A 144,179-nucleotide genomic window follows, 5' to 3' on the forward strand; every position below is an offset into this window, starting at 1 on the left:
ACTGAGTATTTTTAATTCGGAAAAGATGAGAGAAAGCAGAATTATTTATGTGTTCATATTAAACTCACGTTATGGTGACTTTTCTCATTTTGCTTTCAAGATTATATACCTTCTATTGCTGTCTTAGCTAAAAGTCTAATGGGAGTCGCAGCCGGCCACTCCCAGATAATCTCAACACTGTTGGTAGAATGTACTCTTTAAGAAAATGAAAAAGTCTAAATTAACACTGTCACCTTTTTCTTCTTAAATGTACTCCTCTGGAACCCTGAAAAGTATAATACATTAAGAAACTGAATATACAATATTAATTTGTGACAGATACTTCAAATAAAATATGTCAACATTTTTTTCTGGGTTACTCACTAATGGGGCAGCAACTCCTTAATGGCAATCATTTTACATTTGTCAAGTTTTGTTATCACACTGATGTTTTATGTATTATAAGATCTTAAATTGCAAAGAGAAACATATCTTTGTGTGAGATTTCTAGAGCACTGTCAAATGTTACTCTGTCAATTCCACCCAGTGCCAAAAAACCTCAGGAGACATAGATTGTAAATGTATTTTATTTTGTAAGCAACAATCAAAATATATTTGTGTTACTGTTTTCTTCAAATATTAAATGGGATCTTAACAAAATTTGTCCACTTTGATGTATTCTTATACAACTTTGGAATCTGCAAAGACCCTGACTAAAGAAACAGAAGTAATTGCACAACTGAGACTGAAGGTGTTACAGTGCTGCAAATGATGCCAGATGTCTTACATTGAACCAAACACACCTTCAGAGGTCCCTTGATTTTGAGCATTAGGAACAATAGAGGAATATACGCTGAAAAGTATCACTAATAGCCTTTTGCATTGTTTTATTTAAATACGACAGTATCCAACATAGCTGCTAAACACTGGACGATATTTGAAGTCATAAGTACATCCACATGTTCCTCCAAATGACGTTTGGGGTCCTAAATAAAAAAAAAATGGGGAAAGAAAAAGAAAAAAGAACGATGTTACTGATAGAACAGTTACTTAAAGTAGCTGATGAAACTGGTAAAGAAAGCCAAACCTAAATTTATATATATATGTACAATTTAACTTTCCTAATATATCGCTACATTCTTAGGATTTCTAAATTAATTAAAAAATTAAGTACCTGATAAAATAATAAAATTTACCACGAAAGACTGATTTACACAATCAATGCTATGACTCTGTACCAGAAATTACAAAGAGTAACAAGGAATTCTATAAAGCTGCAGCATCTGATTTTTTAAAAACCAAAGTTTAAGCATTTATATGTGTGCATAAGCCCAAGTATGTGTGCGTATTTTGTGTCTTTCATATTTATTGACCGAGTGGGCTCTTTACTCAAAGCAGACATACCAATAGGTAAGAGTTGAATGTGAATTCTCATTACTTCCTCTGTAATTTTAATTTAAATTTAATTCATGTATAATTTTTAGTATTTCAGGAAAGGTGCTTTAAATGATTCAGGAAATATTCTTGGATCAAAAGTCAATGTTAGTTTAAACATTTAAATGCAATTTGGATCAATTCTACATTGTTAAGAATATATATTTTATACACTTATTTTGAAAAAAAAACTATCATAGTAAAGTATATAGGTATAGTCTTTTAACTGAAACCTAATTAAATCCATATATAAAATGTCTTAGTTAAAAATGAGGCTTAAAATAACATTATAATAAATGAAGTCAAATTAAAATGCTTAATTTATATTCATGTCTAAGGCTGAGCTGAATGAAATCTATCAGCTAAATATGAAAGCTTTAAAATAATATATATGTGTGTGTGTGTATATACATATATATATATATTGCACACATTAAAAAAACTCTCAATTAAAGCATTATTTTCGTTTGGGTATTGTTAAAATACCCAAGACTCCTAACTTTAAACAAATGTTCATCACTGGAATTATTTCTTGGCTGTTCTTTCCTAAATTACAATTTCAATATATGCTTGATTTCCTTAAACAACCCAGGGATGCAACATGATACAAATAATTTTAAGTAACTAGACCACATATTAAATTTTCTTTATTTCAGAAATACACCTTAGGACATTTTAGTGAAAGTGACTTTTTGAAAGCCCGGGAGGAGAAAAAGATAGTGATCTGATTCCATTCTAGACAGGTTTGCTTTTGCCATGCGATAGGTTAAACCAGTGAAATACTGTATTTTGAAAAATGATTCTGATCATTATTCAACTTTGCCCATTACATATTTTTCAGCTTTGCCTTTAATTTAGACCTTTTACTTGTTGCTAACTGTTACCACAATCTACATCGTAGCTTCAGATTCATTTAGTCAAAAAATCCTAAATTCTCTAAAGTGTAAGGCTCCAAGCTGGTGATCTAATAATAAATATGAGACTACAATAAATAGTGGGAAAAGACAACGAGAGTAACTGTATCACACAGGATGCGAGATTAAGATGAACTATACTTCATTTTGTTTTGGGAGAGTTCTTGTTGTTTTTAAATTATAATATTCAGACTGCAGTTGAGATTTAATTTCCCTGATTATGATATTTAAGTCAGACCTTTGCCCCTCCTGCTTTGTTGGAGTAACTGGTTTTGTAGTGAATTGGTAACACACTTCCCTCAGTTATCTACATTACTTCTTGTGGCAGCTGGGTGATTCTTAGAGATTTCCCATCCAAGAATGGTCCTGGCCCAAACCTACATAGCTTGTGAGATGTGATGGGATCAGAGCATATGGTAGGATGGCTGAAAGCAAAGACAGCTTAGTGTCTTGCATCTGAAATATCAAGATTCTGCCAACATCAGCAATATGATAACCATGTTCCATGAAATGAAAAAAAATGTAATCAACATTCTTTAAAAAACAGTTTAATTAATCTGTAGATTCTTTTAATTGGTTGGTGTGTTCCCCCAACCCTCAGAAACTAGGAACTAAAATATAGATTTCATCTTGGAAAAGTGAAAGAGCAAATACTTAAAACCCTTCTTCACTCACTATACTCCAATGGGGCTCTAAGCCTTCTCAGGAACATTACCTACATATTGAAGCCTAGAAATTGACAAACTGTATCACTTAAAAAACGGTTACATATGAAATAAATCTACCATTCTATTATTCACTGATGATGTTATTTCCAGTAAAAATAATACTTGAAAAATTAATATAACTCAGGACCTAAGTTTCCTAATTTATTTCTAGTAAATTATTTTCACTAAAGATAGTATCTCACAGGTATATTTGTGACTTCACTATATATGGCAAAGAGAATTTGACATCAAGTAATTCAGTGACCTTTAAAATTAGCATCGTATTTACATGACAGAAGAAAAATGTAGAGTGAACAGACAGGAAAAAAAATCATGCAGGCCCTAAAACAGTTTTAACTCTACAAGAGCATGTTATTATGCGACTGCATAACCTATTACGGTATACCTCACCTGCTTGCCAACATTCTTTATTGCCAGCTGTTCAGGTGTCATCTTATCTTCTTCTTCTACAGCCTGTGAACGAAACACAAAGGACAGAGTTTCAAATTCTAAATTTACTTTTCCCACTGTAGAATATTCAAAGACAATGGTGACCATAATTTTCATTCACAGAATCTTTGATTCAAGTGACTTATTAAACAAAAACGTGATTTTGCTACTCTTTAGAATAACCTTCAATTGTAGTAAAAACGACTACCACCATCATTTTGAAAACAGACTTAAGAAATATGTAAAAGACACTGAATATGTTAAACTGGACCACCAAATGATAGTATTAACTCTCTGGAAGCTGTTACAGAATTCTTTGAGGGATGGCTAAACCAGAGGACAGAAGCCCCCGAGGCAGCTGTTTATGGCACCATGATGGCTAACTAGTCCTATTCTGTCTTCTTTCCCTTTTCCTACTCCCGTCACACCTCTGCCCCAACTTCCCATTTCTTTGTCTCCTTTTTCTTGTCAACTGAATCTTTATATACCCAGTATCTATTTAACTACCAGTATCTCTTCAGATCAAAGGAGCTGCTGGCTTTTTTTAAATGTTTATTTATTTATTTATTTTTGAGAGAGAGACAGAGAGAGAGAGAGAGAGAGAGAGAGTCAGAGAGAGAGGAGACACAGAACGTGAGAGAGAGAGGGGCAGAGAGAGAGGAAGACACAGAATCCGAAGCAGGCTCCAGGCTCTGAGCTGTCAGCACAGAGCCCGATGTGGGGCTTGAACTCATGAACGGTGAGATCATGACCTGAACTGAAGTCGGATGCTCAACTGACTGAGTCATCCAGACGCCCCAAGGAGCTGCTCACTTTTGATCCACTTAACAAATCATATAGTTTTCTCCCTTCACAACTCTACACATTTAAAATCTCTAAAAGTAGTACATGTATTCAGAAAAAAAATCTCACTTCTCCATGACTGATCTTTAGTAATCATGAAGAAACAGAGTAATGTGAAGTTTTCAGCATGAAAAACGTACTTGAATTAAAATCCAAATCAAGTAAAAATGAAATCAACCAAAATATACATAAACCATTTTCTAGTATTATCAGTTAGCTACAGACACTTAGGTGCATGACCACAAATTTTCTAGCAAGTAATTATGAAAAATTACAGAATTCAGATTAGCTACCATCACTGTCACCCTCTCTCAACAATAGCACCACCATAAAACCTCTTTATTGAGAAGGAACCTCCTTAAGAGTTTGGGTATGTTTCTGTCTGAAGCCAGGACTCTATATCAGGTGAACTCCTTGTCTTTAGTGCCTGATAAACGGAAAACAAAGAAAACTGAAGGGTCGCCAACCTTAAGAAATAACACCACAGCACTTACCACAAAGATGGTTACAAAAGAGGGTGAGATGGTGGGGGTAGAAAGCAGGAAACCAAAATCCCAGTGAGGGTTAGATTTGGATACTCTAAACTTAATAATCTTGCAGCTGCCAAATTTCTTCATGTGTGAACAATGAACATGTAGGAAATGCAATCATCAGACATTTCCCATAAACTGGGAAGTTTGGCTGCATTTCACACCTTCTTAATAGTTTTGTAAACAGAGAACTTGAAAATGAGCAAAGATGGCAAGTGTCTAATTTTATAAATGGACAAACTATCTAGAGAATTTTCCCCAGTAGAACCTGCCTAAAGAGAAAAGATGGTGAATAAGTACTGTATCTAGTGATTATTAGAGGATACTTATTTACAACACATTATCAAGAAAATACATTTATGACTCATAAAACTGAAAGAAGGAAAAATAAAAGTTAATAACACTCCAAATCCAGAATTCCCTAGATAGAGAGTATGTTCATTTTCAGAGTCAGATGTCACTCCTATTATTCTCAGCTAGTTAAAAAAGTATTACCTAAGTGGGAAATTGCTTCCCCGCTATCCCAATGATTTACATATATAGAAACAAAGACAACACATAAAAAAGTTTCTTTTCCTCAATTACTTTGACAAATCCTGACACTATACCTTACCTACTTGAAAACATTATTGATGAATGGAACAATTCACTTAAGTTGTATTCTGCATTCATTCAGTGTTAGCTGCTCCATGCACATGTCGAAAACAGTACAGTATTGGAAGGAGGTAAGAGTTTTGGAATTTGGCTCAAAATACCAGTCAATGTACAAAATAGTTATTACAAAGTATTATGGAGTATCACAAATATCAAAGATGGCGGGTACACAAAGATGAAAGTCAAAAAGCATTTTTTCACTTTTTCTCTTCACTGGTCCTTTTCTAAAAAGGTTAAACAGAACATAAAAAGTTCTAACTTAATTTTTAAAATCTTTTACATCATTTAACCACTTTACCAATTAGTTTTTCCATTTCCAATAATTAAAAGAGAGAGTTCACAAACTCTTTGAGAAGTGCAGATGGTAAAAAGTACTCCCAGCCATAGATGCCATCTGGAAAATGAGGAGCAGCTGTAGATTTAGGCATATACTAAGGTTGCAAACCCCCATGACAAAGAATAAGCACATCTCTTTCATTCTAAGATACACCAGATCAGACCAGATCATCACATCAAAACCTTGAATGTTTTCTCCACTTACCTAAGTTACCTAGATCTCTTCTGCCATCTGGGCATGACCAGTTTGTCTTCATTCATAGTTCTAATCTGGCTAGTCACCAGGAAAAATTAAGAAATGGTAGCAGCAGAAACAAATGAAATTCAGGCACAGGCAGTGTCCTCACTAGGGGAACTTCTGTGTTTATGGCAACTTCTGTGATTTGGCATCAAATTTTGCTTTTGCATTCATGCTCTTCGGTTTACTCAACCAACAAAAAAGCACTGAAAATGTTTGTGGCTATTCACACTAGAAACGTTTTTAACAGTTTATCAACAAAGACCCCCAGATGGCTATCCCATCATGCACGGTCTGCACAGTTCTAAGAAATTCCTAGAATTTGGTCTGTTATGTTATCATAATCCCCTCAGACGTACCCCCATGTTAAACAGGCTTTTACTAAACCCATTAACTTCATTCTCCTTTTTCTGGTAATGGTCAAATTTCTTAAATGGAAAACAGGTATCTCAGATTCTACCATTTTATTTACCCTTTAAAAAATATGGACTGGATCTTTTGCACTTCATTTACACTCTTAAGGATCTCCATCAGGTAAAATCCAATGAACTCAGTTTTCTTGAACTTTCTGAACGCCTTAAAGAGCTTCTTCAATCGCTATTTTCTCTTCTAACCCTTTAACCTCTGTGTTTTTATAACACCATGTCTCCTATTCCACTCCATACTTCTCTGGTCCTTGGGCTTCTTTTCTTCCCTTTGAAATACTAACTTTCTTTACTCTATAACATGCCCTGATCCCATTTAATAAGCACGTGCTTTCTAAAATCACATAGATGGTAATTTTTTTCACCATCAATCTCTGCATAACTGCTAGTGAATTTCAAGGTATTGTCTTTTCCTTCTTTCTTGATTTTATATGAAGTTAATGTATTGACTATATAACTGAAAATCACATTACTGGGTTAAGGGTAAAGAACAAGTTTAAAGAAATGGCTTTTATAAAGCATACTTGAGAAAGCAAAATTAGCACACATGAAACAATTAGAAATTTGAGACAGGAGAAGAGGTGTGAGTTTGGAGAACATAAAATTGGTTTTCCTACAACTATCAGTAATTACATATTACCAGACACTTGCTTTTACAAATACTGATTTACTGACTCTTTAAAACATCCCAGTGAAGTAAGTTAATATACATTTTATATGTAAAGGAATTAGGCACTATCTCCTTGGGAGAACCATATGTTAATTCCAGCAATACTCCTATTATATAAAAAAAAAAAAATGTATTTCTAACTCTCCTTTTGAAATAGCTTGTAACACTTTAGGTACATTCTATGCATGTCCTCGACAGCAGAATTTTCATTTACATATTCAATAATCACTACTAAGTACTCCCTCTGAATAAGATAGTTCTCTCTTCAAGGAGCTCACATTTGGGCTTTACTTGCCTGGAAATCTCAAACTGCAATGCAGTATGAAATATACAAAAATGGAATGTGCACAAAGAACAATGGGGCCACATATAGAATATAGCCAATAAGCAATGCAACTGTGACTTCAACAGTACTATCTATCTCCAAAGACCTTGAAGCAATATTCATGACAATTCAGGAAATAATTACTTTATAATGACATATCCTGGATAGTAATAAAGCCACACCCATGATTTAATAAGCAGCCTGAACAGCATAAATTCTAAAAATCTTACAGGGAATCCAATTTAAAAGTGTAACTACATGAAATAGGGATATACAATAAACACCATAGGTGTATGCGTATACACCCATAACAGAAATAATATAGTTCAGCTTGTTGAAAAATTTCTATGACAGAATCTACTAGATGCCTACCCAACATGTATCCTCCCTTTCTTCTTTTGTAATACCACCCTAATTTCCTTAAAGACAGTGCTGCTCCCAGGTAAAAGACCACACTATATATATAGCCTTTCTCAAAGTAAAATGTGTCCACTTGAGTTCTACCAACGAGACTATAATCAGAAGTGCTGTTGGGTAGGGTTTACGAAAAGGACTGTGAAACGGAGCAGATTTAGCTGGGGCGCATCCCTCCCTTTTGCCCCTCCTTTTTAACCAGTTACTGGGAACTCAGATGGGATGGCTAAAGCTCTAGCAATCACCCTGAATCATGAGGATATCTAAAGGATGGAAGCCAATATGAGGAAAGTGGAGCAAAATATAGAAGGAATCTGGGTTCATGAAGACTTCAAAGTGTCATACTGGCCTTGACTTGCAAGACACCTACCTTTCTTTCTTTTTCTTTTTCTTTTTTATTAAGAGACCTACATTTCTATCTTGTTGAAACCATTGCTACTTTGAGCTAACACAATCTTAGATATAAGCAACATCTGGTTAATGCAAAAACTGAAAATAATTCAGGATTTACAGGAAGTATATCATTCCTCTACTTTCCACCTTTGAGGTGACACTGTTCATAACATAATTATATGTTGAGATAAATGTGAAATAGGTATCTTTGAAAAAGAAAAGGAAGGTAACATAGTAGGAACTTTTCAAATTGTTACACAATTCAATTTCTACACATAATAGCAGGTTGTAAATTCTTCTGTAAGTCGGTACTTGTAGAATTTATTCTTCAAAATAAACCTTAAAAGAGAACATGTTACTTTTAAGAGATATACGCATTTATAATTGAAACATAGCCCCTTTGCAAAGTTCTGTAACTCTTTACTTACCCACTAGTGATGCATTTTCCCAAATCATTTCTTAAATTTGAAAATAAAAATTTTCTTTGACTACTTAATAAGGTTGAACTTGTCTTTTCATGTTTATATGCCATTTGTCTTCAGTGAGTTTTCCAGCTGTTTTGTCCAAAATTATTGTTTTTTAAAACTACGTTATAGGGATTCTTGTGGATACTATACATTTTTTGGATGCTAGTCTTTTCTGTGTTACCAGTATAAATATTTTCTCCCAGTCTGACTCCTAACAAGCAGTCAATAAATGTTAATTTATTATTTTTGTTGCAGATAAACCATACTGTCAAGTTATCAAAACTGTAAATTACCTCATTGATATTCTTACTAGCATTAAAGTAATCTTCCCTATAATAGTATATATTCCCTATATAGTAATTTTTCCTATAATCTAGAATCAATGATGATTTCTAGCTGGAACACTACATATAAATCAGGGCACGTTCTTCAAAGCCAGATCTAATTCGGCTGGAATTTAGTTTGTACGGGACCATCAACTTTTTCAAAGCTAAATTCTCTCCAAAGACTTCTTGCTACATGTGGCAAGCTTTACAATATTGACAACAATATTTACAATACTGAATCTTCCTATGTGAAAACAAAGGAATCTGTTTTATAAATGTTTTTAGTATTATTGAAATAAGCCATATACATTTAAACATGTATTTCTTATGGTAATTCTTTCTAAGTATTTTATAAGTTTGGATACTATGAACTGACTTGCCTATTACAGTTTTCACCTGGTTTCAGCTTATGTAATTGCATGGTTACCACATACATAATTCTCTATTTTAACAGTTCTGATGGTCTTCTAGTTTAGTCTCTTAGATTACTGTTTGATTGTAAGCATATCCTATCATACTTAAATAATGATAATCTGTCTTGGTCTTCCCAATATTTATTTATTATTTTGTTTTTCTTATCTTATTGCACTAGCATAAACCAACATTTTCCCAGTTAAAATAGCTACTGTAGTAAACCAAATGTAATCATATAATTACATGTTTTATATCTAATCACATAAAAAATATACCTGAATTTTCTTTCAGGTTATAGAGTAGGTACTATTTCTACCTGAAAGGTAAAGTGTCAGATCTCAGAATTCACAGGGCTACATGTTTGAAAACAAGGTAAATTTTTATGTCTCTGTTATTTTTTTCTAAGTTTTATTTATTTAAGTGATCTCTACATCCAACGTGGGGCTCGAACTCATGACCCTGAGATCAAGAGTTTGATGCTCTACCATCTGAGCCAGCCAGGTTCCCCTCTTTATGCTACTTTTTTTTTTTTTTTTTGAGAGAGAGGGAGGGAAAGAGAGAGAGAGATTGTGTGGGTTTGTACAGGGGCGAGTGTCAGAGGGAGAGAGAGTGAATCTTAAGCAAGCTCTAGGCTCAGCAAGGAGCCCACTATAGGGCTCAATCCCACGCCCCTGAAATCATGACCTGAGCCAAAATCAAGAGTTAGACGCTCATCCGACTAAGCCACCCAAGCACCCCCTATTTTATTCTTAAAATGCTCCTTTTATAATTCACTTTTCACTTGCACATTCATTTACAAATATCCAATCAAATATTATCAATATTTTAAAACCTGATACATCTTAGCATGAATAAATTAGAGGAGATTTAGAATAACAGAGTGTGGTGGTTGTAGTTCAGTAATTAGAGAAATCAATGACTAGTAATCAAGCAGAATCTTTGTGTGGAATTCAGACTTGAAACAGAAAAGTTGGGACAAAGGAATTTAATTATTTTCTAATCTTCTTTCACTTTAGGAGCTAACTGGCACCTAACAGTAATTACCTTAGTTTAAAACACCAACCAATTAAAAAGAATACTATGAAGAATTGGTAGCATGGGCATTTCTTTTTATATTTTAAGTGTTACTAAAAACTCCACCACATTCTCTTTCAATCACAGAGGGAATTACATTCTCAAATTTGGACTCCTTCATATCACAGCTTACACATTGTTTTCATTTTATAACCAAACCTTACAAGTTTTTGAGTACTACAGAGATTTTTTAAAACTGTAAAATAGGAAAAACTTCTGTGGATGGGCAGCAGTAACCATAAATAGGTTATTTCCTGGCAGTGGTACCAATATGAATTTACTTAAAACTTGCAATGTTACAGAGAAATGAAAACCATTCCTACAGTCTGCTGAATAATATTACTTAAGTCACTAATGTATAAAAGGTTAACTGTTTTAAGTATGATAAACTATTTCTTTCTCTTTAATCTTCACAGCATGAAAAACATATACTAGAAAGATAAAAAAAAATTTCCCTATAATCTAGAATCAATGATGATTTCCAGCTGGAACACTACATATAAATCAGGGCATGCTCTTCAAAGCCAGACCTAATTCTGCTGGAATTTAGTTTGTATAGGCCCATCAACTTTTTTCAAAGTTAAATTCTCTCCAAAGACTTCTTGCTACATGCAGCAAATTTTATACACTCTCCCTTGGCTAGTATTTATTTGGTAGGTTAATGTAAAAAGAAAAATATTACTTTCTTTTTAAACTTTGAGAGAGAGCCTGTGAGCACATGAGCGAGACAGGGGCAGAGAGAGGGAGAGAGAATACCAACCAGGCTCCATGATGTCAGCACAGAGCCCAATGTGTGGCTCCATCTCAGAAACCGTGAGATCATGACCTAAGCTGAAATCAAGAGTCGGATGCTTAACCGACTGAGCCACCCAAGAGCCCTGAGAAATACTACTTTTTGGTGTGACAACCAAAAAAAAATTTTAGCTGTCTCCAAAATCTTAAGCTCTAGCTCCTATCATTAAATTTTAGTCCTGTATTTCTACCTGCTTGTTTAAAATACAACTCGGGGGCACCTGGGTGGCTCAGTCAGTTGAGCGTCCTACTTCAGCTCAGGTCACGATCTCGTGGTCCGTGAGTTCGAGCCCTGCGTCGGGCTCTGGGCTGATGGCTCAGAGCCTGGAGCCTGCTTCCGATTCTGTGTCTCCCTCTCTCTCTGCCCCTCCCCCATTCATGCTCTGTCTCTCTCTGTCTCAAAAATAAATAAAAACGTCAAAAAAAAAATTTTTTTTTAAATACAACTCAATCTCCTTTCTCAATCCTTCTACTTCAAAATTGGAAAATTTTAATGGTACTAACATACTTTTAGTCACCTAGGTAGGAAACCCTGAATTCATCTCTGATTCCTCCTTCTTCTTTCACTCCATCTATCCAGGTGCCATGTTTTCTTTATTTGTCTGCTGATGCCTCTGTTCCCAATGCTACTCTGGTAAACCAAAATACCTAGTACTTTTGTTTGGGTAACAGCAAGCTCCTCCTGAACAGAACCTCCATGTCAAATCTCCTCTTCCGGCACAGCCCTTCTTCTACACTGTCGTCAAATTACATTTCTAAAATTAGGTTCTGGGATATCATACTCCTACTCAAAAATAACTCTATCCTGGGGTACCTGGGTGGCTCAGCTGGTTAAACGTCAGACTTCAGCTCAGGTCATAATCTCATGGTTCATGAGTTCAAGCCCCATGTTGGGCTCTGTGATGACAGCTCAGAACCTGGAGCCTGCTTTGGATTCTGTCTCTCTCTTTCTCTCTGTCCCTCCCCCACTTGCCCTCTGTCTCTTTCTCTCTCTCAAATATAAACAAACATTAAAAAAATTAAAAAAAAAAAAAAAACCCAACAAGTCTATCCTGGTATTCTAAATCCTGTTACTTGAATTCAATAACTTCAAAAAACTCTTCCCCACTCACCCTCATATAGTATATACTCTAGCCAAACACAGTTTCCTAAAGGTGTCTTTGCCTTTCTGTCTCCTGGTCTTCGCCTGTGATGTTTATTTTGCCTAGGGTAACATTTCTCTGTATGTCCAAATCTTATTCATGCTTTAAGGTCTAGTTCAAATGCTGTATTCTCTAAGATAGCATCCTGGGTCTCCCACAACTGAAAGCAAGAGCCTCTGAATCTCTATAGGACTTCACTATATTCTCTATGGTAGTGTCCTCTAACTTCCAACTTGAATGAGTACACAAATCTCCTGGAAATCTTGATAAACTGTAGATTTTCATTCGGTAGGTCTGAGAGTCTATATTTCTAACATGATCCCAGGTGACACTGATACAGCTGGTTTGTGGACTATTTGAATACTGACGTGTTATGGAACACACCAATTTTAGTCTACAACTCTGATTATTTGTGAACTTTTTTTACTGCCTCTGTTTTCCTAAAAATTAAGGAAGGATCCCTGTTTTCCACTGCAACTTGTACAGGAGATATGCAACTGATATTTGTAAACAAAACCCTGCAAAACTTGTATGTTTTACAAATTACAGGTTTTCAATCCATTAATAGGTTGCAAGCTATATGTACGTGTATATAGTATGTATGTATATAACTGAAACAATAAAATTAAGTCAAATGAGAAAAAATATATCACATGTAATAAGGGTAAATATTGTTTTATAAAACTTTTGTTGCAACTACATATACACACATATACATTTGCATGTACTTGGTTAAAAATGTAAAATCTGTTTTCTAATTTTTTTAATGTTCATATATTTTTGAGAGAGAGAGAGAAAGACAGAACATGAGCAGGGGAGGGGCAGAGACACAGGGAGACACAGAATCCAAAGCAGGCTCCAGGCTCTGAGCTGTCAGCACAGAGCCCAATGCAGGGGCTCAAACCCACGAACCATGAGATCATGACCTGAGCCAAAGTCGGACGCTTAACTAACTGAGCCACCCAGGTGCCCCCAAAATCTGTTTTTCATGTGAGTTTTAGTCAAGAAAGCTGTAAAATACATGTTATGGGTGGAATTATGTCCCCAAAAAAGATATGTTGAACCCTTAACCATGGTTAGAGATTAAAGTTGCCACAACCTAAGAAAACCTGGGACTGAAGAATGTGGAAAAGGAAAGGAAAGATATTCCCCTGGAGGCTTCAGAGGGAGCATGGCCCTGCCAATACCTTGATTTGGGACTTTTAGCCTCCATAATCATGAGGGAATGTATTTGTTTTAAGACACCCAGTTTATGGCAGTTTGTTATGGCAGTCCTTGGAAACTAATAGAACACAGAAGAAACATTTTATTTTATTTTTTAGTTTGTTTGTGTATGTGTGTGTATGCATGTTTGCATATACTGACTGACTAAATAATTGACAGAGAGGTAGGGGCAGAGAGAGAAGGAAAGAGAGAATCCCAAGCAGGTTCCACACTGTCAATGTGGGCCCAATGCGGGGCTCAAACTCACAAACTGTGAGATCATGACTTGAGCCAAAATCTAGAGTGGACGCTGAACTGACTGAGCCACCCAGGCACCCCCAGATATAGTTTAGTCACAGCTCAAGTATTTGCTTAATTTCAGAATTATAAAAAAATATAAATCTATGAACAAGAATATTATGGTCACATATATTTTAGTATACAATAAACATTTTCAGGAGATTCTACAAAATATAACTTTTAAACATACTCATATAAGTAATCTCCCCTATTCTTTTTTTTTTAAGTTTACTTATACATTTTGAGAGAGAGAGAACACAGGGAAGGGGCTGAAAGGGAGAGACAGAATCCCAACCAGGCTCCACACAGTCAGTGCAGAGCATGACGCAGAGCTTGATCTCACGAACTATGAGATCATGACCAGAGTCAAAATAAAAAGTTGGATGCTTAAATGACAGAGCCACCCTGCTAGTTATTTTTCCTTACATCATCATCACTTATTTTCTTATAGCACTAATCCTAATACATTATATTGTGTTTCTTTGTGTTTTTCCTACCAGAAAATAAGTTCTGTGTGGACAAGTATTGCTTCTTACCATACCCCCCGTGCCTGGTGCATAGCAGGTTTTCAATAGACACTTATTAAATGGAAAAAAGAAAAGCTCATAAACTAAACTGTATGTAGAAGTATTAAATGCTGGTGTTATTATCCTACATCTACTTGTTTCCCATTCCCTCCCAAGAAAAAGCCCTTTGGATAATCAAAAAATTTCAAATGTAAAATCTAGCCAGCTGCCTGTTTTATTAAAGTTGTACTGAAACACGGCCTCACTCACTCCTTTACATACTGTCTGTGGCTACTTTTCTACTATGACAGCAGAGTTGAGTACCTACAACAGACTGGATGGCTTGCAAAGTCCAAAATATTTACTATTTGATCTATAAAATAGGCCACTCTATTTTTTAACTATGTATATATTTATACAATACTTGCCATCTAATCATATGTATTCTAAAGATTATAAGAAATAAATGCGGGAAGTAACCTTCACCTTATTGTAATTCTTGGCTAATTCCAACATCTCTTTTACCACTGATTCATTGTGTTTACAGTGTTCACTGTAGTCCTGAAGTGTCAAACCTTCCATCCAACTCTTCTTATGCAAATTTAGCAACATCTGAAAAATATAAAGAGTGATTATTTTCCTGTATCGAGGATACCTCTTCACTTGTCCTGAGAAACAACTTCACAAAATTTGGAATTAATGAATTTAAAATTTAATTTTATTAACTTAAATTCTAGTAAGAATTCTCCTAAATTTATATTAATATAACCTAAGGAGTATTCCAACCTCATGGCCTTTGTACTTGCTGTCCTTCTGTCACAAAGACTATTTTCCTTATCTTTGCATGGCTTACCTTTCTCATTTCCTTAAAAATAGATGGCTTTCCTCATCACATTATATAAAAAAGCCACCTCACACTATCTCAAACATCTTTCTTCCCTTATCATTATTTTTAGAACATTATCAACACTTGAAAATTTTATTATTGCATTTCTCGCTCACTAAAATATCAAAAGAGTAGAAACTTTCCCAGTTGATTTCAAGATCACCAGGATGTAGATTCTAGAACAATATCTAATCATAACAAACATTCAATAAACATCTGTTGAATGCATAAATGAATGAATGGATGGATGGATGGATGGATGAAACTGCTATGTTACACACAAGGTCTCTAATAGTTCATACAGTCCAGCTTTCAAATACCAAAGTAAGGAGGTAAATGCCCCATTTACTGAATGACTTCATGTAAATCTTACTGCGCCTCAGTTTACATATTTATGAATTGGGGGCTTATATTAGATAATAAATTTCTTTTCAATTCTAATATTCCATCCATAATTTTTAAAATGAAAACTTCCTTACTGTCTAAATGAAAAGTCATAAAACTGGGCAGGAAAACACAGATTTATCCAGTGTGCAACCAAATCAGCAAACTAGGATCAGACTCTATTAGTGATCATGGAACTAAACACCTTAGTTCACGGTTTCTCAAACTGGACTCCTAGTTCTGAGTATGTAATTCCTGGAAGTTCCTAAATTTTCAAGTTTAGAGTATTTAAGACAGTTTTTCTTAGTCTTATTCTACAAATGTTCTTTAGTTGAACTTACAATTGAGTAACTTTTTAAAATGACTGCTAAAATCACTGTGAAAAAAATCTGGTTGCCATTAGAGCCAGTCTATTTTGTGAGATCCATGAGCTGTAATCTGAAGACGTAGCTAGAATAGTTTAGAAAAACAATTCTACTTGCTCAGAGACTTGCAGTTACATGTGGTACAAAGGTTTTCTTATGCTAGAGAAAAAGGTGCATGTCAAAAATCACCTATGAGACTTTGCCAGGCACAAAGCTCCAAATTCCTCCATTCCCATTCAAGGGCCCAGGGAGAGACAAGAGTTACCTGAAAAAAATCCTACACAACTAACTCCAATTTTTTTGACTGATTCCCATCTTCTCCACTGATAAGTGTTCTAGATAATATATCTTCAGGAAATTTTGGTGCAGCTGCAACTATATATATTATAAAGCTACCTATAATTAAGTGTGGAGGACTGGATTTTTCTACCACTTCCAAAGCAAAGTTTCCACAGAGCGTGAGGATATCTCTACCATGCCTGAACAAGGATTCCACTGGGACCTCTGAGGAAGTTTAAAGTTAGTTATACAGGTTGGTGGGTAAGAGTAAAGGTAGGGCTTTTGTTACCATAAAAGCTCCTGAACTGAGCTATTAGGAGCATAAGCATAACATTAATTAACTTATGTAGGTATTTGCACATGTGTCCTTAATGCCAAGGATAGTGGCTAAATTTTGGGGGGTACCAAAAAAGGGGGAAAGCTGATGTAATTAGCTGGATATTTCTAACCAGTTGGGTGTTAGGTATCAGACTAAAAAAATATTCACATATACGAAATTTTCAGTTTGTATCTGACAGGTGCTCTTTTTCATGGCCAGTATCTATTCTGCAAAAATTAAAAATAGGTGTTGAAAATATACCCCAGGGTATCAACTAAATGTATCATGGCAGATGTAAACTTTGGGACACAGGCAAGCAGCTGCAAAAGAGCTCAATGGCTCTATGTCTCCCCTCAGCACAGCAAAGAACTGGCCCCTGCAGCCCCTCACTCATCACCATGCTCAAAGCACACAGGACCTTTGGGTGAGTTTACTGGTAGCTTTGACCTTTTATTATTTATTTATTTATTTATTTAGTTATTTATTTATTATTTATTATTTATTTTTTTAAGTCAGACGGGTAATGTGCCAACGTCATAACAAGGTTTAAGGGTGGCACATGTCACACAACGGTGTGAACACCCAATCACGCTTAAGAACTACAAAAGGATATAGCTTTAACCTTTTAAAATATGTATTATAAAAATTAAAACAACAAAACAAAAGTCTCCTTTTAATGAAAGCCTTATACAGCACATCCTCCCCACAATATATGAATGAGATTAAAACTAGGGGTCATCTGGTTGAAAAGAGGCAGCATTGACAGATGAATGGATAAGAAAGGTGTGGTGTGTGTGTGTGTGTGTGTGTGTGTACACACACACACACACACACACACACACACACATACATACACAATGGAATATTACTTGGCAATTAAAAAGAATGAAACCTTGCCATTTGCAACTATATGGATGGAACCAGAGTATATTATGCTAAGCGAAATTAGTCAGGGAAAGACAAGTATCATATGACTTCACTCACATGTGGAATTTAAGATACAAAAGAGATGAACATAAGGGAAGGGAAGCAAAAATAATATACAAACAAGGAGGGGGACAAAACATAAGAGACCCGAATACAGAGAACAAACTGAGGGCTGCTGGAGGGGCTGTGGGTGGGAGGATAGGTAAGGGGTAAGGGGGGATGGGTAAATAGGTAGGGCATTAAGGAAGACACTTATTGGGATGAGCACTGGGTGTTATATATAAGGGATTCCATACTGGAATCTACTCCTGAAATCATTATTGCATTATATGCTAACTAACTAGGATGTAAATTAAAAAAGTCAAACAAATAAATAAAAGTAAAAAATAATTTTAAAAAAATGAAAGAGGGGGCACTATGAACAGCCCAATTTATCCCACTTCTCATCCACCTCATTGCTACAGGTGAATACCCTTCTAAGGTACCTTTGTGGGAAACAGTTTCAACCAGTTAAGAAACGTCTTGTTTACTACTGATTACTTGTCACATTTGGACCAGAGAGTCACATGGGAATCAAAATGTATTGGCTATCAATAGTACTTACTGCTCTTAAAAATTATGTTAAGTCTCTCTCAGAGAGAAATACAAGAAACTAATTTGGAAGATGACTAATTGTAATAGTAAAGAAAGAAAAAAAACAGTTCTGATTATAATTTCAAAAAGCAATAGGCAGACTTAAATATTTGGCATTAGGTGAAATAATCCTAAAATAGTAGAAACAAAAGAATGTTACAACCAAGATGTGAGGTAATTGTTAGGGTAATCAAAATTTAAAATTGCCTGGGGCGCCTGGGTGGCTCAGTCGGTTAAGCATCCGACTTCAGCTCAGGTCACGATCTCACGGTCAGTGAGTTCGAGCCCTGCGTCGGGCTCTGGGCTGATGGCTCAGAGCCTGGAGCCTGCTTCCAATTCTGTGTCTCCCTCTCTCTCTGCCCCTCCCCCGTTCATGCTCTGTCTCTCTCTGTCTCAAAAAAATAAAATAAACGTTAAAAAAAAATTTTTTTTTTTTAAATTTAAAATTGCCTAGTATAGGGGCGCCTGGGTGGCTCAGTCAGTTAAGTGGCCGACTTCAGCTCAGGTCATGATCTCACGGTCCGTGAGTTCAAGCCCCGCGTCGGGCTCTGTGCTGAACGCTCAGAGCCTGGAGGCTGTTTCAGATTCTGTGTCTCCCTCTCTCTCTGACCCTCCCCCGTTCATGCTTTGTCTCTCTCTGTCTCAAAAATAAATAAACGTTAAAAAAAAAATTTTTTTTTAAATTGCCTAGTATAAAAAGGGTAAGAATGTAGCTGTAAATATCTGAAAACACTACTGCATTTCCCTCTTTAATTTTTTTTTTAAGTTTATTTATTTTGAGAGACAGAGAGCAAGCAGAGGAGGGGCCGAGAGAGAGAGAGAGAGAGAGAGAGAGAGAGAGAGAGGGGGAGAGAAGGGGAGAGAGGGGGAAGGAGGGAGGGAGGGAGGGGGAGAGGGAGAGAGAGAGAGAGAGAGAGAGAGAGAGAGAGAGAGAGGGAGAGAGAGAGAATCCCAAGCAAGCTCCACACTGCTTGAAGTGTGTGAAGCGTGAAGCCTGATGCGGGGCCTGAAAGCGTGAGCTGTGAGATCATGACCTGAGCCAAAACCAAGAGTTGGACGCTCAATCGACTGAGCCACCCAGGCACACCTCGAATAACCAGGCACCCAGGTTATTTTATTAGAAAAGATACATTAATCAGAAACATCACAGAATGAGGAGAAAGATTTTTATAGTAACTCATAAAACCAAACATAAATGTTTATTTCCTACTTATTCTCTATTTTAGCACCTACCAATAAGGTAAATGTCTTTAATATGTCCAATAAAATATTCCTTTATGTTCCTGAAATTCATTAGGAATGAAAAAATATTCGAACACATCAAATTCAAACATACTAGGTAATAGTTTAAATGGCTTTCTAAGATAAAAATTTTAACTTACCTTCTGTTCCAGTTCATTTTTTCGGTAGTTAATAGTAATGGAGTAGTAGTGTCTGTTTAGTCCGTGAATTAACGCCTATATATATAAATTATTAGAAAAGGACAAATTAATATTTTGCATGTAAAAGACAGTTCAAAACTGCTGACATATCCTGTAAATAGTATCTTTACCATCTTCTAAAAAAAGTCTTTTAACCTAAATAAATGAAAATGTATTTTTTTTTTCAGCTATAAGTTTAGAAGGTTTAGAAGTACAGGTCACACATTCTTCAAAATATCATACACAGCAGCACAAATTCAACAGTTTCAGTAGCCTTGCTCAGAGTCAGAGACAGGGTCTGACCTCACTGTAATTTAAGTTACAAACTAATTATTCATAATCTATAAATAATACTTAATTTGTTAAGTCTGATTTTATGATACCTAGGGGCTCTTTGTTATTTCAAAAGAAAAGCCTAAAATTTAGTCATAATAATACACTTATCTTTTCACACACAACATTAATCTGGGGTTTCCCTGTTTCTTGATTCAGTTCTACAGAGTCATATATAGAGTCAAATAATTGTGTCTACACATGTCTCCAAATTAACAAAGTCCGTTGATCTTAACAAAGTCCTCATGATCTTAACCAGTGAGAGCAATCTCACTAACCAGAATTTTTTCCACTGCACTTGTCTTCTAAGACAAACAGGAAGGTCATAATAAAAATTTAAGCTAATAAAAAAAAAAAAAATTTAAGCTAATGACATGGCTTTATTAAGAAACAATGAAATCTGTCTGTGATGAAATCCATGTGCAACTGTTCAAATAATGGAACGTTAGCAACAGACGTTCAAATGGGGTTCAGAATGGTACTCTGGGAGACCCTCTATCTGCCTAGTAAGACATTAAAGTACAGAAATACACCTTGGATTTATGTTCAACAAGTATAAAAACAAAAAGCATTTGGGGCGTAACTCAAATATAAAGCTAAAGCTGACCAAAACCACCACCACACTCTCTAATTGTTGGAATTTTACAGTTAAGGTCTTAAGGTATTGAGGTAGAGGAGGAAGGGGTAGAAAGGAAACATTTAATGAATACTCAGCCTCCGTCTTGCACATTAAGTCTTCTAATCTTCACAACAACCCAGTAAGGTAGACTGGTTCTATTTTTATTTTGACAGATGAAGAAAATATAACACAATTCTTAATCTGTACCAGTTTTATATCAAGGCAAAGATGGGATTTGAACCTGAGTATTTCTGGCTCCAAAGCCCATGTTTTTTCTACCATACTATGCCACAACGTATCTTAGGAAATTCTTGGATTCATAAGTCTTTACACTTTAAAGAACCAGGATAAAAACAAAGCATAGCCAGTCTTATTTTAAAACTTTGCTACTAGCAAAAATTATTCCACCAAGTACTAAAACATTTTAATATGTACTATAACAATCCATTCTTATCCTAACATCTGCTATAATAAAAAGGTTGATGTACAAAATTAAAGTACTAAATGTATCCATTAAATCCTTATTCATCTCAATAATCATCAGGAGTAGTGAGTCAAATTTCAGTGCTCACACATGCTGTGCTATGCAGATCAAAAAGTGGAATTAGGGGCGCCTGGGTGGCTCAGTCGGTTAAGCCTCCGACTTCAGCTCAGGTCATGATCTCGCAGTCCGTGAGTTCGAGCCCCACATCGGGCTCTGTGCTGACCGCTCAGAGCCTGGAACCTGTTTCGGATTCTGTGTCTCCCTCTCTCTCTGACCCTCCCCCATTCATGCTCTGTCTCTCTCTGTCTCAAAAATAAGTAAATGTTAAAAAAAAATTTAAAAAAAAATGGAATTAATCAGGGCCTCCCTTAATATGTACTAGTATTTATGTAAATTAGGAAGTGTATCCTCTGGGTAGAAGAATCAGAAAAAGGTACTAGTCCTTCCCGTGGATAAAGCCCAAGTGGAGAGCGGAACACTAGATTTCAGTTGCCAATTGTCCCCTCATTGAAGTGCCTTTGTACAATGCCCTAACTACATACTTCTACATAGCAGCCATAAAGCTAGTAACGCCTATAGCCAATAAACGCAAAAATCAGCCAGTGTGCCCACAGTCTACATTTTGGAGGGTAATTATACTGCTAAAATATACAGTTTGGGCTTTGAAGGCACTACCTACTTTTCACTTAACATTATTTAGATAAAAGAGGTAAAACTAACACAGTATGAAAGATTAGTAGGTATCATAATAAAAAATATTTAAGCTTAAATAAAATGATATCCCCAAGCAGTCTTCCAGTTTCACTTACTCACTGTGTAAGTGAGCACTGTGTAACACCAGCACATTCCAAATCACAATAATTCGGCCAGGTACAGTCCTCCTTCCACATAAGCCCCCCAAACTCAGCCTCAGTGAATATTAAATTCTCTCAAATTAACCAATTTAGGGGTGCCTGGGTGGGTCAGTCGGTTAAGCGTCCGACTTCAGCTCAGGTCACGATCTCGCGGTCTGTGAGTTCAAGCCCTGCGTCGGGCTCTGGGCTGATGGCTCAGAGCCTGGAGCCTGCTTCCGATTCTGTGTCTCCCTCTCTCTCTGCCCCTCCCCCGTTCATGCTCTGTCTCTCTCCGTCTCAAAAATAAACAAACATTAAAAAAAAAAAAATTAACCAATTTAGTTGACAAGTTGAGGCAGCATATACCAAACATAAGATTAGTTTTATCAAGAGGGAGAACTAACCATTTGGAAGGGTCAAATTACAAATTAAACAGAATATACAAAAAAGGCCACAGTATGTCAGAGAGATAAAGAAGAAAGTTATACAGCTAGGAAAGTTCCTAAAACATCACTACATAACTTTTTGATTTACACTTAACAAACATATGATGGACTTAGGAAAATCTTCATTAAAACAGGGTTCATTCTCAAAGCTCATTCATTAATTGGCTACTTAAAATCCGCAACAGTTTCGGGGCACCTGGGTGGCTCAGTCGGTTGAACATCCGACTTCAGCTCAGGTCATGATCTCATGGTTTGTGAGTATGAGCCCCACATCGGGCTCTGTGCTGGCAGCTCAGAGCCTGGAGTCTGCTTCTGATTCTGTGTCTCCCTCTCTCGCTGTCCCTCTCCCCCTCATGCTCTCTTTCTCTCAAAAATAAATAAACATTAAAAAATTTTTTTCTTTTAAATCCGTAACAGTTTCTCAGAGAAGCACTGTTATAAAAGTCTGATTCTATTCTATAATATTGTATACTATGGGCTAAATAAGCTTTCAGTGGCTGGCCTGGGAAACCAGCCACCTTTTACAACACTGTTTCTATGATAGTATATTTTGGATTTACTAACAGCATTTAGCTTATTTATGTGCTTCCTGTATATCCTGATCCTGGTTTTCTATGCTCAAATCCTGTAACCTTTCAAGAAGAAAATTCTGCCTAGGTTGGTACTCATTATCAGAGTAAGGTGCTATCTGTTCTAGATTAAGAATGTCCCCATAGACAAAGGGGAGTTTTGAGATCTGTTGATTAACTTCCAGGTTACTTCTATGCTGTTTTAGTTCATCTTTATAGTAGAGCTTCATAATTTTATTGGCATGACAAATTCAAAACAAGTATACAAGTAATCATTACAGTGAAATAAACTTCAAAATCAATCACCATTTGAATTATTCAAATATTTATTCAAATTCTGCTAACTACCTTTTTGTACCTTTTAAATTTTGAACTGTATAAATATATTATCTGTGCTAAAATTCATTATTTAATTAAATTCCAAGTGCAGTATAAAGAACCAGGAGCACAGGTTATAAATATCAGTTCCTACGTTAATTAACTATGAAACCTGGGCAAATTTTGAACTGTCTGGGCCTCAATGGTTCCTTCCAGGGCAACAGTTTTATAACTCTTCAAAAAAAAAAAAAAAAAAAGTTTTTCAAACAGCTTAACTCTGTTAGACAATGCAATTGTATTCAGGGCTACACTTAGAGGCTCACGGTCCCTGAACAATGCATGTGTGCATCAAAAGTTACCAAATTTCCATGCAGTTCACAACCCAAGCTTCACTTATACTATGGTTCTCAAAGATTTGAAATGCTCTGAACGGTGTCAGTGGAATATAGTTTAACATTTTTAGTTACTAAAATAAAATGCTTGTTAACTCTCAATCCTATTACCTTTGACAATAATGGTCAAATATTCCAAGGACAAAATAATACAAAGTCTCATATATTAAAACAAAAGTCCATAGGGTGGGCACTATACTTCTGCCTATCAGGATTAAAATGGCTTCCCTTATTTAAAACATGGAAGTTAACATAAACTTTGTCTATTAGCTTTGTTTTATGGTACCTATTTCAACCCTGTTTTCGTGTTTTAAAAATAATGTTTTCTTTAAGTAATAAACGTTTCACAGTAATAAGTTTAGGAAACACGGAAAAGGAAAAACAGGAAAAAAATTCCATAATGCCACCACCAAAAGTAATCAATACTAATATCTTGGTATAGATACATAGGCACAGTTTATAAAATATGTATTTGCTAAGAGAACCTTTATATCCTATTTTATAACCTTTTTTCTTAACATATTTTGAATTTTCCTCAAATTATTAAACAGTAATCTATAAAATAATCATAATTTTCCCCACTACTGTAAGTATAACAGAAAAAAAAATCAATGTTAGAGAAGCATTAGTAACCACCAGCATAAGTGGTTTCTATCCCCAGTTACAAAGAAGTTGGTTTAGGAGGAAGGCCCCTCTTAACACGAACTAATTTTCCTTCAAAATAAAAGCCTTTTGGAAAGGCTCCTGATCCCCAAGTCAAAGATTCTGCTAACATATATTAAAAGTCCATTATAAATATTACCATTCATTTCAGATTCTTCTGAGTTGCTTTCTTTCTAGCTTGTCTTAGAAAACTAAGAAATAAACTGAGGGTTGATGGGGGGTGGGAGGGAGGGAAGGGTGGGTGATGGGTATTGAGGAGGGCACCTTTTGGGATGAGCACTGGGTGTTGTATGGAAACCAATTTGACAGTAAATTTCATATATTAAAAAATAAAAAAAAAAAAGAAAAAAATAAAAAAAATAAAAAAAAAAAAGAAAACTAAGAAATAGTTCTGTCTATGGCCATACCACCCTGAACGCGCCCGATCTCGTCTGATCTCGGAAGCTAAGCAGGGTTGGGCCTGGTTAGTACTTGGATGGGAGAAATAGTTTTAAGGTGTGGCTTTGTTCTGTCACTTGTTGGCTTAATCCCATTTGAGTGTTTTAGTACTGAAATTGTCTTAAAACTATAAGGCACTCAGATAGATGACATTCTGATGGGCGCTATTTAAACTGTGAAATAAATATATTTACAGATTTTAATTACAAGGCAAAACAAACTAAAATGAAAGGAAAAACAATGATGTTGTAGCTATTATATACACAGGTCTTTCTAACTTGGGTTTGGAACTTGCTTTATTTATAAGGTCTACCTTAAATGACAGACTGTAAGGTAGCACCGAAAAATAAAAACTGGACTGCTGTAGAAAAAAACAGATTTTAATATTGATTTTACTCAATTTATAAAGTTAAAAAGCAGTGTTTACATTTAAGACATGAAATTGGCAACAGGTGGCTGTTGACTTGCAATTAGTAAAAACTTCTGGCAGAAATATACCATGTAGTAATCACAATGATCTTGGATTGTGAGATGCTACTTAACCTTTTGCAAAAAAATAATGAAGCAGTATGATACTATGGGGGTTTATAAGAAAGGTCATTATCACAGGCTAAACAGGTCCAATAATATATTCTCCTGGAACATACAAGCATGGGCTTGTCTGTACCCAATCAAAAACACTGGTAGCTTATTTCATACTCATTAAACTCTGCAGTTTTCCCTGACTTGTAAAAAAATTTTATGCAAAAGCAACACACCTCAATTCTTTGAAACAAAACATTTCACTTCTGAAAATTTCAGATGAGCAACTGCTACAAAAGTAAGCATCTAAAGGTATAAAGTTATCAGAGTGTAACCCAGGCTTAACCATGGTTAACTATCAAAGCCACAACTCCCCAAAGACAATCATATGACAGAGCAAGGTTTCAGAAGGCAAGAAGTAATAGCTACTATAATGTCTTTGTCCTATGTGTTCTATTAAACCAAACTGGTATTTCTGTCCATTTAATTAATCTTCAGAGAAGCAATTAACTATATAGACACAGTTTGTGGTGCATTTAAAAACACATTTAAAATAATCTTTGCAAACAATAAAGATTTGTGTAAAAACAATGAGACACGTGAATGATACACAGAAAACATTAATCACTCAGGAGGATATTAAATGCCCACATAACTGTGAGAACGACGGTTGACATTATTAGAGCAAGACATAAATGAATCAAAAGTAATACACAGATATGTTTTGTAGAATTTGTTTTAAATGTGGAGAGTAAACAAAGAAAAGGTAGAAAACTTTAAGTACCATTTAGGAATTCTGTCTCAAGGTGTATCAATTTTCCCATTTTTAATGCTATGAGAAATGTCTACTAACCAATCAATAGTGATACCTAACGCACTCTACCTGAAACTTGTGTTGGTCCTTGACTACAACGTTAACCATGCAAAGCCATAAGGTACTCTCAAGATAAAGGCTCCCCTATGCTCCCAAAAAGGGTATCCTCAAACTATGTTAGGAAAGTTTAAAGACTCCACAAAAAATGGACTCATAAATGAGCAAATCTAACTTTTGCAACAGAATTTCCATAATCATCTTCTCAAGCACAAGAAAAACTAATTGCAAACAAAATGCTAAGTATCAGATTTTAATATGACCATTTATAATAGGCTTTTAAAATGTAAAACAGAGTTTTAACACATTATCAAATACAGGCATTACCTGGATAGATGGCTTGTTTAAATGACCCAGATTTGAGGTTGTTTGTCTTGGTTCATGTCCTAAGACCATCATATTAGCATTGATCAATCTGAAGGCATCGATAACAACCTGTAAAAATAAGGTGTCCGGTCAATTCTTTTTTAAAAAGCAAGTGATGATGCCAAGCAACAGTGGACAAGGCATGATCAACTTGCATCTGTTTCTGGCCTATTTCCAGAAAATCATTTAATTATAATATTAATAAAAAAGAACCTCCTGCTGACTGTGCCATCAGCACACCACCCTCTATCTTGTAATGTAAGGTGACACCAATTATTGCAATTTTCATGAAGCAGTAAAGAAAAACATTAACTTTGCATCTTTAGTATTGAAATACATCATTACTAAACTGACACAACCAAACAGCCTTCATTGGTGTGCATGTTTGTCACCTAAATTTTACCTAATCAAAATGAATGACAAAGAGAAACTAAAACTGAAAGTGAGCACAAGCTAAGGGACCACATGTAAAGCCCAGCCCTGTCACATCAATTATACTACCACAGTACTTGAAATGACAACAAAATTACAGCCAGCAAGGCACTTGCTCCACGTATTCTCTTCTAGTCAGATACCTTTTACTTCTTGTGACTATAAAAGACTTTATACCTTGTCTGATGGCCTTAAATATCCAAGCCACTGTCAAGGAATAGGAGGCAAATACGAAAAAACCAAGGTCATCTGTGCTTTAAGCCAGGAACATGGTATAGAATGATATGGCCCTAAGTTCATAGTACAGAAATAACAGTAGGTATCATCTTTTTCTAAGTGTATTCAATATTTCCATAAAAAAAGAGTACATAGTCTTACATGATACAGTATTATCTGTTCTTTTATATTAAGAAATTTAACAACCATCACATAGTATCCTAACATTTTTTTTTTCTGTTCATTGTCATGGATTTGATAGAACTCGTTTAAGTTTTATGTAAAGCACTGGGACTTAAGACAGATACTTCTTTCTGGGAATTTAAATCAATTACCTAGATAATAAACTCAATACTGCCATCACATAAAAAAAAATTTAAGCAAGATAATGTATTTTTCTATATTTGCCTTTAAGGTGCTTTAACTGAGATTTATTAATGTTATAAAAGCAGCCATCAACTAGACTGTTTCCCATCTGTATTAGTTTGAGTATAGTTGAGTAAGTTTAGTTGAGTAAGAGGTAGAAAATAAAATTTATTTTTAAGTTAAGCCACATGAAATCTAATCACATCTGAAAAATCTGTTCAGAGTTATATATGCATGTTGTACACTAAAGAACAAAATCTAAAGAAAGAAAAAGAAAATCACCCTTTCTAAAAGGCTACCATGAAGGGTCAACAAACAGTATCAAAGAATACAAACTTAGACCGAAGCATTACAAGAAGTATCCACTCCAGCAGGCCAAAAAAAAAAAAAAAATCAACTTTGAATTTTGCTTTTATTTCTAACAGTCTGAATTTCCCCAAAGAGTCCTCCTGCCTCAAAATAAAACCAAGTATCCCCAGAACATACATGATTTAATAGTTTTGGAAACTTTTTTCTTTCCTCTACAATAACTGAAATTCAGACTCAACTTTCACATTTATATACAAATGAATATGGCCTAGGTTTATACCTCCTGCTTATACTTAAAATTTTTTAATCATTTATTTTCATATAGCAATAATAAAAATAGGTACTAATATCAGGCATGCTTTAGTAAAAAATTTCAATCACTTGTTTAAAAAACAAAGAAGTAAAATTTTCTACTAAAAAACACATAAGATAAAATTAAAATGTAAGCAAAAGGAGAAAAATGACTATTTTAATAGACAGATGTACTTAAATAAATGCAGGATTAAGAACTTCCACCATTTAAGTGTTGCAGTAAACTTAAGAGCAAAGCATCATCTTGGCCCAACTGTTCTTAGAAACCTTTGATTCCATTTTAAAAATTTTAGTAAAATCATTTGTAGGAAAAAACAATCCTACAGAACTATGAAAATTCCATCATATATCACAATAAAATGTCTATGTATTTTTTTTATACTGAACACTTTTAAACAAACAGCAGGCAGCTATTTTACATGCAAAAATCTCTGTAATATTTCTCTGGAATATTATAAGCAGGTGTGAAACTTCATAAAAAGGAAATGAAAATACCAGCTAAGTAGGTATTATGATCAGTTAGAAACAAATCTAAAATAGAAAAAAATTAAATTATATTAAATAAAACATTTTAAAGGTGATACACTGCTCAACTAATAAATGATGGCCTGTGTGAAATTACATGCTTAGATTGACAATTCCTGAACAGCAATATGATAGCCAATAGAAAATAATACTTTAACTACACCAAGATTAAAGGAATTTGCTGCCATCGCTATAGCAACTGTCTTAAGGAAACTAACATGTTCAACAACCTGCAGACCAAAATTAGATTTAGTACGCAATAAAAATATAAATATGGCAATATAGTCTACATTTTAATTTCTGTACAATTTTATAATTGCCTTCTGCGCTGTGAGAATAAGTGGGTTTCTCCTTTAGAGCAACCTATCAAAATAGACTCATTAATGTCCAGTGCACTAATGAGCAATGGGTGAAGAAGGTGTTAATTATGCCACAGTAAGATTCAAGAAAAAGCCCTGGTGAGCACTTGGAGGTGTGTATAAGCTGAAGGCATTTCTCCATGTTTATGTATTTACAGCAAGATGCAACACAATGACAGCAAAGTGGTCACTCCATGGATAAGAACGGTATCTTAGATACAATATACTGCACAAAGAACCCCCAAAGATTAATTAAGGTTTGGGGGAGGGGACAAGGGAAAGAATCCATTTTTGGAGCTGTATGAATTTTCTAAACAGTTTGTTTTAAAATATACACACATTAAACCAGTTCAGTTTATATCTTATAAATCCAAATAGTAATTTAGCCAAAACTCTTTGCATAAAAACTACCTCATTAATATGTACTAACAAAAACTTCCAAACTAAACTATAAAGAATATTTTCAGGAATATGATGCTAGACTTTTATAATTCCTTCCCATGCTGAAATCCTATATACCACATTGAATCTATCCACCAGCCTGACCATTTAATTTTTTCTGGTACAAGTGCCTTGAGACTTTTCAGAGGTCACTGCAACAGTAGACAGCTTATAACAAAACCATTAGCAGTTTGGCTAGCTTAGGGAAACCTCTTACTTTCCTTTTTTGTTTATTATCACTGCATGAATCTGCAGCATATGATAGTTTATAATTTCTCAGGCTTGTTAAATTCATGTTAAAGGTCTGTTTTCTTGTTGAATAAATTTTGTTCATATAATGCTGCCTATTTCATACACTCAGTCTTTAATAGCACCTTTGGTCTATGCGCAACTCACAGATCAAAACAGAGGACTAAAATAGGGGTTGATGATGCTATTTACATGTGTGATTCCTGCTGTCTTCTTGTTAGTAGCTTTAATATAATAGAAGACCTTGTCTGTTTTGTAATTAACACATCTTTACTGGAGAGATATTTGGAAGTGATTGCTGTGAATATACTGGTTAGTAAAATAAACACAATCACACACCACTTTCTGTTATCAGACAAATTTGTGAATTGTACACATTATACTCCAGATCAACAAACTGTGATATAACAGCCAAGTAGAAGACACATATTTATATAACCCTTTATTTTTCTGAAAATATGTATTCACTCTGACCTTGCAAATATAATTAGCTTGTGGGATGTGCAGATTTCAGTACCATGGTTGCTTTACTAATTGCAACTCTTGGAAATAGATACTAAATATTTGGAAGCTGCCAATACAAAATAAAAACTGCATCTTTTTTGTACATCTGTCTTAGCTTATAAAAGCAAAATAGTTTTAAAAACAATACTGTGTTCCATATTTATTCCAAGCACACCCAAGGGTCAAGGACCTATCATTTCATTTTAATAACGAATCTGGTTTAGGACTCAAAACTGTAATTATTTCCAAATTCAAGCTTAACCCATAATTTTTTGGCTTCTTTCATAAGTATAGTACAGTTTATCCAATATGCTATTTATTTGCAAATTCATATTTTCATATCAACTGCTAGGTCACTGAGAGACTAAATTTCTAAAGCATCAACCTATGTAAACCCAATGTTTACTTTCAAAGGAGGCTCTCTTCTTAAGCAAAGCTCTTAAAATTAGTTTAATACAAAGGTTTCTGAAAGAAAATGCATAAGCACTTTTGGCAGTAGTTACTAGAATTATAATCTCTACGTCTCCGTGTCTCTCTTATAACAGTAGCTGCCTTTGGCATTTCCAATTGCATTTATATTGAAGTCAATGACTATGGAAAGTGTTTACATAAAAATAAACAGAAGTAGATTTTTTTTAAAGCTTGAAAGAAAACTTTTAAGACCTCAAAATCAATGTCAAATGTCAAAAAAAAAAGAAAAAACGTTGTAATTCAGTTACCAATTACATTACATACTTAAAAGTACATACACCTACTACCGTATCTAATGACTATAAAAATGCTAGTGTAGCAGCACTCCATATCAAATACTCTTTATCACCTAGAAATGACCTGTTATCAACTGCTTAGGTTATCTCTAGATTCTTTAAAAATTAAGGGTGCATGTGACCTGGGAGTACTGCTGGGGTTTGTGACCCTTTCGTTACTTCTGCTGCCATGCACTGCCAGACATCTATAAGAGAAAAACATCTTCTGTCTCTTGTAAGCCCACAGCATAAAAAATTCAAAGAAATCTTACTTTTTATGCCATTTCCAATGAAAAGCACTAAGAACTAAAACTGACTCATGCCAAATGCATATCACTGAATTGCTGTGATTTCTTAGTCTCAAGTTTGCAACACGGAAATTATTTATAAAATGTCAATTTTAGCTCTGGAAAAGAAATTCCTATGTGTATGTACATTTTCTTTCTTCATCCTTGGAGAACTGCTTACTGTAGCTAGAGATCTGTAGTACAACTTCAATATACTGGGAGAAAAGGGGGATGGGGTGGAACTAGCATAATGTATTTTTTTTGACAAGTGAAGACATGCATCAAAAAATGCAAACAGTAAGTTCAGCAGGATTTTTTCTGGTATGCACGTAGTCGGTCTGGTATAGGTACCTAAACGCTTGAGACACAGGAGTCAGAATCCTGCCTAAGTTACAATTGTGGTTCTTCAATGGCTAGCTCAGCGATCCAGGGTAAGTTATTTACGCTCTCAATGTCTCCATTTGCTCATGAACGACACCTCACAGAGTTGGTGATAAGATTAAATAAAATATATGTGTACTTGCCACTGTAGTTCTTAGTGTTATTAACTGTGGCAGTCACAGAGTAGCCAGCTCAGACCTCCTTTCAGACAGAACCTGCTTCAGAGAGCATCGCTGACTCACCACTTCCACATGCTACACCTTTGGATCTTCTGGGAGTTCACCCTAAGTCATGTTTTCCTTGGGCTACTCCCAGCCAATGAATGAGTACCCTGGGGGTACTAGAACCTAGGATTACTCTAAAGGCAACTTTGTCTCAAGGACTCCCCATCAGTCTGGCTGAAACTTTCTCAGAAACATGTTGTAGTCTGGTATTTTTCCTACCCAATTCTACCTTTCCTTTTTCCTTCTACAGGGTCAGACCTGTACTGCTGTCTGAAGGGTCTCCCCTTTATCCATCACAGGTGCTTACCATAATAAATCTCTTACACAACTAATTCCATTTTGGTACCTGCTTCTTGGAACACCCAAACTGACCTGGTAAACAAGGTAGAATACTGCTACTACAACAGTGTTAAAGTTAGAAAAAAGCTACTCCAAAACCAAATCAGAATTATAAATTTGGCATCTGCAGGCACTTGACATATGAAAACATCAACAGAAAATGAGGGAGAAATATTGAAAAAAAAATTGAATGTTTATTATTTATTTTTGAGAGAGAGAGAGGGAGGGAGGGAAGGAGAGAAAATCTGAAGCAGACTCCAGGCTCTGAGCTGTCAGCACAGAGCCCGATGCAGGGTTCGACCTCATGAACCACAAGATTCATAATCTGAGCCGCAGTCGGATGCTTCACCAACTAAGCCACCCAAGCACCCCAAGGAAGAAACATTTAAAGACCTCTATTTCCTTAGGAAAATTCCTAATTAAAGTTTTTTAAAAAGTATACAGTTATGCTAAATATTATTATCTCTTTTTAAAAATGACAATATGCCTGGAATCTTGACACTCCGGTATAACAGATATTTCTAGATTGTGACAAATAAACACTAAACTTAAAGACTGAACTTCTCAGAGGACTATTAATGATACAAGAGACTATCATCTCTGGGTCACTGGTGTGATATCAACTCAGAGTACCAATTCTATCTGGTGGCTACTCACCCACAGTCTATATTAAATGAACAAGTGACTTCAGATTCCTTTCTGGTATACACAAACTAAAGCAATATAGTTGATATGCTTCTTGACAGTTCCACAAAAAGGAGAGAAAGAAAAGACTTTAGAGACTAAAGGCTGAAGCTCAACCATGTTAACAAGATGGTAGGGCAGGTGAATACGAGGAATAAAGGACTTACATACATTTCTTGTGCAGTAATATCACCTTCAAAGAAAAATGCAAACATATCCTTCAAACTGCCATCTCTCAATAGGAAAGGTCATTTTTGTAAGAAAAATATGTAATGGTTAATACTTTGTTGTGTATCATTTTCGTATTTTTATTGAGCTTATTAATTAAATACTGTATAGAAATTATCTTGTTTAAATCTCTCAACAACCAAGAGGTAAGTATTAATATTCTCAATTTATGGATGAGAAAATTGAGGCTCAGAGAACTTGGATAAATTAAATGAGGTGACACAACCAGCAAGTGATACCACTATGATCTGTACATACACAACACGCCAAAGTCAGTACTCTTCACCACGAAGCTATTTGATATAACACTTTCTCCTATCACAAAACAAGAAAAGACTACTCTGAGATCAGTTATGACAGCAGCTTTGTGTGCTACCCACCATCAAATAAATATCCATTCCCCAGAAGAGTACCTGGCATACATAATATGGTATAGAATAAACACCTATTAAAACCAACAGCTCCAAGGAAAGCATTTTATATAAAGTTTTATCATTCATGTTCATTCTTCCTCAAAAAAGGGTCATTATCTATAAACATCTAATCACTATCTTTACAAAATATATACTTCCCACCTCCTATCACTGATCAGTTTTGAAATTCATAAAGTACTCTTCCATGACATACTGAACCAAAAAACCCAAACATCACCAAGTACTGACCTACGTATAGAATAAAAACTGCATACAGTAAAGCAATTTGGAATGTAAGAAGTGGCACTGGGTATCTATTAATTAGCTTCCTAGCCATCTAAGAATAATCATTCAGGAATCAACTATGACCTACAAAAGTAACTACCCCCAATGATAAGAACATATTAAATCTATTAAAATTAAGTCCCGGGTACAGAAACATCCTCACAATTAACAAGGGCTAATGTCAAATCATTTCAGTATGATCTTAAACAATTACTATATATATGGGTTATGGAAAAGCTTCCTCTACAAAGTTATGATTTCCATTTGCTGGCACAATACTGGAATTAATAACAGGGGATAGATCTTGTTCTTCTCTATGTCTCCAGTGTATGCCTGGGACACGGTAGTGATCAGGAAGTACCTGTTAAATCAATGACCAAGGATCTTTAGATTGGGGGAAGAAAAGTATTCAAGAATCAAAAGTCAATAAATAATATTCTTACAGATAATGCAAAGAGTTTTAAAGGTTCTCCTATACCTTTACTGAAACAGCTTAATTTGAAGTGGATGTAGATCACCCAAAATGCATAATAAGTACTAAACTATAATAAAGTAGGTCAGAGACTACATTATTAATACAGGAACTATAAATTAAAAGAACTATACTAAGAACTGTTAGTTCTATATAAGATTTATGTTTCTTAGAATTTTAAACATAAAATTGCTTTAACATTCGTAGCTGACAATTTCTGATTATATCAGCTAAGTAAGTATTGTAAACTATTAAGCTTGTCTATCGGGAATACTGTAGGCACATTAGCACCTATAATTTCTTAGGTAGCCTCACAAATTAAATCTGAGAATTTTATAAAACTTCAAATTGATAATAAGAGTGTAAAACAGGAAGCAAACAAAAGATAATATAGTAACTAAACTTGTTCCAAGAGTTGGATGGGTATGCTCACAGAGCTATATTAGGAGTAGAAATAGAATTTTTATGTGTCCTATTTTCTATTTTTCTCTCGCAATCTGGAAAACTAGATGAAGGTGTGTGTGTGTGTGTGTGTGTGTGTGTGTGTGTGTGTGTGTGTGTGTGTGTGTATACAATCTGAGATTAGGACTATCCAGCCCAAACTGGCCCTTATGGGATACCGATAAAAAACAAACAAACAAACAAACAAAAAACTTATGAATAACAGGTATTCTGAGTATCTTTCACTATCTTTAGAAGGCAAATAGCATGTTACACATGAACTCTAGCTCTGATTACATTACACAAAGTTCATACTCATCAAGGCTAATATCTATGAACTGGCTCACTGACCTTATCAATCTCACATTTCACTTATTTAATAAATGACTCTGTAACCAATAACATAAAAATTACTAAACCTCATAAAATTAACCAGTTTTTTATATGCTAAAAGCCAAAACTGGTAATGGCTGGCTGACCACTGACACATTCATTCTTTGATTTTATTTTATGAACATTTATGAAGAAAATGATTTTTTTTTCTGAGACACTACATAAATTCCCAGATATGAAAACATTTCCCCATTGAAAGAGGCCCCAATCTTGTAGGGAAGATAATACGTAAGCAGATGAACAAAACAATTTTGGGTGCAATACATTAATCACTTGAAAGTTTGACTGCATTTCAAAGGCCAGAATTTTAATGTAATTATTTTTCTCTTCATCAGAATGTCCTAGAGAAATATGTCAGAAAAATAGTAACTGCTCACTAAAAGAATCAGCTGATTAAGTATTCTTAAATTAAGAAACACAAAATACAGGGGAAGTTTCCATTTCTTTTGTAGTCATTGCCTTCATCTTCTTAAAATGAGCAAGTCAGTTAATGTATAGACTTGTTCTTAAAAGATTGTCAGAAATATTCACATTCCGTATTTTTAAATATGATAGTTGTAAATCTCTTTAAAAAGTACCAATTATTTTAACCTTCAGAATACAATGTCACTTACTGCACATCTCCTGTATGGCATGCACACCCTACTCATTTACATAGATCATTTCATAATACTATGAGACAGGTACCAAAACCCCTGTTTTATAGATGAGAAAACTGAAGTTCTAGATTCGGCAACTTGCTCAAAGTCATATTACAGAGAGGAGATAAAGAGATAAAAATGGGATTTGAATGCAGGCCTGATCCCAAAGCCCATGCTCTTCATTACTCTATGCCCTGCCTTTATGACAATAAGAAGAAAACGCTAAAACAAAACTATTTTTGAGTAGTTTAAAATCTCCACCATCTTAAAACTTCTAATACAAAATTTCTGGATAAGTAAAATATTTGCCCTCCTTACCCTGAAAAAGACAAAACCTTCTAAATCTCTTGAAAATAAAAGGTAAGCTCTTATGTTCATTCCTTAATTCTTTCCTCCAATATTTGCATTTATTCTTCAAAGTCCTATCTTTTTTATAAAATGCTGACTAAAAACAACATCATCAAAAACTGTTCATTTTACATTCTAACGTATCTGTGAAAAAGCATGAACAAAGAGGCTAGGTATACAATCTGGAATAGAACTGTTTCTACATTCTCCTCCAGAAGGTACAAACTTATCTTTTCTGAGTAATGTGCTATCAAGACTCAGTCCAAGCTTCATTTACTTTGTGCAGCCATACCAATTTCTTTCTAATTTAATTTCCATTTACTATGTTTGCTATGCAAGTACTACTTTATTGCATATTGGCACATACAAGGTTCCAAATAAGTATCTGCTGGATTATTTCTCTCTAGCAACCACCTTAATACTTAGTTACAGAAACAAAGCAGTATCAGTATAATTTGTATTCTACCAGTATGCAACATAGGGTTATCAAGCATATAATTGGCAGAATGTTATCTGGCTCACTAGTGACACTAAATGTATATGACTTATCTTCACAAAAAGACATTTTTTAGATTCATTAGCACACGGGCACATCAGATGTACTTAAGAAATCCCTGCTGATAAACAGGATTTCTGATCAGAGTAAACAGAAATTTCTCAAGAAAACCCAGCCAGTGTGAAGATTTATATGGACTAAAGGGTTATGAGGGTTTTTTTTTTTTTCTCTTTTACTGTTTTCAAAATAGGAAACAAAACATGGAGATTGTTAACAGCAGGTAACATCTGAACATTTTACTGATAGGAATTGTGATAAGGAAATAGGTTCTCAAAAGAAGTAATAGTTGCATGGTTGTTTTATGATTTTGTACAGTCATCATTCTTTTTGCCCTAAGGATGCAGTATAATCATGTTACAACTTCGAAATTTGCTGCTGGATCAAGTCCAGTTGTGGGCTATATATTCAAAACAACAAAACTTTAAGCAAGAGGCTGTCACTTTATTACTTGAGAACTGAAGTTTAGAATATTTGAATATGCGTATTTTACAAATAAACTAAAACAGATTTTTAACTATTTCACTGAGAAGTTTAGAGTGAGACTCACCAGTAATTTCTATAGCTTACTCTCCATTTAAATTATGCATGTTATTAACATTTTCTACCTGTATCATTTTTAAACATTTACAGGATTACATAATATACAGAATACTGTGGATTCTTTATCATATAGTGTATTTTATTATTTACGTAGGTCTCAATGTTTGGCCCTAGGGATGTCGCAAAAGCTGACAGGAACAGGTCTGTCTAAATTGTTTTTTTTTTTTAATTTAACAGAATACTGTATAAGAAAAATCAATTAATAAATAATAACTACTATAAATAGTATAGGCAACTATTGAGAACTTAGACAAAATGTGTAGCCCCTTACCCTGACTTACACTGAGGGAAGTGATACCTATCCAAATAAGTTAAGAAAGGGTGTGGTAATGACCTCTGGTACTCATTTTCCAATTCTGTGTTACTCTAATTATATAGTTCGTAACTGTCTAATATTAAAGAGCCATTAAAACAGTTTGAGCTCTGAAATTTTATAGACCTGATTTGTATCCTTGTTCTGCTGCTTAATAATGCTATGATTTTGGGGGCGCCTGGGTGGCTCAGTTGGTTAAGTATCTGACTTCAGCTCAGGTCAGGAACTCACAATTCGTGAGTTCGAGCCCTGCGTTAGGCTCTGTGCTAACAGCTCAGAGCTGTGCTGACAGCTATTTTGGATTCTGTATCTCCCTCCCTCCCTCCCTCCCTCCCTCTCTCTCTCTCTCTCTCTGCCCCCACCCCCCACTTGCACTCTCTCTCTCTCTCTCTCTCAAAAATAAACATTATAAAATAAAAATAAAAAAATAATGCTATGATTTTGGGTAAAGTAATCTCTTTGACCCTAATTTTTTTTTTTACCTTTTCATTGATAAAATGGAGTAGTAATACTGCCTGTATCCCCAGAATTACTAAAGAATACATGAGACAAGTTGAAAATTTAATCACCACAATACCTGGCACACAGCAATAATTCCATAAATATACAGTCAAGTCACTATAAAAGGAAATCAAACATTATGAATTAATGAGACTACGAAGAATTAGTAATTACCTCATCACTCAAAAACAGATAATATTGGGATTTATGAAAATGAAAATATAAAATATACAGTAAAGAGGTATTAAGTGAACAGAGACTCAATGTGAATAATTTATATATAGATTGTCATTTTAACTCTTGATCTAATCATTGTTTTGCTAAATATTTTGACAGCTTTGATAAATCACATGCAGGGAAAGGGAGAGGGAGAATCCTATGTTACTCTTCTTTTTTTTTAAGTTTATACACGTAAGTTTGGCTTACAGTTTTGAGAAGTCTTGACACTAAAAGAACCATAAATTATAACCAAACTCAGACATCCTACAGATGAAGTTACACTATTGAGAAAGAACTGGATCCTTATTTCAGGTAATATTAACTATACGAATCTATGTTGGGTGCAAGAAGTGATGTGAATCATCGATGACAGATACTTATACTCTATTTTTCAAAAATATTTTTTATGACATGTAAAACTAGACAATGATACATATGATTTTATAAAGTAATTTTAGATATATTATTTTGAAAAAATAACTACATTTACCATACAACAACAGTCCTGTCATGCAAGTGTTTTAATGAAAGTCATTCTTTTAACATGAATTATGATTAATCAGAAATAAACAATGCAAATACCAATGTTATATAATACCTAAACTAGGTTTAGAAACTAAAACTGACATCAAGATGCTATAAACAAGACAGAACTCTAATTATACTTAAAATTAAGCTTCAATTATCTTTTGTAAATATTATGGTGGGGGTACTTAACTGGATAACTGTTATATTTCTAAAATAATAATTATTACTTAAATGAGTTAATTGTGAGTTATTAAAAAGGTACCATATCAGAGAATTAAACTTAGGAAGTATCATACTGTATTTTAATTCATAAAACTAACAAAATTCAAGGATTTAACTCCTTTTATCTGTATTAGTTAAGTAACAATATAGTTTTAAAAAGAATAAACTGAAATACAGGTATACAGAAAGCATCAGAAGTGATCCTCTTTGAATTATCTACTACATTGGTTTCTATTATTGTTTTTGTGGCTAGTTTCCACCTCTGAAAAACTAAATCACATCTAATAGGATCATGATTTAGGGAAGACCTCAATTTTTATTCGTCATAATGATAGGATGTCAGAAAGTGTTCAACTTCAAATTCAAAACAGATAAAAACTCCACATTTAATAGCCATATTTAGTTTGTTTGAGCTGGTGAGCAGATATAAATGTAATCTGCAATACTAGCAAATCTCAGGTCTGATAGATAGCAAGCTAATATTTATTTTTAAGTGCTCTAAAAATTATTTGTAAAAGCTGCATAAAAAGGATTCCATAAATGTATTGTGATTTTAACAATTATTCTACACTACAATGGAAGTACATGCTCAAACAAGACACCTCAGCAGTATTTTAAAGCAGTAACCACCTAGCCAATTTCTGTATGTTCTGTAGTTTTTCTAATCCACTCTCCCTGTGGTTGAGCAAAATCGAATTGCCTCTCACATTTGCAGACAGCTCTGTGAAGGTGATAATAGAGCTGCTCCCTGCTGTCATGAGGCAGGAAATAGGAAAATGGCATATGGGGCTAGAAAGAAAGAAATAAAAAAAAGAAAGAGAGAGAGAGAGAACGAAGGGGGGGAAAAAAAGAACTAAACAAGAACAAAAGATTTCAACAAAGAACAACTATAACCCAATATGCTTTGCAAGTTAATCTCTTTTCTGAATCATTTAGCATATTTAATCATTCATCTGCGTCCTCACTCCAAAAATGCGAATGGCTGATACCAAGTCTTTGGGTCAAGTTTTCATTGTCTAAAACATTTGGAACATCCAACTCCAGAATATGTTCTATACAATGTCTGCAAAACAGAGAGTCTTTAACTAGAGACATAAAATGTTGTGCCAATCCCAAATTCACCATTTTAAAATAAAGGAAGATAAAACAATGTTTACTAAAATAATAATAAAATGTGCATAGCAGGCTTTTATGTGGTTTAATGTTCCTAAATCTATGAAATAAAATTAAATTTAAAAATAAACATTTATGATTAGACAATTTTAGCTGATTAAAGTAGAAACAAATCTCCAAATAGTTATATTGCTAATTATACCAAGACACATTTTTCGACTTGTACAGTTTTTTGTTTGTGTTTTTAAATACACAGGGTTTTTTTTTTTTTTTCTGTGTGTACAAATCCTGCTCTAAACAAAAGAAATTTTAATCTAATGTATCTGTAAACAGAATGTGGCAGTAGGTGCTAATAAAGATAGAATCTACTCTACCTTTCCTTTTACACTCTGAATGGGATCCACAACCACTGCCACAGCTCTCTCCGACAAGGCTTCAAAGCTCTGCTGAGTGTTGATATCCACACCAGAAAGCCAACAACCAAAGCCAGGGTGACTGTGATACCAACCAACAACCATCTCAGGCCTGAAACAAAGAGGGCATTCAGCAGTTCAGAACAGAACAAGTAATACACATGTATGCTATGAAAAGAAACAACACACTAACAGGGTATAAATGAAGAAGAGATGAAAAACACACAGGTGTGAAAAAGCACCATTAGAAACATTGAAATCATACACCATATTATCCAGAAAACATGGAAATGAATAAGCATGACAAAGGAGTGCTATCATTAAGAGATGCACATTAGCAGTGGTAGATACGGCTTTCAGTTTTTCACCTTGTTACCACACTTTCTCTGAGCCAGTTTTTACCCTTTCAGCATTCAAGTAAATATCTACTCTTTAACTCCTTAGCTCTGGGAATAGGATTTTCCAGGCAGAGTACATTGTTAACAATGGACACCAGGATCCACTGTTGTGAAAGGATTAAATATCAATTAAACCAGCAGTAGAACTAGGAACTCAGTCAAAAACCAATTTGCACTGTTCTGCTCAGCTGCTGAGCCTTTTGCTAACATTAATTTTGAAGTTTCTTCCACAGTAGAAGAATTTGAGCAAGAGAATGACAACTATTGAGAGATTTAATCTGGGGAAAAACTTGAAAAATATCTAAATTCTACTTTCTCTGTCTTTAAAAATCATATGCCTAATATAATTAAATAGCCAGAATCTTATTTAGTCCCAACTCTCCAATATATGGAACATACAAGCTCTTTCAATTCTAAATGACCAGACAGTAACTCCATATGCTGAACAGGGAAGCTGCAGCCCAAGCTTACTATGTGATGGTTGAGAATTTTAACATGAGGCAGTTTTCTCATTGGCAGATCTCTCTGATTCTAGAAGAAAGAGATACTAGATAGGTAGTACACAGGACTGACAGTGATAATTTACATTAAGTACATGGCTTTTTTTTTCCAGGTATGACAGTCATAAACATCCAGATTTTTGAAACACATTTCTAAAACTACTTCCCATTATTCCTTTATAAAATTAGTTAGAATACTTACCTTCCTGTCTGCTTCAACATATCTAACATTTTGGCTTGGAACACTGGATCAACTGCCTCCACACTGACACCCTGGGTTAGACAAAAAGAAAAATAACTAGCTTTTAGAACTGTGAATAAATACCCAGAAAGTTTTTTTTTTTTTTTTAACAATCTAAATGAACAAAAAGCAACCAAAAAAAAAAAAAAAAACCCAAAAAAACCAGAAACCCAAAAACCCCTATGTATATTATTTTGGGATGCCAAAATAATTTTATAGGCTTGGATACTCATAATTGATTCCCATTTATGTCATTCAGTTATCAGCCATACTTTAATAAAGCTTCTCAAATTGCCATTTACCAAACTGCTGTTAGCTAATGAGTTAAGTTTTGGGGATCCTTTAAGAGTTTATGGCCATGGCTATGCACACACACACGCACACAAATACCAGAAATACCAAATGACTGAACCAACTATTTTTGGCTAGACCTATCTTGGCAAGGCATAGTTCCAAGTGCCATCTCTGATACCTGATTAGCATTATATCCCTTCCATCCCATCCAAAGTTCTACAACTATTCAGCTATTATAATAATCAATAACCTAAAGACTTTTTGTTCCTCAGCCATATAAATACTCTGAAGAAGGATAACAGTTTATGAATTTCCCAAAGCTGTTTTTGTTTGTTTTGCAGGGTGGGCTGGGAGAGGAGGAAGCTGAATGAGTGCTTTAGTAAGAACTACGTGGTAGATCAAGTGCGTGGAGGCAAATAAATACTTTTGAATATCATCTCAAATATAAAAGCAATCACAAATAATTCTTCATTAGAGATCTAAAACCAAGTCTTTTAAATGTTGCATTGTCTTGCTAGTTCAAAAGATTTTTAGAACATGGAAGAATTAAAGGCAATCATGTCATCTCTCCAGTGATAGATCACTGCCATTATAACTCCTACAAGGTTTTCTTCTAACATCAGGAATTTAATCTATCTCAATAAAGCAGTTAATATTTAAGCACTTCCTTCCCACCAAAACAAATGATATTTTGAATCTTAATAGAGAAAGCATCCTCAAGAACAGGGGTATGCCTATAGGCATAGGTTGCCTATAGTGTTTTTTGTTGTTGTTGTAGTTGTTTTGTTTTGAACATTTTTAAAGGGGGGTTAAAAATTAAAAAAAAAAAATCATAAGAGTAGGAGACAGAAACACGTTTTTACAGAAAGTTTGTTAACTCTTGGGCCAGAAGAAAACCTTTGTAATCTACTACATAGAATGAACACAAAGATCAAAATCTTCTATTTCAAACTGTCAAACAAACATTTAGAAGGAAATGATATTAAAACTTAAGAACTCTTTATTATAATTGATAAAGACCACATATAACAGAAATACTAGTTAATTTTGTTATGCTTTTCAAATTCTGACATGAAAAGATAAATACAAGTAACAACAGCCTAAGACGTAAATCTAAATTTTTAGTTAACATGCAGCATATCTCTCTATATCCAATTGGACAAAATAAAGACAAGGGATAGCCAGGTGGACAAAATCAGCAGATCTAAATTAATTTACCTCAACAAACTTGTCTATTTGGAGAAGAATTTGTGTATTTTTCTATATTTTGCATCATTTACAAACACACTACAATCTGTAATAACTACTCTAAACCGTCTATAAAATGTATATATTACACTATTTAAAAATAGAACTTGGTTTTCTCTATTATCTACTTTGTTGAAGAATACTTACAGTTATGAGTCTCAAACAGAGCAAACAGCTCTTTGACAACAATCTCTTTAATCCAGATATTTTACAAAGCTCGATAAGAGAAATGTTGAATATTAGGGGAAAAAATCCATCAGAAAAATATACATGTTATATTTTTCTAGGCAAACAGATGAGAAGGATATGTGTACAGTTTTTTGTACGAAAGGTAGAAGAGTTACTCTTTTTTGGCCACAGAAATCCAATGCATTACATAAAATACCAAAACAAAATAAAAAGCTTCCAGAGAGAATAATATAATTTATTCTAAAAAGATAAAGTAGATGACTTCCAAAGTTTGTATGTAGTATGTGCTTCCTCTATAAAGAAATTACCATACCTGGGCAAAAGAACTAAAGTTTGCCATAGTTTTTTGGTTTCATTAAATTTAACATTTTGAATAGGAAAAGCTTAAGAGTTCATTTATCACCATCTATAAAAAAAGGGACCATATTTCAAAACAATAGGAACAAAACATGAGGACTAGATAATGTATCTGAATTAAGTCTAAGACAGTCTCTAAAATCTGCTGAAGTGTTCAATTAATACCCTACTATTTTAGCAATTAACATAAATCTAGGATGCTATGCTAGTTAAAGCTGAAAGTATGAGTAAAGGGATTTAATGCTAGCATCCTTCAGTTTGTGGACCTAGAGGGAATTCATGATGCATTCAAAAGATGAATGATTTAATTCAATACAATCTAGATATTTCTATCATTAATCTTATGATGGATTTTTCCTATCAGGAAGAGAAAATATAATATGATGAAAGTGATTTTGCATAGGAAAAGGAAAGAGAAAAGAAACACATTTACTTACAGCAGGCAACCATAAAAAGTACTCACTGTTCCTGACTGTGGCATAGCAAACACATCAATCACTCTGACGGTGTAATCATCAACAAATTCTCCAAGCATAAGACCCATAACTTCCATTGGAACTCCAGCACGACCATGCTTTAACATCTGTAAAGAGAACATAGGTAGATACGAAGCTTTAAAATCTTTGGTCCTTTTTATTTTTTTAATAACCTAATTTTGCTTCAGTAGAAATAAAAACACTCTTATTATAGATGTACCTAGAACAACAGCTTCCGTTTGAGGATTAACATTAACAAATATTCCCAACTAAAAGACAGAGAGTGAAAGCAATAAAGCTCTCTAAAGCAAGTAACTTTCAATACTTACTTTTAACAGTGCAAGGGAAGAAATATATACTTGCTCTGCTGTGTCCACGGCAGGAGCATCTGTGGGTGGCCCCTAGAAATAAGCACATCAATTATTATAAACACACAGTTTATGAGTTTAAAATTAGTTACATGTTATATAAACTTGATTGTTTTTAAGAGTTTTGGGAAAATATGTCAAGTATCCTTTTAGTCGGGTACAACACAAATAATCAAAACAACTTTGCAAATATCAAACCTGCTGGCAAAATAAAACAAACTTAGTACTCAGGCAAGTGTCCAATGGACATAAAGCTTAAATCTTCCAGCAATGCTTATCTACCTCTGCTACAAAATGACTACCATGCGCCAATTAGCCATGTTTCTTACCACAATCTGAGACTGATTTTCAGCTACGGACAGCATGTACATTTAGGGCTATGGGATTTCTGCAGATACGTAGATGTAGTTGGGGATAGGGGACAGAAGATTTCTAATCCCTAGGTGAAAGAGCTGTGAACAACATACTATGCACTCCACCTGATGAAGTTATTCCCCTCCCCAATACAACAAATTTAACACAAGTGCACCAGGTGTGAACAAATTGGTTGAGACTGCTGTAGCTAATATGAAAATACTTTTAAATCGGGACTACTATCTTTAAAACAAATGTTACCATTAATCTTTCCACAGGTTAAGGGACACATTATGCTCTCCCTAAGGATTGTGTCTTCTTCATCAAAAGCAACAAGCCTCTTTTGACTCTAACATTCAGAGACATAAGGTAATTTATATAGGGTCATTACCCTCAAGATGACTACAATCTTATACATGTATTTCTGCACACAGAAAGCTTTATTGTTTTTTAAAACTGGCACTTGGAGAAATTAAAATGAGATGTGTCCTATAATTGTCAGGTTTTGTGTTGCTTAAAGTTTCCTTTCCTTGACAATAACTCTATTACAAATTATAAAACAAACATGTTAGCTATCCAATTATAAATCAATATTCTATCTTGCTTTCATGGGTTTACTTACTAAAATTAAACAATTACTTCACTTGTTACATTTCAGACTTGTAGGTCTATGTGTATTTTGTGCTTCTTGTCTATTTGCTAAATGCTGTGATTTTTCAATTTTTATTTTTTGGTTTTGTTTAAAAGCTCATAATATTTGCCGGAAGCATAAAGTTCTATGTATATTTTCTCTAAGTATAAAAACCACATACAAAAATTATTTGTTTCTTTATGTAGAAAGGGGTGAGAAAAATCAAATGCCTCTAATTTTATTTAAAGTATTTATTTGAAAGAGAGACTTCATGTGCATGTGTGTGCATGCGAGCGGGGGAGGGGCGGGGGGGGGAGGAAGGAGGGAGGGAGAGAATCCCAAACAGGTACCACGCAGTCAGTGAGGAGCCCAGTCAGTGAGGAGCCACTCGGGGCTCAACTCACAAACAATGAGATCATGATCTGAGCTGAAATCAAGAGTCAGACACTTAACTGTTTTAATAATAAAATTATTAAAAATCTTATTTTTGGGGCACCTGGGTGGCTCAGTCGGTTAGGTGTCTGACTTCGGCTCAGGTCATGACCTCGCAGTTCATGAGTTCAAACCCCACGTCAGGCTCTGTGCTAACAGCTCAGAGCCTGGAGCCTGTTTCGGATTCTGTGTCTCCCTCTCTCTCTGACCCTCCCCCGTTCATGCTCTGTCTCTCTCTGTCTCAAAAATAAATAAACGTTAAAAAAAATTTTTTTTAAATCTTATTTTTAATAATAAATGCCAGAAAATAAACTTAAAACCCAAGACGAATTAATCTATTATCACCTAATGCAGGTTTACTGCTAGCCTTTCAAATAGATAGGAGTCTCTTTCAGAATGAAAACTCTTAAGCTGAAGTGCTGTCATGCCAAAACATTTGTTGAGATCATCATATAAAACATGATAATTTTGTTGATATGATTTATTCATCTAAGAAAGTAAAGAAAGTTTAAGAAAAAAAAGTGAGAACAGTAGTAAGTTAGCCATGATGAGAGGTCTTAGGGAAGTATTCATCGAAATTGTATTCACAGAAATTATTTCCTGAATCCAGAGCAACTTAAAATTTCATACGGAGAAAAGAATTTAAACTGGTATCTAGGCTACAGTTTTTCTGTTTAATGTTTGTTTGTTTGTTTATTCATTTATTTATCTGATGTGGGAGACACAGGGTGTGAGCAGGGGAAAGGCAGAGAGGAGGGAGAGAGAATCCCAAGCAGGCTCCACGCTGTCAGCTGTCAGCCCAGAGGTGGGTATGGGGCTAAATCCCACAAATAGTGAGATCACGACCTGAGCCAAAAATCAAGAGTCAGGCACTTAACGGACTGAGCCACCCAGGCACCACTTTTTTTTTCCCCCCCTCTTAATACAGTCCTTCTTAACTTGCCAGAGATGATTAAGAAAAAAAGGAACAGGGAAATAAAACATCACACCATCACCAAAATATATTATTGACAAAATCCAGAAACTACCCCTGCTATCAATTAAAAAACAAACTTTAATTTGTTTAACATTTATATAACCAGTACACAGCAGAGGGCCTAGCACATCATAAGAACTTAGTAAGTACTGGTTGAAAAAATGAATGAATAAATAAACTGAAGTACTGCAAGCCAATGCGACAGAAATGAAAAATACCCGCTAATTACTCTCTGAAAGAGCACAGCCATAAGCAAGTAGATATAAAGACCATTACCTCCTCTTTCACTATTTTCTTCTGGTTCAGAAACATACTAACAGAAAACCATGCAGCTTTTTCTCTACTGGATGGGAGCTATTTTTTGAGACAGTAGTCAGTGATTATTTCCTGTTACTCTTCTCACTCCGCTACTATTCTGTTTCTTGATCTAGTCAGTGACTAAATTCCTTAGGAAAAAAAAAAAAACTTGGCAAGAAGTAGAAAAGAGTTTGTAGTGGTGAACTGCCTTTTTTTTTTTTTTTTAAAGTAATCTCTACACCCAACATAGAGCTTGAACTCACCATCCTCAGATCAAGAGTCAAGATCAAGAGTTATGTGCTCTTCCCACTGAGCAAGCCAGGCACCCCTGAACTGCATTCTTAAAAAAAAAAAAAAAAAAAAAAAAAAAAAAGAGTAACCCATGGAATATACTGTCTATGGGACAGCTGTTAAGGATCTCTGGCAGCTGTGAGTATCTGAGGCTATCATTTTCCCACATGCTCACCTGTCCAGAAGAATGTACAATCAGGCAAAGAAGAAAACCCAATTCAAGACCCTGGAAACTGAGCTAAGAGATTTGTATAAGGACGTGTACAACAGTAGATCAAAGATGACCCAAGTTAAGAAAAATGTGGGGCTATGGACAATATACCTACATTGTCTTTTAGCAAACACTCCCAAGGAATAGCATCCTCGCTATTCAAAGAGAGGAAAGACATCTAAAAATAGGACTCCTAAACAAAATTTTAGAAAATTATTTGGCATCAGTAGAATACAAGAAGCTTTCCTAACTTTGAAATAGAAAGTTCAAGGACATCCAAGATGAAAAGGTGAAAAATAATTAAGAACTAAAATTGCACTGGAGGAAACAAGGGTAAAAATAAACATGACAAGTTTAACTCACTGATACAGAACACAAAAAAGATAGCTCAAAATGTAAAATAAAAAATAAGAGATGAAAACTACAAGAAATATAATGATACGAGAGGACAAAGGAGCTGTAAGCTAAGAAATACGGTTGTTCCTGAGGATAAAACAAGAAATAGAAAAGATCAATAAGTAACAGTAAGGCTGAAAAATTTTCCTGAATGAAAAAAAAAAATTTCAACTTTTAGATCACTAAATGTCAGGCAATAATCAGTGAAGAAACTATTATACCTTGAAAAGTCTTAGGTAAATCTTAACTACAAGGATAAAAGCAAAATATCTAAAAACATGAAGGTAGAAAAACTAACCTTATGAAAAAATGCAACTCAGGTTGACTTTGGATATTTCTCTGCAACATTAAGTAGCAGAAAACAATGAAAGGAAGTTCCCAAGTTTTAATAGAAAAACAATGTGAGTCAGAAATTTTATATTTTAAAAATGTCTTTAGACCCACAAATATGTTACTAAATACACAAAGACTCGGAAAATATAATTCTATGTATCCTTCTTCAAAGAATTTCTTGAATAAATCATCCACTTGAGGCACCACAAATTAAAATTAAAACCTTAAAAATGGAAAAGCCATTACATTAAAAAAAATCTGTTAAGATTACTGAGAGTAGTTAAAAATACATATAGACGTAAAAACAAAAACAAAAACAAAAAACAGGTTCCAAACCACAGATACTGTCCAAGTAACTATACAGGGCAGTGGAAAGAAATGAAATGTACAAAATTCTCTATTTCACATATATGAGGGGAAAAAGAAAAAGGAATCTGTTTAAGTGATTTTGACTACTAAAGAAATATGGATTAAAAAGTCTTCTGAACAACCTTAAAATAACCACAATAAACATTAAAACTGAATGTACACCTTATAAAATCACTGGAGGAAGAAAAGCAGATACAACACTGACAATAAAATAAAACATAACAGTAGGGAACCAAGAAGGGAACAAAATAAAAACAGTAAATATAAGATCAAATATACTGGCTATGAAAAAATATAAATGAATTAAAGTCCCTTGTCAAAAGCCTCTCATAACGTTTAAATTGGAAATTCATGGATATACTACTTATAAATAAAAATTAAAATGAAACAAAGGACTGGAAAGATTTGTTAGTCAGTGACATATCTGTATTTCTTTTTGTAAACACAGCCATAACGGCCACTATGTTTTACTCGGCTTGCCTTTGTCCAGCAATGCACTACAGTAATAGATTTCCCAGTATTAAATCACCTTTCTACTCCTGGGATAAACGGTTGATGTGATTTACATTTTTTTTTTTTTTTTTTTTTTTTAGTTTTTGTTTCCCTGTTTATAAGTGAGACTAGAGACCAGTTGGGCATTTTCCTTCTATTTTTTTAAAGTTTATTTCTTTATTTTGAGAGAGAAAGAGTGAGCAGGGGAGGGGCAGGGAGAGGGAGATCCCAACCAGGCTCTACTGACAGCATGGAGCCAGAGATGGGGCTCGACACCACAAACCGTGAGACTATGACCTGAGCTGAAATCAAGAGTTGGATGCTTAACCAAGCCACCCATGTGACCTGGAAATTTTCTTTTTTCTGTTAAATTTGTCAGCTTTTGATATCATTATGTTAGATTTATAAAACACTTGTGAAATTTTACACTTTCCCACTTTCTGTGTTCTGGTAATATTAATACAGTTGACCCTTGAACATAGGGGGTTAAGGGTACCGATTTCCCATGCACTCAAAAATCCACATATAATTTTTTTACTCCCCCCCCCCAAACTTAATATCCCACTGTTGACCAGAAGCCTTATTGATAATATAAACAATTAATTAACCCATATCTTGTATGTTATATGGACTATATACTTTACTCTTATAATAGAGAAAAGGTTATTGAGAAAATGTATTTACACTACTGTACTGTATTTATTGGAAAAACTCTGTGTATGTAAGTGGACCCGTGTTAAGTTCAAACCCATGTTGTTCAAGGATCAATTGTATATCCTAAATTGTCTATGTCTTAAAAATTTGGAAGAGTTCACTATTAAATATTTGGCTCTAAAGCTGATTTTGAAGCTGATTGTCGTAACTTTTTCAGTGGTGTTAATAAATTTACGTTATCTGTGTCTGGTATTATATTGCTCCAGTTAGATTACAAAATTATCGCCACAGAATTGAACATATTGTATTTTACTTTTTAATTATTTAATATTGAAAACATTTTTTTTAAAGTTTATTTTGAGAGCGAGCAGGGGTGGGGCGGGGGGGAGAGAGAGAGGAAGACAGGGAGGGAGAGAGAGAGACAGAGAGAGACAGAGAGAGACAGAGAGAGACAGAGAGAGAGAGAGAGAGAGAGAGAGAGAGAGAGAGAATCCCAAGCAGGCTCGGTACCAGCATCACAAAGCCTGATGCAGGGCTTGAACCCATGATCCATGAGATCATAACCTGAGCCAAACCAAGAGTCAGACAATTAACCGACTGAGCATCCCACTACTGAAAACACTTAGAACTAAATTTATTTCTCCATATCACATTACATCACCACCCAGATAGATTATTTACATTAAAAAAATCAAATTATAAAATCTGGATAAAAATATTGGTGAAGGGATCTTCCTAATTCATTCTGTGAGGTCAGCATTACCTGCTACCAAAGCCAAAGACACTACAAGAAAACTACAGGGGCTTCTGGATGGGTCAGTCAATTGAGCATCAGGCTCTCTATTTTAGCTCAGATCGTGATCTCACGGTTCATGGGATGGAGCTGCACATCAGGCTCTGCACTGACAGCCCAGAGTCTGCTTGGAATTCTCTCTCTCCCCGCCTCTCTCTGCCTCTTTCCTACTCCCTCATTTGTGCTCTCTCTCGAAATAAACTATAAAAAACAAAACCAAAACCCTACAGGCCAATATTTCTTACAAACACTGGTAAAAACTCCTCTACAAAATACTAGCAAACAAAACTTAGCTGTATATGTAAAGGATTATTCTACACATGACCAAGTGGGATTTATTCCTGCAATGCTAGGATTGTTCAACAAATGAAAACTGACCAATGTAACACACCACATGAACAGAATGAAGGGGAAAAAAGCCCACACAATCATTTCAATTGATGAAGAAAAAGCATCTAACAAAATTCAACACCGTTTCATAATAAAAACACTGAACAAACAAGGAATAGAAGGAAACTAGCTCAACATGATAAAAGCTGTATCTGAAAGCCCACAGTGAACATAGTACTCCAAGGCAAAACACAAAAAGTGTTTCCTTTAAAATCAGGAACAAGACAAGAATGCATATTTTCACCACTTATTCAACATGGCACTGGAAGTTCTAGCCAAAGAAATTAGGCAAGAAATAACAGGCATCTAAACTAGAAAGGAAGAAGTAAAATTGTCCCTGTTTGGAGATAAGATGCTCTTACATGTAGAAAATGCTAACAATTACACACACACATGAAAAACTATTAGAACTAATAAATGAATTCACAAAATAGCAGGCTACAGTCAACACACAAAAATCAGTTGCATTCATTTTTATCATGAACAATGAACAATCTGAAAAAGAAATTCTAAAAGCAGGACGCCTGGCTGGCTCAGTCAATAGAGCGTGGGATTCTTGATCTTGGGGTTGAGTTAAAGCCCCACATTGGGTGTGGAGCCTACTTAAAAAACAAAACAAAACGAAACAAGAAATTCTAAAAGCAATTCCATTTAGAGTAACATCAAAAAGAATAAAATACTTAGCAATCAACCAAGGACGTCAAAGAGTTTACAAAGAAACCTATAAAACACTGTTGCAAGAAATTAAAGAACATAAATAAATAATGTGAAATGGGAAACACAGCCCATGATCTAAAGACTTAATATTAAAATGTCAAGACTATCCAAAGCAATCTACAGATTCAATGTAATCTCTATCAAAATTCCAATGGTGACTATTGCAGAAATAGAAAACCCAATCTAAAATTCATATGGAATCTCAAGGGATGGTAACTAGCCAAGTCAATCTTGAAAAAGAACAAAACCTTCTGAAGGACTCAAACTTCGTGATTGCAAAACTTATTACAGTAATCAAAAGTGTGGTACTGGCACAAAAAATAGACATACAGACCAATGAAGAGCCGAGAGAGCCCAGAAATAAACCCTTACATATATGGTCAAATAATTTTTAACAAGGGTGCTAAAACAATTCAATGGGAAAGGACAGTGTTTTCAACAAATGGTGCTAGGAAAACTGAATATCCACATTCAAATGAATGAAACTGGAACTTTACCTAACACCTTAAAAATTTTAATTCAAAATGGATCAAGGACCTAATATAAGATCTAACAGGGGCACCTGGGTGGCTCAGTCGGTTAAGCGTCTGACTTCGGCTCAGGTCACGATCTCACGGTCCGTGAGTTCGAGCCCCACGTCGGGCTCTGGGCTGATGGCTCAGAGCCTGGAGCCTGCTTCCGATTCTGTGTCTCCCTCTCTCTCTGCCCCTCCCCACTTCATGCTCTATCCCTCTCTGTCCCAAAAATAAATAAATGTTAAAAAAAAAAAATTAAAAAAAAAAAAAAAGATCTAACAATGAGAGAAGAAAACAAAGGACAAAAGCTTCACAATGTTGATTTGGCAATGATTTCTTGGATATGACACCAAAGGCACAGGTAAAAGAAAAAACAGATAAATGGACTTCATGCAAAATTTAAAAATTTGTGCATCAAAAGATACTATCAATAGTGTAAAAAGACAACCTACAGAATGGGAGAAAATACTGCAGTTCAATATCTAGATTATATGAGAACTCCTAAAACTCATCAACAAAAAACCCTGATTCAAAAGTGGGCAAACAACTTGAACAGACATTCATCCAAAGAAGATATATGAATGGCCAATAAGCACATGAAAAGATGCTCGACATCACTAATCATAAGGGAAATGCAAATCAAAACTATAATGAGATACCATCTTATACCCATTAGTATGGCTATTATCAAAAGAAAGAAAGAAAGGGAGAGAAGAAAAGAAAAAACCCAGAAACAACAATTCGAACCTTTGTGCACTGCTGACAGGAATGTAAAATAGTAAAGTCACTATGGAAAACAGTTATGACAGTTCCTCAAATAATTAAAAATAGAATCCTATAAGACCTAGCAACTCCATTTCTGGATATACACCCAAAAACATTGAAAGCAGGTTCTCAAAGAAATATCTGTATACCAATGTTCACAGCAACATTATTTACAATAGCTAAAATGTGGAAACAACCCAAATATCCATCAAGAGATTAAAAGATAAGCAAAATGGGGGCACTGCTGCTTAAGCATCCGATTTGCATTTCGGCTCAGGTCATGATCTCACGGTCGTGGGATCAAGCCCCATGTTGGGCTCCACTCTGAGTGTGGATCCTGCTTGGGATTCTCCCCCCCAACCCCTCTCGCTGCCCCTCCCCTGCTCACACTCTCTCTCTTTCAAAATAAATAAATAAATAAACATTAAAAATAATAAAAGATAAGCAAAATGTGGTATATACATACAATAGAATATTATTCAGCCTTAAAAAGGCAGGAAATTGTGCAATATACTAAAATATGAATGAAGTGAACATCATGCAAAGGGAAATATGCCAATCACAAAAAAACAAAGTATAATTCCACTTATATGATGAGGTACTTAGAATAGTAAAATCAAAAAGACAGAAAGTGTAATGGTGATTGCCAGAGGCTGGCAGAAGAGGAGTGTGAAGAGTTTTATATACATATATATATGGGTATTTGTGTGTGTGTGTGTGTGTGTGTGTTTATACATGAATATCTGATCTGGGTGAGGAAACACATTCTAATTTGCACATATAAAATATAAAACTGACAACATAATCTGAAATTTTTTCTAAAAAGAAAAAATCTGAAAAAATAGTTGCCCCATTTATGACAAAAAGTCAATATATAAATTAACAAACAAAATACTAAAACTGTAATGGAAACATGGGCAAAGAATATAAAGCAAGTAATTACATAAATACATGATGAAATAAATATGAAAATGTTCAACCTCACTAGCTGACCTTCTTTAATTAAGAAATACCAATTAACACATTAAAATGTTGTTGTTTTCTATCACATGAGCTTTATAATGCCCGATTGTGGAGATGGTATTATAAAAGAAATACTCTGAGCACTGTTGGTGAGAATGTAAACTGGTATAATCCATCAGAAAATCTGTGTATCAAGAGCTTTACAACTGCACAAACTTTTTGACCCTACTTTTGCACTCCTAGAAATTATTTAAGTAAATAAGCTGAGATGTTTGCATGAACCAGAATGTTCACGACGCTTCTTTTAATAACAAATAAATCTAGAAAAAAAATAACCAATAATTAAAGAATATTGTTGAATATCCCTTTCTCTGAAAGACAAATACCATACAATTTCACTCGTGTGGAATTTAGGAAACAAAACAACTGGACAAAGAAAAACAGACAAAAAAGACTTTTTACTTTTTTTTTTTTAATTTTTTTCAACGTTTATTTATTTTTGAGACAGAGAGAGACAGAGCATGAACGGGGGAGGGGCAGAGAGAGAGGGAGACAGAATCGGAAGCAGGCTCCAGGCTCTGAGCCATCAGCCCAGAGCCCGATGCGGGGCTCGAACTCATGGACCGCGAGATCAAGACCCTAGCCGAAGTCGGCCGCTCAACCGACTGAGCCACCCAGGCGCCCCAGACTTTTTACTTTTTAAACTTTTTTTTTTAGCAAAGTTTATTTATTTTGAGAGAAAGAGAATCCCAAGCAGGCTCCGCGCTGCCAGTGCAAAGCCCAACATGGGCCTCAATCCCATGAACCATAAGATCATGACCTGAGCTGAAATCAAAAGTCGGATGCTTGACCAACTAAGCCACCCAGGGCTCTCCCCTTTTTTCATAAAGCTTATTTATTTTGATAGAGAGAGAGAGAGAGAGAGAGAGAGAGAGAGAGAGAGAGAAGACTCTTAAATACAGAGAACAAACTGGTGGTTGCCAGAGGGGAGGTGGATTGGGGGATGGGTGAAATAGATAATGGGGATGAAGAATACACTTACTTTTTTTTTTTTTTTTTTTAGTTTATTTTTATTTATTTTGAGAGAGAGATGGAGAGTGAGCAAGGGAGGGGCAGAAAGAAAGGGAGACAGAATCCCAAGCAGGCTCCACACTGTCAGCACAGAGCCCTATGCAGGGCTCACACTCACAAACTGTGAGATCATGACCTGAGCCAAAACCAGGAGTCAGACACTTAACTGACTGAGTCACCAGTTGTCCCCAAGACTACGCTTATTTTGATGACTACTGAGAAATGTAAAGAATTGTTGAATCATTATATTGTACACCTGAAACTAATAACACAGTATGTTAATTAACTTGAATAAAAATTTTTTAAAAAGTTCCCTATGATGAGATCTCAAAATACTTCAGGTGCTAGATGCTATACCCTAGGCAAAGATATCAAGGTATAGCTGTATTTCAAATAACTTAAGAAAAACAAAATGTATGAGTCAGAGACTTCAAGAAGGGGAAATGTATAGAGCAGGAGTGATCAGGGTAACGAGGTAGTAATGAGAATCCTAGGACTGTGAGGCACTATCCAGCAAACACAGACATAATGGTTTTTTCCCTTATCCACTGACGTTTCCAAGTCCCTTTAACTAGCCCTGCCCTCACATCTCACATATGCAATCCTGTGACTTTAATGAGAAACAAAGGATTTCACAAGTAGAAACTGATACAAATTGTTTTAAGTTAGGCTTAAGTTAACTATTTTTAGCCTCTGTTTACATTCAACTAAAATGGACATGTGGTGATCACAACAAATCATCCATGTCCCACTTGTAGGATGAAAAAAATCTGAATAAATGCACAGAATTGGAATTACTTCAATCATCTTTCACTTTTTGAGAACTTACTATATTTAAGAAACTAAGCTAAATGCTGGGTAAACCAAAATGAAAAATTATACAATGATTAAAGCAAATGAAAAGCTGAACCCAAATATTTTTTGAATTTTTAAACGTGGCTATTACTACTATAAAAAATAAGTAATAGAGAAAATGTTTTCTTTCTGGTGCTTAATCAAACAGCATAGCTCTAAAATAATCAGCTTATATAGTGTGTGAACTATTCAAGTTCTCTGCTGACCTTATAATGATTCTACTACCACAATAAACAAGTACAGAAGGTCATTTTTTTGGAGATTGAACATGATGTAACTTAAATTTCAAGGTTCTTTAAAAGCAACAGAATAACTGAAGGCACTGGCATTACTAACGTAGTATTAAGCAAAAGAAAAACTAAAATAAAAAACTAGAGAAAACTGGTCTGTATGTCACACAATGCCACTACAAAATAGAAACACATGTATCATTGATAACAGGTAAGTAAAATAAGAAACATCTATGGGGCCCTTGGCTGGCTCAGTCTGTGGTAGAGCATGTGACTCCTGATCTCAGGGTCTTGAGTTCAAGCCCCATATTGGGGGTAGAGTTTACTTTAAAAAAAGAAAAAAACCTAAATGTTCTGCAGCTATTATAGTCTATTGTTAAAAATTTAAATTAATGTTACAATTTAAAAAGTGAAATATGATTCAGTTATATATTGCTGTATAAGACACATAACGAAAATATACCCCTAGGATAAACAAGAAATTGAAATGCAATAGTTATATTTGCTACACAACTCCTCAATATTCAATTCCTACAGGCAACTTTAAAATCACTTACATAAGTCTGACTCTTCAAAACTAAGTTTATTTTAAAAGGAGAGAAAATCTATACCTTTAATCTAAGAGTATAAAATCAGAGAAAATAGGTGAGCCATACGCACAAACAGCGCCTTTATACATACCATGAAAATCTACCCAACCAGTGTTATAATACCTATGATGGACTCCACAAAGGCATTAAACTAACCTCTGTACAGTAAGTTTTCATCTGCCACATTCAGTAAAACAAAAATTAACTTCTAGATCCACAAATTTTAAATGTGGTTCATTTAAATGAGACATGGTTCCCCACACCCCACCCCCATTTAGAAGGTTAAAATCTGATCCAGCATAAAAAGCTGTGACTTTTACTTGGGCAGCCCTTGTTGACTAAGTGTTAAAAAAAAAGGCATTTGCCATTATAACAGGATAAAACTAACGCCTCAAAGTGTTACCTACTCAGGCCTTTTAACAAATTTGTTAACACTATTAGTTATATTACTCCACCTTTCTCTTAGTGTGAACTGGTATCAATTATTTAGCCAATTTTATTATGTTATTAAAATACCTGCTGATTAAACATGAACCAAAGTGTCACTTAAAAGAAATGTAAAATAAATAGTATCACTGAACTGCAACGTTCTAAAACTATCTAAAAATATAAAGTTATTTTGGGAAACGACATAAAACATTTCAAAATTTGTTAAAAAGTTGTTCTAGGGTTAAAATATCACACAGGCTTTATTTTTACAATGGTTGTTTAAAGGTGTATATTTGGTCCTGCATCACAGAATTATTTTTAAAAGTGTGTTAAAATACGTATTTTTCAAGAAAGAGAAAACAAATTTTATTAACAAATACAGGTGACTACATTTGAAAAACAAAATAAAACCTAAACATATACTGAATAGTTGACAGAAAATATTTTTAAATTTATAGTATCCAAGATAACTGAAATTTAACAAATTCTGTCAAATATTTAAAAATTTGATGAACGACCTTCAGTTTCTGCAATTAAAACATCCTTAAAAAAACCAACTGACCACAAGAGGCAAATTCAAACACCTACAAATAACCACGATGGTATTGTTTATCTCCTATCTAGCAAGGTAAGAAACAACCTTTTAATACTTTAATTTTGTGAGTATTAAACAACTAGTGTGAAAAACAAGCTGCATGTAAACTATTTCTACTGCCTGAGCTTCAATGACTAGCTGAGGCAACCTGTTATAGGAGGTGTTAATTGGCAATAGGAGTACAAGTCAGAAGCATGTTCCCCATCGTCCTAACCCAGCAAGGCTAGGTCATTAAAGTGGAAATGAATTCTTTCATGTCGACTTAACCCCTTCAATGCATGATTTCAGCTGTTTTCTCTCAATTAATTTAAAAAACTTGTTACTTTTTAGAGTTAAAAAAAAAGTGTTCCCCCCAAAAAGGTCCTTTGGCTAACAGTTCCAATGACTATATTATTCAGAAGAGAAGAATAGAGCAAGTTAATTGCAATGTAAAATAGCAACTCTCCCTTCTAAAAAACATATAAACTAGTTATATTTGCTTATTTTAACACTGTAAAGAAGATATAGGACATAGTGTTTAGAAATAGCTTGGAACCACTTAATCATATAAGGTTTTGATTTACATTTCCATTTAAGGATCCAACTGTCCTATGGTGATGACTTAATCACCTTACCATTAGGATAGGGTAATATTAATTTTTTCACTCCCATAATGTCCATACACGAATCCTCAATTTAAAAATATTTTGAAATATATATGAGTTAAACACCTTTCTAATTATGTTTTATTATTCTGATAAGGTGCACAGTCACAGCATATCCTAATGACTGGTTGCCAAAAAGCCTAAATTCCTTTTATGGCATGATCTCAGAGGTTTCCAGATGGCACATTAATTCTTAAGAAAAAAAAAAATACAAAAAGAAGGAAAGAAAAATAAGAATGAAAATATCAAAATAATGATGCATTGCTTTTGAAATGCTGTATTCATAAATGCTAATATTCTTATATATTCTTCAGCATTACAGGCATTTTAAATAAAATTCAACTATATAAATAACATTTTAAATATTACAATTAAATTAACATATTTATGTCTTTCATCTCTGAGCCACCCTGAAAATACTTCCTTTAATAAAAAGAGTAAGAGTAAGAACTAAACATCAGAAAACTTATAATACCTAAAATTATGTACCTTGTGATCAATAAAGAATTACCATGACACTACAGACATAATTTCATCAACTGTTGTAATATAGCTGGACTCTTGAGTAACTACAACTAAAAATATGCTTATTAAAAACTTGGTTAGCAAGGGCTAAGATAACAATGGGCAATATAATGGTTCAAGGATATAAAAAATAGAAATTATACTACACCCAATTCTATATTCCTTTCCCTACCTCACCCTACTCTTCTTCCAAGTCTTCCAATTTGACAAACTCAGTTCCTCTATGCAAACAGATTTTCTTTCCTTAGGTCTACTGACCTCCTCCAATACAGCAAACCTAAATAGCTACCATGGAGCCAGTACTTTGAGAATATAAAAATTTCAGTGGGGAAAAAGGCAGTAGGGTGGGGCTACAGAATAGTAAGGGAGAGGGTAAGATGACAACATTACCTGGTTATAAAGACAACTAATCTAAGTAACAAAGGATCTGGAGGCCTAATGCACACTGCCCAACATTACATTTCTTTCTCTTTTAAGACACTCACTTTGAAATAATTTTTACGTACTTAAAAATATGTGTGTGAAATATACTGTAAGCATCAATCACTTTAGACATCTAAGAAATGTGTCCCTCCGGAATAGGGATCTACTATCTCCCACTCTGGGTTACGTTCACTCTGCCCCACAGCAATGAGGAAGGAGCAAGCACAATGCTTGACTACCTTTGTTATATAGAAGCATCATTCACAGAAGATCAGTTAGTCAAACTTCAGAAACCGTAAGATAACTACAAATGTTTGAGTAGCGAAAACATGCTGTCTTTTATAACTGGAAATTAATTCCCAGAATCAAGCAGAACCTTCCATGTCCTACAACAGAACATGAAGTTATCCAAACTGTTCCACAAGAGACCCTCTACTACTTACTAGCTCAGACTTTAAAATTCTTGTAGTCATGGGTGCCCCTTTTTTCTTTTACAATGTTCAATGTTACTATTTATCTCTGAATTTAAATCACAAAACATGTAAAATATAAGTCAGCCACAAACTGGTTATTTTGGGAAGCACTCATAATCTATTGGCCCACCTTCTGTATTAGTACACAATACATGTATGGTATGTTACTCACACATACACAGAATGTATGTTTTTATTTATTCACTGAACAACCACAAACTAGAGCCTACTTGCTGGCTGTACAAAGGCAGACATGCCCCCCCCCCCCAAAAGGTTTATGAACTAGGAGGTAGGCAAGAAAGAGACAAAACTGTAAATGCAACACAGTAGATTAAGTGCAAAAATAGAGGCGTATATAAGGGACACAAAAGTCAGAGCAATCTACTTGATAAAATCTTTCCATAGGCTAAGAATTAAAGAATATGCAGAACTTTTCCAAACAAAAACGGGAGAGGAATGTTGGGAAAAGGTATTCCAAGAAAAAAAAAAGACACACTGAAAGACACAGAGATATGAAACAGTTATCATCCTGCACATTACTGTTCAAAGCTTTTTAAACAATAAAATGGGCTGCTAAAGCATGAGTTCTTAAGTTAAATATAAGTTAATAGTGCTTCAATTTCAATGGGTGTTTTTCTGAAGATATGACTTTTTTTAAAAGGCCATCTTTAGGGGCGCCTGGGTGGCTCAGTCAGTTAAGCGTCCGACTTCAGCTCAGGTCATGATCTCGCGGCCCGTGAGTTCGAGCCCCGCATCGGGCTCTGGGCTGATGGCTCAGAGCCTGGAGCCTGCTTCCGATTCTGTGTCTCCCTCTCTCTCTGCCCTTCCCCCATTCATGCTCTCTCTCTGTCTCAAAAATAAATAAATGTTAAAAAAATTAAAAAAAAAAAAAAAAAAGGCCATCTTTAAAAGAAATGCTTTTTCTTTCTATCCTTACTTTTCCCTTTACAAAAAATATTTAGCACTTTAGAATATAAATCAAACAGTCTGGAATTCTCTGACATGTTTTAAAATAATATACAGTTATAAAACAGTAAAGAAGATGTGTTTTTCTATACAAAATGTTATAATAATATGTAATATTTCTTTATAGAATTTGTACAAATATTAAATCTAAGGCTAAGAACAATTTCCCTTTCACATAAAAGTTCTAAAAAGCTGATTACCTGACATTCAAGCAATGGGTACCACTGGAAAAGAAGACACAGAGTTCAAGGCTGGGATTAGCTGAATCACTAATCAAAGGAGCTGAAGAGTAAGTGGATGCTACTGTGATCAGCTGTTAGAGCCACTAAATGTTCAGCCATGAAAGCAGGCCCTAGAGTTGTTAACACAGAATACTAATAACCTGGCCTGCGTGGGTGTATCTTATCTTGTTTTGTATTTTTCAAATATGCTATTTATATCACCTCATGGAAAAAAATAAAGACGAAGAACAATATAGGAAAGCACCATACACAGGGGAGGAAATCCAAAAACATGGGTGAATATAGGCATGGTTAGGAGGAAAAGAAAAAAGACAGGAAAGCTCTGTGCATGACACGCCATGTATGACATGTACCGGGTATATGATGAATAAATTAGGTGTGGTGCTAGTCCTTAAAATGTATGTTGGAGACAGACAATACACAAGTAAAAATAAAAATGAGCATATAATTGTAACTTGAGTTATCAAAGGATAACTCAAAACAATAGGAAAGAGAATAAGCTTTGGAGATGTAATAAAAACGAGGCCTATTTTCAAAGAGCCTTCCCCTTTATTTCAAAGAAATAAACATGTAAGCCAGTGGTTCCTAACCTTGTTTTATTCCTCAGAATCCCCTGGAGGACTTAAAAAATCCTGATGTCTAGGCCCACCCTCAGAGACTCAGGAATCTTTTTTATTTTTTAGCATTCCAAGTGATTCTAAAATACAGCCAAGGTTGAGAACCACTGATACAAACTTGTAAACCAAAGGATTTCATTATTTTGAGGTTAATGAAAGGACTGGAGTAAGTCTGTCTGGCTAATGGACAAGGAATTTCAGAGATCTACAGCCAATCCCCAAACAAATCACATACACAAATCACATTACAATAGGATTTTATTATAATCTCAACTCAGTGAAATGCAATGGTTTTACAAAGTGCTACAGTAGGAAGTAAGAGATTAATCAGGTTTGAAGACATCGTAAGTGATAATTACTGTTATCCACCAAATTATTTCTGGTCCTTCTCTCCAGCACATAATAGGACTACACCTCCTTGACCTCTTGAATTTAGGTGGGAACATGTGACTTGCTTTAGCCAATGAAATATAAATAGAGGTGACCTGCCATTTCCAGTCAAAGCTTTTTAAGAGCCAGAGCTCAATGATAGCATTCTGTCAGCTTGAGTCCCAGAGTAAGGATGACACCGTCAAATGGCACCTAACTGATCCATGACAGACATACAGCGTAAGTGAAAAGGAAAACTTTGTAGTTTTAAGTCATTGTAACCAACAGTATTCTAAAAAGCTGATTACCCGACATTCAAGCAATGGGTACCGCTGGAAAAGAAGACACAGAGTTCAAGGCTAGGATTAGCTGAATCACTAATCAAAGGAGCTGAGATTTACGGGTTGTTCTTGAAGTTTTTAGAACTCACTGAGTTCTAAAAATTTAAGTCACTGAGATTTACGGGTTGTTCTTGAAGCACAACCCAGCTTTCCTGACTGACACACCATAGAAGATGTCCAGAGGAAGAAGATTATTTACGCAGTCCAGAAGGAAAGTTAAGAAGTATAATTCAGGAGTGTCTAGCTGGCTCAGTTGGAAGAGCATGAAACATTTGATCCTGGAGTCGTGAATTCAAGCACCACATGAGGTGTAAAGATTACTTAAAAAAAAAAAAAAAAAAAAAAAGTACAATTCATTAGACAAACAATGGCGGCAAAGGGCATTTGTTTCAAGAGAATGAGTCATGAATGAATAGAAGCAGAATGACCTGGGACTCCTGAGGAATTACCGAATAGTATAATAGGGCTAGTTTAGGATATGAGAAGGTTTGAACAAGAGAAAGCTGGAAAAAGACAACTTACAAAGAACTAAATATCTAGACAAGAGATCAACTCAAAAAAGGATCAAAGCAGCCATTCCACAAAGCGGTTCACATACTAGTCTTCAATCTTCTCTCTGCCCTGTTACACCTAAGTGAGAAGATGCGTTTTCACCAGTAACAATGACATACTATTTTACATATCATTTTAGAAAGTTTCCAGTTGATTCTGATCCACGTTTAGGAGAGATGGCACTCCCCTTTCCCTAAACCCTCAAGAATCACTAGAGTTTGGCTTGAGGACTGTAATTTTTACGCTACAGTGAAGATGACTAAAGCCTTACAAAGAATGTTTAAGCAAATGAATAAAATAATAAGCTCTACATCTTAAAAAGGACTTGCATTGCTGGTAGTAGCAAGATTTACTACAGGATACTGTGACAAGAAGGGTACAGATAAAAATTATGTAAAGGTCTGAATTAAGCAGATGCAATGACAGAAGAAATACATTCAAGAGACTTTTAGAAAACAGACCACATACTACAAATCTTGAGGACTAACTATGTAGAGGAAATGGATTAGCACACTGTGACTGCATGTTTTTCCTGGGGAAGCGGGGCAAATATCAATACCATTAATCAAGATAGGAAATACCTTCAAGCCATATCCAAAATCTCCAGAATCTAACTATTTCTTACCAACAGAATCTTACTGCTTACCACCATAGCATTCTGATAATTATAAATATTACAGGGACATGAAATCCATCCATATCTCATTATAACTGTTTTTGTTTTTACTCTTATTAGAAATGATCTGAGTTCTTTGTTCCTTTCTATCACACTGATTAATCAAGACCTGGCATTACAAAGTTCAAATTTAATTCAATGCAGGGGCACCTGGGTGGCTCCATCAGTTAAGCATCCAACTCTTGATTTAGGCCCAGGTCCTGATCTCACAGTTCATGAGCTTGAGCCCCATGTGGGGCTCTGTGCTGACAGCACAGAGCCTGCTTGGGATTCTCTCTCTTCCTCTCTCTCTCTGTCCCTTCCCTGCTCATGCATACTCTCTCTTAAAATAAACTTTAAAAAAATTTAATCCAATGCAACTTTAATAGCATTATATACAGTATACAAACAATGGTTTAGGCCTGCCTAAAGAGGAACAATTTAAGACTATCAAAAATCATAACAATCAGCTATTCACTCAAAATTAAACACACTAACATCTATTCTTAATAACGCTAGTTTTCTTCCCTCTTGATGTAAACCACTAAAGTTCTTCATCCCCAAGCAGAGTTGATAGATAAAAAAACTCATAATACTCAGTTAAATTTCAATTTCGATAAATGAATATTTTAAATATGTACATTTCATGAAATATTTGGGACATACCTATATTTTAAAAATACTCTGTTCAAATAGAATTCAAATTTAACTGGGCATCCCATATTTTTATTTGCTAAATATGGTAACTCTATTATACCCAAGTAACTATTAAGTACAGTAGTTTCTAATTTAAGTCCATATTGGAAGTCTCTTTCCCATTTTATTTGTTATGCCTAGCTTAAGCTAGTCAGAGGCAACTTTATACTACTACATATACCAGTAACTTTTTCAAAACCTAATGCTACTTCTTTATCTTTCTTTTTTAAGTTTATTTATTTTGAGAGAGACAGCACAAGTGGGCAGAGAGGGAGAGAAAATCCCAAGCAGGCTCTGCACTGTCAGCACGGAGCCTGAAGCAGGGATGGATCCCACAAACTGTGAAATCATGACCTGAGCCAAAGTCAGATGCTTATTAACTAAGCCACCCAGGTACCCCCTGCCTTTTTTTTTTTTACTTTTATCTTCAAATAAGTAATACTTTTAAGACTAAAGCACCTGACTAAAAGGTCCCACAGTTCCCTCTAATAAAAAAAAATACAAATGAAATTTACATTTTATGATATACACATGATATTTTTGTTCTTGTCGTAAAACAGCATCTACTTTGAAATGTCTTCTCTTACCAAATGCTAAAATAATCTTTCATTAACCAAGAAATATGTCTTTTACTTTAGGCAAGAAAACATTCACTATTCATATTATACTGTCTCTAGTGTAGGTTAACAGTGGACTCTTCACGCAGGCCCTAAGCGGTGCGCCTTAGCACCACTAGATTTTCTTTACTACAAACTCTTCTTATGTCATTAAGTCTCCATTAAGTAAAACACTCTGTAAGGGCTTTGCATTCACTTGTTTGTAACTCCACACAGCATCTGGGTGCATGCTCTGCATAATAACTATTGCTCCCTGTTGGAATATCTTTTTTTTTTTAATGTTTATTTATTTTTGCAGAGTGAGAGAGACAGAGAGAGACAGAGAGCGAGCATGAGTGGGGGAGGGGCAGAGAAGGAGACACAGAATCCAAAGCAGGCTCCAGGCTCCGAACTGTCAGCACAGGGCCCGAGGCGGGGCTTGAACTCACGAACTGTAAGATCACGACCTGAGCCGAAGTCGGACGCTCAGCTCAACCGACTAAGCCACCCACACACCCCTCCCTGTTGGAGTATCTTTATAGAAAAATCAAAACGTTAAGAGAAGGTTATGGACGTAATTGAAAGAATTCCACACTAGATAAAGATTACCCAACACCCACAAAAAAGATGCTCAATAAATAACTCTTCAATCTCTTTATAAATAAATGCAGTTTTAGCTTTTATTTTTGATCACTATCTCACCCACAAACATGCCAGCAGGCATTCTGATGCCTCTGTGAGCCAAGCATACATGAAAATGCCAAAGGCAATCCTTTGCTTGTGTGGTCTCCATTAAGAACTTTAGATCCCTTCTCCCAGAAGGATAAATATATCCAAAAGGCAGAATAAATGAGAGGCTACAGAAAAGGAAGTTAAGGTGCTTGAAGCACACTAGAAACAGAACAAGAGACTGAGACAGTAAACCAAGTTGGCAGCAGACTACACACAGGGGTTATTCATACTGAGAGCTGATCTTAGGACTAAGAGTAGAAAGTTGCTTTCTTGGGTGTAAGAGAGGCAAATGATACTCCTAAGTCAGCAACGAGAGGAAGAGAGAGTCAAGTGACAAACATCCAAAGTGTGAACAACTAATGTTTTTTCTAACTAATCATTGTTATTTTGTTATTTTTAAACTTTGTTTCTTTTAAAACTTATATAAAATATTTAAGAGGTCCAAAAAGATGTAATAAATAATGTAATACACTCATTACCCCCAGCTTATGAAATAAAACATCACTAAATAGTTGGGATGAAGCTCTCGTGTGATCCTTTTTAACTGCATCCTCTCCATACCCTTGGTATAGCCACTACTCTAATTTTGGTGATTATCATGCATTTCTTTATACTTTCACTATACAAATATAAACATACATAGATAAAATATAGATTAGCATTTTCATGTTTTAAATTGTATACAAAAACTTCATATAGAATGTAATACTCCTCCACTTGCTTTTTCCATTATATAAGTATGGATTAATCATGTTGGTATGTGAAGATCACCTACTTTACAAAATTCCACTGTTAAGCAAAATTATGTACACATTCTCCTACTGATGGACAATAGGCTGTTTTCAATTTCTTGATATTATGAAATAGAGATCAGCAAACTACAGCCTGTGGGTGAGCCAGCTGACTGTTTTTGAAAATGAAGTTTTACTGGAACAGAGCCAGGCCCATTCATTTTTTTTTTTTTTTTTTTTTTTATTACATATGGCTGCTTTAACACTACAGTGGCAGGGTGGAATTGAATAACTGCAACAAAGACCATTTGGTCCACAAGCCTAAAATATTTACTATCTGGCCCTTTAAGAAAAGGGTACCAACCCCTGATATAAATAATGTTGTTATGAATGTTCCTGTCTCCATGTGGGAGACTTTCACCAGGGAACATAATTAGGAAAAGATCTGCTAGGTTGTAGGGCAGGCAAATCTTTATCATTACTAGATTTTAGCAAGGTGATTATACACTTTTACAGTTTTTTTATATTTCATATTCATGTTTCTTCTAATGTTTGTATCTTTTGCCCACCTAAAAATGGGTATCTTTCTGGTTTCTTAAATATATATATTGATAACTAGTGCTTTCTCCACTATATGTTAGATACCTCTTTCCAATCTGTGGCTCACCATTTTGCTGTAACCTTCTTCATGTCTCAGCTACCTCTGAAAAATGAGGATTACAACATAACCCAACTTCATACAGTTGTTGTAAAGAGTATATGAGTTAATGTATATAAAGTACTTAGAACAGTGTCTGGTACAAGTGCTCCACAAATACTAACTGTTTATTCTATAATGGTGTTTTTAGAGGAAAATGAATTTTAAATTCCAATGTAAATTAATTTATCAATCTATCCTGTTAGTATTCATGCTATCTTGTTTAAGAAATCTAGCCCTATACATTCAATTATATGTGTCCATAAAGTAATATTGGTCTCAACCTATCTTGTTTATTACTCCCTCTGAATGCTAAGAATGGCATTTTCAGTTAACATGATTTCAATTAATTATTCAATTTCAGCATTTTTTCTTCAGTATAATTTTAATATTGATCTCTATAAAGTTCAAGTAGAAAATAGAACCGCATCTAGAATATCTAGTCCCAGACAAATTTTACCCTTTAAAAAGTAAATAAAAGAGAGATCTGCTTATGTCCAAGATATAGTAACAGAGACTAAATTTACATTCCCACTTAAAACAAATAAAAAGATAAAATTATATAAAACAATAGTTTATAAGACATGGTTGATCAGGTAACAAAGGACTATGATTTCTGAGAACAGGGAAACACAAAGATGAACCTTACTACCACCCAAGCTGACTGCCTTAAGATAGTTTCCAGGCTACAGTGCAGGGGAAAGGAAAATAGGCAGAATCTAGTGGACCCTCTGAGTTGAGGTGATGGAGCTGAGATTACTGCGAGACCAAAGCAGCCAGAGCTATCAGGGCAGAGTACTGATAATAGCTGAGAAAATAGCTGCTAAGAGAGAAAACCCTAGAGACCTTGAGGTTCCTTCTTGGGTATTCAGCTGAGTACTGATAAGCACAGGTATGAAGAAACTACCAGGAGCTGAGGAAAGAACCACCCAAAAGGATTAGAGAGAATACTTACCCCTCATATAGCACTGGAAATAGTGCCTGTTCCCACCAACAAAACTGAAAAATCTCCAAGTGCAAAGGCATTAATTAGACAGAAGGGTCTTGCCTCAATAGTGGAAAATAATGAGCCCCAAACTAGGCACTGCTCCAAATTCACCTAATAATTTTTAAAAGCAAAACTAGAAAGAATCAAACAGATTGAAGTAACTTACTGCATTCCATAATAAATATCAAGAATATTTATGAGAATAAAAAACAGCCAGCATACAAAGCAAAATTCACAATGTTAGGCACTAGTGAAAAATGACCAGGCATGCAAAGATCAATCAATCGAAACCAATTCAGAACTGACAAAGATAATAAAATTAGCAGACAAGGATACTAAAATGTTGTTATAATTGTTAAAAAGTGGAGACATGGAAGACATAAAACAACCCAAATAAAAGTTCCTGAGGTGAAAACTGTAATTTTATCAGTGGTAATAGGATGAAGTAGGGGTGAATTTTGAGAGGCATGGTAGCGCTTTAACCCTAGGGTGCCCATGGGTGACCAAAAGGTGAAAAAATATTAAGATAAAAAATACACTAGATGGGATAAATGGAAGATTAAATCATACACACACACACAAAAAAATGAGTTAACTTGAAGACACAGCAATAGAAAATGAAACAAGAGACCAAAAAGATAGGAAAAAAAATTAACAGAAGCCATAAATGAACTATAGGTCAACTACAATGAGAAAAAATATACATGTCTTTGGAAATCCTTGAATGGTGGATAGGTGGTAGGAGAACAGAAAAATATTTAAAGAAGTAATTCAAAATTTGTTGAAACTTGATGAAAAACCATAAGCCTACAGATACAGGAATCTCAAAGAATCACAAGCACAAGAAACATGAACAACATCAACGTAGAGCACACCATAACTAAAAACCAGTGATAAACAGAAAAATCTTAAAAGTATTACAGTACAGTAAGGACAAATACAGATATCAATAAAACAGAATTAAAATTTCAGAAATAAATCCTAACATTAGAAGTGAATAGGTCTCCGACAAAGGGACCAACACAATTCCAATGGGAAGAGTTTTTTCAAAGGTGCTAAGAATATTTACATGCAAAAGCATGATCCCCACCTCACAACATGCACAAAGTGGATCACAAAAATAAATTTAAGAGCTAAAGTCATAAAACTCTTAGAAGAAAACTGAGGAGTAATTTTTCCCGAACTTTGGTTAGACAGTGATTTCTTGGTACAACATCAAAGGCACAAGTTATAAAAGAGAAAACTGATACACTGGACTTCGAATAAGTATGAAAAATTTTAGTGTTTCAAAAGTCACCATCAAGAAAGTGAAAAGATAACCCATGGATTCGAAGAAAATATTTGCAAACTATATAAAGGAGCATATATACATAATATATAAAGATATTTACATCTTTAATATAAAATATATAAAATATAATATTTACAACACAATATTAAAAAGAAAAATAACTCAATTGTTTAAATGGGCAATAGACCAGCATGTAAAAAATGTTATGTTCTGGGGTGCCTGGGTGGCTCAGTCAATTTAGCATTGATTTCAGCTCAGGTCATGATCTCAAGTTCGTGGAGCCTGCTTGGGATTCTCTCACCATTCTCTCTGCCCCTCTCCTGCTGCATGCCAAGGACTTGGGAGAGAGGGGAATGAGGAATTATTGTTTAATAAGTACAGAGTTTCTGTCTGGGAAGATAAAGGAGTTCTGGAGATGGATGGTGGTGATTGTACAACAATGAAAATATGCCTAATGCCACTGAACTGTATACTTAAGAATGGTTAAAGTGGTAAATTTTATGTTATGTATATTTGAGAAAAATAGGTAAATTGTAATATGAGAAAAATAGGTAAACAGTAATATCATGGATTTAAATGTAACCATATCAATAATTACATTAAATATAAATGACCTAAATATCTCAATTAAAAAGCCAAGATTGGGGCACCTGGGTGGCTCAGACAGTTAAGCATTCAACTTGATTTCAGCTCAGACATGATCTCAGTTCATGAATTTGAGCCCTGCATCAGGCTCTGTGCTGACAGTGCAGAGTCTACATGGGACTCTCCCTCTCTCTCTGTCCCTCCCCCACTCATTCTCTCTCTCTCTCAAAATAAATAAAAAGGAAGGAAGGAAGGAAGGAAGGAAGGAAGGAAGGAAGGAAGGAAGGAACAAAGAAATAAATAAAAGAAAAAATAAAAGAAATAAAACATAAAGCCAAGATTAGCAAACTAGACTGAAGACAAACAAGACCCACCTATATGCTGCTTACAAGAAAGGTACTGAAAGTAGGTTAAATAAAGGCCCAAATAAATTCACTGGAAAAAATGTACCACATTACCACTAAATAAAAAGAAAACTGGAATCTGTATTAATAACAAACAATTTAAAGAAGCTCATTATATAATGATAAAGGGTCAATGTGATCATCTCAACAAAAGCAAAAGAAGAATCTAACAAAATCCAATATCCATTCTAGATGAAAACTAAATAAAGTAAAACTAATAAGCAACTTCTGTAACCTGATAAAAACCACCTATTTAAAAACACATAGCTAATACACTTGATGGTAAAAGAATGAACACTTTCTCTGAGATCAGGAACAAGATAGGAAAGCCCACTTTTACATCTATTCACCATTTAACTGAAGGTTCCAGTCAGTTCAGCAAAAAAAAGAAATAAAAGGCATCCAGATTAGAAAGAAAGAAGTAAAATGTTTTACAGACAACATAATCAATGAAATAAAATTACTTATTATAATCGCATAATATATGAAATATATAAAATATATTTCATATATGAAATAGGAGATATGAAATATGAATATGAAATATAACACAAATATGAAATATTTATGAAATATAAGTGTTATGAAATATAACATGAAATATATGAAATATAATATGAATATGAAATATAACAAAATGAAATATGAAATATAACATAAATATGACATAACATGAAAATTCTGTACATTTAACAACTACAAAAAATTGCTGAGAAAAATTTAAAACCTTAATAAAGAGATATATACTGTGCTCAAAAAAGTTTACTTCTTCAATATAACTCTAAAGGTTTTATTTCAAATAAGCAACAGCACTGAAAATACTAAAGAAAAAAATTATAACAAAACTCATAATATGCTTCCATAATCCATATAATTTTAGGATCTACAGCTGCTTCTAAATAGTATTACCGCCTTTTTATATCCCTGTTATTCACCAATATTCCAATATACCATAAAATATTCAAATACAGTGTTATATTAACAGAGTGACCTGTTTTAATTCAATACATAAGTCCTAGCCACAGCAATCAGAAGAAAAAGAAATAAAAGGCATCCAAATCAGAAAAGTTGTCACTATTTGTAGGTAACAAGATACTACATATAGAAAAACTTAAAGACTCCACCAAAAACTATTAGAATAAATTCAATAAAGCTGCAAGATACAAAATTAAAATGTTCTCTTTCTATGAACTATTAATGAACTGTCAGAAAGAGAAATTAAGAAAACAATCCCATTTACAATTGCACCATAAGAATAAAATATCTAGAAGTAGATTTAACCAAGGTGGTGAAAAACCTGTACTCTGAAAACTATAAAACATTGATGAAAGAAATTAAAGATGACACAAATAAATCGAAAGATATACCATGCTCATGGATTAGAAGAATTAATATTGTTAAAATGTCCATACTATCCAAAGCAATCTACAGATTCAATTCAATCCCTACCAAAATACCAATGACATTTTTCACAGGACTAGAACAAATACATAATCCTAAAATTTGTAAGGAACCATAAAAACCCTGAATAGCCAAAGCAATCTTGAGAAAGAACAAAAAAGCTGGAGGTATATAATGTTCCAAATGTAAACAATACTACAAAGCTATAGTAGTCAAAGCTATATGGTACTGACACAAAAATGGACACACATATCAATGGAACAGAATAAAGAGCCCTGAAATAAACCCATGATTATACGATCAATTAATCTACAACAAAGAAGGCAAGAAACAATGGAGAAAGAACAGTCTCTTCAATAAAAAATATTGGGAAAATTGGACAACTACACGCAAAACAATGAAATAAGAACTTTCTTACACCATATACAAAAATAAACTCAGAATACATGAAAGACTTAAATGTAAGGCCGCAAACCATAAAACTAGAAGAAAACATAGGCAATAAGCTTTTGGACATCAGTCTGAGCAATATTTTTTTTGGATGTCTCTTCAGGCAAGGGCAACAAAAGCAAAAATAAACACATGGTACTACATCAAAATAAAAAAGCTTGTGCACAGCAACAAAAACAACAAAAAATCAAAAAACAAAAAGGCAACATACTGAATGGAAGATATTTACAAATGATATAAATGATAAGGGGATATATATCCAAAATACATAAAGAACGCACACAACTCAATATCAAAAACAATCTAATTTAAAAATGGGCAGAGCACATGAATAGATATTTTTCCAAAGAAAACATACAGATGGCCAAGAGACACATGAAACATCACTAATCATCAGGGAAATGTAAATCAAAATCACAATGAGATATCATCTCACACCTGTCAGAATGGCTATTATGAAAAAGACAAGAAATAACAAATGTTGGCAAAGATGTGGAGGAAAAGGAACCCTTGTGCATTGTTGGTGGGAATGTAAATTAGTGCAGCTACTATGAAAAACAGTATGGATGTTCCCTCTGAAATTAAAAATACAACTGCCATATGATCCAGCAATTCCATCCCTTGATATGTATCTGAAGAAAACAAAAACACTAATTCAAAAAGATATATGCACCCCTATGTTCACTGCAGCATTATTTACAATAGCCAAGATATGGAATCAACCTAAGCATTCATCCACAGATGAATGGATAAAGCTGTAGTATATATACAATGGAAAATTACTCAACCACAAAAAAGAATCAAATCTTGTCATTTGCAACAACATGGATGACCTAGAGGGTATTATACTAAGTGAAATAAGTCAGAGAAATACATATAATCTCACTTACATGTGGAATCTAAAAACAAAACAAATGAATAAAACAAGATAGAACAGACTCTTAGATACAGAGAACAGTCTGGTGGTTGCCAAGGAAGAGGGGTGGAGGGCGAAATAGGAAAGGAGATTAAAAGGTACAAACTTCTAGTTATAAGATAAATAATATGTGAGGAAGCAATGTATAGCACAGGGAACAGAGTTAATAACATTATGAAAACTTCATATGGTGACAGATGGCAGCTACATCACTTTGTAATGCAAAGAAATGCTAAATCACTATGTTGTACATCTGAAATTAATATAATGTTGAATGTCAACTACCAAAAAAAAAAAAAAAAAAAAAAAATCAGTGACCCTGCTTAAATTTAACCATTGTCTGACAAAGAAGGCACTATGTAAGAGCTTGAAATGTACAATTTGCCAGCTGATATAAAAAAGTTCTAGATTAGCAAATGAAAAGTAATCTACAGATGGCTATATACAATTCAGAGAAGTCGGCTGAATAAAAGGTGGAAACTATCTGCACTTACAAACCTAAATTAGGCTAACTGAAGCCTTTTGAATGTTCTGCCATAATTCAACATTAAATACAGTCCTGAGTTGTTATGGTTTCATTATTAAAATAAGTAAACAGTAAGGCTATCATTATCTACCACTCCTAATATGGGTTTCTAGCACCATTCTGGAGGTCCATTACCTAACATTACTTCTAATAATCACATAATCCTGCAAAATAAGTACTATAGTGCCTGTAGTATAAATGAGGAAGCTGGGACTCAAAGAAGTTAACCAATGTGTGCAAAGTGATCAAGGTAAGTGGTGACACCTAAATTCAAAGCTGCCAATGTTGTAGTAAATACCTTTTCATAAACATTAATACGAGAAACAAAGTAGGAGTGCCTAGGTGGCTCAGTCGATTAAGCATCCGACTTCGGCTCAGGTCATGATCTCACCAGTTCGTGGGTTTGAGACCCACGTCAGGCTCTGTGCTGACAGCTCAGAGCCTGGAGCTTGCTTCAGATTCTGTGTCTCCTCTCTCTGTCTTTCCCCTGCTCATGCTCTGTCTGTCTCGCTCTCTCAAAAATAAATAAATAGTAAAAAAAAAAAAAAAAAAGAAACAACCTAAGTGTTTATCAACAGAAGACTGGTTAAATAAGTCATGGTTCATCCATAAAAGGGGATAACAATCACTTAAAGAAAAATGAGGTAGCTTTATAGGTACTGAATATGGGAGGGGACAATATCCAGGATATACTATTAAGTATGTATATTCCCACTGTCCAATACAGTACCCACTGGCTAAATTGTAGTTATTTAAACTTAAATTATTGAGGGGCCCCTGGGTGGCTCAGTCAGTTAAGCGTCCAACTTTGGCTCAGGTCATGATCTTATGGTTTATGAGTTCGAGTCCCACATTTAGCTCTCTGCTTTCACCACAGAGCCTGCTTCAGATCCTCTGTCTTCCTCTCTCTCTGCCCCTCCCCTGCTGGTTCATTTTCTCTCTAATAAACTTTTAAACTTAAATTATTTAAAATTAAATTTAAAAATTTAGTTCTTCAGTCATACCACCCATATTTCAAGGGCTCAACAGCCACATGTGGCTAGTGGATACCATATTGCACAGCTGCGTATACCATGTTTCTTTGTTCACGGAAGGTGCTACTTGGACAGCACTAATACAGAGTATCTCTAGAAGGACAGAAACTGCTAACAGTGGTTGTTTCTAGAGAAGATGACAGAAATGGCAAGGCACTTATTCAACTTATACACAGTTCTAACTTCTGAACTCTGTAAGAAGTCATACTACCTATTTAAAAGTAACTACCTATTTAAAACTACTTTGTTCAGTTCTCAAAACAACTCCTTGATTTATGCTGGTTAGAAGCATAAAAATCTCAGACGTTCTGAGGCATAACAGAGAAGAGATTAAGAGATAGGAAACATCTCTCCAAGATTTCCTAGAAATACTACTGACCTCTGCCTTAACGTCATTAAACATTCATCTATGCCCAATACAATTTGGAATACCAACCAAAAGATTACAGAGTTGTTATTTCAGAGGAATTAAAGGAACGGGGACAGGAAAAAAAATAAAAAGTCAACCAAAACTTATTACAGAGCATTAAAGCTGTGGTCAAAACGCCCAGGGGAAAATTCTATTCTTTTGGGAAGGAAGGCAAAGATCACACTGTCACATCCATTTATACTGTTGTTTAAGGCTCTACATAGGAACACCTAAAAGCAAGTCATTCAGTTCCACTCTGAAATCATTATTTTTTCCTTCAAATGTCATAGTTACTTAATTGCCATATGCCTCAATTTCTTCTGTAAAATGGAAACCTGTTGCTTAATTAATGCTATTTATGAACTCCTGGACATTTTTGCCTAGGAGAGGGAAGAAAAGCCAAACCTAAGAATAAAAAGGGCACAGTGGTTAGATAATCCAAAATAACAAACAACAAAACATTTGAATTGATACTTTTTTCTCACTGGGACAAAGTCCACTCAGAGAGGTTGAAGGGACTGAGGATGATGTTAACATATGAAAACAAACCCTGGAAGAAAAATGAATAGGAACAAGACCCCAGACATCTGTTTTCCTGCATATGGATACTGTATTGTCATTTTCTCTAGTCTCTCTAGGCCATTCAGATCTAGTCTAGTTCCAGAATGTGGGCTTTCATCCTTGCCTACTGCCTTTCTCAGGGAGTTTAGACAGATCAGAGATCTGTGCCAAGGCAGAGAGAAAGCCAGGCTGGTGTCCACAAAATGACAAAGGCATGAATATGTCCGTACACAAATTGAGGACCAGAGAGGGACTCCATAATCTAACCATATCCACAAGCATTCGAAGAAGTCAACTTACTAAGGAAAACATCCTATAAAATATAAGACCAAGCAGGCACCTGGGTGGCTCAATCGGTTAAGTGTCTGACATCGGCTCATGTCATGATCTCATAGTTTGTGGGTTCAAGCCCTGCATCGGGCTCTGTGCTGGCAGCTCAGAGCCTGGAACCTGCTTTGGATTGTGTCTCCCTCTCTATCTGTTCCTCCCCTGCTCGCACTGTGTCTGTCTCTCTCTCAAAAACAAAGATTAAAAAAAAAATTTTTTTAATTATAAGACCAAGCAAGGAAGATATGGCACAGTGAGAAAAAAACATATGACAATTATTCCAGAAATCTATATTTCCAAATTACTAAACAAATCTTAAAATGTAATAATTACCAGTAAGTAATTTAAATCCTAAAAAATATACAAGACAGATGTTCAATTCATTCCATATAACTGCTACATGTAGAAATCTCAACACTTAAGTGGCCTCAGACTACTCTACATTTATTTAAGGGAGGGAGACGTTTGAAAATGAATGTATGTTACCAGGAAAGTACAAAGAAACTTGCCAGTGTGTGCCAGCTTCATGGCCCATGGGCAATGAGCATCGCCTGCTTGTGCCAGTCAGATCTCCAACCAACGTTACTGTGCAGGCCATTAAAGAAGCTGTTAATACTCTGGTTTAAAAACCAATCTCAGCACAGGGCAGAGCAGCAGATTAAGCAGAACTTTACATCAGTGGCAGGTCTCCCAAGTTCTCTTGATGCCACAGAATTCATAAGTGGGATCAGTATGTTCTAAAAAAACATGGTACTGCAAAAGGAAAAAAAGGTTCCACAGCATCAAGCAGTGTAATACTTGAAACCTCATCATCAAAGTGACAGTTTTCAAGTGCCATTTATGATGCCCTAGTCTGGAAACATCCCAGCTAACCCATCTGATCAAAAATTTCACAGATGGAAGCACTTGATGGCTAATTGGCAAGTCTATTATTCAAATAAAACAGCTCTCTGTACCTCTTCTTTCATTATTACAAGTCAAGGTACAACAAGACTGGTCATTCAAATTCGCTTAGTAAAGAGCGTCTTTCCAAAAGTAATTTTTTTAATATAACAACTTTATTTTGGCAGTCAATTTAGAGCACTAATCAATTTCTGAATAGTAAGGAAAATGTTTTATAAACTAAAAGGAGAAAGGAACATAAACCTTCTTTAAAAAGTTGTCCTATTTGTATACTCTGCTTTTGCCAATATGTCAAGGTATACATTATACATTATCATAGGGAATAAAATGAAATAAGCAGTCAATACCTAAATATTCTTAAAACATGAAATTGATATTACATGTCACAATGAAGAAAAATCCTCTCAAATATTTTAGGTTTCCTAAAAATTTAAAAAGCAAGCATCTTACTCTTCACCTACATTTTGCAATAAAAATTTCCAGACTAATTAAGATTTTTTAATTTATGAAGAAAGTAGCCAATGACAACACTATAAGATTATCTACCTGATATAGATGTTGTTGATATAGAATAGACTTTGGCATCAGACTTGAGTTCCAAGTCTAACTTCACTTCTTAGTTCTGTGACTCAACCCTATAATACAGGAATAATTATCCCTATTCATATAGGATTGTTATGAGGATTAAATGAGGAGATTAAGTACATAGAACACCTCACATCAAAACATGGGAAGCATTCGGCATCTGTCCATATTCGGTATAAGACCACTTCTATAAATTCTAGGGGAATCCTGATAACTGTAAAAATATGTGGGTTCTCTTTATGGAGCCATACACTTGCCCTAGACCCCACTGACAATTACATTCCCTCTTCGGAGTATTTGGCTATCTCCCTATATTGCTACAATTTTCACAGCCCTCAAGGAAACCCCTAAGGAAGAGCCTTGTTGAAAGACTGAACTATAAAATTTTCAAAGATCTCATTTAATCTATAACACAGAAATTAGGGGAGTGCCTAGGTGGCTCAGCAGGTTGAGCATCCATCCAACTGTTGATTTTGGCTCAGGTCACGATCCCAGGGTTGTAGGATCAAGCCCTGCTCAGTGTGGAGCCTGCTTAATATTCTCTCTCTCTCTCTCTCTCTCTCTCTCTCTCTCTCTCTCTCTCCCCCCCCCCCTTCCTGCCCCCTTCCCCATTTCACATTCTCTCTCACTCTCTCTAAAATAAAAAATTAAAAATTAAAAAAATTTAAATAGAAATCAGAGGGTAAAATGGGAAGGAAATAATAGCCTGAAACTGTGGAACCAGGGGCAAACTAAAGTAAAATCAAAATGGTCTCCCTACACTGATATGGCTATTTAAAGATAACAAAAATATATTGTACTAGGTAATGAAATAAGCAGTTTCCATGAAGTAAAAGAACACCTTTTCTATAAAACATTAAAGGGTGCCTTACCAAAACTAGATTTTGTTAGTTTATCTACTTTTGATTGGCATTTTGCTTTCAATTAATTACTTAGGCTCTGGTGTTTAGAACGCTAGAGAACAAAGAACTAATTAACAGAGAGCTACCATAGGCAGGTAAGAACATATTTGGGTGAAAAGAGGGAAAATGTACACAGGAGTAAGAGAAAAGTGTAACTATCAAAATCATTAATTTATTCTTCATTGTCCCTAAGCCTTCCCATTGTGCTCAACATAGGCATTCAGTGTCCCGGCAGGAAGAGCCTGTGAAACCACCAGCAGTGTGAAGAGCAGTGCTGGGAAGCTGCCTGAGGGAGACTATTGCCCTGCTCTGGTGGCATATGCTTCCCCGGCACTCAACCCAGATAACACCCCACAAAGAACCACCTTGAATGTGTTGTGAGAGAGAACACTAACCATATCTGTCCAGATTTTAAATGAGTATTAGTATTTTATCTAGAGGACTGTCCAAATGGTAATATGATCTGAAAAGTTACAAGTTACATCACAAAAGTTTAAAACTGGAAACCCAAAGATCAGTGCTCCAAATGAGCAAGACGGCCAATAAATCAAATATGCAAAACAATGTTGAGGGTAGGGAAGAAAACGACATACACCAGATTTTCAAGATCGTAACATCCCACACATTTGGCATATTGAGATTACATTGCAATATCTTAGTTTCCTATATTAAACAGGGGTATCTTCTCTTATTTCTCATCCCATATACTTTTTCTACCAAAAATGGTATCAAATGTCTTAGTCCGTCATATATTTGACTTCAAATTTAAAATTTTAATGTTTCATTTTTCCTCATAATTTTGATGCTCTATTTCATCAGAATGTAAGTTTGGAAGGCAATCTCACTGTAATTGAAAATAACTGCTCCCCAGGCCACCTGGGTGGCTCAGTCGGTTTGAGCATCCAACTCTTGATTTCGGCTAAGGTCATCATCTCATGGTTGTGGGGTTCAAGCCCCACATCGGGCTCTGTGCTGACAGTGTGAAGCCTGCCTGGGATTCTCTCTCTCTGCCCCTCCCCGCTCGCACTGTCTCCTATCTCTCTCAAAATAAATAAGTAAACTTAAAAAAATGGAAAACAAATTTTAATTAAAAAAAAAAGAAAAAAGAAAGAAGAAAATAACTGCTCCCCTTAAAGAACTCAAACAAAACCATTTATGGTAATTTCACATCAAATTAGAAGTTTAACATTCACAAGTGTCAAAGATCCTTCCCCTTGAAAGACCACTCACTAGAAAGTTCAAACAAGATGACAGAGAGTAACCACAATGCACCCACCAGGAATTTGTTTTCCTTTTACTTGAGAATCTCAAGAGTAGATTTGAGACCTCTCAAGTGCACCACATTTTTCATGGGGCTTAATATCTACTCAGCAGAATTACAATACAATGACAACTAGAAAGAGTATGCTCTAATTAGCTTGCTATTGACCTGACCTTTCCTAATTTTCTACAGTAGAAACACCAGCTCAAGTACATGAATAATTAGGAACTATACTTTAAAAATAATAGATTACCTGGCAAGCACAGCAAATGAAAAAAAATAAAGGCATATTATATTTTTGCTTTGTTTCTAAAGCAAAATCACTATTTATTTGTAGTTAAGCAAAGAAAACAAATACAATTTCTTGACCCTTCCCTACTTCTTAATAGGCAGAAAAATGGCCAAATTAATCTACGAATGTTTAGAAGGGCTCTTTGTAAATGTTCAGAGGATCACCTAAGGATAGAATACTCAAAGAATCAAAGAAAAAAAAAAAGGTAACCAGAAGCATCCATCAGTACATAAAAAGTTGTCAAAACAAGCTAAAGAGCTCAAGGAACATATAAAAAAAAGCCTTCTATGAAAATCTGTAATTTATCTTAAAATAGTGCTGTAGTAGCCTTTTTGTCTCTGCTTCCATTCTTGCCATCTTACCTCTCCTCTCCAGAGTACCCAGGTTTTTAAAAAATGTTTCAAGCATTAACTCCTTTGCTGAAAAATCTCTAATGATTTCCCAACTCAGTTGGAAAAGCATCTTCTACAAGGCCCTACATAGTCTAGCCTCTGGCAACCTCTCTAGATTTATATGGAATGCCTAAGCAAGGCATGAAAAAGAAGTACTGAAAAATAAATTAAGATGCATTTCTGGTTTTGTTTTACTTGGTGACTTTTTTAAAAAGTACTAAAGGAGGGGTGCCTGGGTGGCTCAGTCAGTTAAGCGTCCGACTTTGGCTCAGGTCATGATCTCACAGTTTGTGGGTCCGAGCCTTGAGTCAGGCTCTGTGCTGACAGCTCGGAGCCTGGTGCCTGCTTTGGATTCTGTGTCTCCCTCTCTCTCTCAAAAATAAATCAGCATTTAAAAAAGTACAAGAAAATGTTATTTAACGTCATTTAATGGTACTCACTGACTTGTTCTTTTGCTTATTTTTTGTTTGTTCATTTGTCTATTAAGAAGAGAGAACAGAGGCACCTGGGTGGCTCAGTCGGTTAAGTTTCTGACTTTTGGTTTCTGCTCAGGTCATGACTGATCTCACAGTTTGTGAGACTGAACCCCACATCGGGCTCTTCTGCACTGTCAGAGCTTGGGATTCTCTCCCTCTCTCTGGCTCTCCCCCACTTTCACTTGTGCTCTCTCTCTCAAAACAAATAACTTTAAAAATTAAAAAAAAAAAAGTAAAAATAAAAAACAGTATATATGAAATAAAAGTTCCTTTTACCTCCCTCCCTTCTCATGAATTTGTGTTGGTTTATCTAGGCCTAAGGTAGTTGCTAGCTACATGTAACAATACATTTAATTAAAATTAAAAATTCAGATCACACTGGGCATACTTCATGGACTGAACAGCTACACGAGGCTACTAAATTTAAATTAATTGAAATTAAAATTAAGTAAAATTTAAAATTCAGTTCTTCAGTTGTTCTACTCACATTTCAAGTGCTTAACAGCCAAATACAGCTAGTGGCTATTGTACTAGAGTCCATATAGAATATTTCCATCATTGCAGAAAGCTCTACTCGATAGTGTTGCTGTAGAATTTGTTATACTTTTACTTAAGTTACGTACCCTTTAAAAAAGTATTGTGTTTTAAATTAACATTAATGCTTTCATATTGTATATGTCTCTACAACCTGACTTTCTCCCTTAATATGTTTATAAGTCTAAGAATCTAGTCCATTTTAACTGGAGTATAATAATTCCATTCCATTATATTCCAGTAACACATTTTCCCACAGACAGAAATTTAGGTGTTTGCAATTTTTCAATAATCTAAACAATGTCATAATAAATATCCTTAAACATGTGTCCTGACACATGTGTGTGAGAATTTCTCTAAAGTGAATAAATGGAATTGCTGAGTCACAGAAGTCAGGGCATTTTCAATTTTACTACTTACCCGTCAAATTAATTTCCAAAGTGACTTCAAGCATTTACACTCCATACAGTGTGTTCATTCAACGTATATTTATGGTTCTCTATTTGCCACGTAATGTTCTAAAACACTGATATACAATCCTTAACCAATTCTCACACCCATACTGCACACCCACACCTAACCAAAGGGAAAAAACTTATGTGAAAATCTTTGCTTTCCAAAATCTTAACACTTAACAGACTTTTGTGTTTTTTTTGTTTTTTAAATTTTTTTAACGTTTATTTATTTTTGAGACAGAGAGAGACAGAGCATGAACTGGGAAGAGCAGAGAGAGAGGGAGACACAGAATCGGAAGCAGGCTCCAGGCTCTGAGCTGTCAGCACAGAGCCCGACGCGGGGCTTGAACTCACAGACCGTGAGATCATGACCTGAGCCGAAGTCGGACGCCCAACCGACCAAGCCACCCAGGGGCCCCCAGACTTTTGTTTTTAAAAAACTCTAATACTTGTTCTAATTTTCATTTCTGTGATGTATAGTGAAGCTGAGTATCTTTTCCTACTTGCTGGCAGTTCTTGTTCTACAAACTGCCATTACATGTTCTTTCTTCTGAGGTTGTCTTTTATTGTCTTACTGATTTATGGTTCTGCTAAATGTGTTGCAGACAAATGTGTTACAAACATCTTCTCTATCCCTTGTCTTTTAAGTTTGTTTCTACAGTCTTTGTTGGGACAAGAGATAGTAATGTACTGAAGCAGTCAAATTAGCAACCTTATGAGTTTTGCTTTCCTATTCGGAGGTCATAAAGGCAAAATTTTCTTCTAAAAAATTTTATGGGGTCTGTCTACTGTGTGACTGACACGTTAGTTTATTTAATCCTTTTAAGAAACATCTACGGTAGGTATTAATCTCATTATAAAAATATTGAAAATTTTATTGTGGTAAAAAACACACAACACAAAATTTATCATTTAAACATTTTTAAGTATACAGTTCTATGGCTTTAAGTACATTCACATTATTGTGCCACCAACACCACTATCCATTTCCAGAATTTTTTCATCTTCCCAAATTGAAACCCTGTACCCATTAAACACTAACAACCACATCACTAGGTCTCCCAACCCCTTACAACAACCACTCTACCTTCTGTCTCAATGAATTTGACTAGTACTTCATATAAGCAGAATCACTCAATATTTGTCCTTTTGTGACTGGCTTATTTCACCTAGCGTCATGTCTTCAAGGTTTATCCATGTTGAATTTGGTATGTCAGATTCTTCCTTCCTTTTTAAGGCTGAATAATATTCCATAGCATGTACATATCACATTTTGTTTATCTACTCATCTATCAGTAAGATACAAGTCGTTTCCACCTTTTGGCCACTGTGAATAATCCCATGACCATAGGTGTACAAAAATCTTTGAGTCCCAGCTTTCAATTCTTTGGGATATATACGCAGAAATAGAATTACTGTGTCATATGGTAATGCTACATTTAATTTTTTGAGGAACCACCATACTGTTTTCCACAGAGGTAACATAATTTTATATTCCTACCAGTAATGCACAGGGTTCCAAATTATCTACATCCCAATCAACAATTGTGATTTTCTAGTTGTGTTTTTTGTTGTTGTTGTTGTTGTTTTTTTGTTTTGGGATAACAGCCATCCTAATTGGTGTGTCTTCCAAACTTATAAAGTTTGATTTTCATAGTCATGTCTTCAATCCATGTGCCATACATTTTTGTGTATAGAATAAAGTAGGAATCTACTATTAGTTTTCCCCCAATACAGAAAGCCACTTGTTCCAGCATCATTTAATGAACAGGCCTCTCCTTCCTAATTTTTAGTACAATTTCTATCACAAATCAAGTTCCCATATATGCATAATTCTACTTCTAGACTTCTTAATTGATTGCACTGATCTATCTACATACCAATATTATACTACTTGAGGCATATAATATTAAAATATATTTTGATTTTTGGTAGAGCAAGTTTCCTTTTCCTTTCTAACAATTTCTTTGCTATTTTTGGATTATTTTTTTCCTATATGAATTTCATACTTTTTAAAACGTTTATTTTTGAGAGAGATAAAGAGCACCCTTGGGGGGTGGGGAGGGGGAAACAGAGGGGAGACAGAGGATCCAAAGCAGGCTCTGTGCTGACAGCAGAGGGCCCAATGCAGAGCTCGAACCCATGAACCACGAGATCATGACCTGAACAGAAGCCGGACGCTTAACCAGCTGAACCACCCAGGTACCCCACCTATATGAATTTTAGAATCAGTTTTCTAATTCCATGAAAATGCTGGTTGATATTTTTACTGGAACTGCACTGGATTTATGATTAAATTGGAAAACTGGCATCTGATATTAAAACTCCTTATCTATGAAAATGGTATTATTTCTTCATTTATTCCAAGTATTTTTTCCCATTACTATGTTAATCCTTTCTATAAAACATTAGACCAAAATTCAAAAGACAAACAACTGAACAAACATTTCTACTCAAAGACCCATGGAAACAGAAAACTCGTTATTAGTTATGTATACAAAAGCCATACACTGCATGGATTTGAGAGTTATAACAAATACACTAGAACACATCCAATTCAGGAACTTATTTTGTTTAAATCACGCTACCTGAAATACTCCTTCAAAATTCAGCTTACATCTCACCACTTTCAGAAAGCCTCCTCTGATCATTCATCTAGAGTATTGTCCATTATTTTTGCATCTGGAAATCACTAAGGGCCTGTATCAGAAAAGATACCGACTGATAACTTACTTATAGGCAACACAGGTCTGCATATGTGCTTAGTTTGGCCTACATCATGTTTCTTAAAACAAAAACCAGAGACCAAAATAATTAGGACATTTCACACAAAGTCCAGGATTTCTGACTTGCAGGTTTTTCATTCCCTCTCAGGGACCCAGCTAACAAAGATCTCCATGCTTCCTTGATTACCAGGACAGGCAAATCATACTTAAAGCTTCCACATAAAAGTGACCTATTAATTTCCAACTCACATTCCATTGGTCAAAGCAAAATCATGTTCAGGCTAACTTAAAAAATGATGGAAAAGTAAAATCCTACTATGTGCCTGAAAGGTTAAAAGTCAGAAGTATTTCATATAATTGAGGACTCTGACTTCAATCTCTTCCTTTCTATCTATTCTGCAAACTACCACTAGAATTACTTTTCAAGAATACAGACTGAATTACCTCGTAACTCTGCTACAAAAAAAAAAAAAAAGTTTATAAACTATAATGCCTATGGGGAGAAAAAGTAAGAATCAACAGGAATGGCATTCAACCCTTTCACAATCTACTCCAAATTCATTTACCAGATTCTTTCCTCATTGTTTTCCCTTACATCACTTATTCTCCAACATTTTGAATATGTGTTGCCATATACTCATTCCAAAGTTTAGCTCAAACATCATCTTCTCAATTCAGTCTTATTTACCTTTACTGTGTAAAAAGTTAGAAACCCCACATCCACTCTACTTTCAAATCATACTGTTTTTAATGAGCACCAGTATCCACTCAAAGTAGTTAATATGTGCCAAGCACTTAAACATAATTGCTATGCGTCTACTAAAATGTAAGATACCTAGGTTAAGTAACAATGTTCTTAGAAAATCAATATACTGGCCTAACAATTTCAAATACAAGACAAGCCAACAGATGCTACCGACATTTTACTTAAGAATTCATTTACTTTTGGGGTGCCTGGGTGGCTCAGCTGGTTAAGCATCCCACTCTTCATTTTGGCTCAGGTCATGATCTCATGGTTTGAGTGTTCAAGCCCCACATCAGGCTCTGCACTGATGGTGCGGAGCCTGCTTGGGATTCTTTCTCTTTCTCTTTCTCTCTCTCTCTCTCTCTCTCCCCCCCAAAATAAATAAATAATAAAAGAAAAAAAAGAAGTCATTTACTTTTAAGCTTGAGAAGATTAAAATCTGAAAAGACTGCCCTGTTTCTAAAGCTAAAACAGACCCAAAGACTTAAACTAAAACTTTAAGAGACTGGAGATTATGCTTTAGCTGTACCTATCTCTTGAGTTTTGTCCTCACAGCTTGCAGAAAGGTTAGTAGTCAGGACCTAAGTTGGGATAGTTATAAAGACAATCAAGTAGCCAAATGCCAAATTTACAACAGTACATGCATTTAATAAATCATCTCACGTCTTACAGTAATTTCATGTTTGTAAGCACGTTAGCAAATAAAAAAATACATTTGAAATTTAAAGCCACTAGTTTACAAATTTTAATAGTTCTAACAAAACATCTGCTTGTTTCTACTTCAAATTACTGATAGGTTTATATAGGAGACTGTGGATAGATTTAATGATGTTAGCCTATCACTGTTCAAGTATTAACATTTAAAAATGTAATATTTAGGGGCGCCTGGGTGGCTCAGTCGGTTAAGCATCTGACTTCAGCTCAGGTCATGATCTCACAGTTCATGGGTTCGAGCCCCGCATTGGGCTCTGTGCTGACAGCCCAGAGCCTGGAGCCTGTTACAGATTCTGTGTCTCCCTCTCTCTCTGCCCCTCCCCTGTTCACGCTCTGTCTCTGTCTCAAGAATAAACATTTAAAAAAAAAGTTTTTTTAAATTATTTAAAAAAAAATAAAGCTTCTAGTTGTTTTGTAGGTATGGACACAATAATGAAGAACTAGGAAAAAGTACCAAGGTAAAGTTTTAATAAAGACATTGTGAACAGTTTTAAAATAATGAAGCCCAGTGAAAAGGGAACTAAAGTAGGCCAATAGATTTGGCAATTTGAGCAATTCTAAAATAGTAATGGAAGAGGCCAGTATATAACCTCACAAGAGTCGATAAAGGTAAGGAAGTAGAATCTTTGAGTATAAGCTGTTGCTTTAGAAATTTTAGAAATAAATGTAAGAAAAGGCTTAATGGCAGAATGCAGTGAAGTTTTGTTGTTTCTGGATACAGAAGACAAACATTTTTGTAGGCAGAGAAAGGGGTCAATTGAAAAGAGCAAAGTTTCAAGAGAGGATGGGATCAGAGAATAAGTGGAAAGATTAGCCACGGAGAAAAGAAAATCACTTAATTTCAGAGACAGTTAAGAGTTGTTAAGATGAAGAACTCTGTTCTGTTCGTAGTCTCATGTTTTAAAAGGGCCATCTGCAAACTTACCAGCAAGTATTCTGCCCCTATTTATAACAACATTATGACTTTTCTGTTAAATGGTAAGAAAGTAACATTCCCCATTTATTTTTGGAGGGATAAAGCAGCTTATGTCTCCTTTTTTAATTTTATTGGCTACTATCCATTACTGAATGGAAAGAGTAGTTATTACCAATCCAAATATCTTTGTCTTTATTAAGAATAAACAATACACAACGTTTTATTCCTGTTTATTGAAAAGTAACACGTATTTGTTATGATAACATTATTTGTTATTATAACACTTGTTGCAAAAGTAACACTTAAGTATTTGTCAAATAAGTCTAGAACAAGAGTAAAATAAAATGTTAGGAAAAAAAATCATTGCACACTAGTATTAGATAAAGGAGATATCACAGAAATTAGCACTCCACAAATTCTCCCTTAAGAGTTTGTCATCTAACTGGGAAGATGAAACACATACATGAAATAACAGATTCTCAAACAACATATTTTTAAGTTCAAAAAAGAATACAGAGGACACATGAGGCAATTAAGTATCAGAAACCAAGGAGAAGTTATTGAACCAAACTTAAGCTTTTCACTTACTGCAAAGGTTTGCAGTGGTCACTGAGATACAATATAGCTCAATCTGTGGTCAATAAAACCTTATTTCACGTCCAGAAATTTCCCCAGCATGGATTTGGATTTCCAGCATGGATATATAATTTATTGCATCTAATGCTTAAGAAAAATTACTTTGGTATTTAAATTTGCTGCAACTTCTACTAAGGCAAAAAAAGAAAAAGAATTCTACTAAGGCAATTACCATTGCCTACATTTTGCAGGTAAAACTGCAGTACCTACATACTACCTCAGCTCACTTCTGACACTTTCATATGCCTTAATGTTGTTATTGCTCATTTCAGAATACATTAGGGAATTCTAGAAGTTATCTAGAATGCTTATAAAAGTATGGACACAGTTTTGGAAGGGTCAAATTCAGAGAGGCTCAGTCCTCTTAGAATGGATTACACAGCTCTTACAAAAATGAAGAATCATAAAGAAACATGCTGACAGTAAATGAACCTGAGAAATATTCAACACTCATAAAAGTAAAAACAGCTGATGTCTACACAAGGATGCAATACAGAATCACAAAATGATTCCAGTTTTCTAACAGGAGAAAGTTTAGTAGAAGCCATAATAGATCTACTCAAGGAATTTGGGTAAAAGTGCCTCCACACTGAAAACACCATGAAATCCCAAACAAAACTTTCTTTCACCAAATACAGACTACTTTAAATGAAGGAAGACAAACTCACTGCCAGTGATACAGAAATGAGGGAAACCTGGTAACTAAAAAAAAGGGTTATAAGATAGGTTATAAAAATATTCTCAGGTCTACAAACCAGCCCCAACAGAAGGCAAAAAAAAAAAAAATAATAATAATAATAATAATAATAATAATAATAATAAATAAAAATAATTAAAAAAATATATTCCCGGGGTGCCTGGCTGGCTCAGTCAGAAGAGCATGCAAGTCTTGATCTCAGGGTTGTGGGTTCAAGCCCCACACTGGGTGTAGAGATTACTAAGAAAATAAATAAACTTTAGGAAAAAAAAATTCCCAAAATTTGGTCATTAAACAACATATTACATAAAAGTCTCAGGAAAAGAACAACACATAGTTATCACTTTTGTGAATGGAGGACTGGAAAGATAATCAGTGCAGAACTCAAAAAATGGCAAAAGTTTCTTCTTCAGCTAAAAGCAGAATAAATACTCTGAGACCAAAAAAAAAAAAAAAAAAATCTACCTACAGACTGTTTGCCCAACAGCATGAAGGTAAATATAGTATTAAAAGTGAAAACAAATTTAGTTTTAATAGGAATGTAAGAAACCGTATATACTAAATTTAAAAAACAAAAGAGATATTACATATTAATTCACCCATGTATCATAACTACTATAAGGAATCCATCAGTTTTAAAATTGTACATACATTCTATGGGTCAGTTTTCTCAATGTTGCCAAGAGGATGCCATGTTTACTTTTTCATGTGTTACTTCTACATTGTAAACCCAGAAATAAGATATTTTGAGTCCTTTTTTTTTTTTTTTTTACTAAAAGGCAAGATTGATAACCTCACATACACTCAAATTTTAAATTAAAAAGTAGAAAATTCTTATTCCTAAGAGAAAATAATTAAGATAATAGAAAATGTTCTCCACATGTTATTTACTGTTGCAATACAACAACCAGCAATAAGGTAAGCTTCTTACCATAAGGTTATCTGTGAGACAATTTCTTGGGAGTGATTTCTTTCTCTTTGGGTAACTAGAGAAAGACATGCAGTTTACACACACAAAAAATACTAACGGTCTATATATACTAACCTGGCCCAGTCCAGGCATACCTCCTCCAAGTCTAAGAAGTCTGTCCATATTTCTAGGAAACAGAAACAAAGGAAAACGTTCCTAAGCACAAAAGTGTTTACTCAATTGCTATCTATATAATTCACCTTCAGTCACTCAGTATGTCAAAAATATTGGTGGTAATTACAACACAACATCAGACTTCCTGTTAATTAACACCACATATTAATTCAAGAAGCTGTCTTCCATGCTAATTAACAGACCTTACTTTACTGCTTTGGTTTTGGGTTATCCCCGATTTTAAAGACAAGCAATCTTAGCATACTTTCAAAACTTTGCTATCATTAAGTTAATTATATTTTCTCATTGTTATCTAATAAAGTACCCGAATGAGGAAAAAGTGCCTGAAATGCTTATCATATGTATGATTGAATTTCCTTCAATTTGTCCAGAGTATACAAATAAAAATCCTCACTTTTAAATTAAATTTTAACATCCTCATTAGTAAGTTCTGTGCTAATTAACTTACAGCTTGTCAGTTATCATCAAAACTACATGTGAAAGACATTGTGAGCAGATTATGGATCTCTGAATTAGCATCAAAGCCTTTTTTAAAATGAACTCATTATACTAAAAGAAATATTATAAAGTAAACATTAAATGCATGAAGATAGTGTTCTAGAACCTACGCAGACATTTTGCATTATTTCAGATGTTGTGTAGACATATACCTTTTTCACTGAGGAAATTCAACTGCTGTCTCAATTATAATTTTAGAGTTAATCAATACAAAGATTAATTTTATCAATCTAGAATAACTATAGAAGACATTCTTATAAGCTTGAAAAACTCAGAAGAAATCAAAGAAATATAAAGAGTACCAATATGGCCTCAAATGAAAAAAAAGAGTAACCAAATTATAAAAAATTAATACCAGTACAGCTAAATGTTGTTAAATGTTAAACATGGCAATGAAGCACTTCTTCTACTTGAAAATCGCTAGTGCCTTAAAATTTCCTTTTCTTTCTAAATATATGCTTTAGTGGGGCGCCTGGGTGGCTCAGTCGGTTAAGCGTCCGACTTCAACTCAGGTCACGATCTCGCGGTCCAGAAGTTCGAGCCCCGCGTTGGGCTCTGGGCTGATGACTTGGAGCCTGGAGCCTGCTTCAAATTCTGTCTCCCTCTCTCTCTGCCCCTCCCCTGTTCACGCTCTGTCTCTCTCTGTCTCAAAAATAAATAAACGTTAAAAAAAAATTTTTTTTTAATTAAAAAAAATAAATGTATGCTTTAGAAAATGGTATTACAATTTATATTCTATATTAAATGCTAACAAATTAGTCATCTGTTCATGTTATTTTACTAGTTAGAACTGCTATACAAACTAAAACTTAATAATATACTCAAGATCATTACAGCCTAATCATTTTTGCTGAATCTTGCTAACAATTAACTTCTATATTTAACAATGTTAATACTCTAAACTTTACTCAAGTCCACATATAGGAAACTTGCACAAATGATATAGGCATGGAATCTTCACAAAGTGAATACTCTCCCATAATCACCACCTAGATAAAGAAACAACATTATCAGCACCTAAAAACACCTGTCATGCCCCTTTTTCCAGTCCCTACCACCACGCAAAGATAGAATTCCAACTTCTAATGGCATAAACTAGTTGTTTTTGAATTTTATATAAACAATTTATAAACAACTTTATATCAACAAGTCTGTGAGATTCACAATGGATAAATTCACTTTAAAAAAAGAAAGGCACACAAGAAAACTTGATAGTCCAGATAAAATTTCTGCTTTACAACGTTAACACATCCTCCTAATAGCAACATTTACAAACAAAATCTCCATCAAATTCTCATTAAAATTCCTCAACTCAAATATAGCATTCAATACATGGCACTTTTTAAAGTCTATAAACGGGGGATGGGGGGAACCTGAATATTTTAAAATATTAAAGACATTTCTCTAGAATATATTACCAAAGGAAAAAATTCTTTTGTATCATTTCTAGCTTATAAACTTAAAGAAGAAATGGTAAGAAAACTAATAACATACAGTATACTTTAGACATTATATACATTCCAGGCCAAAGTCGATTCCCAGCTGTGTTCAGTTTATCTATTTCCCCTGTGTTGTTTCTGATGACTTTACACAGACTCCAGATGCTGTGAATATACATGAGCGATGTGGGGAGCAGAGGGAAAGAAAATCTGGCAGGTCAAATTTGTGTTTTTAGCAAAATTAGATGTCTCAGCAAACAGGAAAAAATATTTAACAAACTAAAACAGTTTAGATAACATAATGAGGTTTAATAAAAATATTAACATTTGGAAATGAAATACACTGATAAAGGTTCTAAATCACACTACTTTTTAAAAAAATTTTAATGTTTATGTACTTATCTTTTGAGATAGAGAGTGAGAGAAAGCAAGCCAGGGAGGGGCAGAGAGAAATCCCAAGCAGGCTCTGCGCGGTCAGCATAGAGCCTGACGTGGGGCTCAAACTCATGAATTGTGAGATCATGACCCCAGACGAAACCTAGAGTCGGAGTCACCCAGGCACCCTAAATCACACTACTTTTTAAAAGAGTTTATAGAAAGCAAATAAGAACAAAAATGCTAGTTATCTAAATGACTTTCATGAGCTTTAAATCTGGTCATCTATCACTTATTTATAATTTGATGTATGTTAAAAAAAAGGATACATTTTCTGTTTTTTTTAAAAGATACATTTTCATATATCATATCCTAAAAACAGTAGGCAAAAATTATATACATTCTTAATTCTCACCTGGTCAGTAACTACAACTCTTGTGGTGTTAAGCTTCAATTCGTTGTTTGACAAATTTCTTCTTAAGCTCCTGCTAATACTGACAGGTATAACTTTTCCCAAGTACTTTTTTTCTCTCTCCCTCCTAGAAAAGTAAATAAGATAAGATATGATTACTTTGAGAACAATGGAGGAAAATATGCCAAGAGCTTTAAACGAAGCAAAATTCCTAAAATTGAAATAGAACTCAAAATTGATTTTTAATCACCAACTTCAGAAGAATATGGAAGAAATAGCATCCCAGAGAGCTACAGAGCAAAGGATTGACCCCACATCCAAATTTTGTTCCTAAGTTTCTTTTTTGAGCAGTTTTAGTTATATGTAAGGATTGACATTTTATGACTTTTAGTCTTTCTAGAGGTGTTTCAAAGACCAGAGAAAACTTACTCCTATTTTTAAATAGAACATTCTATTGTGCAATTACTATATAGGTCCACTGCACATTACATACAAACCTATGATGTACTATGGAATCTTAGTAATGTTATTTTTCCTATGTTTCAAAGTTTGCTATTTCATTATCATAGGAATTTGTCATTTCTTAGTCAATTATTCCCAACTACACCAAAAAGACTAAAAAAAACACCAAGAAAATGGAAGAATAAGAATTATCCAAAATGATGCAATAGTGAAATACATTATTGCTATTGCTTAATCCTTCACTTCTTATTGTGCTGTCCAAAGCATTTACCACTTTTCAAAAACACATAAAGGACAAGAGACATCACCTTTGTAGTCTTTTAGCTTTCATTTGAGCACAGCTAAGAATTCAGAACTTTGCATATTATACTCATAATGTCCAAGAGAAAACTGACAGAGAAAAAAAGTTTCGCAATTATTAGAGAATCACAAGGTGAATGTAAAAAACAGGTAACACTCTAGTCTCTAACAATAACAATAAAATTGGTGTTATAAGCCAGGGTTTCTTCAGCACTGACATTTAGAACCAAATTTCTTGTTACAGGGGGCTGTCTTGTGCATTACAGGATGTTTTGCAGCATCCCTGGCCTCTACCCATTAGGTACCGTTAATACGTACCAAGTCGTGATAATCAAAAATGTCCCCAGACATTGCCAAATGTCTGCTGGAAGGGCAAAAATCACTCCCAGTTCAGAACCACTGATATAAACAAAATCTCAGGCTATACATCTTCAAATGACAATACCCTAGATCTTCTCGATCTTAAGAACTTCTTAAGATCTTAAGATCTTCTCGAACTTAAGAACCAATCATCGCTGGAAACAGTTTGGGAACTCTTCAAAAGTTCAACAAAGAATGATCATATGACCCAGCAATTCCACTCCTAGGTATATATCCAAAAGAACTGAAAATAGGTCTTCAAAACAAACTCTTATACATGCAGATTTACAGCATCACTATTCACAACAGCCCAACAATGGAACCAACCCAAATGTCCATCAAAAGATGGAAGGATAAACAAATTCACATGATGGAATATATGGAATATTATTAAGCTATAAAAAGGAATGTAGTACCATCACGTTATATTATGAATGAACCTCAAAACATTATGCTATATAAAAGAAGCCATGCACAAAGGTCACAAACTGTATGATTTCATTTATATTAAATATCCCAAATATATGAATCCATAGAAAAGGAATGCAGATTAGTGATTGCCAGAGGTTGCAGGAAAGGTGTAAAATGGAGAAACTGCTTAAGGGGTAAGAGATTTTACTTCAGAATGATGGAATCATTTTGGAACTAGATAGTGATGGGGTAGTTACACAACACTGTGAATGATTTTGGCTCAGGTCATGATCTCACGGTTGCTAAGTTCCAGCCCCGCATCAGGCTCTGTGCTGATAGTGCTGAGCCAGCTTGGGATTCTCTCTTGCCCTCTGTCTCTGCCCCTCCCCTGTTCACTCTCTCTCTCAAAAATAAACAAACATTAAAAAAAATTTTTTTTAAGTGGATCAATGAGTGAACAATATTTCTAAGACTAAAAAAGAAAAACTTTCTCATCTGGTTGGGAATTCAACAAGGACTTCATTACACACTATTTTACAACAAGAACCTGTTTTGCTAAGAGATGTATAATGATGTTGATGAAGCTCATATGTGGACAAATGCTGAAGTGTCCACAAAGATGAACAAAAGTAAACAGATAATGTAGAATGAAAAAAATCATTGGACTAACTCTATTGGTGTTTATAAATCTAAAAGCAAAAAACATTTTGTGAGCAGAGATGATAGCCATCCTCTCTTCAATAAAATTATGAGCTATCAATGTTTTCAAAAGTACTGCAATTGGGAAATGGAAAAGTTCCAGAAATGGATGGTGGTGACAGCTGCACAACGTAAATGTACTTAAAGCCACTATACATCTAAAAATGATTAAAATGATAAATTTTATGTTATGCATACTTTATATATATGAGGGTTAAGAGCTATGACTCTGTGTTACAAGTGCCAGGACTCAAATCTTGTCTCTAATACTTACTAGCTCTGTGTCCTGGGGTCAGTTACCTCCCTGAGACTGTTTCCTTATCTGCAAAATGGGAATAAGGACAGCATCCACCTTATACAGTTGTTTGGATTAAAGAACACAATGGACATAAACAACACTTAACATAATGCTTGACATATAGTGAGTAAACAAGGAGTGCTAGCAGCTCTCCTCAGCACCACTTTCCTTAGTATGGCTACAGTTCATACACCAAAGATTTTTCTTCCCACATGCTTTGCCACTTACTGAATTTCAAAACAATAGGTACATTTCACAGTACTAAATGAATTACACTGGAGAAGAGGGACTTGAATTTTGCAGATTTTAGCAAAAGGGTTTATAAAATTAAAGTGTTAAACTATAACATAAAAGACAATACTTCCAATTCTTCAAAATAAAAGCCATACAGGGGCGCCTGGATGGCTTAGTTAAGCGTCGGACTTCTGTGCTGATAGCTCAGAGCCTGGAGCCTGCTTCAGATTGTGTCTCCCTCTCTCTGCCCATCCCTCTCTCTCTCTCAAAAATAAGGAAGGAAGGAAGGAAGGAAGGAAGGAAGGAAGGAAGGAAGGAAGGAAGGAAGGAAGGAAGGAAGGAAGGGAAGGAAGGCAGGCCGGCCATAGAAAACTTCTATGGATCTAAACCAAGTTTTTACACCTACCAAAAAGCAGAGGACCCAAGAGCTCATTCACGATATGATTAACTTTACTTAAAACATTATCAGATAATATGAACAAAGTGTTTAGCTGTAACTAATATGTTATATATAATGTTTACAATCCAAATTGGTAACAATACAAAATAAGTATCAGTACTTTCAAAAGGTTGTACATCAAAAGTGGATGATTTTCGGGGCACCTAGGTGGCTCAGTCGGTTGGGCATACGACTTTGGCTCAGGTCATGATCTCAGTTAGTGGGTTCAAGCCCCACATCGGGCTCTGAGCTGACAGCTCAGAGCCTGGCGAATGCTTCAGATTCTGTGTCTCCCTCTCTCTCTGCCCCCGCCCCCTGCTCATGTTCTGTCTCTCTCGCTCTCAAAAATAAATAAACATTTTAAAAAAATTTTAATTTTTTTTTAAAAGTTGATGATTTTCTACTTCTTCATCTCTCTAAGTTAGTATCTGGTTAGAACCTGATACAGTTAGATTGTGTTCCTGATGGAATTAAAATAAATCAATTCTCAAATACTTATAGGAAATGTATGGAACTATGAATAACTCTAAAAACAGATCCTTCAAAACTATCTTAATCTGGATTTGGAATGTGGCAATTTTTTAACTCTTCAATCTTTTCACAAGGGACAAGGGACACCGTTTTCCTAGTAATTCATAAAATTCAACAAATCATGAAGGCCTTAGTTGTTCGAGTTTATCATTGTTTCTTAGTTCAATTTTCATTTTTTACTCCCCAATCCATGCTACAGTTACATTACTTTTCAGACTGATGCTAAATCCTTTACTCCATATTTGTGATCTCACTGTATTTCTAATTCCTCTACTCTGATTTGTGGAAAGTAATTGGAAACGTTTTTGACTTTCTTAAAGGCTTTCTTCAGTGGAAGAAACAGAGTCAATATTAAACTTTTAATTATATAAATAGGATTTTGAAAGCAAGATTTTTCCATTTTAGAACAGTAAAGATGGAACTGTTACAAATATCTTTTCTTGTGCTGTCTCCTAATTACAACTTTCAATTAAACATTCATTAAATACAAGTTTCCCCCTCTTATCCAAAAGCAGAATGTTCCTATGAAAACCTTCCTAAGTGGAAATGGTATAAATCGAAGAAAACAGTTACCATTTAGTAAAAGCGAAAATCCTCTTCAGATTTCTATCTGTTAGCAATAATGGGTATAATGCAGGTCTTCTGTAAAAGTGAAGTGGGGTAAAGCTAACTTTCAGATAGCAGGGAAAACCTGTACTACTTTGTGCATAAGGTGATACAGAAATAGAGCCACTAAGAAACTCAGTAACTTTCACTCAAAGAATCTATACTCTATCTGGGAGGAATGATATAAACCCATAAAAAAATACATATAGTGAAAGGCGGCAGGGTAGAGCCAGAAAGGCTCTGAAGGCTATCATACCTCAATTTGAATCTGGGCTTTATGACCTACTCTCGGTACGATCTGTAAAAAGTTACCTTCTTCTCGTCTCTAGACTTCATCCATAAAATGGGATAATAATCTACCTCTTGGAAATCAGTGTAAGAAAAAATACAAAGCACCTCTTATAGTGCCTGGAACATTTATAAAGTACTCAATAATTACTGCTATTGTTATGATCATCTTAGAGCCAGAAGCGATTATTTAATCCAATTCTCATTTTACAGATGGGGACACCAAAATATCACAAAGCAGGATATGAATGTCAAAGGAGTGCAACAAACTGGGTATATGACAAGATCATTAGTAATAAATCATGTGAATTTTCAGGTCAGACTTTCAGAAGTGGACACTGAATTATGAAATGAACACTGCTGTATAATGGAAAACAAAAGCACAATCTCTTGTTACTGATAATCAAACATAGGTTGTAAACCTACATACTAAAAACAAGGTTTACATCACAAGCATAAAAATAAACGCAAAAGTAAGCTTTACATTAAAACAGCAAAATATTATTTACCAAGCAACCCTGAGGAGAAAAAACAATTTCTCCCAAAGTCAACAGGTGAGGCTTCATTGAAAGATGACTTCAAAACTGTTTTCTGACAATATCCAGGGTTTTCACTAAATATCACTTCACTGAACACAACTTAACTGTAGTTAGTGTCCCACTTCTGTTAAATTTGTTTAAAACATATAAACTTTAAATGAGCCAGTTGCTAGCCTTACTGGACAAAACAAGAAAGCCACCATTGTGTTAATTATCTCCACTAACATTGTATTCAGTTCTTTTTTGTTATTTCAACATTATAGTGACTGACTTATTCCTTTACTCATAAACATTAACTTAGTAATAAAAAACATATTTTTGTAGCAATAAAAAAAAAAAAAACTTACACCTTAGAACTGCATTTCTATGCTAATTTTTAAGGCTTCTTCCCTGCCTTTTCCATGAATCTTTATCAACTTTTAAGTTACCATTTTTTATTTCAAGACTTTTTCATTCGGTCACCAAATTTACATTCCAACTCTTCCGAAAAGTTTACATTTTTTTCTTCTCTTGACAGACACAAAAGTACGTCCCAAGGAAAAGTTCCAAGAGGTAACACAGAGCAGATTTCTACTTTACTGAAAACAGGAAATGCTACCTATTCACCAACAACTACTCAATTAGGACAAATTGAAAGTAAGCTAAAAAGCATAGCCGAAGAACCACACTTTGCTTTGGAAAGTTTCAAGGCTAAACACCAGTGCATCTCTGGGGTTTTTGTCCGGTTTTTGAAGGGAGCTGAAATCTTAACACTAAGAAAAAAAGGGGTCAAGGCCCATGGGTAGCACAAGTGATAAAGCAAGCATGCCTTCACTGAAAAAGTTAATTTAATTCTCTCTCCCTTGTTTCCTCTACCTTCTTTGAAGTTTTTCAACACCGGAGTAACTATCAATAGAGCACACACACACACACAGAGGCCATACACAAGGATTCTCCTGGTGTCGGGAGAAGAGGGTCCCCCAAATGTGATGAATTCAGCGAAGCAGAAACTCCTGGAAGAAGGAGACTACATCCAGAGAGGCCCGAATAACCGGCGAGGAGTACGAAGGAGCCTGGACTCCTCCGTCAGGGCCCAGGCCTCCAGCGGCAACCCGGCTGGGCAACGTGACTCAGGAAGGCGCGGGGCCGGCGGCGGCCTAGCTCGGCTGCCTCCGCGGACCTCCGGGGCCCTGCCTTCCCCGTCTTACCTAAAAGCGGGCGGGGACGGGAGGCCGCGGTCTGGATTCTCGTCTCCCACCTGCGGTGACGCGGAGGCGGCGAAGACGGCAGCAGCTGCAGCGGCGACTCAGACTCCGCCGGGCTCTGGCTCCGCGAACCGGCGATGAATCAGCCCGATTCCATTCAAAAGAGTCGCCCGGGCCTCCGCGGCGAAGCACTTCCGGGTTCACTCCTCTGCTTCGGCTTCCGTTCCCCCGACGGCCAATTGGAGACGGCTCGGGAGTTCGGCGGGCGTCCCGGAGGCCTGCGCCACCCGGACGGCGCGGGCAACCCCGCTTCTCCAGGCGAGGCTGGGAGGGCGGGACGGAAGTTAGCGCCCGCGCCGCTCCCGCCCCTCAGACATTCACCCTTTTCTCCCCCCCCCCCCCCACCTTTTTCTCCCCTCCTCTTCGCGTCCAGGCCGCGGTCGAGCTCTGGGGCGCCCGCCTACCGGGCCCAGGAGGTGACGGGCTAGGAAATGTAACTACAGGGTTGCAGAAACCAGAACCCCTTTCGTTTGGGTGTTCACCACGGTCCTACTCAAGAACTGAAAGGTTCGTTTGAACTCGGTCATCTGAGAAGCAGAAAAGGGAGGGGTGTAAAGAGAGGGGAAATCGGTCAGGGGTTCTTTTCCACACTGCAGTCTACCCGCCTCCTTGTTTTCGCCGCTTTCCAGGGATTGGATTTCAAGGAAAACCAACGTTTCCCAAATGTTAAATCCACCTATTTTAAGCCCAATTTACAGGGCTCAAAAAAAAAAAAAAACACTTACTGACGTTTCTCCATAGAATTAGTATCAGTAACGTTTCACCCATTATCTGCTCTGTGCTAGGTTTTCAGATAGCAAAACCACCCAAGAAATGACTGATTACTGACGAATTTATATCATACTTCGCAACAGGCTCTGTTTAGGGCAACATGTTCACCCAGTCCCTCTCACTTTATCAAATATATTCCAAATAATGAGCATCTTTAAAGCATTTCTAAATCAAAAATGATGAATCCCCTGGATAGAGGGAAAGGAGGGATTACAGCATCTGAATCCAAAGCTACTTGAGTAGGCATAATTATACTGAATTTCCCTCTTAAAGATAGTCCATTTCTATCTAAAAAACAAACAAACAAAAAAAAAAAAACAAAAAAAAATGGGTTATTTTAACCATAGGTAATACTATATTTGGATCAAAATCTTTATGTTTACCCCCAAACCTGTTCCTCTTCTATTTGCTTTTTTTTGGTGAATGAGCCTATCCTTCAACTGGTTTCCCTAATCAGACCTACGAGTTGACATTTCCCTCTTATTCACCTATTCCCACTGGCCTCCCAACTAATAACCCTAGAAATCATGAAGGATTTAAATCTATAAAAGACCTTTTCCGATCACCACTCACCTTTTACCATTCCCTCTGCTTCAACCTTAACTCAAACCTTCATTACTTTTTTCCTAGAATGCAGCAATAATTTTAATCTCCCTGCCTTCAGTTTGTCCCCCTTCAATGCATTCTCCATTTAATTAACAAAGATTTTTTTTCAGCTACATAAGTACAGTCATGCCCCTTTGCTTAAAATTTCACCAGTGACTCCCCCAACAATCAATACAAAGGTCAAAAATCTCTCAACTTTGTTTAGAACACTCTTGCTTCCAGCCATACTAAAGTATTTAGCTAAGGAATGAGATGTCCATAGGGTCTATGAAAAACTCTGAGTCATTCCTGGGAATCTAGAGGTAATATGCATGCTTAGGGGCATGTGCCTACCTAGGGCCCTGTGAATGCTGGGAAAGACCTGAGAAGGCCCCAGCTCTCACTTCTGTCTGACCTTGAGGCTCTACAAAAGCAAGAAGTGAAAACTAAAACAGAGGAGTAAACTCCCTGGCTCAGTGTTGAAGGCCTGCCCCAACACATTTACTAAGCCCCTCAACAAAGACTAGGAGAATTATTGGTTGAAGACATTTAAGGAAATCTCTGTCCAGTCATCAGATGATCACTAAGCTAACTGCAAAGACTTCACTGGTTACACACAACAAAGAATATAGACTTTAAGGAATGCATTCAAAAAAGTCACTAAATCAACAACTACTCTAACAGACAAAAGCCCTGGGGAGAGAGAGTCTGATTTCAAAAGTTCTCACATTATATTATTTGAAATGTCCAGTTTTCAAAATAAAAAAAAAATTTTCAATACAATACATGCAAATAAGTAATAATGTATGGCCCATACACAGTGAAAAAAGCAATTAATAGAAACTATCCCTGAGAAAGCCTATGTGTTGAACTTCCTACATAAAGACTCTATATAAGATATTTTAGGGGCTCCTGGGTGGCTCAGTCAATTGAGTGTCTGACTCTTGATTTCGGTTCAGGTCATGATCCCAGGGTCATGGTATCAAGCCCTGTGTTGTGCTCCAGGTTGAATGTGGAGCCTGTTTAAGATTCTCTCTGTCTCAGCCTGCAGCCTGTTTCAGATTCTGGCTCTGGCTCTCCCTGCCCCTCCCCCACTTGTGCTCTGTCCCTCTGTCTCTGAAATAATTAAACATTAAAAAAAAAAAAAGATTCTCTCTGCCTCTTCCTTGCACAGCCTCTCTCTCTCAAAAAAAAAAAAAAAATTACATACATTCACAAAGCTAAAAGAAACCATGTCTAAAGAACTAGAGGAAAGTATGAGGAGAATATTTCACCAAATAGATAAAATCAATAAACAGGAATTATTTTTTTAAAAATTGTCAAGTAGAAAAGTATAATAACTGAAGTAAAAATTTTATTACAGGAGCTCAATAGCAGATTTGAGCAGATGGAAAAAAGAATCAGCAAATTCTAATATAGATTTAGTTAAGATGATCAAGTTTGGGGAACAAATAGAAAAGAAAATGAAGAAACATGAATAGAGTCATGGAAGTCTGTAGAATATAATCAGGCATACCAACGTATGTATAATGGGAGTCTTAGCAGAAAAAGAGAAAAAGGCAGAAATATTTGAAGAAATAATGGTCTAAAACTTCCTAAATTTGATGAAAAACATTAATCTATACATCCAAGAAGATTAATAAATTCCAAATGGGATAAACTCAAAGAAATCCACACCTGGACACATTATAATCAACCTACTGAGAGCTAAAGCCAAGGAGAAAATCTTGAGAGTGTCAAGAGAAAAGCCACTCATCACATAATCCTCAATAAATTTTACAACCAAGGCTGTGGAAGCAGAAAGCAGTGGGATGACGTTCAAAATGCTGAAAGAAAAAAAATATCAACCAAGAATTCTACATCTAGGAAAACTATTCTTTAGAAATGGAGAAATTAATATATTCCCAAAATATACGTATAAACAAAGATAGAGATAATTAATTACTAGGAAATGTGCCCTGCAAGAAATATTTAAGGGAGTCCTTCAGGTTGAAACGAAAGGACACTAGACAATAACGCAAAGCCACATGAAGAAATAGAGGACACTTGAAAAGACAGCTACATAAGTAAATGTACAAGACAGTTTAAACATATTTTTTGTTGTAATTAAGTTTTTACTATATGACTTAAAAAATAACTGCATAAAGCAATAATAATAATTCTGTGTTGGCATATTATGTATAAAGATGTAATTTGTATCACAATAACACAAAGGAGGGGGGAGGGAAGGAAGCTATATAGTAATAAAGTTTTTGTATACTATTAAAATTAAGTTGGTATTGGGGTACCGGGGTGGCTCAGTTGGCTAGGCATCCTATTCTTGGTCTTGGCTCAGGTAATGATCTCAAGGTTTCCTGAGTTTGAGCTCTGACTCAGGCTCTGCACTGACAGCACGGAGCCTGCTTAGGATCCTCTCTCTCCCTCACTCTCTGCCCCACCCCCACTTGCTCTGTGTCTGTCTCTCTCAAAATAAATAAACTTTAAATAAATAAATAAATAAATAAATAAATAAATAAATAAATAAAAATAAAAGTAGCTATTAATCTGAACTATATGGTTATAACTTAGTAAGTAATTGTAATCCCCAAAGCAACTACTAAGAAAATAGTTAAATGATATATAATAAAAGAAATGACAAGGGAATCAAAATGGTACACTAGATTTTATGTATTTAACAGAAAAGGCAGCAGTAATGAAGGAATAGAACAACAGCAAAAAAAAAACAAAAAAAAAAACAGATGACATGAAGAAAATATATAGCAAAATGTCAGGTGTAAATACTACATTAACAGTAATTACATTAAATATAAACGGATTAAACATTCTGATTAAAAGGCAGAAATCTGCAGAATGTATTTTTATTATGTTTTACTTTTTCTTAAATGTTTGTTGATTTTTGAGAGAGACAGAGCATAAGCAGAGGAGGGACAGAGAGGAAGAGGGAGACACAGAATCTGAAGCAGGCTCCAGGCTCTGGTCTGTCAGCACAGAGCCCAACATGGGTTCGAGTCCACGAACCATGAGATCATGACCTGGGCCTAAGTCTGATACTCAACTGACAGAGCCACTCAGGCGCCCCCGCAGAATGTATTTTTAAAAAGATACAACTATCTGCAGTACAAGAGACACATTCTAGATTCAAAGACACAAAAAATATTGAAACTAAAAAGATGAAAAACATATATACTATGCAAACAGAAACTAAAATGGTACAACCACTTTGGACATTGTCCTGCTATTTTTTTTTATATAAAGTTAAAAATACAACTACCATTTGCCCTAGCAACTCCACTGTATGTATTTACCAAAAAAATAAATAAAAACATAAATCCACACCAAGACTTCCATGTGACAGTTTATAGCAGTTTTATTAATAATAGTCCTAAACTGGAAATAATCCAAATGTTTCCCAAATGGTAAATGGATAAAGTGTAATATGTCCTTATAATGCAATAATACTCAGCAATAAAAAGGAAACTAATGATAGGTGCAGCAACAAAGATGACTTTCAAAAACATCATGCCGAGGAAAAGAAGTGAGACCAAAAGAGTACATACTGTATAACATCATTTTAATCAAACTCTAAACAAATGAAATCAAATATATAGTAACAGAAAGCAGATCAGTGGTTATCTTGGGGCTTTGAAGTGGAGTTAGATGGGAGAATTGATTGCATGGAGTGTAAAAGAACTTTTGGGGTTCTTGGAAAAAAAAAAAATATATATATATATATATATGCATGTATCTTTTTTGTGGTGTTGATTTGTCAAAACTCATCAAACAGTACACTTAAAATGGGTACATTTGATTGCATATTATTTATACTACCAAAAGTTTATTTATTTATTTTTTATTTTTTTTCAATATATGAAGTTTATTGTCAAATTGGTTTCCATACAACACCCAGCGCTCATCCCAAAAGGTGCCCTCCTCAATACCCATCACCCACCCTCCCCTCCCTCCCACCCCCCATCAACCCTCAGTTTGTTCTCAGTTTTTAAGAGTCTCTTATGCCCAAAAGTTTATTTGAAAGAAGAAAAAAATCCTTGGCGGATCTGGGTGGCTCAGTTGGCTAAGCATCCAACTCTTGATTTTGATTCAAATCATGATCTCACAGTTTGTGAGAATGGAGCCCCATGTCAGGCTCTGTGCTGACAGCACAAAGCCTGCTTGGGATTCTCTCTCTCCCTCTCTCTCTATACCTCCTCCCCCTCTCAAAATAAATAAATAAACATTAAAAATAAATAAAAGAAGAAAAAATCCTCAAATTTGTTATTTTATCCCTTTCCTTGGTTATACCCAAGTATTTGTAGTTAAATCATGTTGTTTTATGCCTCAAGAATATTCAAACCTATTGTTTCTCCTACCTGAAATGTCCTTTCTCCTATCTGCTATCCCCACACTCCACCCCATCGTTTTGGAGAGATACTCATGTATCTTACCCTATAACCCTACTCTATAATCTCTTTTTGTACTTGTCTGCCTTCCCGTCTAAACTTTAAATTTCTTCAGAGTAGAGAACATGGCCTCATCAAAAATAGGTATTCAAAATTGTTATTAAATATTGAAGTATTACTTATCAAAGTACTTTGCTTCCTAACTATACTCAAAAGGATTGGAAACATTTTATTTATTTTTTTTTTAAATTTTTTTTTTCAACGTTTTTTATTTATTTTTGGGACAGAGAGAGACAGAGCATGAATGGGGGAGGGGCAGAGAGAGAGGGAGACACAGAATCGGAAACAGGCTCCAGGCTCCGACGCATCAGCCCAGAGCCCGACGCGGGGCTCGAACCCACGGACCGCGAGATCGTGACCTGGCTGAAGTCGGACGCTTAACCGACTGCGCCACCCAGGCGCCCCTGAAACATTTTAAATCCAGATACAGCTCCTCTTGAAATAATCAATTCTTTAAAAATAAACAATTAAATTTATGGAATTTAAATGGCCACATATCTGATAAAAAATGTTACAGGCTAATGCTTAAAGCATTCATTGTTTGGATTAATCCCAACGTGGCTTTAGAGAACACACTACAGTGAACAGAACTGTGAAATGTTTAACATGTTTCCTAAAATGATAAATTGCCAAAGTTCACTTTATTAAATATGTAATGTACACTGTGTCAGAGACAAAGTTTCCTGCTCATTTGGTATCTTCTGAACCTGAGAGTTTTGTTAAATGAATGGATAACTGGCTAGTAGCATTATTACATAGCTGTTCAAAATGTCTCATCCTTATTATAAAAATGTCTTCCTATTTGTAAAGGGCACTATATACATATAACTCCTTTCATATGCAAAGTCTGACCATGTGCCTAATAAGAAATTATAACAGTAAATTTTCAGATAGCCAAGCTTTACAATTATGAATATCAGAAAAGAGCTGTTGCCATTTGAATTTTAAAGAAATGTTTGGAAGGAATTTAAGAAACACATTGTTTTCTGCTCAAAATTTAAAATCAATTTGATTGTTATACCTAATTATAGTTTTTAAGTTATGCAGCTTTTGAGTATTATAAATAAATATAGATCTAGCACAAGAAAAAGGAAAAATAGGAAAATATTTACTCTTTAAAGTACAGTGAATTAATTTAATGTATAAGGCCAATAAAATAATTGTTACTTCTGCCAGATGGTATTTTACATTTTGATAAAAAGATATATTCTTAATCATATATGTCAAGGAAAAGCGACCATATGTTGTTAAACACTTCCAATTTGTCATTTAATTTAAAAGGCACTACTGATGTTGCCATAATTTTTTTTGGTGATGTGGCCTAAGTATCCTTGGTGTCAATAAAATGTAATCTTCTCAAGTAATTTCCATATTTCTCTTTGACTGTTTGAGTGAATAATTCAACAAAGAATTTTCTTAACATCTACAAAGAAAGGATATCATAAAGGGGATAAATCAGAATCCAGAGTCTATATCCAAGTTACTACTGGGTAAAAAGCATAACCTGTGTCTTCAAGAAACCTCTAAAATTTAATTTACTATATTCTAGCAAAACAAATAAAATAAAAAGAATAAAATGATTCCAAATTGATGTGTCTTAAGTTTAGAAACCCAATATGTTCTTTTTTTTTTTTTAAGTTTATTTACTTATTTTGAGATAGAGAGAGCACAAGCAGATAAGTGGCAGAGAGGAAAGAAAGAAGAATTCCAAGCAGATTCCCCACCATCAGCACTGAGCCAGATGCGGGGCCCAAACCCAGGAACTGTGAGATCATGACCTGAGCCAAGATCAAGGGTCAGATGCCTAACTGACTGAGCCACCCAGGGGCCCAAACCCAATACATTCTGAAAGGAAAAAAAGATGGTGACTAATTATAAAATAATTTTGCACATTACAAAAGGACTTCTGATGAAAGACACCTTACAAAAGACACAGAAAATAGCATTTTATCTATAATGGGAAAAGGAAATTGATACTAGATGATTATTAAAACAAAGGTTTAGGGGCGCCTGGGTGGCTCAGTCGGTTGAGTGTCCGACTTCGGCTCCGGTCATGATCTTGAGGTCTGTGAGTTCGAGCCCCGCTTGGGGCTCTGTGCTGACAGCTCAGAGCCTGGAGCCTGCCTTGGATTCTGTGTCTCTCTCTCTCTCTGCCCCTCCCCTGCTCATGCTCTGTCTCTCTCTCTGTCAAAAATAAATAAACATTTAAAAAAATTTTTAAAAAACACAAAGGTTTAATTTTTAATGTATATTTATTATTTTTAAAATTTGTTTTCACATTTATTTATTTTTTGAGAGACATAGAGAGACAGAACACAAATTGGGGAGGGGCAGAGAGAGGAGACACAGAATCCAAAGCTGGCTCCAGGCTCTGAGCTGTCACCACAGAGCCTGACACAGGACTCGAACTCACAGACCGTGAGATCATGACCCGAGCCGAAGTCAGACGCTTAACTGACTGAGTCACCCAGGCGCCCCTAATGTATATTTATTTTTGAGAGAGAGAGAGAGAGAGAGAGAGAGAGAGAGAGAGAGAGAGAGAGAGAGAATGAACAGGGAGGGGCAGAGAGAGAGGGAGACACAGATTCTGAAGCAGGCTCCAGGCTCTGAGCTGTCATCACAGAGTCTGACGTGGGGCTTGAACTCATGACCCATGAGATCATGACCTGAGCTGAAGTCGGACCCTTAACCAACTGAGCCACCCAGGCACCCCTAAAACAAAGGTTTATATGTCTTTGTTTCCTCTGCCTTTTTCAAAAGGGAATTTTTTGGTCCCTCTTCCTTGTCATTTTCCACCCATTTCTCTTTTCACTGTACAGGGCTTTATGTATGATTTTATTCAGGCTTAAAGTTTAAATTACTATGTACATTCTGAAGACTTGCAAATTTCTAATAACTGTGCCTATCTCTTCTCCAGGTTTTTCATTGTTGTATGGCTATATTATTCTTTATCGATTCTCCAGTTGACATTTGGGTTGTTTCCAGTTTTTTTTTTTGTATCACAAACAATGCTACTGTAAATATTCTGTTTTTCTTCTCTATTTGACTGAGAGATTCTCAACAATATATACCTAGAAGTAAAATGGCTGGGTTATAAGTTATGCATGTTGTCAATTTCAAACTGTACTACAATATAATCTTCAAATTTTTTCATTATCTTAATTGTCACCAACATATAATTTTGTTAGACTTCTTATTTTTTGCCAATCTAATGGGAAAAATGATATATTATTTTGCTTTAATTTGCATGTTCCTGATTGCTAGTGAGTTGAACATATCTATCATGTTTGTTGGCCATTTATATTTTCTCTTTTCTGAAATGCCAATTCATGACTTTGGCACATTCTTTACTATGGAGTTATGTGTCCTTTTCTGCATACTTTCAAACTCTTCATTTTGCACTTCAGTAAAATGAAACCCAAAGAGGATATATCACATGGGAAAGGTCGTGTTGTTAGTAGCAGAGTCAAAATTCACAGTAACCAATGACATATATATATATGTGTGTGTATAATATATATACATTATTTAGGTGGAAGATATATATATATATATATATGTTTTCCATATATATGTGTATATATATATATATATATACATACATATGGAAAAGCAACTCATGTGCAACTACTGTCATTTCCTTCTGTTATAATTTTATTTTTCTAAAATGTAAAGAAATATAATATTAAATTTCCATGACACTTGAGATTGCATTCTATATTATAGATTGCATTTGACCACCTCCTTTCTGAGCTAGGCAGATGTATATGGGCTTAGATTGTACTCAGATTGCAATGCTCCAGGGAGGCTACACTCAATAGTGAACACTGAGAAGTCATAGGTTTGTCCATTACATTTGCAAATAACAGAGGAAATTTATTAACAACTATTCTGGAAACTCAAATTTTGAGGACAGGGTGAGGGACGTATGTAGTGTAATAAAGACCCACAAATGAGTCTGATCTTTCTATTCATCTGTGTACTCATTATCTAAAGTGATTGGGAGGCAAAATCAAAGCGAGGTGTATTTCTTTTTGTTTATTATGAGTTCCACAACTAGTACACAAGATAATCTTTTAATTTTTTTATTATTTTTTTAATGTTTATTTATTTTCAGAGAGAGAGAGGGAGTAGGGGAGGGGCAGAGAGAGAGGGAGAGAGAGAGAATACCAAGCAGGCTCCACATGGTCGGAGCCCAATGTGGAGCTCAAACCCGCAAACATGAGATCATAAAACTTGAGCTGAAACCAAAAGTTGAGTCGTATGCTTAACTTTGAGCCACCCAGGCGCCCCTCCCCATTATTTTTTACTTCAAAATAGGCATTTCCTGTTTCATATTATTAAGTTTACGTAAATATTCTCAAATTCTGACTTTTTCCCAATGATGTTGAAACTGGTAATATCATTCTCCTGGAATACTCAGGAGTAAAATGCCAGTGGTGATCCACAGTTAAAGCTGACTTGCTATGAATAAGAGTTGATAAACAATACACTTAATCTTTAAAGAAAGTCTAATTTCCATTTTTATGGATTAATCATCCATCATATTTTCTCTGCTCATTCCAAAGAGTTGCTCTTTTCCATATAATGTTCTACTTCTGGTCATTTTCATGGTTAGATTTGGTGTTCAGGATGCATTTCCCTCCACTTACACCTACCTATCATTGTGAAGCTCACCAAAATCTCCATCTTTTTTATTTGTATACTTCCATTCTCATTTTAATAAGCACATGCAAGAAAGTAATCTCTTCCTATTTTTGGCATTGACAAGGCCCCTTTTGGAATCCTACGTCTAAGTTTTATCAACACATTTTAAGAAAAAGAAAAAGCAACAGTAATAATTGTTTTAATAATAGAAAACATGAATAAAGATGAGAATAATTTGAGTTTTTTAACCTAGAAAAAAACTAAGGGATGAATTCAAATGAATGCTAAGCTATTTAAAGAAAAATGCTGAATGTCCTCTATTCCATAAAGTTGAAGAGCTTTATAACAATAAATAAAGAAGACTTTATCAACTGGAAGGATAGCATAAAGCATTTTCATTCTTAATAGCTTTGAAATAAGGTGTACAGGGAGGTAATCAAATTTTTGAGCAAAGCAAATGTCCTATCTTCCATTTACTACTTGAGGAGTTTGTAGATGAAAGAAGCTAAAGTAACTCCCTAAAACTGTTAGGGTCCAGAGTAGCCAAAAATGTAGAAGAGTGAAGGCCTAGTGGCTCAGTATTTCGACACTATAATTTTTTTCCCTTTTTTAAAAACTTTAATTCCAGTATAGTTAACACACAGTGTTATATTAGTTTCAGGCGTACAATATGGTGATTCCACACTATGTTTTTTTCTATGTTTATTTATTTATTTTGAGAGAGACAGAGAAAGTGTGAGCAGGAGATGGGCAGAGAGAGAGAGGGAGAGATGGTGAATCTTAAGTGGCTCAGAGTCCGATTCAGGACTCAAACCCATGAAACTGTGAGATCATCACCTGAGTCGAAATCAAGAGTCAAATACTTAACCAACTGAGCCACCCAGGTGCCCCTACCATGATTTTTTTTTTTTTTTAATTGGCTTAAATGATCATTTGGAGATATTATGTGTATTCTTGCTTAAGGAAATTGCCTATATCAGATCACTATGGAAGACTCTTAACTGGGTTTCAAAAAAGTATAATACTGTCATTTATTATTTGTTTCAATATGCAGAATACTGTTTGCATAAAGTTGTACTGTCTCCATAAGAATTAGAGTAAAATACTTTTCTTAATTTCATAAAATCCTCAAACTGACACTAAGCTTCTTTTTTAAGAGTAAAAATATTAGTGACTCATTGGTTAGGACTTAGATAAAGCTCTGAACCTATTATAAAATGGACCTGATCCTCTTACAAATATGAAAATTAAATCAAAATGTGTGAAATATCAGAAAATGTTGATCCAGTTAAACTTCAAAAGCTTTCTTAGCCTCTAATGAGGTAGCTTAAACAAGATCATCTTTGTTGGGTGTTATTAATTGGGTCTATAAAGAGTCCTATTATTAGAGTATAACTACTTTTGTAATAAACTTATTTGATTTGTAGATTAGTTCACTATAAACCCGTTTAATCTTTGTATTAGTTTTCCTGGCATTTCATGATTTCTTTCTATAATTACTATGTTTAGTAAATTAAGTAATAACCTTAATGCTGTAAAATGTTAGCATGATAGATAAATTTTGTAACAATTTGGGTGAAAATGAACTCATTCATGGAGAGGATTTAATATTCATTCACAAAATGACAAGAGTTCTTTACAGAAAGATGGTAACATTTTAAATAAATCTCAGCCATTGAGTGAAAAGTTCGAAAGTGTTAACTCTGAGACTACAGATACCTTGATTAAGGATTAAATAAAGGGCAGATTATTTTTCCTTACTGTGAGATAATTTTTTGCTTTATTTGTCAAAACATAATTGGGCTATTAATGCTTAACAAGAACAACTGAACTATTAATCATTCTGACAAAAAAAAACATTTAAAAATAATACTCACGTACCAAACATCAAATCATACGCCTGAATATACGGAGATATACAGATTTTTTTTTCATGAAGTAACTTTATGAGACTAGCGTGCAAAAAGGCTTTCTGGAGTTGTAATAATAACCATGATAGCTGTGCTACAGAATTGCCTCAAAGGTGACATCTCCTTATGATGAGATATTTTTGATATAGTTATAAAAATGTTTCTAATAAATTTTTAAATGTTCGGAGTAATTTTTAAATAACGTAAACACAGGGGCGCCTGGGTAGCTCAGTTGGTTAAGTGTCTGACTTTTGCGCTGGTCATGATCTCGTGGATGGTGAGTTCAAGCCCCAAGTCAAGCTCTGTGCTGACAGCTCAGAGCCTGGAGTCTGCTTCAGATTCTGTGTCTCCCTCTCTCTTTGCCCCTCCCCTGCTCATGCTCTGTCTCTCTCAAAAATAAACAACATTTAAAAAAACTTAAAATGACCTAAACACACACACATGCACGTGCAAACACACACACTGTACCTTTCTTTGAAAAGTCTATTCCATTTTTTCTAACCTGCACATTTTTAGACTCTGTAGTGCTATAAATAATTAATAATAATGGGACACATGAGAAAGGTTTAAAACCATCAAAACTACTGAGAACTAAAGAGACAGAAAAAGTCAATAGGCTATCTATTCAATTACTGCAAAAGTGGATTTATTTCAAGGGCTTTGTAGTGTTTCATTTAATCTTAACAAAGGGATAGTGAAAACAAAAACAAAAACAAAAACAGAATAGCATAAGTTTGGACCAGATTATGCTGCTAACTTTGTGACCATATCGATTAACTGCCCTGTGCTTCAGTGTACATGAGGAGAGAGTGCTTTTCAACTTCCTCCTCTTTCTCTTCTTCTTATTCTAGCAATAGAACATTTTGTTAAATGGAATCTTGCATGGAGCACCAATATATAAAACAGATACATGCAGAACTGCTCGTTGAGGTGGTGGGTGGGAAAACTGGAGCCCTCTGCAGATTTGTTTATGCTATTTTTCGCTGTATAAAAGTTTCAGAAAAAAAGTTGGATGACTTTGCTTTTGCTTCTGTGTTGTACACAATCAGAAGAAGATTTCACAGCATAAAAATGTGTAAACAATCCTATCTTCCTTTTTCAAAGACTTTACACTTAAATCCTTGATCTATCTGGATTTTATTTTTGTGTAAGGAGTAAGTTAGGTCTCCAAAATCATATTTCTCAAGGTTACTATCTAATTGTTCCTCCATTTATTAAGTAATTTGTCTTTATCCTACTGATTTGCAATGTCATCCTTCTCCTATAATAAATTCTCACATATCATCGAAGCCATTTCTAGTTTCTGGTACTTTAGTTCTAGGGATGCTTCTGTCTCTCCCTATCCCTTACCAATTGCCAAGAAGAAATATTATTTTATTACAGTCCCGTTATTTTTTTTTAGCTATGAGGATTCCGTTTTGTATATTAATTGTTAGCGTTTTGTGTATCTTTTCATGTCACATTTACCATTCTTTATTGCCAACTGTGTAACAATTATTGACATCCACTGCAACTATAATCAAACAAGAGATATAGAAAACATTAGCATAGTGGTTATGAGTATGAATTCTGGAGCCAGAATGGGGACAATTATGCTACTTAGTCAATAAAATTGTTGTAAGGATTAAATGACTTACTATTTGTAAAGCACTTAGCAAATGTTATGTGTTAGTTATTATAATTATTGCCTATGAGCTTGACACCAATTGATTTAGTTTGTATATTACACGTTTCATCTTTTAAAAAATTGCTACCCTTACATTTACATGAATATTCTAAATACTATCAGCATCTAAGTTTAATCAATCTCTCTCTCATTCCTCCCAAACCAAAGATCTTAAGATGCTTGAATGCCAACAAATTCCTCTTCTGTCTACCGTGTTATCATTGTTCGGTTCCATCTTGCTTTCAAGATTAAACATTATACTTATTTTTTCCCAATTCAATATTAGGTTTACTCACATGGTTATACATTTTTTTATTTACTATTGCTTTTGCATGTGGGGTTATTGCTTTCTTATGGGAATACATCTTTCACTATTTCTTTCAGTGAAAATCTGAGTGGTAAACACTCTGACTTTGAAAATATATTCTGGTCTCACTCTGGAATGATAATTTAACTAGTTATTACATTCTCTATCATCAGTTATTTTTCCACAGAATATTAAAAAGTTATTCTATTACCTAGTTATTTATTTTTGCTGTCTACTGTGGGTTCTGTGTGTTTTGGTTGTTATCATTTGGTTAGGTTGGTTTGGTTTTGCTTTTACATTTAAAAAAATTTTTAAACGTTTATTTTGTTTTTGAGAGAGAGAGAGAGCATGAGCAGGGAGGGGCAGAAAGAGAGAATCCAAAGCAGGCTTCAGGCTCTGAGCTGTCAGCACGGAACCTGATGCAGAGGGTGAGCCCAATGCGGGGCTCGAGCCCACGAACTATGAGATCATGACCCGAGCTGAAGTCAGATGCTTAACTGACTGAGCCACCAGGCGCCCCTGCTTTTACTTTTAAGATTCTCTCCTTGAGCTTAGTCTTTGCAGTTACATTTTGGTATCTCTACTAATGGACTCATTTTTACCTAACTCTTCAGTTCTCAGTGCCCTTGTTCAATATGAAGACTCAAGTTATGATTTCACTAGTTCCAAAAAAAGTTCTCAGCCGTTTTCTTTTCCTGGCCTCTCCCCACTTCTCTCCAATACTTTCATCTTGGAACTTTTGTTGATTATATGCTGTATTTCTCATTTATTCTCAAATCTCTTAATCTTGTGTTTTCCATGTTTTTATCCCTCTGTGCTAGACTCTAGCTCATTTTCTCATACCTATCTTTCAGGTCACCAATTGCTTCTTCAGAATCTAATCTTTTGGATCTATTAGTTTTCTTTTTTCATGGGATCTGGCACTATGCCAGGCATGTAAATTCAACTCTATCACTGTGCATGGTTCATGAGTGGACAGCAATTCTGGTTCCCTGCTGCAAGTCATGGTTTCAGTTCTTGCTTCTTTCTTCACAGGGGGTCAGGATGAAGTCTTCTGTTTCTGCCTGGGAGTTAGATTCCTATTTCCTGCCCAATTTGATCCACAGCCATGTCTGATAACCTTGGTTGCCTTGGCACCTGCATTAGTTTCCTATTGCTGCTGTGACAAATTACTACAAATTCGGTGGTTTGAAACAACACACATTTATTTTCTTAGAGTTCTGAAGGTGAGAAGTCTGAAATGAACCTTACAGGCTAAACTTACGGGCTGATGCCTCCTGGAGACTCCAAGAGAAAATTGATGCCTTGCCTCTTCTAGCTTCTAGAGGTGGCCAGCATTCACTGGTTGTAGTGAATCTCTCCAAGCTAACTGCTTCATCTCAGCACTTCCTCCATTCTCTGACCTCCCTCCCTTTTACAGGAACCACATGATTATATTGGGCCTACCCAGATAATCCAGCATAATCTCCTCATCTTCAGATCCTGAATTTAATCACATCTGTCAAATCCCTTTTATCATGTAAAGTAACATATTCACAGATTCAGGAGAATAGGATGTGGACATCTTTGGGAGCCATTATTCAGCCCACCCACAACATTTGTTCATAGACTTATTGCTATGGCTGGGAGTTCCCTTTTTACTTCTAGTACCTCTGGATTCTCCTCTTTTTCTTTCAAGCAAAGTTATGTATTTAAGAAACGTTTTGCTCATATTTAATTAGAAATATCTATATATGTATTTTGTAGATGGTATGGAGGATGAGGGACAGGTCTTTCTCACGCTGTCAGAAGAGGGGTATTATAAACAACCATAAATAAATAGTCATAACTAAAATTATCCTATGATTGATTGATTGATTTTGAACAAGAGAGAGACAGAAGGACAGGGGCAGAGAGAGAGGGAAAGAGAGAATCCCAAGCAGGCTCTACACTGTCAGCGCAGAGCCAATGCAGGACTTGAATTCAGGAACCATGAGATCATGACCTGAGCCAAAGTCAGTCACTTAACTGACTGAGCCATCCAGGTGCCACTAAAATTATCATTTTTTAATTACAGGGATTTGAAACACCTCAGGGTGATGAAAAATAAATCAAATATATATGAACACAGGTTTTTAAATGCCAGAATAGTCTACTTCTTAAATCGAGGGACACGGTAGTCAGGGACTGCTTCCTTTCCCTGCCTTTAGGTTCAGTGCTACTTGCTTATTGGTGGCAGAGGATATGCAACTTTAGGTCAATAATGTCCACTTTTATTTCTTTGTGACTATTCAAATTCTTTTGGTTTACTCACCCTACTTCCCATCACTGTGAACAATATTTTCAGAGGGCCCTGACTTTTGAATTTCTTCATGTGCAGCTACCTTGCTGAAAAAAGGGAATCCTAAAATGTCAGAGGATTTAGGGACAGAACCACATCATCTGTTCTTGGCAGGGTGAGAAATAGCGAGACTTGCATGAGATTACCTAGAACTCTTAATCGTAAAGTTTCATCAGTCATATCAGTCAGAACAAACAGTTCTTTGTGGTTCAAGGGTTCTTCCCCTGACACCAAATACATGGTGTCTTTTCCAACACCACTCTCTAACTCTGTGATTCTCTCATACCATCTGGGTGTCCTACAATTTAATCCTATCGTGACACTAAGAGTTGGACTCCACGGCCTCAGTCTCATAAGGCTGCCCCCAATGCAAGTATCAGTTCCTAGTAACAGGTCCCCAGGTACCTAAACTTCTGTCCACTTGACCACAAGTTCCAGGGTTTCTACAACTTCTTCTCCCCACTCCAAGGTTTAGTAATTTGCTAGAATGACTTACAGAAGTCAAAAAGATACTATGTTTACCATTACAATTTATTATGAAGGATTCGAATGAATGGCCAGATGAAGTACATAGGATAGGGAGGGCACAGAGCTTCCACACCTTCCCAGGTGTGTGCCGCCCATCATCTTGATGTGTTCATCAATCTGGAAGCTCCCTGAGTCTCACTGTTTTTAGCAGAGCTCCATCTTCAGCCCCCCTCCCCTCTCTGGAAGTCAGTAAGTGGGGCCAAGAGTTCCCACCCTCTAACCACTTGGTATTTCTGGTGACCAGCCCCATCCTGAGGCCATCTAGGGTCCCTAGTTAGTTATCTCATTAGCAAAACCCAGACGTGATCAAAGGGGGCTTACTTAAAATAACAAAAGTCACACTTAGCACTCAAAAAATTACCAAGGGTTTTAGGGTCCTTGTGCTAGGAACAAGGGACAAAGGCCAAATATATTTTTTTATTATGCCACAATAATATTCTATGTCCATTTTCCTTACTCGGCTCACAGAAGACCACACTTCTTAGCCCTCAGGAGTTGGCCAGGGCCATATATTTCCAGTCAATAGATTGTGAGAGGAAGTGATATATGGGCTGAGGTAGTAAGAAGCCACCATGCAAACTTCCAGTTTCTTTTTCCCCCTCCAGCAGCAAATGGAGATGTCTTGTGATAAGAAGTTGGAGCCAGAAGATCAAAGTAGATCTGATGGCCAAGTGACACATGAATGACTGCTGCCCTGGAGAACTGCATCGACTATAGTGATCTTTGATTGACAAAGAAGTAAACTTTTATGTTTTAAACCACTAAGATTTTAGTGCTTGTTATCACAACATAAAGCTAGCTAGCCTCTTCTGCCTGTCTCTCCTGCTTGGTCTATATATTTTTTCTATAATCTTCTTGCTGAAACTCTGATGAGAAGCCATCTATCAGTCAGAATCCCAGCAAGAAAGAGAAACACATTCAAAAGATGTCATCAAAAGACAGATAAATGAGGACCTCGTTTAAGACATGTGAGCAAGTTTAATGGAACTCAACCAAAGCACCTGCCAACAGGAAGCCATTACTATTCCTAGACTTGAAAGGGAAAGGGGAAGGAGTAGTTACCAGAATCTGAAAGGGGAGTTGTAGCTGTGGGGGATGGGCTAAGAACTATGGCCTTAATGGAATTCAGACATTCTCAAAATGAGACTGGCTTCCAAATGAGGCAGTCCTTAGGGGCTAGTCTCGCAGAGCACAGAGCAGGGTGAAGAGCAAAAACTATCCAGCAAAGCCTCATGTCCTTGAATATCCTGCTCTAGAACAATGACTCAATAAATGGTATCTAAGGAGAAATTTCATGGCCAAACCACATCTTGACAATCACCTTGAAAGTTATAAGAATCAGGAAAAATGCACTGGTGTCAGAGGACCACCTGGGGATATTCATCCAAAAGAGCCATGAGCACCTTCTCTGTGATTAATGCATGTGAATCTGAAAAATTAAAACTTGAGAAATAAAAACATGGGGCACCTGGGTGGCTCAGTCAGTTAAGTGTCCGACTCTTGACTTTGGCTCAGGTCATTATCTCACGATTCCTGGGTTCGAGCCCTTCGTCGGGCTCTGTGCTGACAACATGGAGCCTGCTTGGGAATCTCTCTCTCCCTTTCTCTCTGCCCCCACCCACCCCCTGCATGTCTCTCTGTCTCTTTTTCTCAAAAATAAATAAACTTAAAAAAAGGAAATAAAAACATGAAATGAATATATTTACATATAACTGAACAAAATTAAAAAAACAATCAATGTATTTCCTCTTAAAAATCATCTTCCTATTAATACCATAACCTGCAATTTTGGATACCAAGCAAACTATTCACCCTAGTTATTTTGAGCTCCTTCAGTACAGGGACCTAATCTTATCAGTCTTTATAACTCAAATATCTAGCACATTTTTCATAGTAGAATGAATGAATGAGTAACTGCTAAGTACAAAACAACTATGAAGGATGGATAGTGACAGGAATTTATTTCATATACTGCTTGGATAGTTTATATCTGTGCTATAACAATGCCAGCTCTATCCTGAAGGATGTAGATTCATGGGAATTGGAACAGAAATGTACTCTTTCTTTTGCTTTACAGAATAATCTACGGGGTGTCTGGGTGGCTCAGTTGGTTAAGCGTCCAACTCTTGGTTTTGGCTCAGGTCATGATCTTACAGTTTGTGGGTTCGAGCTCTGCCAGGCTCTGCATTGGCAGCATGGAGCCTACTTGGGATTCTCTCTCTCCTCTCTTTCTTCCCCTCCCCTGCTCACACACACACTCTCCCTCTCCCCCTCTTTCTCTCTCTCTCTCTCAAAATAAATAAATGAACTTAAAAAAAAGAAAGAAAAATCTGTGAATTCATCCTATATCCTCGAGGTGGGAGGTGAGGTGGGAAGCCCTGGGCACCTGAGGGGTGAAAGAAAATTTAAAAGAATTATCTATGAATTCAAATGAGTGAGAGGTATGTCATTATACAGAGAAATATGGGTGCGCTATAGCCTTATAAAAAATTATTTGCCAACTTTGCTGCTTTATTTTTTATTAATGACATATGTTACTTTTGGCAGATCTCACAGTTCATTGTGGCACTCAAACCAACGGACTTCAACATGGAGGTTAAGAAGCACACTCTGCATGGGGGTGCCTGGCTGGCCTAGTTGGTGGAGCATGTGACTCTTGATCTCAGGGATGTGAGTTTAAGCCCCATGTTGGGTGGAGGGATTACTTAAAACAAAAGAAAGAAAAAGAAAGAGAAAGAGAGAAAGAAAGAAAGAAAGAAAGAAGAAAAGAACAAAGAAAAGAGAAAAGAGAAGAGAAGAAAAAGAAGCAGTATGCTTTGGGGTATAAATAATTTAGCTAATTATGTATTTCATTTAAAAACTGGATTGTGAAGTTTGCAAACATGAGAACCCATGGACCTAGTTTACTAGAGGTAGGGAAAGATTATGTATGATCAATTATGTCTATGTTCTGCTGAGGACAAACTATAATCTAATACTTCTTGACAGGAGCTACTGTGGTTTTTAATAATTAAAGATTAATTTATAAAACATTATAAAAATAGCTTTTTATTTTTTTTTAATGTTTATTTATTTTGAGAAAGAGAGAGAGAGAGAGAGAGAGAGAGAGAATGAGCGGGGGAGGGGAAGTGAGAAAGGGAGACAAAGAATCCCAAGCAGGCTCTAAGCTGTCAGTGCAGAGCCTGATGTGGGGCTTGAACTCACAACGAACTGTGAGATCATGACCTGAGCTAAAATCAAGAGTTGGATACTTAACCAACTGAGCCACCCAGGTGCCCCCAACTTCTATTTAAGTTATTTTTCTAAGGCAAGTCCCATTCAAGTAGAATGGCTTAAAGAATTTTAAGATGATATGTATATTTGATATAGAAATTTTTAACAGCAGAGTTTATAAAGATATAGATGGATTCATGGTTTTGATAGTTTAGGAAGATTAGTGTATTAAATAATTTGTTTCCAGATATCAGAAGTAAGTAAAGCTGAAGAAGTTCTTTAATTTTTTCCCTAAGAATTTTAACATAGCTGTTCATCAAAACTAAAATGTAATTATCTTGGATTTTTTTTTTAAACTATCAAGATAAAAAGAAAGAAAGAAACGAAAGAAGGGAGGGAGGGAGAAAGAAAGAAGGAAAAATAGTGTAAAAGAAAGAGATGGAAAATGCCATGATTGTATGTTGAGTACTATGGGTGCCAAGGGAAAAACAAAAAACCTGTTTTAGGAAATTTTTTTCTTAATTTTTTTTAACGTTTATTTATTATTGAGAGACAGAGGGAGACAAAGCATGAGTATGGGAGGGGCAGAGAGAGGGGAAGGCACAGAATCAGAAGCAGGCTCCAGGCTCCGAGCTGTCAGCACAGAGCCCGACTCAGGGCTGGAACTCACAAACCTGGAGATCATGACCTGAGCCAAAGTCGGATGCTTAACGGACTGAGCCACCCAGAGGCCCCTGTTGTAGGAAATTTTTCACAAAGATTTTCCTTCGAGGTTTCTGACCACATATGAGGTTTCTGACCACATACAGACATGGAAGTAACTGATTCTCTAACTTTTTTTCCTTCCTTAGAAAGACTCACAAATAAATCGCTGTGCATTTAGATCGAGTCAATATAATAGCAAAATAAAGTGGTAAATCTGCTCCTTAAATGATGTATTTCACTGTTTTGCAAGAAAATATTATGGTTCCCTATTGCTTCACATAAATCTTTAAAAGATAATTCCCTGCATGACTCTAGTCTTTCTTTTTACTTTTCACATTGATCTCTATATCAATACAGCATGTTAATTTCCATTTTTATACTCCTAGTTTATATGCCTTTTTGTTTCCTCTTTGTCATTTTATACCTATCACTCTGCTCAAGATCTTCTCAAAATATCTTAAATCCTCCCTTGTCTAATCATGCCCCATTTAAAATATTTCCCTTCAGTACTTGTTCAGTTTTTACTATCAACGAGACTTCCTTATCTATATTAATGAAAGGGTCAAAGGGTTAGTAACTAAATACCTTCCATAGCCAGGCAATGTCACATATGGTTTCACATAATTGACATTATTAATTCTTTATAGATGATCATGATGTAGCTCTGAGAGTTTGTATACTTTGCAGTCTCAAAATTAAAAACGAACAGAACTGGGATTTGACCCCAGAGCCATGTATCTCCAAACCCTATCTACTCTCCATCCAAAGACTGCCTCCTATTGCCTCCTAATCCAAAATGGTGGCTGATTCAAAAAGAATTCTTATTTAGCTTTGGAAAAAGTTGATTTTGTACTTACATTTGAATGTGGCAGTGTCAGAAATTATAGAAATATATGTCAAACCAAATTATGAAGCACACACAATATACTTTTAAGAAAGATGTTTTTTCCTAGGCTGGCACAAAGCACCAGGATAAGCAGAATGGTCTTTCTTGAGCTTTGGGCAGTAGTTTTAGGTTTGGAATGACTTTTAAATTATTTTCCCTACCAAATATTTTCTGTTGTAGGTAATCTGTTGTCACATCAGCTGCATTTTGTTAGATTATAAACAGAAACTATGTGTTTTTTCAATCGAATTCGTTTCCTGGAACTCGTTGAGTTATGAAGAGTACTTATTTCATAAATATTTGTTGGTTAACTATAATTAATCAGAAAACCCAGTTTTCTTCACAACTGGCTAATTTTTGAATATATAATAATGTTGCTTGTAACCACCTTTATTAGAGAAGAGAGAATTCCACCACACATTAATAGTTTTAGACAGGGCTCTGAATGTAAAACAAAAAACAAAACCACAAAAAAAATTCCCTATGAAATCCATATATATAATTAATAATATATCTATGATCAATGCTTAATAACGTTTTTTCTTAAGCCCTATCTGTATTGATTTTCCCTTTTAAACTTCCCATATCTCCACTATTTGTTGACACGACTTTCGTCATTTCCAGCTTCTTCCTCACTTTGTGATGTTCATTAGTCTCAGTTATTTTGAAATTTAATAAATAGTTTTCGTTTTAATCTGTGCAACTTAAAATTGGCATTTTTAAAACTTTAACAAAACCTCTGGGTATAGCCAGTTCCTCGTTGTCCTAATTCACTGATAAAACAATTACCCTGAAACTATTGCTTTTTGCCAGTAGATGGCGCCTATGTCTAAGTAACACGCTCCCTATTTATTTATTTATTTTTTTTAAGTTAAACTATTTGGAAAAAGCCTGGTCTTCCTTTGAGGTAAATCCTACTAGTGAATTTTCATGATAGGCACAATTTATCTCTTTAAGATTTAAGTAATTGTTAATTCTAAGCAATCTGGATTAAGACTTTTCTAAATGGAGCTATACATTTCCTTCTTAAACTAGAGCATATAAGCCTGTTTCCTGATGATTGATAATGATCATCATAAACATCAATTACAGTACTACATAAGCATATACAGATTATTCTAGTGTTTGACTGTCCATTAAGGGGCCCCAGATACTATGCTTTTTGAGATTAAGCTTTACAGTATTTTAGTATATAGTCTAGTATTTGGGGGCTTGTTTTTGAATAAACATTTTTTCTCTTTTTTCCAGATATTACTTCTTAAAAGTAACTGCTAACAGCAAATATTTTCTTTACCCAAACTTTGCTTTGAAATATAACTACCTCTAATGTACCATAATCAAATAAACCAGATAAAGTTATTAGAACTGGGTCAAATACAAATTCTATTGATGAATTACATAGACTTTAGTATGTTTTATGGCATCTGTTTTGAGTACTGAGACACTCTGATAGTTCTATTTCTTAATAAGTGACCTACTTTAGTTTATTGATTAATTTATAATTAATAATTGAATGCTAGAGCATTCAAAACTTTGAGTGCTATTTACCATATCCTTTTGACTTCCTTCTCCTTTTAATTTTAGTATTAATAATATTATTGATCCCATTAAGATGACTCCTGGTCTAAGAACTTATTTATTATAAAAAATTTCAGGTCTATTTTTTACACTATGCAAAAATATTTTCATATGTCTATTGAAAAATAATTTTGTTTATAAAAGGAAATATTTGAAGAAATATGTGATAAACATAGATATTAATAAAAAAAGCTATTCTGAAACTTTACCGTGTTTCAAAATCAAGTAAAGATTTTTGTTACAACTGCATACAGATTCCAGGGTCTCACTTCCAGAGACTGTATTTCAATTGGTATGAGGTAGAGACCAGGACTCTGTATTTTAAATAAATATCCCTATTGATTGTTTTATCTCTCTGTACTTCTCAGAGTTCTTAACTAACACTATAGTAGGAAATCTCACTTGAATGGATGTAAAGTTGAGTGTTTTATTTTGGATTCAAAATTAAGGTGTGTAAAATCTTAAAGAAAATAATAAAGTAGGGGGCACTGTCTGGCTCAGTCAGTAGAACACATGACTCTTGAACTTGGGATTGTAAGTTTGAGCCCCATGTTGGATATAAACATTACTTCAAAATAGAATCTTTAAAAAAAAAAACACAAAAACACAAAAACAAAAACAAAATTAAAATGTGTTATACAATCATAACTTACATGAAGGAAATTAGTTTTCATATCAAATCTGCTTCCAAAGTAGGGCAACACTGAAAATTCCACTTAATACTTACTTTCTCGATAATGTTTTGGGACATCTCATCATTACCCAAGTCACATTTAAAGACGGTAAACTAAAATCACTTCAGATTATTATTAAGACTTTCTAATATGCAATTATAAGAAATTAATTAAAATTAAGATAACTATCTCAGTTTTTAAAATACTGATCCTGACTTTTTTTAAAAAAATGCTCTTTCTAAAAATCAACTTTTGCCCTCCTTATCTTGTAGTAACGCTTTTCCACGCCTTTTAAGTGACCCTGTTTTGAGCAGTGTTAACACTTCAGAAAAATCTCTAGATATGTGTCATGTATCTTTTGGTCTACTTTAATAACAAAACATAGTCTCCTTGTTATCCTCACTTGCTCAACCAATGCATGTTCTTGCCCCTGTGTTTATACAGTATATTCATTAGTAGTTTTTACTTGTCTAGTCTTTTGGGCCATAAAAACTAGAGTTTATTATCCTCCAGGTGATGAATCTTATTTACAAATTAATTGCAGATCATGTGTGGGCAGCATGATTGCTGATCCTGCCTAACGAATACATTTAGTGTTTAATCTTTTTTTTTTTTCTGTTGCTATTTTCTAATTTGAAGTGGGTAGACCAAAACCAATTAATTCTATTCCAGTTTTTCAGTACTTTGCTGCATGCTTCTTCTGTCACTACAGATGCTTATGACTCTTAATGTATGGCTTTAAATAACATCGATATTAGAGATGTGCTGATAGTAAACCCCACGCTCCTGATAACTGCAGTTTTCAGGTAAACCAGAGCTGCTCATTACATTAAGACATTTTGGGTCACATACTCATAATCTGAATTAACGTATCTTGAACAAAACTACTTATATTCAGATTGCCTTAATAATCATCATAATCACAGAACTAGAAATCCTTAAGAATGTTTTAAAAAATAGCTTAAAGATTATAATACCTAGTTGAATGTGATTTTACCAAAGGGAAGTTGTGTGTGTGTGTGGGGGGGGGGTTATATCTGAATATAGAATTAAGAAGTAGACATGTGGGGTATTTTAGATGTAGAAATTAGTAGGTTTGTGTACTCCTCAACATCTAGTCAATCAAGATGTTTGAATGAAGTAGAAAAGCAACTTTGCACCTGTGAAGACATACATTTACTGAGACTATCATAAGATTCTACGATTGCTGGTGATTTTTATCATTTGTGATCAAGATTTTAGCAATAGTGAGTTAGTGGAAAGGTAAATTAAATAACAGGTGAATATTGATGTCACTCTATCATGACATATAACTCTATTATGTTAGCCATAACCCGAAGACTATAAGAATCTGGAACATAATAGAAGTATCTTTATTTTTTCCAAGTTAAAAAATTGTGAACTGGTTCTATTTCATAATATTAAATTGATGACATTCCAACAATTCTAACCTTCACATAATAACAGACAAGCAGGTACCAAAAAACTAGGTGATGTAATGAGTGTGATATAAATGAACTTAAATATGACTATTGTTTAGTATGTATTATATTTCTAACACTGTGCTAGGCATGACCAAATAGGTTATTTCATTGAATCCTCAGTCTTATAGATATTGTGCAGATGCATAAATAGTAATTTATTCCTAGTTTATTAGTTCTCCTGTTCTCAATTATATATGCTCCAGCAGAAGTAAGCATTACCATCACTAGAATTATTAACTCTAAATCTGTGTAAGTACTTGAAGAGATTAAAGCATCAGATAGGTGCTTGAACTTGATGAAGTTAAAATGCATCCAACCCTAAGATTCTATAAATTTATGTAACACTGCTCTGTTTTAGATTGTGGAGAAGCCTTAAAAACCATTCGGCTAAAGCACAAAACCAGCAGGATACTATGAATATGAGGCAGAAACCATGTCCTAGTGCTCCTAGATAGGCCACCTTCATGGCAGTCTGTCCAAGAGAGGTGGGAGTTAATTATGTATACAAAATTAATTGTTTGTCCCTAATTGTCCACATCATAGTAAAATAATCACCTAATACATAAAACATGAGAAAAAAATTAGCTAGAAAGGACTCTCCCTCCCCAATTTTTAAAGCAGTCAGCTTTATACTCTCACCTACAGAATGAGCAGAGGTTAGAACATTCTAATTCTATTTCTCTGTAGGACACCAAAAATAGAAGCAGCTTGCATTGAAATAGTACTGTGACTAAGCCTAGGCTCACTGTTGCATGTTTCTAATTGCATGCACTTCAAGGTTTGAGTTTTTTTAGAAAGCTATTAAAAAGTAGGAAAGTAGGCCCTACAGTATGACTTAGAGTTTACTTTTTAAAAATCCAACTACTTAAAATTCATTAGTATTTAAGGCAGTGTTATTTTTCACTTCTTTTTACTTTATTCCTTTTCATTTTTATAAATAGTCACGCAGACAATTATATGCTCATGTGCATGGGCTTTAAAAAAAATAACAACCCAGAAAAAAAGATAGCCAGTTGGGAAAATATAGAGGAGAGACTAAAAGATATGTAATAAACTTTGTCTTGCTTTAATATTACCTTTTGGCTACTTTACATGATAATCTGTGTTTGCATAAACTCCAAGAGCAAAGAATTCGGAAGTGTGTGCTCCAACGAACTGGGAAGAAAGTTTAGTTTTTCTGCTTCATCTCTCAGATGTGTCTGCATCCTTTCTGTGTAGAATTGCTTTTTTGTGGGCCAAGTACATTCTTAGAGTCAGTCCCTAATTTCTCACTCAAGTTCATCTTAACCTCTACTTTTCTATTGTGGTAAAAAATAGGTAACATAAAATTTACCATTTTAACCATTTGAAGTGTACAGTTCAGTGGGATTAAGGACATTCACACTGTGCAATCACCCCACTACCATCCACCTCTAGCCATCTGTTTTTTTTTTTTTTTTTTTTTTTCACCCTTGTTGTTAAAAATGTAGGATTGGGCCATTGTTGCAGCTTCCTGAGTCCCACTTGACTTTTCTTAGCTGGTTTCCAGAAGGTAAATTTGCCATAGTTCTTCTAATCTAAAAGGCTACATTTGTTTATCTGTATTTGCTGCCAACAGATACTAACAGGATAAGGGAGATAAGAAGTGATGGCATTAGATGAGTGGATGAGTCAAAGTGAATTATGAGAAGTAATAAGGATGTTTGCAAGCTCAAAGATGTTTTGAACTTTCTGTAAAATTACAATCATATATTTGAAATGAAGAGTTTAAAAAAAAATCTTTAAAACTAAAAGCTAAAGTTTAAAGCTATGAAATACTGCAGCATGGAAGCTTTCCCTCCAGAATATGAAATATGGCACACAAGATATGAATTTATATGATATTGGGGATAAAACCTGTGAAAATGTCAATTCTTTGTACATTAACTATTTGTATCGCTGAACATATTACCATAGATATTGAATCTCCAAAATAGCTTCATTCACTTGTTCTCAAAACGTGTATGTAAGATAAGGCCAAACTCACTCTTCCAGTAAATATTCATTCCATAATTTAGTTTTCAATTGAGCCTGAACATATATCAGGTGAAAATAAGATGATCCAGATCTGTCGGTATTGACGTACATGTAGGTGGTTCTTTTATTACAATTTGTGAAATGCTTGCAAGCTGTCTTGGTGAGGGATCTCACACGGAGAGAGATAATCGAGATACAAGACGGCAAAAGTAAGTCAAGTTGCACAGTTTTGTGAAGTGACCAAGTCCGATATGTTTTAAACAAACAAGGCAAATTATTGGCCTATTCAAAGGCGAGGTGCTACAGTACAGCATTTTAGTGCAAATTATTTGATATCTTAAAAGCTGTTTCTTGTTATTTTTTTTCAGTCTAAAGTGACTGACAACACTTCTGAAATCACTTGCTCCCATTTGAGTGACATTTCATTAAAAATCCCAAGCTAAAGCCCCTCCTATTCCTTTATTAAGTACTGCAGTCTACATCAAAACTGTCTACAACCATGAGTTGTTTGTGTTTATGTCTTTACATTAACTGCTTTTCAATTGTATACAGAAAACCACTTTTGTTTTTCAATTATTTATTGGATTCTAAGAGAAACAGTTGTCAGAAGTAAGTTTACACTGGCGAATGGCTGCCTCAGTAGGTGTAAAATCAATTTGTAATTTCTATTTAAGAAAAGGGATATGCCAACTACCCCACTGTTCCTTTAGTTACTGATTTTTGGTAGTGATGATATACCTAATTCTGAAGGGAAAATTCTGTTTTTGAAAAACAAGGCAATGTACCTTATCATGAAGTCAAGCATACCATGAGCTATGTAGGCTGACATTTTCTAGGAAATAATTTTTTTTTCAACTTTCCTTCTTTATGTGTCTTAATATTCTTCCTGAAATGACAGAATCATGTATTCATCCTACAAGTAAATCTATTTCGGAAGCAAAGTTCACAGTGGTGAGCCAACAACTGAACGCATTTAGTGTTAAGATGAAAAAATGACAAAGACTTCAGAGAAAACTAAAGATCCAACTATGCAACTAGAGGTCATGCTACCATAGAGCCTATAATTTTAGGTTTTTTACCTTTAACATTTCTCTTGAGGTCAACCTCTGCATTTCAGAATCAATGACTAAAATAGCACAAGCAGGAACAGCAGGTAGATATGTTGTCTAATAGGGTTATATTGATGCCAACCTCATTTGAGGTAAAGGAACTATTGGTAATTGGCAAATAATCAAACAAGGCCACGTGAGGCATTTGGGTTCTCGCTTAAACACATCAAACATTGCAATGAATTTGCCACGTGGACGATTTTGATTCAAATAATAACTAGAGAAGGACAGTACTTGCAAACACTCAGAAAATAATTTAATTTTACCAAAGGCAAAGTATTAACGGCCTGCATTTGAAAACAAAACTGTTGGGTTGAAGTGTAGCCAACTAAGCAAAAACAAATTGTTTCGAGGGACGCCCATCAAGCGGGTGAGTTATTCTGGGTCTACCTGAAGGGGGACAAAGATGAGAGAAGCCATTTAAGAGCAGTTCTGCTTTCTGCCTCTTTTGTTCTTGCCAGGGTGCCCATTTTTAAAGTATTCAAACAAAGAACCACAGACCGCCAGTCACACCATAATACCAGCTTGTGTTTACATTTTCAGCTCTCCGGATCGTGATCCTATTCAGTGCACACAGAGCGAGAGCTCGTGTACACGCGCCCGTCCGCCATCAGGAGGACTGAAACTGTAAACACAAGCTGGTATTTTGGTGTGATCACGCTAATATGGCGGTTTGTGAGGTCGAGGGGTGGAAGGTGAATTATGGATCCAGAATTTCCTTGCTTTTGTCAGTTTAAGTCAGGCTGCTGACGCAGTCGCTGCTTTTCAAACTTGAATAACTAAGCTATTTTAAAGAAATGAGGACCTACCTTAAATAATTAGAGGGACTACACGGGAGAATTGTCTTCCCGGGAAAGGAGTGAAAGTTTCGTTCTTCAGAACCTACAAAGTTAGACCATGAAAGGCATGTTAACAGTCTAGTTCAGAACAGAACCATGTGTTGTTAATGTCAAAAAATGTTGGGTAAAATAACCCAATGTCTGACTTCTCATTTCAAAGGAAAATCATTTAGGTGGCTTGTTTTACCATTAAAAGTCCATTTAACCAAGAAAATAGGGGGAAAATTATTTAATTGTTCGGTGCACTCTAAAGAGAAATGGACCAAGTTTGAGAAGTAACTCAGAATACTCTCCCCATTTTGCTGTTGAACAACAATTGATATTTGCCCTTTAGTTACAGGTAGGAAATATATCTTTAATGGAAGTTGTGCTAGATGAGATCTTCAAGAGTATTTGGATTTTGAAGTTTTATGGAAGTATCCTCACTCAGTACAAAAAAATCTCAGAAATGGTATCTCAACTCATGCCAACAAGGTCAAGAAAAAGATCATTAGAAGCGGATTTATTAAAGCACAATTCCTATTGAAACATAGGCTAGCAAATAAATAGATAAAATTAGTTTTATAGTCTCATTTACACCTTCATGCAGATACTGGTAAATACAATACTTTCAGTCTGTTAACTTTTAAAAAATATAATCTTACTAAAATTATCGATGTTAGAAAAATAAATGGTGATTTCAGTATATGGGATACACTTATCTTGCTTTTTGGCTCTTTTGAGTGAAATTTCCACGAGGACTATTTATATTTCTAGTAAAGTAATTTAAATTTTCCATTCCTGCTGACAACACAGACATTTCTTTCAATGTGTATTCTTTAGATTTGTGTGAAAAATAGTTCTAAATAAAAATTGGTCATCAAACTGTGTGTGTTTGTTGTTCTATGTACAAAAATGGAAAACAGGAAGAACATTTTCTTCATATATTCAGTTATTTCCAATTCATCAGTACTCAGTATGAAACAAATCTCAAAGACATGAAGTTTTTCATCTTCAGGCAGAGAGGCCAATAATAATTGTGCATAATAATATAAATAAAAATGTATATTATTTGTCCCACAGACAGCAATTATTCCTGTGACAGGACTGCAATTTCTAGAGTAAAAAGTTCAGGCACTCCTTTGGTCCATTATAATCTTAAAGCTGATTACAAATGTGGAATTATCAGCCCTCCATATGTTGAGATATGTGGAGTCCCTTTCTCTTAGAAGCCTTCTCTCATTAATATAAGCAATTAACCACTTTGTCCCCTACATGTGACTGTATTCACAGGCAACAATATATTCAATGAATGCATATAAATATTATATAATAAGCAAACCTACAAATACATAACATGAGTAACTGAATACCCATATTAGCTAATTTTAAGTGAGCTCATTTCAAGCTTTTCTCATCTCTCCTCCTAGACCATCAGCTATTTAAAAATTGAACTATATTTAAATGAAAGTTGTAGCTCCCACTACATCATTACTAAGATCTGCTGGTCTTAGTAATGATGGTAGTACTGATTAAAAATGGAGGTGGTGAAGGATGAAAAAATAGAATGTAAGGAGAGGCCAAAATCCTGAACAACTGTTAAGACCTCAAAATTTTCTACATTTTTACAAGAATTAGTGCATCTTCTATTACTTGGTATGCAACAATGTCTTTATTTTCCATTGACTTTAGAAATACAACTCTTTTATTTTTTTATTATTTTTTTTAAATATAAAATTTATTGTCAAGTTGGTTTCCATACAACACCCAGTTCTCCCAACAGGTGCCCTCCTCAGTACCCATCACCCACCCTCCCCTCCCTCCCACCCCCCATCAACCCTCAGTTTGTTCTCAGTTTTTAAGAGTCTCTTATGCTTTGGCTCCCTCCCTCTCTAACCTCATTTTTTTTTTTTTTTTTTTTTTGTTTAGAAATACAACCTTTTTAGAAGGAAGAGGGAAGCATATTTATAGAATAAAGAAAACAATATAAATGACTAAAAACAAACAAAAAACATTATTTCTTGCTGTATTTTCCTGCTTTAAAGTTTTACCTGCCTCTTTTTCCCTTGCAACACTATAATAGAAAAATACATGAAACTAGTTTTGTTTTCTACTTGTTTAGTTACAAATCTTCCTTTCTTGGGGAAAATGGTGGCTACTTCTGAATTTGAAAAGAGCAGAAAGAGTTGACTGTCATTAGATTTTGTTTCATCTTATTACATTAATGCTTTTTCACTTAGAAAGTACCAGTATGTTTTAGGAACGGATTATTTTGTCATTAGTTCTACTGACCAGATCAGATTCTGTGGAGGATAATGAGGCAGGTGATGCCCAAATTTTCTTCTTAATCGTCTTATAAGTTAGCTCAAAATGGCATTAAATGAGACAATTGACAACCTCAGGCCTCAATCTTTAAAAATGTTCCTCTTTTGGGGGGCACCTGGGTGGCTCAGTAGGTTAAGAATCTGATTCAGGTCATATTCAGCTCAGTTCACATTCTTATGGTTTGTGGGATCAAGACCAAGGTTGGGCTCTGTGCTGACAGTGTGGAGACAGCCTAGGATTCTCTGTCTCCTTCTCTCTCGGCCCCTCCCCCATTCACTCACATGTGTGCTCTACCTCTCTCAAAACAAACTCAAAAAATTTTTTTCCTCTTTTCAAGAATGACATCTGTTCAGATTAAGTTAGGCTTCAGAGAAAATAATGAAAGACATGGTTTAGATATTCAGTTTTGAAAAATGGACATCAAAACCTGTAGGGAAATCTAAGTGAGAGTTTACATAGAGAAAGTAAGTTTAAACATTTGTAACATTTAAAAAATTTACCTTTTTTTGAAAGCAACTTCTCATACACGAGCATTTTCCTCCCTATTCATTATTTAAAATATATCTTGAGGCACTTAGGTCCCTCAGTCAGTTAAGTTCAACTCTTGATTTCAGCTCAGGTCACAATCTCAGGTCATGATCTCAGGATGGAGATTGAACCCTATGTTTGGCTCCATGCTGAGTGTGGAGTCTGCTTAAGATTGTCTCTCTCTCAGGGCGCCTGGGTGGCTCAGTCGGTTGAGTGTCTGACCTCGACTCAGGTCTCACGGTTTGTGAGTTCAAGCCCAGTGTCGGGCTCTGTGCTGAGAGCTTGGAGCTCGGAGTCTGGAGCCTGCTTCGGATTCTGTGTCTCCCTCTCTCTCTGACCCTCCCCCGTTCACGCTGTCTCTCTGTCTCCAAAATAAATAAATGTTAAAAACAAAATTAAAGAAAAAAAAAGATTGTCTCTCTCTCCCTCTCTCACTAAATAAATAAATAAAAATATTTCTCATATGATAACACAGAACAGGAAATAATTTTATAACCACATGTTAGATTGTATACAAGTATATGTAAAAGTAGAGAGTAAGAAGTGACAAGAGCTAAGTAGTGCTTTTCCACTTATTTTTATTTATTTTTTATTTATTTTTTTAATCTATCCATCTATCTATTTGAGAGAGAGAGCGAGAGCATGTGTGAGTGAAGGAGAGAGAGAGGGAGAGGGAGAGAGAGAAACAGAGAGAAGGAAGAAAGAATTTTAAGCAGGCTCCATGCTGAGTATGGAGCCAGATGCAGGCCTTGACTTGGTCCTCGATCCCATGACCCTGGGATCATAACCTGAGCCAAATAAAGAGTCAGATAGTCAGCTGACTGAGCCACCCAAGTGCCCCTAAAAAACTTTTTTTTAAATTAAACTCTACCCCCAACATGGGGCTCAAACTCAGGACCCCAAGATCAAAAGTCACACATTCTACTGACTGAGCCAGCCAGGCACCCCTCTTTGGTTTACAAAGGCATAGACAAGACTTAGTCTCAACAATCAACAATGTCATGTGTGAGGCAGACAACTAGGCAATAGAACACACATTATCACAACAGAACATACATTAATAAATATTAATACCTAGTAGGATTAAAGCAATGTAACCTGTACTTAAAGAAAAACATTAACACCAGTCTGATATTATTCAGTATAAGACAATCAGATAAAATGCTAACAGGATGTATCTCAGTCTGATATTATTCAATATAAGACAATCAGATAAAATGCTAACAGGATGTATCTACTCATTCAAAAGCATTTAAGAACTGTTCTGTCTTTAACTTTTGGTAGAAATGATCAGCTGAATCTCCCTGGAAATTTGCCAAGAGGGACCAACATGCCAGGTTCTCGTGCTGTTAATACCATGTGTATGAATGGTATTCACCAGGTTAAATAGAAATTTGGTTTTTTGCCACTGAACAAAGAGATGGATATAATCTAAATGAGGCATTATCTAGGCACATCTTTATTTCCTTTTTTCTGTTTTTAAAGAGGTTTTGGCTTTTTGTAGCTTTGTAATGGGTAGAGTGTGTGAAGAGAGGAACGGCAGAAAAGACGGAGATGTGGAGAATAATTATAAATGTTTAAACTTATACTTTAACAATTATTTACCAGGGAAAAGTTTCTCTGCATAAAATAGTATTGTTTAAAAAACTCACAGGTTTATTTAATTATCTCATTCATAAACATATGCTGTTGTTAAAAATTAAAACACAATACCAATACATTAGAGTATAAAAGCCCATGTCAGAACCTTCAAACACATGATTTTATCAGTGTACCTCTGTATTCTAAAGGTAAATAATATTAAAAGTGTTCTGGGGCGCCTGGGTGGCTCAGTCAGTTGAGCGCCTGGCTTCGGCTCAGGTCATGATCTCACAGTTTGTGAGTTCGAGCCCCGCATCAGGCTCTGTGCTGACAGCTCAGAGCCTGGAGCCTGCTTTGGATTCTGTGTCTCCCTCTCTCTCTGCTCCTCCCGAGCTTGTGCTCTGTCTCTCTCTCTCTCTCAAAAATAAATTAAAAAAAAAATGAACATTAAAAATAAATAAATAAATAAAAACAAAAGTGTTGTGCCTATCATTTTAGAACATGTTCTCATTCATTTACATCACATAAATTATTTGGAGAGTTTTTTTTTTTTTAAACTCTCAACAATACATCTTGGAGATCTTTCCATGTACTAATGCATAGACCTACCTCCTTCTGTCAAAACTGCTGTATAGTATTGATATACCTCAATTTATTTAACTATCTGCCAATGATGAGCATTTAATTACTTTCAAATATTTCTGTTGAAAGCAATAATGCAGTGAGTGACTTTGTATACCAACCTCTGTATGTTTGAGTACTTTATGGGATAGGTTTAAAAACTGGAATCACTGGGCCAAATGTGTATGTATTAAATTTTGATGAACACTACCAAACTGCCAACTACAAGGAATGAAAATGCCAGCTAACTACTTTTAAACTGTAGCTTTAAAAACAGCAAAGTTGTGTCCAAGTTCAAAGAACCTACCAAAGGGCCAGTTTGGATACCACCCAACTGAGAAACAGTATGGAGTGTGGTCATGCCTTAGGTGTTGTTTGGTGGTGGGACAGTCAGTCAGCTACAAGGCAGAATAAACACTATTCTCATCCTTAAGATCATAGTCCTGATGGCAGAGTCTTAAGATGCAATTTTCCTTTTGTTTTACAAAAAAAGGAATAAATGAATAAAAGACAAAATAATATAAAACTAAATTGATTTTAGGGGCACCTGGGTGGCTCAGTCGGGTAAGTGTTTGACTTCAGCTCAGGTCATGATCTCGTGGTTCGTGAGTTCAAGCCCCGTGTCGGGCTCTGTGCTGACAGCTCAGAGCTTGGAGCCTGTTTCAGATTCTGTGTCTCCCTCTCTCTCTGCCCCTCCCCTGCTCACTCTCTCTCTCTCAAAAATAAATAAACATTTAAAAAGTTATAAAAATAAATAAAAATAAATTGATTTTTGAAACTGAAGTAGACATCCTATCTATTTAATTTGCAACCTGTGCATATAAGTGCATGCATTGGTGATTCCATCACCAAGAGAGCAGGGCTATCACTTTTGATCACACTCTTCTCCAAATGGTTTGGTCTCTCTAGACCCAATGCAAAGAAAACATTAAAGGATTTTCAAAACTAATGCAGACATCAATACGCTTTGACAGTCTATTGATAATACAGATATGAAACTATCAATAGTTGGAATAATGCAATTTAAAAAAGTGGAACCCGCGGGAAGCTTCCAAGCAACAAAGGCTATTTAACCACATAATGATGAGTAAGGCATCAAAAAGTGAGAATAGGCCTTCACTTGGTTCAAAAGGCAATCAGGGCTAATCATATTAGCAGTTCAAAAAGAATATTTATAAAAAAATTGGGCAGAATTAACTGACCTATTTATAATATGCAAATGCACTGCTTTCTTACACAAAGTTTCCTCCACTGAGCTGAGATCTGGGAATAAACTAATGTGTTTTCCACATACACACACACACACACACACACACACACACACACACACACACACACACACATTTCTCAGAACCATTGGCAGGTGATTAAATAAAAACAAAATCACCGTACCTCGTTCTTGCTTTCTACCAAAACACATTTCTTGTGACTAGATCTAAATTAATTGACAGGTTTGCATTATATTTTTGAAAGCTGACATTTACTCTTTCTTAAAAATTCTCATCACACACACACACACACACACACACACAAGAAACAGCCAGTGCCTCATAAGACTGAAAGCAAAGGATGTCTCAGCTCCTCCCAATTGCCCTTTTACTGAGAATTTCTTGGTTTTTATGTTACAGACCCCTTTTTAAATGCATTAAAGATGCCCTCTTTGAGAAATCAGTTTACAGCACTAACAAATAACATTTAAAAGGGCATTTTAGTTCTAAAACCTGGGTCTTTGGAGGACAACCTGAAATATCCAACTCTAAAATTAAGCCTTAAAGTATCACTTAAAAATACAGTTTAAACTCTGAACTTCTGTTATAATCAAGAATAAATGGGTATAGTTTTGGCAACATTTTGTTGGATGCATGTGAATAATAGCCTAAAATGATCCACAGAGTATAACTAACCAAATCCATTTCTAATATATCTGTTACTATTTATTAGGAAGAAATAAGAGTCAATTAGGCAACTATGCTATTTTGTTTCATGTTCAAAATGCATATAAATATGTCAATATATTGCTATGATTAAACTACACAATAAATATTTGAGTTAATTTATTAATGAATAATACAGATTAATGTGTTACACATCTTGAGACAAACTCATAGGCTAACACTGTTGGAAGGGTTCATCTGGTCTGTCACTGACCTTCAAATGACAGTTTTAGCCAACTGATAATTGTCTATTCTCTTAGTTAAAAAAAAATTCTCTTTCTACATATAGAAATTTGATTTCTATGTTTACTTATCTCTAGTGTTTCCGTGACCTAACAATCAATGCTTCCTTATAAACGTCACATCAGGGGTGCCTGGCTGGCTCAGTCAGTGGAGCATGAGACTCTTGATCTCAAGTTCAAGCCCCATGTTGGGTTTAGAGGTTACTTAGAAATAAAATCTTTAAAAAAAACAAAAAAAAAGTCACATCAAACTGTTTTAATGAAAATTTCTGTTCTTATTTAGACACAGAGGTCTCTTGCTCAGTATCTTTTCTCTGAAAATAAATTCTACATTTGAATACTAGTCAAGTCACACCCTATCCTTTTACAACTAAATAATACAAATTCCTTTAGCTTTCCCCCAAATGAGGACCTAAATTAGATCTCTTTAGCTATTTTCCTGTTCTTTGAACTCACATCAATTTCTTCACATCCTTTAAAAATGTGATCCTAAACTGGGAGTGGTTTTCAAGCAAATTAACATATGTATGATACAGAGGAGAAATTGTCCCTTGTCTGTTTAATAATATTTAGGAAATCATAAAAATTATGTTTGTGTTCTCCCATATCATTGACTATTTGTACTTTGTAGATTGTACTTTGTAGATCTTAAAGTCTTTTTCTTCTGTCCTTTTGCCCTGACACTGATTACGATCCTATATTGCACTGAATAATTATGAATGTGCCTTGTATTTATTTCTTTTGAGCATAGTTTTAAAAAATATGATTATTATCCTAAATTGAATTATAGTGTATTTTTTTCAAGATACCAAGCACCTCAATTAATATCATTTGAAAACTAGTGCAGTATTGTTTTGACTTTTTTGAATACACAGAAAAAAACATTGATTATTATGGGTCTTACAAGTAATCCCTCAATCCCTTTTTGGTAAGGCCTTGAAACAACTTGCTCATCATTCTAAAAGTAGCATGACTGAGATTTTTTTTTCAGCTATTAATGAGATGAACATATGTGATGGAATCAAAAGTTTGTTTATTTACCTGGAAAAAAACAGTATAGTTAGAAAAATGATGTGAAGAAAGAGTGATGGGGTAGGAGCTAATCTGCCCTTTCACATATTAAAGTAGGTTGTAAATCTGTCGTATATGGTAAGGAAGCAGATACACATTTATTGAATTACTAGATGCCAGGTGTTTTACATTTATTATTTATATTATTGAATCTTTACAATTATATTTAATCATTAAAAACCTGAGGCTTTAAAAATATAACTGGTTCGGTGAGGTAGATCATATTATTTGTTTATAAGTTTTCATCGTTTTAACATGCTTTTCCTGGCAAGGCGATATACTTTCCTTTGCCATTCACCTAGGGCATGGCCAGAGCAACGGAATGTGGATGGAAAAGAGAATGTGCTGAGTTGAGATTTAGGAAGTATGGCCAAAATTTTGCCAGCCCTCTTGAATTCCTGCCACTTATTGTAAGAAGAGTATGTTTTAAGGAGCTATTGTTACTGAAAACAAAAGAGGCCTGTGGAACATTCATAAGCCTGACCTGGAGCCTGGAGTTAAGTCCATTTATATCTAGCAGAACCCAGCAATGTCACAGTTGACCCAGATACCCATGAGAAAGAAAAAGAATAAAAAAGGTTTGTTGCTGTAATCCATTGAGATTTGGGGGAGTCTTTGTTACACAGCACTATTGCCGTAAACCCTGAACAATATTCTCAGAATCTCACTAATACAGATCATGCTAATACAGATAAATGAAATAGAAGATAAAAATAAAATCCGGAACTAGATTACAACATATCTAAGAATTTAGGGAAAATTATGGATTGCTCAAAAATGGTGTGGTAACATTAATGGTGTGGAAAAAATATGGTTAGATCTCTATTTTGTGTTAGAAAAGAAAATCTAGATAAGTTAAAGATATAAATGCAAAATAAGAAAACATAAATATAGTTAGCATAAAACATATGAGAATCTTTTCTTAGTAATCTTGTCATAGAGAATGTCTAAGAATGATGCCAAAGATATTAAATTAAGTGATAATTTGCAAATCTGATCACATAAAAATTTGTATGGTAAATGACACAAACAAGGTAAGAAGACCAAAGATACACTGCAATATATGGATATAACAAACAAAGGATTAACATTCTTAATCCTTAAAGAGCCATTTTCAGGTCAATAACAACAAGATATATAATCCAGAAGAAAAACTGGAAAGGATAGAATAGCTAACTCACAAATATGGAAATAACAATAGACCATAAACATGCAAAAACACAAAAAACCTTGGTAATCAAGTTCTGGAAATTAAAAAAACAGTGAAATACCATTTGTCACCTGTCAGATTACAGATTTAAGAAATAATGTCAACGCTCAATACTGGAAAGGTTTGAGAGAAAAGTCACTATGGAGTTTTGGGGGGCCAGTTTGGTTGTATGTATACAAAGTCTTAAAATTATTCAAACTTGTTGCTCCAGCATTTGCATTTCTTAAGGAAATTATGTGTCAAATGTGAAAAGATGTTTTAGAATATTCATTGTAAAATACTGGAAAGTACCTAAAAGAACTTGGAAGGCTGATCAAATTGTGGAACATCATAAAATAAAATAAAAATTTTAATGGTAGCCATTAAGAATTATGAAGATCTGCATTTATGAAAATTAAAAGACAGTACTGATTACACACTAAAAGAAAAAGAAAGCCATTAAACAGTATGCATAGTATGGTCTCATTTTATAAATATGTGAAATACAGGGGCATTTGGGTAGTTCAGTTGGATTTCGGCACACGTCATTATCTCACAGTTATTAGATCAAGCCCCGCATTGGGCCTCCTTGAGATTCTGTCCCTCACCCTCTCTCTACCTCTCCCCTGCTCATACTCTCTCTCAAAATAAATAAATAAACTAACTAAATAAATAAATAAATAACAAAAGAATTAATTCTTGAAGAATAGGCAAAATACTATTAACAGTATTTTTTTTTTTTCTGAATGATAGGGTTGTGGTTGAACTTCATATAAGGAAGTCCTTTTTTTTCTATAATATTTGAATGCTTTTTACAATGAGAATATTACATATTTATAGTCAGGAATAAGAGCAATAAAACACTTTCCTTTTGGAAAAGAACATTTAAAATAGCAGTATCTTCTACAAATATGGAAACAAGTCCACAGGATTCAAAATAGGTCATATCTATTATTTCTTCCTTGTCTAGGTCCTCATAAATTATTCATGGAAATCCTGTCTATACTAATAATTATTTTTGTTCATTACTCCTTTGCATTTCTTTTCAAAAAATGACAGGTATTGTCTTCTACAGTCATTTATATTTCAGAATATTCCTCATAATTGCTACTTTCTTAAGGCATATTTACATGATTCCAAAAAGAAGCATATAAATAAAAACAATTACATTGGGTAAAATTAGAGTATTTTTCTACATAAGCCAATAATTCTAGCCTGAACTTAAATTGACCAACTTGAGCTGACCAATTATTTTAGGATTATTTTTGAAGTTAAAGTCAAGAAAACTAAAAAATCAATTTTTTAAAGGAAAAGAAAAAAACAACTAGGAAATAGTCTTCAATGAGACAAATTAACTTTACAAACAATAGCAGTAATGCAATATATATATTTATGATGTTGTATGCCTTTATATTTCTGTATATCAATATATAGATATAGATATATAATTCACATATTTGTAGATAGTTAAAATCTAGGTATAAAAAACTGCACAGCTTGTGTAAGACCCATCTGAGAACAATTAAAAATCTTTATTAGGAACACAAAAATTTTTATAAACTGTTCCCATACGGGAAAATTACAGTATTATATAAAGGTGTCCCGATTCATTTATAAATTGAATCCAATTCTGTTCAGAATTTCAGGTGAGTTTTTAAATCCAATCTGCCTAAAAGGCACTTTATAGCAAAAAGGAGAAATCCCTCTTCCCCACAATGTCCATTCCCACTCTCCAAAGGTAACTGTTGTTAACAATTTTTCTTCTTTATTCCTTCAGTAAGTTTTCATGTGTCTATAAGGCACATGCTCACATATACAGGGGCATGCACACACACTTCTAGCTTTTTTTCTGACTTTTTTAATTATAGGAGAGATAATATCATACGTACTGTTCTACGACTTGATTTTTCCACTTAATATATCTTGGGCATTTTTCCACAGCAAAACATATGTTCTCAAGTGAATTTTTTAACTTGATAAAGTAATTCTGAAACATACAAAGAATAAGTACTCAAGAATGACAAAGATGACTTTGGGGGGAAAAAACTACTAAACAGAGATTTGCAACATCGGATGTAAGAATGTCTAATTAATATATTGTGATTAAGGTGGAAGAATAGAGAAATCAGAGGGGCAGAAGTTAATCACAGGAGTGAACTCTGGAATGTAAATTCTTTCGGCTTGATTCAAAAGTCTTTTTACATCAATAGGAAAGAAGTATAGCATTCAATAAATATTCAGGGACAATTGCTGAACAACTGGAAAGAAAAGATCAAATCCTCGCCTCACATGATAAGCTAAAATAAACTGCAGATTGCTTAAAACATTAAATGCATGAAATGAAAACAAAAAATAAAAATAAACCAAAGTTGTCAAATATGTAGGAGGAAATATAAGTGAATATCTGATCTTCATAAAAAGTATATTTTAAATGTATAAGCAGGGGTAGAAGTTTTAATGAAAACATTTGAGAAACTGGTCATTTAAAAATGAAAATGTTGGCATGCCTGGCCGGCTCAGTCGGTGGAGCATGTGACTCTTGATCTCTGGGTCATGAGTTTGAGCCCCATGTTACGTGTAGAGTTCACTTAAAAAAAATTTTAAAAAATGAGAAAGTCAAGATAAAATATCATATTACCTTGGAAAAATACTCTATACTGTATGGCACAGTGTTACTATCACTATTATATAAAAAAATGTCATAAATTAATTAAAAAATAAAAACATCTCAATAGAAAAAATGGATGATGTAGAGAAAAAAGGAAGCCGCTCTGAAACAACATAAGTGGCAAATAAACATATGAAATACATTAAAATTTTTGAGCCAAAATAACAACTAGAAGAACAGAATTGTTTTTTAAACATCAGAGTAGATTAAAACCTGGTAACATTTAGTGTTGGTGTAGAATGGACAAATGAACACCTTCATATCCTTCCATTTTGAAAGACACTTTGTCCTTACGTATTAAAGCTTATACAGAAATTTTCTGAGCTGAAATTCCTCTTTTGGGAATTTGTATGGACGATATCATTATAGGTGTATGCAAATTTTGTCTACAGAGATGTTCATCTTAGTGTTGTTTATAATGTAGGAAAATTAGAAACCACCAGATAGTGTTAAAGGATTTGTTAAACTATGTTGTACTATATAGTCATCCAAAATAATGTTGATGACAAACATTTAATGACATGAGGAAATATTTGTGATATATTCTAAATGAAAAGGGTAGCTCACAAATAAGATGCCATGTATTCTAATTATTTTTTTAAGTGTTTTTTTATTTTTGAGAGAGAGAGAGAGTGTGTGAGCAGGGGAGGGGCAGAGAGAGGGAGACCAAGGATCCAAAGAGGGTTCCGAACCGACAGCAAAGAGCCCTATGTGGGGCTCAAACTCACAAACTGTGAGATCATGACTGAGCTGAAGTCAGATGCTCAACCAACTGACCCACCCAGGCACCCTTCTAATTATTTTTAATGTGTATTAGTACACAGAAAAATGTGCTGTAACAATATACATTAAAACATTAACAGTGACTGGGTGCCTGGGCGGCTCAGTTGGTTAAGTGCCCAACTCTTGATTTCAACTCAGGTCATGATCTCATGGTTGTGGAATCCAGCCCCATGTGGGGATCTGTGCTAATAGCACAGAGACTGCTTGGGGTTTTCTCTCTCCCTCTCCTTCTGCTAATCCCCTGCACGTGCTCTCTCCCTCTGAAAATAAATAAATATTAAAAAAAATACCAAAAAAAATATTAACAGTGACTATCTCTAACTGGTTGGACTATGGGTGATGTTTATTATATTATTATTTATTTAATTATTATGTATTATATATAATATATATAATATATTATTATATATTATTTCCATAATTTTAAAGAACATTTATTAGCTTTATAATCAGCAATAATGTTATAAAAATAAAATACTTTAAACAAATGTTTATGATGCAGACATTGAAATTTATGTTTTTTCTCAAGTGACTTGTTGCTTTGGGTCACTTTGTTTAAGCATAAGCCCAGGTCAGCTTGTTGGCATTTTATTGAAAAAATATATCAAGTAAATCATGAGAATAACATTAGAGGTTGATTTTGCAAAAAATCGTGATCTTTGTTAGACAAAATCACAGTTTATATACGTTATGTTTTTATTTTTAAGTGAAACAAACAACTATCATAATTAAAAGAATTCAATTAGCATTATATGCCTTTAAAAAAAGATTAAATGGCTTCTCCCTAAATTTTGTTATGTAATCTAACCTCATTTTTTAATTAATGGGAACACAAAAAAGCATAATTTTAAAATTTGATACTCAGCAACAGATATTTTTTTTTTACATTTTTTTAAAATTTATTTTTGAGAGACAGAGAGAGAGAGCACGTGCACAAGTGGGGGAGGGGCAGAGAGAGAGAGAGAGAGAGAGAGAGAGAGAGAGAGAGAGACAGAATCTGAAGCAGGCTATAGGCTCTGAGCTGTCAGCACAGACCCAAGCAGGGCTTAAACTCACAAACCATGAGATCATGACCTGAGCCGAAGTCAAAGCCTTAACCGATGGAGCCACCCAGGGGCCCCCAGATCATTTTTTTAATAAAAAATTTGTAAATATTTTTCCATATACTATCCCTAGGGAACAAATCATACCACAGAATATGGCAAAATAAACTCTAGGGAAAATTCATTTCTTCTTTCTGGAATATGCTAATTTGTTGATTTGGTGATAAATGTATGTATACATATTGTGTTAAAAATAAAATTAGGGGCCCTGCTGGATTTCACCTCGAGTCATGATCTCATGGTTTATGAGTTGGAGCCCTGCATTGGGCTCTGCACTGGGGTTCTGCACTCAGAGCACAGAGCAGGCTTGGGGTTCTCTGTCTTCCATTCTCTATGCCCCTCCCCTGCGTGCACCCACACATTCTCTCTCAAAAATAACATTTGAAAAGAAAAAAAATTAATGTAAACTTAATATTAAAATTGTGAAGCACAAAGCAGCTAGTTAAAACTACCCATTCTTGCTCATGTATCCTTTCATTTACTATTTAAATTCATAGAACACACTTTGCACACTCCTCAAATGGTTAATTAATAGAAACCTTTAAAAGACTCCCAAGTAGCAAATATTACACATAGTATTATTTTAGGATCTGATTTTAGGTCTGACTAATTCGGCCAGCAGTATGATAAGCAGCAACCTGAATGACATAGAGGGGTAAGCTCCAAGCACAGCCTGAATGAGAAGTGCAACTCTTTTTCCATGAGCCAGATGCCTTTTTAATTTATCTGTGCAGTTTCCATCTGAAACCAGGTGCTATTCCCAAAGGAGAAAATACTGCCCTCCAGTGGTCTTCCCTGGAGAAATGGAAACAGTTTCAGGTACCATGACTGCAGCACTTCTATAAAACATTGTGTATATATCTAGTCTCATTTCTGGCTATATTTCTTAAGCTGAAGCCTATGTCTACAACTGAGCATAAGGACAAAACCTCTGAAGTAAATTCTAGTTTACAAGTAGCGACTCCAGTTAAATAGTCCTGTTAGATAGGGGGAATGATTATGGCTGTCTGACCCCCAAAGCTGACCATTCATTTGACAGTCACAATTGGATTATGTTAGCCACCTATGCTTCTCACTTCCCAGATAAGGAAAAAGAGATTTCATCTCTATGTTTCCCTTGTTGGCCAATTTTTTAGCTAAAAGACATTTAAAATTGTACAGCAGGCAGAACCCCAGGGGACTGAACAGTGTTCCAACATCCTTAAAGGCTTCCCATCACTTGAAAAACCAAATTCTTCCTCCTGTTTCTTAAACTAACCAAAGTAGGCAAAAGCAATTTTAAAAAGTCTTTGTGTCTAGCATTGGAAGTTTCTCATATTTCACACCATTATATAAATGTCACTCTAACCTATATGTATCACAAATGCTACGCTAAATTAGGGCCAAATTTGCAACCTAGTTTAACTGGGTTTCCTCTTTTTGCAAATGCAGTTTTTGTGTCTGCATTTAGCAATGCATACAAAACTGTCCGTGTAGCTAACTGCTTCGAATTGCTAAATTTGAAGATGGATGTGTAGATCGCCTGAGTCTTTATGCCTGTGCCAAAGCAATCCTGTTTCTAGTCATATAGAGTCTTCCTAATCAAATGGACCTCAATTACACTGCTAAATTTTTGGACTACATCATTGAGTCTTTTGGATTTCGAAAAGCAAAAATGGAATTTTAAGAGGAGAGAGGTGGTATCCTAACCTCCCATGTGTCTATCCTTCAGACACCAGAATGTTAGTACCTTGCATAAGAGCAAGGGCTAGAGTCCCACAGCCCTAGGGGCT

The 144,179-nt window shown here is 35.0% G+C and overlaps 1 protein-coding gene and 1 non-coding gene across 2 annotated transcripts; both read right to left on the minus strand.

Annotated features, from left to right (window-relative positions):
- Positions 1 to 548: 548 nt before the first annotated feature.
- Positions 549 to 98,820, minus strand: PSMD14 (proteasome 26S subunit, non-ATPase 14). Its single transcript, XM_019457612.2, has 12 exons — positions 98,653 to 98,820; positions 92,302 to 92,425; positions 89,515 to 89,566; positions 44,697 to 44,768; positions 44,355 to 44,474; positions 41,765 to 41,835; positions 40,626 to 40,776; positions 26,566 to 26,673; positions 19,712 to 19,786; positions 15,023 to 15,148; positions 3,446 to 3,508; positions 549 to 965 (listed from the first exon to the last, which is right to left on the minus strand). Exons 3-12 carry the CDS (start codon positions 89,560 to 89,562, stop codon positions 867 to 869), a joined length of 933 nt encoding a protein of 310 aa, XP_019313157.1. The 5' UTR covers positions 89,563 to 89,566; positions 92,302 to 92,425; positions 98,653 to 98,820; the 3' UTR covers positions 549 to 866.
- Positions 17,280 to 17,380, minus strand: LOC128772785 (small nucleolar RNA U13). The gene has a single exon (XR_008416939.1). It is a non-coding gene; the product is annotated as a small nucleolar RNA U13 (small nucleolar RNA).
- Positions 98,821 to 144,179: the final 45,359 nt, after the last annotated feature.

Source organism: Panthera pardus, unplaced genomic scaffold (genome assembly GCF_024362965.1).
Source record: "Panthera pardus isolate Hobbes unplaced genomic scaffold, ASM2436296v1 HiC_scaffold_10, whole genome shotgun sequence".
Taxonomy (NCBI): Eukaryota; Metazoa; Chordata; class Mammalia; order Carnivora; family Felidae; genus Panthera; species Panthera pardus.

Bases quoted from the DNA above. Each gene is read 5' to 3' on its own strand.
- PSMD14 (XM_019457612.2), bottom strand. From the start codon at position 89,562: ATGGACAGACTTCTTAGACTTGGAGGAGGTATGCCTGGACTGGGCCAG. The intron at 44,475-44,696 runs GTAAGTATTGAA...TTCTCTTTACAG, and splicing joins CTTCCCTTGCACTGTTAAAA to ATGTTAAAGCATGGTCGTGC. The intron at 40,777-41,764 runs GTAAGTATTCTA...TCTTTGTTTCAG, and splicing joins ATGTTGAAGCAGACAGGAAG to GCCTGAGATGGTTGTTGGTT.